General features: G+C 38.1%; 9 protein-coding genes, 3 long non-coding RNA genes and 1 pseudogene across 12 annotated transcripts; 5 read left to right on the forward strand and 8 right to left on the reverse strand.

The window, feature by feature from the left end:
• The window catches only part of LOC127162740 (uncharacterized), a 33507-nt pseudogene extending 21382 nt beyond the window's left edge, over nt 1-12125 (forward strand).
• Nucleotides 12126-16887: 4762 nt separating this feature from the next.
• LOC127163400 (nuclear factor 7, brain) lies at nt 16888-20259 on the reverse strand. Its single transcript, XM_051106615.1, has 6 exons — nt 19636-20259; nt 19386-19481; nt 18669-18899; nt 18565-18587; nt 18365-18483; nt 16888-18168 (listed from the first exon to the last, which is right to left on the reverse strand). The coding sequence occupies exons 1-6, from the start codon at nt 20035-20037 to the stop codon at nt 17666-17668; spliced, it is 1374 nt and encodes a 457-aa protein (XP_050962572.1). The 5' UTR covers nt 20038-20259; the 3' UTR covers nt 16888-17665.
• A 6301-nt stretch (nt 20260-26560) lies between these two features.
• On the reverse strand, nt 26561-28575 carry LOC127162741 (E3 ubiquitin-protein ligase TRIM39-like). The gene is made up of 6 exons (XM_051105602.1): nt 28313-28575; nt 28152-28247; nt 27597-27827; nt 27497-27519; nt 27297-27415; nt 26561-27105 (listed from the first exon to the last, which is right to left on the reverse strand). The coding sequence occupies exons 1-6, from the start codon at nt 28511-28513 to the stop codon at nt 26561-26563; spliced, it is 1215 nt and encodes a 404-aa protein (XP_050961559.1). The 5' UTR covers nt 28514-28575.
• Nucleotides 28576-29914: 1339 nt separating this feature from the next.
• Nucleotides 29915-37662, forward strand: LOC127163390 (E3 ubiquitin/ISG15 ligase TRIM25). The gene is made up of 8 exons (XM_051106604.1): nt 29915-29978; nt 31995-32192; nt 34980-35577; nt 35763-35858; nt 35950-36183; nt 36597-36744; nt 36835-36894; nt 37021-37662. Exons 3-8 carry the CDS (start codon nt 35020-35022, stop codon nt 37626-37628), a joined length of 1704 nt encoding a protein of 567 aa, XP_050962561.1. The 5' UTR covers nt 29915-29978; nt 31995-32192; nt 34980-35019; the 3' UTR covers nt 37629-37662.
• A 1653-nt stretch (nt 37663-39315) lies between these two features.
• On the forward strand, nt 39316-45212 carry LOC127163393 (E3 ubiquitin/ISG15 ligase TRIM25). Its single transcript, XM_051106606.1, has 6 exons — nt 39316-39891; nt 42537-42632; nt 42849-43082; nt 44249-44399; nt 44493-44537; nt 44642-45212. The coding sequence occupies exons 1-6, from the start codon at nt 39334-39336 to the stop codon at nt 45178-45180; spliced, it is 1623 nt and encodes a 540-aa protein (XP_050962563.1). The 5' UTR covers nt 39316-39333; the 3' UTR covers nt 45181-45212.
• A 2973-nt stretch (nt 45213-48185) lies between these two features.
• On the reverse strand, nt 48186-51786 carry LOC127163401 (nuclear factor 7, ovary). The gene is made up of 6 exons (XM_051106616.1): nt 50715-51786; nt 50457-50552; nt 49369-49599; nt 49261-49283; nt 49061-49179; nt 48186-48866 (listed from the first exon to the last, which is right to left on the reverse strand). The coding sequence occupies exons 1-6, from the start codon at nt 51108-51110 to the stop codon at nt 48364-48366; spliced, it is 1368 nt and encodes a 455-aa protein (XP_050962573.1). The 5' UTR covers nt 51111-51786; the 3' UTR covers nt 48186-48363.
• Nucleotides 51787-51940: 154 nt separating this feature from the next.
• Nucleotides 51941-66205, reverse strand: LOC127162742 (E3 ubiquitin-protein ligase TRIM35-like). The gene is made up of 4 exons (XM_051105603.1): nt 66173-66205; nt 66076-66098; nt 57286-57404; nt 51941-57092 (listed from the first exon to the last, which is right to left on the reverse strand). Exons 1-4 carry the CDS (start codon nt 66203-66205, stop codon nt 56953-56955), a joined length of 315 nt encoding a protein of 104 aa, XP_050961560.1. The 3' UTR covers nt 51941-56952.
• Nucleotides 60392-64993, reverse strand: LOC127163405 (nuclear factor 7, brain-like). The gene is made up of 6 exons (XM_051106621.1): nt 64375-64993; nt 64158-64253; nt 63530-63760; nt 63437-63459; nt 63237-63355; nt 60392-61870 (listed from the first exon to the last, which is right to left on the reverse strand). The coding sequence occupies exons 1-6, from the start codon at nt 64768-64770 to the stop codon at nt 61383-61385; spliced, it is 1353 nt and encodes a 450-aa protein (XP_050962578.1). The 5' UTR covers nt 64771-64993; the 3' UTR covers nt 60392-61382.
• Nucleotides 66206-75426: 9221 nt separating the features above from the next.
• LOC127163391 (tripartite motif-containing protein 16) lies at nt 75427-79594 on the forward strand. Its single transcript, XM_051106605.1, has 7 exons — nt 75427-75500; nt 76284-76881; nt 77058-77138; nt 77253-77486; nt 78132-78279; nt 78373-78432; nt 78574-79594. Exons 2-7 carry the CDS (start codon nt 76324-76326, stop codon nt 79128-79130), a joined length of 1638 nt encoding a protein of 545 aa, XP_050962562.1. The 5' UTR covers nt 75427-75500; nt 76284-76323; the 3' UTR covers nt 79131-79594.
• Nucleotides 79595-83991: 4397 nt separating this feature from the next.
• LOC127162743 (interferon-induced very large GTPase 1) lies at nt 83992-103503 on the forward strand. The gene is made up of 7 exons (XM_051105604.1): nt 83992-84027; nt 84117-84134; nt 86895-87021; nt 87161-87210; nt 95530-96565; nt 98093-98139; nt 98745-103503. Exons 3-7 carry the CDS (start codon nt 86916-86918, stop codon nt 103494-103496), a joined length of 5991 nt encoding a protein of 1996 aa, XP_050961561.1. The 5' UTR covers nt 83992-84027; nt 84117-84134; nt 86895-86915; the 3' UTR covers nt 103497-103503.
• Nucleotides 89609-92245, reverse strand: LOC127163434 (uncharacterized). The gene is made up of 3 exons (XR_007827483.1): nt 92207-92245; nt 92033-92116; nt 89609-89951 (listed from the first exon to the last, which is right to left on the reverse strand). It is a non-coding gene; the product is annotated as an uncharacterized LOC127163434 (long non-coding RNA).
• Nucleotides 92242-94058, reverse strand: LOC127163431 (uncharacterized). Its single transcript, XR_007827480.1, has 4 exons — nt 93898-94058; nt 93023-93055; nt 92651-92857; nt 92242-92332 (listed from the first exon to the last, which is right to left on the reverse strand). It is a non-coding gene; the product is annotated as an uncharacterized LOC127163431 (long non-coding RNA).
• A 37672-nt stretch (nt 103504-141175) lies between the features above and the next one.
• On the reverse strand, nt 141176-142028 carry LOC127163439 (uncharacterized). The gene is made up of 3 exons (XR_007827488.1): nt 141999-142028; nt 141663-141701; nt 141176-141348 (listed from the first exon to the last, which is right to left on the reverse strand). It is a non-coding gene; the product is annotated as an uncharacterized LOC127163439 (long non-coding RNA).
• Nucleotides 142029-144179: the final 2151 nt, after the last annotated feature.

Consider the following 144179-nt stretch of genomic DNA (forward strand, 5'->3'; position numbering starts at 1 on the left):
GTAAGTCTTTAGATGAACAAAAACAACAATACATGATGAAGAGTAAATAGACATTTTATCTATTTAACAAAGGCAAATTTGTTAAATTTAAATTTACCTCTTACTAGCAGATTCTGATCATTGCTGTTCAATAACTGATGCTTGATTAAATGACTGGAATTGTAACATATGACATATCACATGCGGTCTGTGTTAGTGTGTGATGTGAGGATTGTGGATACTAAATGTCTAATTTCACTCTTTGCAGTGAGGATTGTTCTGCTGAGGAAGAATGTGTCAGAAAACAGTAGAGTGGGAAACTTCATATTAGGGCGAGCAGCATTTGACAGTGAAGCTCCTCCAGATGTTGTAGAGAGAGTCGTAGGAAGACTGAAGGACAGACATGTGATGGTCATCAACAGTCCTCAGTTGCTTCAGCCACATCTGTCACTCCAGCACATCGCACAGACAGTGAAGGAGTGTGTGTCTCTGTCTGATCCAGGACATCATGTGATCATTCTGCTCCTCAAGCATGATCAGTGTTCAACAGAAGATCAAGAGTGTGTGGAGAAGGTGCTGGACTCTTTCTCTGAGCGGGTTTTTCAACACACCATGGTCCTCACGACACAAGAGCCCACCGAAACAAATAAAATCCTAAAGAAAATCATTCAGAAATGTGCAAACAGACACTTCAGTCTTCAGAAGAGTAGATCTCCCTGATGATCTCTTGCAGATTTTTGAGGACATTGTATGAATTAATGAAGGGCAACCCCTAATTTGTACTGAATATAAAGCTTCACAGAAACAACAAACCAAGGAAAATGTAAGTGTAAAAAACATTTGATTCTCGCATTGTTAAATGATCTATAATGAAAAGTTGTTTTGTTTTTTTTTGTTTTTTTTAAATGTTCTTCTATCAATTTCAGAGGGTGTGAAGCTGAATCTGGCTGTGTGTGGGAGTGACAGACATTAAAATCCTCCATATCAGAGTGGATCCTGCAGCAGACAGAAAGAAGATCAGAGGTGGAGCTTCATGGCCGTCAGATCAATATGGTGGAGCTTCCAGCTCTGTTCAACTCTAAGCTCTCAGAGGAGGAAGTGATGCGTCAGACTCTCCACTGTGTGTCTCGCTGTCATCCTGGAGTTCATGTTTTTCTCCTCATTATTCCTGATGCTCCACTTAATAATGAAGAGAAAGCAGAAATGGAAGAGATCCAGAGGATTTTCAGCTCAAGAATCAACAAACACATCATGATCCTCATAATCCAGAATTCAGAGCATCAGACAGCAGAGCTAAATGAAGAAACAAAGACCATCATTGAGAGTTTTGGAGGACGACATAATTTCTTTGGTCCCACCACACAAGTGTCCACACTGATGGAGAAGATTGAGCAGATGCTGGAAGAAAACAGAGGATGCTTTTTCTCTACAGAGACATTTTTGGAGGCTCAGATGAAAAAACTGCTGAAATTTGAAGAGATGAAGAAAAAAATTCATTCATTAGAGACACATTTTCTGTCACAAGGTAATGAACTGAAAATCAGTTTGGGTTTTACACTGTAGAGAAAGAAAAATGGCTGAAGTTTTGAGTTTTTTTTTTTTTTTAAACATCATTACTGCAACCTATAGTACACTATGTAAAAAGTACAATATACCAAACAAATCACTTAACACCACATTTAATAAATGATATGATATGACATGATAAACAAGCAGACAGCAAACCTCTCACAAGAATCAAAAGATTTTTTACAGAATCAAACTTTTGAAAACCTGTTTTAGCCTAACGCATCTCTTCTTTTACAGGTTCAACAGAGAGTCAAGATGATCTGAGAATTGTGCTGCTGGGAAAAACTGGAGTTGGGAAGAGTGCAACAGGAAACACAATCTTAGGAAGAAACGTGTTTAAAGCAGAAGAATCTTTTAATTCAGTGACCAATGAGACTCAGAGAGAAACAGTCAAAATCAACGGCAGACACATTACTGTGATTGACACTCCAGGACTGTTTGATACTGAACTAACTAATGAGGAGATACAGAAAGAAATCACCAACTGTATCTCCATGGTGCTTCCTGGACCACATGTGTTTCTCCTACTGATACCACTGGGACGATTCACTCTAGAAGAAGCAAAATCAGTGAAGATCATCCAAGAAACATTTGGTGAAAACTCCTTAATGTACACCATGGTGCTCTTCACCAGAGGAGATGATCTGAAGAACAAAACCATTGAACAGTGTTTGGGAAAAACTGGATCTCCTTTGATGAATCTAATTGAGGCATGTGGAAACAGATACCATGTGTTCAATAATAATCAGACTGAAGACCGAACACAGGTGTTTGATCTACTGGAGAAGATTGACGCCATGGTGGCAGCAAACGGTGGGAGTTTCTACTCATGTAAGATGTTCAGAAAGATGGAAAGAGAAAAACAAGAACAACAGATGAAGTTCCTGATGGAGACAGTGGAGCAACTGAACAAAGAAAGAGAAGAACTGATGAAGAAACACAAAGATGAGAAAGAAAGAATGCAGACGATGATGGAGGAACAAAGACAAAATCATGACAAAGAGATAAAGAAAAAAAGAAGAATTTAAAGAGAGAGAAATACAATATAAAGTGGAAATGAGAAGACAACGAGATGAATGGGAGAAACAGAAAAAACAAGAGGAAAAGATTAGAAGAGCTGAAGAAGATGAGAAAAGAAGAGAGAAGGAACAGAGAGAATGGGATGAATTTACCCAAAGACATAAACAAGAGAAAGAGAGAATGAAACAAAAGAAAGAAGATCTTCAATCTAAACAGGAAGCAGAAGAAAACATGAAGTTCCTAATGGAGCAAATGAACAGAGAAAACGAAGAACTGAAGATCAAACTAGAAGAAGAGAAAGAGAGAAGGAAGATGATGACAGAAGAAGAAAGACAAAATCCTGACAAAGAAAGAAAGAGAAGAGAAGAGAAACTCAAAAAGAAATAACAGAACAAGAGGCACATCAGAGACAAATAAGAGATGAGATGCAAAGAGAACAAGAGATGTTTGAATATAAAATTGAAAAAATGAGGCAAGACAAAGAAAAGTAAAAACAGAAAGAGTGAACAACTTCAACTTAAATATGACACAGAAATAAACAAACTGATGAATAGACTAGAGATTGACAGACAGAATCATGAAAAAGACAGAGTTTAACAAGATGGAAGAACAATACAAAACACAAATAAAAAGAGAAAAGAAAGAAAGAGAGATCCATGAAGAAATGAAGAAAGAACGAGAGGAATGGGAGAGGCAGAAAGAAAAAGAAGAAAAGCTGAGAAAAGAAGAAGAGGACGAGAAACAAAGAGAGTGGGATGAATTTAATCAGAAACTAAAACAAGAGAGAGAGAGAGAATGGAAATAGAGAAAGAAAATCTTCAATCTAAACAAGAACTAAAAGAAAACAACATGAAGATCCTTGTGGAACAAATGAACAAAGAAAAAGAAGAACTAATGAAAAACTAGAAGAAAAGAAAGAGACAATAAAAATGATAGAAGAAGCAAAACAGAATCAAGAAAAAGAGAGGAAGAGAAGAGAAGAAGAGGATAAAAAGAGGTGGGAGAGAGAGAAACTGATTTCTGATGAACAGTATCAGAGGCTCAAGGGTGAAATGGAGGAAGTAATCAGAGAGAAAGAGAGAATAGAAAGAGAGCGACAAGGACAACTGGAAGAATTTGAGAAGAGACTAAAAGAAGAACGAAACATGAGAGAAGATCAACAAAAGGCATTTGAAGATAAATTGAAACTCCTTGAAGAACAGCATAAGGAAAAACTAAAGAGAAGACAGTTGGAGATGAAAAAGGAATGGGAACAAGAGAAAAAGGAGAAGATCTGCACTGAAACCAATGAATCACTAATAGAGCAATTATTTCAAAGACTTCATCTCGAACAAACAAAAATAAACTGAGAATTGAAGAAGTTCTTCAGTCAATTGCACATTCATCAAAGTCCCATAAGTCTTCTGCTGAGGAGAAGCTGGTTTGGAGTTTCATACAAAAACTTCTGATAATGAACTACAGAGTAGGATATAATGTTAAAGATGCCCATGAACAGCATCATATGCAACAAAGAGACAACAGTGATATTATGAAAGCAATGTCTTTGTCTAATAAAGGAACAGGTCAATCTGAGCAAATCCATCCGATGGATGTTCAGATGGCCGTGTTTCATTGTGCTGATGGTTTTCTGAAGCAGCTGATGGTGACTAAACTGTCCCAGTGTCAGTACGCTCTGCCTCTGCTTGTTCCTGATCCATTCACACAACAGATTGAGTTTCCTTTCTGGACATTCAGACAAATCAACAAGAGATGGAAGATGAGAAACACCAACAATGAAATAATCAGCAAAACACAGCCAATCTACAATGTAGAAACTCCAATGGTGTTTTTCTTCAGGTTTGGCTCTGTGTCTTCATCCAAGTCTCATCTGATGAACAGTCTGATCAATGAGAAACACAACACGTTCTTCCACAGGAACTGCCCAGGCAGCAGCAGAACCAGAGTCCTGATGGATGGAGTGGTGGAGATCGCCTGGTTCTGCCCCTCTGGGAAAGACACAGATAAATTCACTGACTGTGTTGCTTTCTGTAATCTACACGGTGATGCAGGAGACCATGAGAAACAGCTGCAGATCCTCACTGAAATGGCCTCAGTCAATGTTGTTCTTCTACCACGACTTGACACCAATGAAAGCATTAAAATGATCCAAAACCTGTACACAAACAAAAAGCCACTCATTTGTCTTCTTACTGAGGATGAATCTACTGTAACTGAGATGAATAATGGAAAATTCAAAATTGGTCTGAAGGAAAGAAGTCAGTCAGATGTATCTGAAGAACTCAGAAGAGCTATAAATGATTGTCTCTCAGAATCATCTTTCACTTTCAGACTTGAAGATGTGTCCAAATTCTCAGACATCAGAGTAGATGAGGAAGATGATGATGACTGCAGGAGAGGAAGAGAAGCAGCACAGCAGATGATGAGTTTACTGGAGAATAAAGATATAACCGAAATCAAAGAATCATTTCTGCCTCATATGGGGAAACTGTGGCATCAGTTTTGCCAGAAGAACAAAGAACTACATCGACCTCAAGCACATGAGACAGAAATGGAAATAAGCAGGAAACAAGCCGACCTGAAGGGATTGCGTGAGCAGCAGTATGCATTTAACATGTGTACTTTTATACAGTTCTTTATTAAAGAAATTCACTTGTTTGCTGAAAATAAGATGTATTTTATAAAATGGCTTGGAATCTTTCTGGATGAATATAGCTCAATTGATATTTCTGCTCTTCATCAGAAGTATGATGAAAAGTGGTCAGCAGTTATAAAACTGAAAGAGAACAATGATAAACCTGAACAACTCAAAACTGAACAAGAAGAACTTGAGAGAATATCTGAGGAAATTCAAATTACAGCCTTTGGTTTAGAGCACATCATGAGGGAGATCGGTCAGATCTATGAATCATGTTCATCTGTGAAGAAGAACAAGAAAGACCTGCAGTTTCACTTCTCTTCTCTCCCGAGTCTTGCAGCAGAGATGATGATCTCTGGATTTCCACTGGAGCTGATGGATGGAGATGCTGCTCATGTTCCTGTGATCTGGATCTCTGCTGTTCTAGATCAACTCATCCAGAAACTGGGAGACCAGAGAGTCTTTGTGCTGTCAATTTTAGGGATTCAGAGCTCTGGGAAATCCACCATGCTGAATGCTATGTTTGGACTCCAGTTTGCCGTCAGTGCTGGCAGGTGCACCAGAGGAGCTTTCATGCAGCTGGTCAGAGTGTCAGACGAGATGAAAACACAGATGAACTTTGACTATATTCTGGTTGTTGATACTGAAGGTCTTGGAGCTCTAGAACTGGCTGGAAGAGCTACAAGACATCAGGTCAATGAATTGGCCACATTTGTTGTAGGTCTTGCAAATCTTACCTTGATCAATATATTTGGTGAAAACACATCTGAGATGCAGGACATTCTTCAGATTGTTGTTCAGGTCTTCATGAGGATGAAGAAGGTCAGACTGAATCCCAGCTGTGTGTTTGTGCATCAGAACGTTTCAGACGTCACAGCTGGAGAGAAAAACATGGAGGGAAAGAGACAATTACAGCAGACACTGGATGAGATGACAAAACTCGCTGCTAAAGATGAAGTTTATGATGCTGAATGTTTCAGTGATGTCATTAGATTTGATGTTCAGAATGACGTAAAGTATTTTGCTCAGCTCTGGGAGGGCAGCCCACCAATGGCACCACCAAACCCAAACTACTATGAGAACATTCAAGAAGTAAAGGAATCTATTAAGACTTATGCATCAAAATCACATGGAATAATGTTGACACACTTAAAAGATCGTATTAAAGATCTTTGGGAGGCTTTAATGAAGGAACAATTCATCAATTTCAGAAAATCTCTAGAGATTTCAGCCTACAGGAAACTGGAGGCTGAATACAGCAAGTGGTCCTAGAGTCTTCGCAGTTCCATGATAACAAAACAAAACAAAACAAAACTGATAACAAACTACACAATCAAATAGAAAATGAAGTAATTCATGAGGTTAAGGAAACTCATCTTTGGACAGAACTGAAGACAACAAGTGAAGAAGTGAAAAAAAAATCAATGTCTGATTTTTTTTGAGAAAGACACTGACGCTGAAATGCTGATTCAGTGGAAAACATCATTTGAAATCAAAATCAAAGAGCTGCAGGAAAACACTGTAAGAGAAACAAAGAGTAAATTAAATGAGATTCTTCAGCAGCAAGACCTGAAGAAAAATATTGATGCTCAGAGGACACAACATGAAAACACTCTCTATAAAAAGAATAAAGAACTTACCTTAGAATTAAAAAACAAAACAAGTGATGCAGAAATAATGAAGAAAGAGTTTGATTTGTTTTGGAAACAGAGTGTGAAAAAGATCATCACAGAGAGTCCCCAAATCAAAGACATTGACATAATGAAAGATGTGAAACTCCTTCTCAGTGACATCTATAAAAGTGTTTCTGTGGACCAACGTATGGAGAAAAGCGAATGCAAGGATGCTTTTTATGTACCAAGTTATTCAGATTATGTACAGTCAAAGAAATCTAGTGGATTTTCAGGATCAGGAACAAACATCCACAGATCAACTAAAAGGTTTGGTTATAGTCTATCAAGAGAGGATGAAGCCCAAATAAGATCATTAGTCACAGATATTGCTCAGCAGACAGACTCAATGATCACATCATTTAACATTTCAAAAATGGGATACAACATCAGATATATTCAACAAATCACAGATTACATCAAGAAGAGAGTAACAGAGCATCAGGGAGGACGAGTGAAATATCTGTTTAAGAATGAATTCCTCAGGGATTTGGTTCTTTCCATCTGTAAGAGAGCAAACGTCCCAGGTTACGTATGTAACCATGGTTCCCAGAGGGAACGAGACGCTGCGTCCAAAAACGCTAGGGGAACGCCTCCAGCGTAACCACGCTCTGAAACATGTGTGCAAACAGTCCAATGGAGAAGCGAGACGTCACAGGCGGGGTGACGCAGAGACCAGGAAGCTTAAAAGCACACCCGGTGCGTGCAGCTGGCAGGTTCTAGAGAAGCAAGCCCTGCAGGGATGCCGGAAGTATGGCTCGAGACGCAGCGTCTCGTTCCCTCGAGGAACCATGGTTACATACGTTACCTGGGTCGTTCCCCTTTCACCATGAAGTGAAAAGTGTCCACTTCAGGGTGTACAGTTTCCTCGTGGAGGGAGCTCTGGATTGGAGGATGGTCTCAACAACCTCGGTTGAGAGACCGGAAGCTACAAGGTGTGCCCCCTCAGGGGCCACACCCATAACTTCCACAACTCCGGGCGAGGGTGGAGGATGGTGCCTTCCGCCTGAGAGAGGAGATCCCTCCTGACGGGAATCTCCCATGGGGAGATTCCCTTTTAGTACGGGGCTACTAAAAGAAGACGGACCCCGTCCCGGCGCAATCTCTCCAGAACTCCCGGGAGCAGAGTGATCAGGGGAAAAGCGTACAGACGAAGCCTCGGCCACGTCTGTACCATGGCATCCAGCCCCAGTGGAGCTGGATAAGTCAGAGAGCACCAGTGGTGACATTGCACATTCTCCGTAGTCGCGAAGTCGCGAAGAGGTGTAGACAGCACACTCTTCTTGGCGTTCAGTCTCAAGCCCAGCTCTTTCAAATGAGCGAGAACAACATCTCGATGTTGAACCGCCATGTGCTCCGATTGAGCCAGAATCAACCAAACGTTGATGTAATTGAGTGTGCGGATGCCGCGGAGTCAGAGCACTTTGTGAAAGTGCGGGGGGAGAGTGCTAGGCCGAACGGAAGAACCCTATATTGGTATGCTTCGCCCTGAAAGCAAACCTCAGGAACTTTCTGTGTTGAGGAAGGATGGAGACATGGAAGTAAGCGTCTTTTAGATCTATCATCACAAACCAGTCCTCGGACCTGATTTGTGACACCACTTGATTGATAGTCAGTATTTTGAACTTCAACCTCATAACTGAACGATTCAGTAGTCTCAGATCTAAAAAGGGACGCAGGCCCCCATCCTTCCTCGGAACAATGAAGTACCGGCTGTAGAACCTGGACTCCCTGTCTTGAGGACGGACCACCTCGATGGCCTCCTTCCTCAGAGTTTCTACTTCCTGTTCCATTACCAGACCCTGCTCGGGAAAGTTGAAAGGCGGCGGCGGAGCGCCGAATTGGATGCGATAACCTCGCTTCACAGTGCGCAGGACCCATGCAGACACATTTGGCAGTAGTTTCTACGCTGCTAGTTCGGTGTCCTGTAACAGATGACCGGCAGGAGACGGCCGAACTAGCTGCTGTAGAGACCCCCGCAGGGGTGGCGAGCTCCCTAGCTCCGCTACGTCTTCGGGCGGAAGACTGAGGTGTGGGCTCGCTGGAGACCGCTGCGCCCTGGAGCACCGACAGGGTTGGCAGGCTGATCTCCCAAGGGCACTGATTAGAGACGGGCACCGAAGAATGCGGTGGACCATGCCCTTCCCCAGAAGGGCCTGCCCTCAGAGGTCCTGGACCATAGGAGTCAGGATTCTCCTTATACGTACTGCCTCATAGGTCCGGGTGAAAGTGTTTCAGTACCTGAAACACGGCCAGCATCTCCAGGCAGCTGAAGTGCCAAGCTGGATGGTGACCACTCCACAGACCGCGGGCGGGGTGGCCACTCATGACCACTCCCCAACCGGTGAGGGACGCGTTTGTCGCTAGCATTATGCGGCGACAAGGAGCTCCCAGCACCGGGCCCTGAGACAAGAACCAAGGTCTCCTCCACATGTCCAAGGCACGTAGGCATCGCCGCATGACCTTGATCATGCAAAACAGGTTTCCCCTTGGGGAAACCCCCTTGGTCTTGAGACATCACTGCAGGGGTCTCATGTACAGCAGGCCAAAAGGTATCACGTTGGACACAGCTGCCATCAGACCCAGCAGTTATGAAACTGCTTCACAGTGAGTGCCTACTTTCACTCTCTTGACTGACTCGATCCGAGCAGGAAATATACATGCATCGTGGTCGATCCCACACCACGCCTAGATAAGTGGTTCTCTGTAATGGAGAAAGCACACTTTTCTCTGTCACAACCCCAGTCCTTTCATATGGGTGAGGACGACATCTCGATGCCGAACCGCCCATGCTCAGAATGAGCTAATACTGACAAAAATGTCAATAAAGATCAGTATGCAGATGCCCTGGGAGCCACAGCTAAGCCACAGCAGCATCCACACACTTAGCGAAAGTACAGAGTGAGAGTGCAGTAAATTGAATTCCTCAGAATTAAATGACAATGGCAGACGAGCTAAACATTCAAAATGAACGTCGTTTGTTTTGTTTTTTTTAAATGAACACATTTATGAATGAATACAGCCCGCCCCCTCAAGGGCAGACTGTACATGCTCAGCTCCCGAATAAACCACACATAAATTGCTTGAATCCCCGTTCCTGTTATTTATTTATTTTTTAGAAGCGAGGGCAGGTAGAAACGAGCGATCTAATATGCAGTCAGCTCATATGCGGACAGCATCAATCTCCCTGGAGAAAGATAGCCGCAGCAGCGCGAGCTCTTACTCAGAGGGGGAAGAACTGCAGCGCGGGCTTCCAAGCGCCGAGAGAGAGCACTAGATCTAGGGAGAAAGGCAGAGATAGGGCGGACCCGTCTCTAACCCATCCGTAGATCTATGTGCCATCCCCACGGCCGCAGTCGCCGCTCTGCCTCGGGAAAAGCGGGACCCGAGCCGCGGGGAAGTTCATGAGGGCTCCCTCCTCGAAGAGAGCCCTCCGGGAACGAAGCGAGCGCAGCGTGAGTGCGGGCAGTCAGCCCCCTCGGGAGCTGACACAGCCCGCTTCGCCGTGAGCTCTCACTCAAAGGGGGTAGAACCGCAGCACGGGCTTCCGACCTAGAGAGAGAGCGCTAGATCTAGGGAGAAAGGCAGAGATAGAGCGGACCCGTCTCTATCCCCACGATCACAGTCACCGCCCTGCCTCGGCAGAAGCGGGAGCTGAGCACGGGGAACGCAAATGCGGGCAGTCAGCTCCCTCGGGAACTGATTCCCATGCTTCGCTCCCAGACAGACAACAAATAGATTGTGTGTATTGCCACCCGAAATAGCGCAGGCAGAGAGGAACACACAGTCTAAATGCCGCTGCTTATATTCGTAAGAATGCTTTGTAGGACATAGTGACATTCTCAAATAGAAGCTGTGCAAACTAGCACAAAACACACACACACACACAGAGCGCTTGCTGAAAGACAGAAGCTGCTGGCTGCACGCACCACATGTGCTTTTAAGCTTCCTGGTCTCTACGTCACCCCGCCTGTGATGTCTCGCTTCTCCATTGGACAGTATGCACACGTGTTTCAGAGCGTGGTTACGCTGGAGGTGTTCCCCTAGTGTTTTCGGACGCAGCTCGAGTTCCTGAAGGGGAACAAGATGATCACTGACCAACACAAACTGTTCAGGGATGCTTATGATCCTGCAATATATGTTGAGAAGAAGAGAGAACAGTACTATAGTATTTTTAAGAAATACTGTCATGAAGCAACATTGGTTAGCATTTTTGGTGAGATAATCTGTCAGAAACTTAAAGAGCCCATTGAGCATTGAGTGTCTACAAGGGGACTGCCAGAGATTTAGCAGATGAAATCAGAATAAAATGTGAATCACTAAATGGAAACAGATCAAAACTGGAGAAACACATCTTGCAGACACTGGCAGAAGAGAATGATTTCGACAAATACATGAACTACATTCATAATCTCAGAGATCACTTCAAGAGTTTTATCAGAGGTGAAGTCAGTCGGTACATCACTGATAAGTTCAGTGTCAGTGTTTTACCCAAGATGAAGAAGAACATTAAACTCCTGCAGCAGAAGATCATGACAGCAGCACATGAATCTACTGAATATGTTCAAGTGAACAGAGGAGATGTTGGTTTGTTGTTGAAGAGTTTCACACAGCAGCTCTCAGATGAGCTGATCTTCTCTGAAAAAGACCTCAGTGGAGTGAAAACTGATAATGTTCATGATTTCAGCCTCCTAGAAGATGTAATAAAAGTCAGACTTCCTGATATAATGTCTGAGATCAGCCTGAGATTCAACACAAAGACTTTCCCCAAGTATCTGGACTATAAGTTCAGACCAGATGTGCTTCTGATTTATCATTTCTGTTAGTGCTGCTGGGTTCAATGTCCGTTCTGTAAAGCTACCTGCACTAACACCATAGAAAACCATGCTGGAGATCACAGTGTTCCTTTCCATCATGTTATTGGATTAAATGGGATGCATTACAAGAAAACAACAAACTTGTCTACTAGCATCTGCACATCAGCGGTAGCAAGCAATCGATCTTTTTATCCCAATGCCTCAGATGATAATGTCCTCTGGCAAGAATACAGGACAGCAGGAGGGGATTATGCAGACTGGAGCATCACCTCTGACCTCTCTGAGCTACCATACTGGAAGTGGTTTGTGTGCAGATTCAAGAAAGATCTGGAAAAATACTACAATAAAACATTTGAAGGCTAGGGTAAGATACCAGATGAATGGAGAAAATGTTCAAAACAGGATGCTATTGAAAGTTTAGATCAATACATCTAAAAAAATAGATACAGAATGACAGAATTTCAGCAAATACTCTGGAAACAAGAAGTTGAGAGACAAGGCTCAATTCCTCATACAAGCATCTGCAAAATGAAAAACTTCAGTCTTCAATACATCATTATTAAAGAACATTTTTTCCTATTATTTTCCTATTTTCAGCTAAGACTAATGATAAAATGTCATGATCATGAACATATTTGAGTGTCAATAAGTAAATGTGGGGCAGCAAAGCTCAGAGCTGTTCACTAGATAATTAAATTTTTCTGTTAAAAACAAAACTTTTTTGATAAGTGTCATTTTACAGTTATTTAATATATATATATATATATATATATATATGTATATGTGTATATGTATATATGTATATGTGTATATATATATATATATATTATGTGAGACTTTGTTTTGATATTACAAAATCATAAAAATATATAAAATTATTGAAAATGCTATTATTGTGAAAATCCTGTTCATATGTGAAATATCCATTATTATGAATGCAGCCATTCATGTGTCAGCTGAGAAATGATCTTAACCCTTGTCTGTTCCCAAAATGAACAAGCAAACAAGGATATCACACAGGAAACATAAGCTCTAAAATTTCACTTTGTAAATTTAAGCCAACTAACTCTTCATCCAAATTTGTGTCATCTGAAATGCTCACATTTAAAAAAAGGTTCATGGTTCAGTGCTAAAACATGAAGAAAATGTTGTTTTCTGTTTGTTCTGTTTTTTTAGCTTTTCTAAATAATGCTTGAGTAAAAAAAATCATTTAATCATATCTCATAAAAAAATACATAATACTGTAATTAATAGATCTAACTGTAGGCTTGGCGTGAGGGGGCTCTGGCATGATGGTGACAATACCAGACATGACATGTACATTCTTTGGTGTGGCAGATACTGGAGGATGGCAAGGTTGATCATCAGCCATCCCCACAGTGAATGCCGAGCCACTTAGAAGCAACGCAAAGTCAATGTAACGTGACCAGTGGCGGTGATGACTTGCCATTTTATTTGATATGTCTTTGTCCAGACCAAAAAAGAAAATGCCCTTAAGAAAGCTTTCTTTAAAATCCACCAAGTGGCAAAGTTCACAAAAGTCCATAACATACTGTTCAATGGGCCGGTTACCTTGACGGAGGTTAACGAGGCGTGATGCTGGATCCATGGTTGATTGTTGGTTCTGAAAGCCGCTGGATCTGTGGGAGGCAAAGTATTCTATAACGGGACTCTTGAGAAGCGTGATAGATCCAGATGCGAGCTTTATTGAACACAACATAGTCAAGACAGGCAGGGTCAATCTCCAAACAAACAGTAATACGTAGGCAAGGCAAAAGCGTAATCCAGTAAAACAGGCAATAGGTCAAAATCTAAGTGAGCCTTCCAAAGCAGCAAAATAAACAAGGCTATGAAACTAGGCAAAACTATGGCAATGGTAGAGTCCACACAGGCAAAACAATACTTCACAATGGCTGTTTGGTATAGGCCTCCTTAAATGGCCACCAAACAGGAAGTAACCCAAGAAGCAGCAGAGGGAGCGGTAACAGAGAGTCAGTGGGTGAGGGCTCCCTCTGCTGGCGTGGCGTTACACTAACGCTCCACTGTCCTGTATAAACAGTGAATTATACTAAGAATAATAATAATAATAATAATAATAAAAAACTTAATGTTTGTGTTCTTGTTTTATTGAATTCCTGGTCAAATACTGCTTGCAGGTCAACAGCTAAAACACAAAATGTTCTGCTTCACATGCTCATTTAGCTCTGCACGTGGCACACCTCCAGGAGCTTGACTGTTTTCAGAGAGAAAAGGTAAAGCTTCATCTGTCTTTTATAAATCTGATCAAATTAAGAGATATGTTCTTCAGAGATATGAAGGGTGCAATACTACTCTATAGGTACTGTAATGTAATGTCTCAACATAATGAACATGAAGGAAAACCAGTTCAGGTGATCCAGATTCACTCCAAACAAAGTGAATCACATAGCGAACTGCACCCACCTGTTTCTCAGGAATTATTCTTGGTTTTAACCACATGAAGTAAAAGGTAAAAAATACTCTACATTCATAATAAAGACATTTTAAAGGTAAAAGCAGAATGTATCCCTGCTTATATTAGCTTTGTGGTCATCTAACAATTACTTGAATTAAAAACTTTAATAATTGATGAACATTGTTAAACTGAATCTTTAACATTTTCCCAAAATGAACAATCATTTCTCACACTGTAAATTTTAATGTTGTGATGACTAACATATAGCATTTAAAATGACTGATTTCAGTTTTTAATCTATCTGGACGTTTGGCTAATATTAGCTTAATAATATTAGCCAATTCAGGTTGGGACCTCCAGTCCATGTAGGTTTATGTCTCAGATTGTTGGGACTGATGGCGGCAGCATCCCCTGTAGGCCTGCTCCACATGCGGCCGTTTCAGTGGTGGGCCAAGAGTCAGAATATTTCACCTCATTCTTATCCACTCCGCAGAATTATGGTGATGTGCAGAGGCTTTCGCGCTCTAAGCCCATGGAGGAGACGTCCTGTCGTCGCAAAACAATCACGACAGACGCATCCCTTACAGCTGGGGGGGGCGGTCCATCAAGGATGTCCAGTCTGTGGAGTTTGGACAGAGGTGCATCGTGGCTGGCACATAAATCGTTTGAAAATGCTGGCAGTCTTCCTGGCTCTCAAACAGTTCTTACCTCAATTGAGGGGTTGTCACGTCCTAGTCAGGACGGACAACACGACGGTTGTTTCGTACCTGAATCGTCAGGCAGGAATACGTTCTCACCCCCTTTGCAGGCTGGCGAGGCGGGTTCTTCTTTGGGCTCAGACCAAGTTCCTGTCGGTCAGAGCAGTACATGTCCCAGGTCACCTGAACTCAGGGGCGGACTTGCTCTCGAGACTTGCTCACCCTCAGTTGGTGAATCTCATTTGGCAGAGGTTTCGGTCGAGCGGAAGTGTACTTGTTTGCTTCGAGCATGACTATGCACTGCCCGCTCTGGTTTTCCCTGTCTCCCCCATCACCTCTAGGTCTGGATGCTCTGGCCCACAAATGGCCCAGGACCGGCCCTCCCTGGGAGGTTCCTCTCAGACACGATCTGTTGATCTGTTGACACAGCATGATTTGGCATCCTCGACCGGAATTATGGAGGTTGTGGGTGTGGCCCCTGAGCGGAGTGCGCTAATGTGTTCTGGTCTCTCGGCTGAGAGTATGACACTATTATTAATTCTAGGGCTCCCTCCACGAGACGACTGTATGCCCTCAAGTGGAGACTTTTCACCTCTTGGTGTAGACGGCGCAATCTGGATCCAGTTCACTGCCCTATAGGTTCAGTATTGGAGTTACTCCAGAGTTGTTTTTCTGAGGGAGTGACCCCTGCTACTCTTAAGGTATATGTGGTGGCCATATCTGCAGAATATGCACCCACGGAATGCGTTTCAGTTGGTCGGCACCCCCTGGTTTCCCATTTCATGCGAGGGTCGCTTTTCCGGCCTGCATGAATCCCTTCTTGGGACTTGTCTATTGTTCTGGAAGGCTTGGCAGGCCATCCAGTTGAGCCATTGGAGTCCATGTCAGAGAAGCTGTTGACCCTCAAAACGGTTCTTTTGGTGGCTTTATTCTCCCTGAAGTGAGTAGGGGATCTGCAGGCTCTTTCCATCAGCCCTTCATGTCTGGACTTAGCCCCAGGGCTAGTTAAAGTCTTCATGCGACCTAGACCTGATTATGTTCCCAAGGTCGCTTCGACCCTGTTTCATTTTCAGCAAGTTGTCTTGGAGGCTTTCTCCCCTGCTGATGCAGGGCTGGATAGTTTGAGTCTCTGCTCAGTGAGGGCACTAAAGATCTATGTCGACCACACAGCCCAGTGGCGTGGATCTGACCAGTTGCTGGGGGCAGTGCTAAGCGCTATTTGGCCAATGATTTGGCGTGATGGTATAAGGGCTTCAGACATTCATCACACCAGAGGTTTTAGCGATGACGTCATCTCAGCATCTCGTTCTCAATTCAGGGAACCAGGGTTACATATGTAACCGAAACGTTTTGTATATTTTTCAATATGCTGTAATCACTTAGTTGACTAAAAGCCTGTTCAAATGAGCATTTGCAGGATAATTTCAAAATTTGGACATTTTCAGAGATAGGTGAAGAGATATTCTGATGATTACTGTGCACCGAATTTTCCAAACTCAACAGAACTTGTAGTTTTAATCCAACATAATGTTACTGATTTCACCACACTGTCAGTGCTCGTTTAAATAGTGACTATGATGCTGCATTGTGTGTGAGAGCTGATGAATAAGATCAGAATGAACATTAAGTTGTATTGAAATTTAGCCATTATTCTGTCGTTTTTCTTTGACAGTCATTTCACTGTATGTAATTCATTCATGCCAAAATTGTTCATTAATATTCAGTCACGCTGTCAACCTGTTGTACTGTTTAAGATTAATTTGCCAAAATGTTCAACATTGTTACATTTCTTTAAGGCAATAACCGCACATTCATTCATCAATTTTAATACTGCTCTTATGAAAATTAAATATGGTATGTGTAGTAAAACTGTGGCAATAAAATTGGAAATCAGTAAAAATAAAATAAAACGTTACTACATATATACTATGGTAGAACCATGGTTAATTTTTTCAGTAAAAATTCATTTTAAAAATGTAAACAGGTATGAAATATGATCAGTAAGAGAAAAACATTGTTAATGAGAAGATGAACTCGACTGCGCCAGGTTAGCTGGGAAATAAATTTATTCAGATTGCACATTTGGAAGGGAAATATATTCATATGAACATTTTAGCAGGTGATTTGAGATGTAGGCCTAAACATCCTCACTTTCGAAATGCATACTCCATGCCTGTTCCAGGAAAGTTTTAAAAACTTCTCAGATTTCATTCTGTGGAAAAATTGCTCTTAGACATGTTGAAGTCCAGCACTGAATTAACTGAAAACACCAATTATTTATTTAATTTCATGAATTAGAAGTACACACTTTTAAAATGTTCATTATTTACCCTAGCCTATAGATCTTTATAAATGTTATTAAATAATAAATTATTTTATTAAATAAAAACTATATACAACTCCATATGTAATTCAGATGTAGTGACTAAACTGTAACTAGGTTGTTGACGTGCATTTGCATAAAATATTTGATTTATGAGGCTATTTTACATTAATGATACCTTTCTAAAATAGCAACCCACCTAAGATACATTACAATGCTGAACTGCCCTTAGATTAATATACACAATTTTCCATTGATCTGCATTAAAGATGTGTATGTGTTTTTGATCATATTCAATATAGTTCCATGTAAAACTATTATTTAACTCAATCAAAGACTAATATCTGGACATGTCTCTGAAATCATGGATTTACTTGAAATTAACCCTCTAAACTTGTATGAAAGCAATAACAGTGTTAGTTTTGCTGTAGTGCTGAACAGCAGATCAACAGCACTCTTGCTCATGTGATATTAAATACTGGAAACATGATGAAAGCAGGAAGATCCAGACCTACTACGATTACTGACTATTGAATGGCAAGATCCCAAGAGTGGAAAAACTGTAAGAACAAAAGAATGGAAAGACAGTGTCAGTGAAGGTGGTTTTGAATGTGTGTAGATGTGTGTTAGTTACAGGATCAGAGAATGACACTCTTCCTCTGTCATAGTCCAGATACACTCTCACACGATCAAGCTTCTTTTTAACAGGAAAGCAAGTCCGTTCAAACAGTCCATGTGGATCATACCGCACACTCCAGACATCAGTGTTAAAGAAATCATCTCCCTTCCTTTGGTTTGATTCTGTAGTCACTCCAACATTCCAGCACCAACACTCTTTAACCTCCACATCCCAGCAGTGTGTTCCTGATTTAAACCCCTCTGAACCCAAAACGCAGAGATAATCAGCAAATCTCTCTGGATTATCAGGAACTGGTTGTTCGTTCTCACTGTTTTTCACACTGGTCAGATCATCAGACAGGAGGAGACGTGGATGAGCCGTGTTTGGATCCAGAATCACAGGAGCTGAGGAGACACAATCAACAGCTGCTTTTATTCTGATGTTCATATAATGATCAATAGTGAACCGAACACACATTATTATGAATTATCAACATTGTTCCTATTGATCAAATGCATCAGACATCTTTAAATCTGTGAATCTTTCCCCATGCATCGTTTCCAGTGTATGTGTTAGAGCACAGATCTACTCCAGACTCACTGTTTTGGACAATGTCCTGCATCTTCTTCCATACTCTGAACGGCAGGTTGCCCAAGTAACGTGGCACATGAATCAAAGCTCCAGAAGGCGTCTGTGGATCCGGCTGTGAGATCTGGACTCTGGAAGAACATTCAGGAGTCAGAACTGCAGTGGCTTTGGATCAGAAGCAGAGAGACCAGAGACACCAGCAGATCACTCACCTTTCCATTGAGACTGGAAACTTCTGCAGAACAAACACACAATTTATCATCAACAACTCAATCAATCATTAATCAGTCAATCAATCCACAATGTGAAATCAGACCTTTAGAAAGCAGATGTCATGGTCTTTCATCATCTCCTCTGTGTCTTTGATTGTGTGTGAAAGAGCTGAGATGTGTCTGTTGATCTGCTCCAGCTTCTCCTTCATCATCTTCTGCTTCTGCTCCTCTTCCTCCTTCAGTGCAGTGATTGTAGCTTCTTCTTCATCTCTGAGAAACTGATGAAGCTTCTCAAACTGCTGTTTAATCTGATGCTCTGTGTGCTCAGCTTGAGACTGAAATCAAATCACATTGACTACAATCATCCCAAAGATACAACTTTTTTCCCTTGTACTGTGATTAAGCAAAATAAACTTCTTAATACAAATAAAGAAATTTCTAAAAATTAAGGGAATATGTTGCTCCAATTATAATGGTTGCTATACAGCCCTGGGAACGGCATTCTGATTCTAGAGAATATTTAATGGACAAAAATTTGAAGACATTCGTACCTACAATATTCAATCAATATTTTTCATCCATTTTTGAAAAACATATGGTAAATTTTATCTATCTATCTATCTATCTATCTATCTATATATATATATATATATATATATATATATATATATTTTTCTAAATGTATATTTCAATGACTTTGAGGAGTAAACTATGGTATAAATGACCTTAGGTCTATAATAAAAATTTACATAATAAGTTTACACATTATTACATACAAATAAATACATCCATGCAAACATTACAGGTATATTAATCCTTACCTTTATATACTGAACTGTTTTATCAAACTCTCCTTTAATTTTTTCATTGTGTTTAAGATTCTCTTGTAAGGACTTCAGTTCTGTATTGAGCTCCTTCTAGAATTTAAAATGAAAATGTATAAAACACCTGAGATTTGTGTAATATATTCATGTATAATACATAGTATGAGCAAAATGATAAAACCATTTTACTATTTTAAAATTTACTTATAAATTAAATGTTTTATCCTCAGACAAAAATCTGCCTTGCCTTATATGATGAAACAGCTTCACTGATGGGTCTGAATTTGTGATTTTCATGTTTCTGTGAATCTCTGCACACTAAACACACAGGCTGTTTGTCCTCCAGACAGAAGAGTTTGAGTTTCTCACTGTGTAAACTGCAGATCTCCTCAGATCCTGATGAACGCCTCTCATTTCTCTCCTTCAGGAACGACTCACACAAGTTTTTTAACACCAGATTACACGGAGGTTGTTGTTTTGAGGATCTTCTCCTGCAGACAGGACACTCCCGAGTTTCATTGGTTCTCCAAAACTGTCGAAGACACTCTTTACAGAAACTGTGACTACATGATAAAAGAACAGGATCCTTGAAGATTTCACAGCACACCGGGCAAGAAAGTTCTTCTGCAGATACATTTAGTGAGTCCATTTTCACTGCTCCAGCAACCTAAACTTTACTTTCAGTTTCAGAACAACTGTTTTAAAAATCAGTAACCGCAAGAATTACAAAGATCTTTCCTTTCAGAAACAAATTTCTCCAGTCATTCTTTAAAGTGTTTCTCTTCGTTCTACACTGATCGCTGATTTTTTTGCTTTTGTCACTTAAGAAAATCAGCATGACTTGAAGGAGAAATAATGAGTCTCTTCCTGGTATAGGTGTTGTAAAAGGGTGGAGTTTCTGGTAGTGATGGGTCGTTCTTGAACGATTCGTTCATTTTGAACGAATATTTATTGTGACTCGGGACGAACGAGTCGTCTCGGGGAGTGATTCGTTCATTCGTCACATGCGCAACATCCTATTAGGTTCTGTACTGGAATTTGTTCACCTGTTTCGACTGGGTTTTTACAGTCGTTCGTTCTTATGGGGCTGTCACGTGATGAACAAACGACTCAAACCCGAAAACTTGTCAGATAAGAGGTGAGGTGAGCTAATCATAGACTAAAGACCAAGGTAAACAATGAATTAATCTTTTCTGTTTCTTATAGCATTACAGTTTTGTTTCATTTGAAGTGTGATCAACGTTTGTGTGAGCAGTAGATGTGTTAGGGAGGTAAAACGTAACATTTTAATTATATTTTGTTAAAATGAACGAAATGAATCGAAAAAAGATTCGTTCATTTTGCTGAACGAGACTCAAAGGTCAGAGTCGCTAAAATGATCCGAACTTCCCATCACTAGTTTCTGGAGATTCCGACCTTTCGACTGTACCAACTGTATCGTAAAAAGGTTCGTTACTCCATGCTTGTCAACACGTTGCACAATAATGACATCTTGTGGTCAAAGGTGGAAAAAGGTGCCTTTGCGTCCCATATGTCTCTCAGATGTCCCAGCGATTTTTGGACCGTTCATATAATAAAAAACAATTTGTGCTACGAAAACCATATAAAGAAATAAAAATGTAATTTTACTTACACAAGGTATGAATAAATGAATCTACGTATGAAACTATAAGCATGGATCATGTAGGCAGATATGATCAAAATAAATAAAGAATATTGTTGATTAATATTACTATTATTAAAAAGTGCTTGTGAAGTGGGGATTACTACAAAATAAACATGCACAAAACTACACATGTATACAATATTTATTTGTATTATGACTTATTCTTAACAAAGAAATGCATGACACTTGAAGCCTGCGCAAGGGTAAAAGCTAGAAGGGAGACAGCCCTGGCTACTGGGTATGCGCACATCAATCTAACGTTATTTTTGTCACAATAATAGTGTTTTTGTATTATAGTTGTATAGTTGTATGTAGTCTTAGACAGTTAATACCAAATAAGTGAATTATAATATTAATTTAAGGGAAATTAATCTTGTTTTTTTTGTTTGTTTGTTTATTTTTGATTCTTGTTCACCCCATATTTATTAATATATAAATATTTTTATAGTACAGTCATGTGAAAAAGTTAGAACACCCTATTGAATTTCATGGTTTTCTGTATCAGGATATAATAAAGATTATCTGGTCCTTGGCAAGTCTTAAAATTTGGAAAATAAATCCTCAGATAAACATTATCACATGACATATCACACAGTGTCATTATTTATTTAAGAAAAATACAGCCAAGAGGGAAAGACCATGCGTGACAAAGTTAGGACATCCTATGAGTCAATTGCCTGTAAATGCACTTTTAGCAGCAATAACTTGCAGCATTCATTTTTCTGTGTGACTTTATCAGTCTCTCACGTCGTTCTGGAGGAATTTGGACCACTCTTCTTTTCAACGTTGCTCCAGTTTATTGAGGTTTGTGGGCATGTGCTTATGCACAGCTCTCACCAAAGCATTTGAGTCAGGATGAGTTCTGGACTTGGACTGGGCTGTCGCAACACCTTGATTCTTTTCTTTTCAGTCATTCTGTTGTAGATTTGCTGGTGTGCTTGGGATCATTGTCCTGTTGCATGACTCAACTTTGACCCAACTTTAGATGTGAGACAGGTGCCCTCGTATTTGACTCTACAATACTTTGATATACAGAGGAGTTCATGGCCAACTCAATGACTGTGAGGTGCCCAGGTCCTGTGGCTACAAAACAAGCCCAAAATGACCAGCCCTCCTCCAGCATGCTTGTCTTTTGGTATAAGGTGTTTGTGCTTTAGGTTTTCACCAAACTTGGTGCTGTGCATTATGGCCAAACATCTCCACTTCGGTCTCGTCTGTTCAAAGGACATTATTCTAGAAGACTTGTGTTTTGTACAGATGCAACTTTGCAGACCTAAACTGTGCTGCAATGGGGTTTTTTTTTAGATAGAAGATGCTTTCTTCTGCCAAGCCTTCCAAACATGCCATTTTTGTCCCATATTTTTCTAATGGTATTGTCATGAACTTTATCATTTAATATGTTAACTGAGGCCTGTAGAGTCTGAGGTGTAGTTCTTGGGTTGTCTGCCATTTCTCTGAGCTTTACACGGTCTGATCTTAGGGTGAATTTTCTGGGACGTCCACTCTTGGAAGGAGAGGTGTCTGTTTTAAATGTCTTCCACTTGTGAATAAACTTCAGATTGTTTGGAAATGGCCATATTACTCTTCTCAGATTGATGGCAGCAACAATTGCTTCTCTAAGATGATGTCTTAACTCCTTGGCATTGTGTTAACACACACCTGAAGGCTCCAGACCAGCAAACTACCAAAGCTTATGCTTTTATAGAGGCGCTCAGACTTGCTGATGATCAGTTAATCAAAGGTATTTGATTAGCAGTGCTTGATTGTTATTTACTCTCTTAATTCTAATGTTAACAGTAAGGATGTCCTAACAGTGTCACACATGGCGTTTCCATTCTGGCTTTATTTTTGTTCAGTAAATAATGACACTGTGAAATTTGTCATGTGTTGTTTTCCATCTGAGGATTTATTTTTGAAATTTTAAGACCAGCCAAGGACCAGTAAACCATGGAATTCAATAGGGTGTCTTCACTTTTTCACATGACTGTATATATTCAACTTAAAACATTGTTTTTACACATTTAATCATATATTTTATGTATGTTGACTTTTGTTATACAGTTATTTACAGTAACTGATATATTAATTTATAATAAATGGAAAAGCATGTTGTCCTTGTTAACAGGTGTGACTGTCAAAGTAATGTTCATATGGCAAAAATGTTCTAAAATTAGGCTATACAAGTCATGCAGTTAGTTAACATCATGTCAATTAGCATCAGTTAACACATTAAAGCAATGATCACATGATGTGATCATGTTAACAATGAAAATAAAATTTGGCAGTGTTGTGTATTTATTCTGAGTTGGTGTCGTCTGAAGTCCTCTTAAGGCTTGGTTTCATCTCTACACAGGTGTTCTCATTACAGGGAATCTTCCAGTGGCTCTTGTTCTGAAAGCAAAATAGAGAAGGAGAAAAATACAGGAGAAATGGTTAAGTGATGCGTTATCACTTATCAATCCTGTGGCATCACTGCTCCTCCACCACACGCAGTGCTTCTACAATAGCTAAGTACAAGTACAGTAAATATAAAATAAAGTAATAAAGTACAGGTTTATTGTGATTACTTTTATTAAAGTTGAAGTCAAAAGTTTACATACACCTTGCAGAATCTGCAAAATTTTCATTATTTTACCAATATTTCTGGTAATTTAGCCTAGTATGATCCTGAAATGAAAACTGCCCGTCTCTTTTTTTCATTCTCACTTAGGTCCATCAGCATCCTTTGCAATAAATTTAATTCTAATATTTAACTTTCCACCAGCAAAAATCACGTTTAAAAGCCTTAATTACACAACGATGAATAAAACTGCATGAAGAGAATAAATAATATCCCCTAAATGTACTTTAGTGAGGAATAATCTAATAATAATCTGTTTTAATGCATAAGGTAATTTGATTAGCTGCTTTGATAATCTACAGTTTTGATCTATAAATGTCTTACCTTGTAAAAGTTGATCACAGCGGTCTCTTCTGCTGCGTAAAGTATTAGCGCTAACTTCCAGGAACTACTGAGCGCCTCCACGATCCGCCATTGCTGTAAAAACTGGTCCATTGGAGTGACAATATATTTACAGTGCACTTTCTTAAAACACACACTTAGAAATACTACATTTGGTTTTTACTTACAGTAAAAAGTTTTGAAGTGCTGTTAGTTGTTAATGAGTCCCTTGTTTGTTCTAAATGTTTGTTTCAAACATTCACTAATTTTCTGAAAGGCAACAATAAAGTGATAGATCACCTAAAATGAAAATTTGGAGTTAATTTGTTCACCCTCAGGTCAACAAGGATGTAGGTGACTATTTTCTTCACTACAACAGTAAAGAAAATTTTTAGCTGAAACCATGGTCCTTGATGATTCATAAAATGTCAGCGGTTGCTGTCAGCTTGAGCATCAAAAAGGCATATTAGGGAACACCATAGGTTTTTAAATGTCTAGCTTTCATTCATGTGTAATATGAATAAATAGTGCTCATGAACGGCTGTTGAGATAGTATTCTCAAGTGAAACAAGTTGAGGCTTGGACCTGGAAACAGCATTCGCTGTAGCTGCATGAAATGCAGATAGAGACATTTTACCTGGTGAAACATCAATACAATAAACATACAATAATAGACAAGAAACATACAATAAACATACAATGGATTAATTCTAATAGGACATCACTGAAGGCCTAGGTGTAAAATGCATGGCGCACTGCTGCCTTGTCCATTTTAAGCTTTGTTAATTATTTGAATGGCATGAGGAGTTCCAACTGTCGAAAGGAAGAATTATTTTCAAGTCTTACAACTTTTTCATTTATTTCACTGTTTAATCAATGTTTTATGATTAGTTGACACCAGCAAAGCATAACACAACCCTAATCAGATCTGTAAGGTCCACGAAATTGGCCCAAGGAAGGTATCCAATGGTGGCCGAAGGTTTCTTGCGTGTTGGGTCTTTCCAGTGCGCAAAGTTATTTAATTGAAGTTAAATTCAAACTGACTCCATTTTATTATGACCTCGAATATAGGTTAGAATCATTTTAGGTCCTTCATAGGAAAATTGATCTAGACATCTGATGATTCTATTTGCTCTTTAATATCATTGTACTCATTCATTCGGGTGCTCATGTCGCTCAAAGATATTGCTTCGGCCGTTAGCATACCTTACGGTCACATTCTCATCAGTCTTGGATATTAGACAGAGGTAATTGACTAATACTTTAGACGGCCGCCCCTATGCTTGCTCATTCTAAAAGTACCTTTGTTTAGTCCCCATAGATCTGTACACACTTGAATAAAGCAACATTATCTCTAGTCAGAGCTCACGACCACTACTATAGATATAAGCCGACCAACATTACTTCTCCGATAGTAGCTTTGGTTTGGTCATGCCATGGTCTCCCATGTACACTTAGCTAGAGTAATATTACAGTAAACAGAGGTTAGGCTCACCCTATTTAGGTTGGTCGAACAACTTTCAGTTGACCTAAACGGAAATACCCCTTTTAGCCCTTACAGTCTAAGTACACTTGAACTAATACCAAGTGTTAGCCGGATCTCTAAAGATACAGCTGGTGTGCCTTATGCTCCATCTCAGCTGAATTTTAGTCCGTTACTAACCTGATGCAGGAAATGCGGTAACAAGGATACATCGTAATCTACTAGAGTCAATGATTACAGAGCAAATAAGAATAGATTCAAATGTAACAATTTATTAGCAGTCAGGTAAATATGTATTATGCCAATTATACAGCCAATTCAAAGATATCAAATCAATACAAGAAATCTCCAAGATGAGTCTAGGAGTAAGATGCATACCGGACTTGAGAAAAATACATAGTATGAAGTGTGTCAACACACTTCGTACTATGGGCTCATTCTGGCTACAGAAAGCGCCCTGATCTTCTTGCTACACTTCTTTAAGTACTTCAGACTCAGACAGACATCCCCCGAAATGGAGACAGGAACTAACAATTTGAATTTGCATTGATCAAGTCCTAGACTTGATCGTTTGCACCTTTTGGGGACAGATGGGAATTTGCATGAAAGACACTGGGAAATAGTACAACCTTAACAGTGAGCAATATATCTCTGAACTTTTAGGATCTGTTTACCTTTTAGTTTACTCCTTGTGAGAATGAGACCATTGTACCAGACACACAGTGACAGTTCAAATGATAGCAAACATGACTATGGATATCACTTGTATTCATGTAGAACATTATATTATGCTATTGACCAGTCTAAGTGAGCTGAGTGAGAGGAGATGGGTGAGGGGAAGTGGATGGAAGGAATAGGTGGATAGGGACTTTTTTCACATCTTCTCTCAGTGAGATGTGGAAACAAATGTCTATATCTTAATACACTGTGTGTGTATTGTCCGTCTCAGAAGATCAAAGTGTCTGAGGTTCTGTAAACCTTACAGATCTTATAACCAGATGAGATAAACTTAAATAAATTAAGTTAAATTAAATTAAATAAAGCTGTCTAGGGCAGAGTTATTCAGTTTTGCAGTTTTTATTTCACTGGACGGCCACTGATTCAGAGCTACAGGTGTAACGTTTACGAACTATTACAGTACTGTAACTATATGGTAAGATCCTCAGATGGTAAATACTACAGAAGAATGGCAAGACAGTGTCAGTGAAGGTGGTTGTAAATGTGTGTAAATGTGTGTTAGTTACAGGATCAGAGAATGATACAGTTCCTCTGTTATAGTCCAGATATACTCTCACACGCTCAAGAACCTGTTCAACAGGAAAACCAGACGGTTCACACAATCCATGGCACACACTCCAGACATCAGTGTTAAAGAAATCACGTCCCTTCCTTTGGTTTGATGCTGTAGTTACTCCAACACTCCAGGATGGACTTTCTTTAACCTCCACATCCCAGCAATATGTTCCTGAGTTAAAACCCTCTGAACCCAAAATGCAGGAATAATAGTCAAATCTCTCTGGATTATCAGGAAGTGGTTGACTGTTCAATAGGATGTCTTTCACACTGGTCAGATCATCAGACATGACGAGACGTGGATTTGCAGTGTTTGGATCCAGAATCACAGGAGCTGGTGAGACACAATCAACAGGTGCTTTTATTCTGATGTTCATATAATGATTAGGGATGAACTGTACAAAGATTATTATGACACTTATTCTATTAATCAAGCATATCAGACATCTTTAAATCTGTTTAATGCATTATCCCCCATGCATTATTTCCAGAGTGTGTAAGAGCACAGATCTTCTCCAGACTCACTGTTTTGGACAATGTCCTGCATCTTCTTCCAGACTCTGAACGGCAGGTTGCCCAAGTAACGTGACACATGAATCAAAGCTCCAGAAGGCGTCTGTGGATCCGGCTGTGAGATCTGGACTCTGGAAGAACATTCAGGAGTCAGAACTGCAGTGGATTTGGATCAGAAGCAGAGAGACCAGAGACACCAGCAGATCACTCACCTTTCCATTGAGACTGGAAACTTCTGCAGAACAAACACACAATTTATCATCAACAACTCAATCAATCATCAATCAATCAATCCATGATCTGAAATCAGACCTTTAGAAAGCAGATGTCATTTTCTTTCATCATCTCCTCCATGTCTTTGATTGTGTGTGAAAGAGCTGAGATGTGTCTGTTGATCTCCTCCAGCCTCTCCTTCATCATCTGCTTCTTCTGCTCCTCTTCCTCCCTCAGTGCAGTGATTGTAGCTGCTTCTTCATCTCTGAGAAACTGATGAAGCTTTTTAAACTGCTGTTTAATCTGATGCTCTGTGTGCTCAACTTGAGACTGAAATCAGAATGCATTCACTTTATCTTAAACACATATGTATATATATATATATATATACATCAACTCATTACATCATTCATATCCATGATAAACTCAAAACAAAACATTCTTTTCACATTTTCTCTTAACTGAATTATCAAGAACACTGTTGTGTAACAAAGTAAACCAAACCAAGATCTTTTCTCAGATAATCTTGAAATGTCAGTTTCCTTAGTTTGTATAAAACATGTAATATTGTATAAAAATAACCAACTGACTGAAAGAGTATAACTGACTCTACACTTGTGATGAAAATGTATTTTACTCCTGATGTTTCCTCACCTTGATGTGTTGAACTGTTTTCTCAAACTCTTCTCTCATTTTCACTCCTTGAGTAACCTTAATTCGTAAGGATTTCAGTGTTGTTTTGAGCTCCTCCTAGAATGTATCAAAAGTTTATGATACTGTTTTTTTATATATGTAACAAGAGACATTTGCCATACCTTATATGATGAAACGGCTTCACTAATGGGTCTGAATGTGTGATCAGTGTGTGTCTTTGAATCTCTGCACACTAAACACACAGGCTGTTTGTCCTCCAGACAGAAGAGTTTGAGTGTCTCACTGTGTAAACTGCAAGAAGGCTCTTCGACAGAGAGTGAATCCATTTTCACCGTTTGCATGAGTTTCAGCAATCTAAACATTACTTTTTAAATGTTACTTTCAAAAATGAATAATCACGGAAATCACAAAGATCTTCTGTTTGTATTGAAATAAAGCCCTTCTTTGAAAGCGTTTTTCTTTATTCTCCACTGATCATTGATTCCTATCTGATTGTTTACAGATATTATACCAAGCATCAGAAAGGAAAGAAATGAGACAGTCGCTTCCTGGTAAGTGTTTTAGGAGGGTGGACCAGTTTAGGTATGTTGTGCAGCAGGTCAGACAGTAACACCAGAATTTCCTTAAGTAAGCAAGGTAACACAGATTTTACGTACAGCACACTTTGAAAATTATTCGAACATGATATGATAGTGGCTAACTGGATATAGAGCAGCACAGTTTGAAATAAACGATTTAAAGTTTAACCATTCAGTGACTGGTCATGCAAAAGGTCTCAAGCACAGAGTAATGGTCTTTTAAAAAAAATCCCCTAAATTTTGCGTCAGAAAGGGAAACTCCCACAATAGGCAAACAGTTAAAAATAACGGTGTCCAAGCTTTTTCAGTGCTAATTGTGCTCTGCATGTATTTAGCACATCCCGATAGCAGTTTATTATTATTATTATTATTATTTTATTATTATTATTATTATTTTGGCGCAAGCTTAGTAAATATGTTATGTAAATATGGCTCTAAATCTATTCTCAAAACATTTATTAAACTGTTATGCTCTCATTAAGAGCATGTTACGTGTTGGATATTAAAGATTTGTAAGAATATTTGTTAAATAGTAGATTTGTAGACAAAGTAATTGATTTGAACAAAGGTTGTTTTTGTCTAGAAAAAGACTAAAAATATAGATTTATGTAAAATTTAGCGAACAATATGCATTGCTTCCACTGACATTTTGGAATGTCGTTGCTTTGTCATTATTTAGCGATTTAGCTCAATTGTCAAAATTCACAGATTTGCATAGAATACTTAATCTAGCATTTTACATTAGGCTACATCAAATATATCAGATTTTTCATATTCAGCTGTGATAATTCGTGGGCAAGATATATTTTTATGATTTTAAATGGTAGGCTTTTTTTATTTAATCCTATAAATTAAATTGCAATTGTAATAATTACAGTTCAGAAATATTCATCACTAGCACTGTAACAAGATGATAATAATTATGACAGCATCTTTAGTTATGCAAGATTTAACTCATTTTCTAAAGTAACTTTAATGTAATTTAATTTGAAATGACTTTTTTTTTTTTTTTTTTTTTTTTTTAATAAATAAATAAGTGGTTCATATGGGAAAAAATATTTTTTTACTTCTTTCTCAGTTTCATATCACTCTGCTTTAAGACAGCCCCTTGTTTACGCACTCACTGAAAACCAGAAGTCTTTGAATTTAACAGAAATGAAACGTATTTCCCACTTCAACCTCTGTAATAGAGTCACACCGTTGTTCTTCACACCGTTGTTGTTCATATTTGAGTTGCATTTCTGTCAAGGTAGGAACTTAATAAGATCCAAAAAATAATGACTTTATCGTGTTGTCTGCTGTTAATAAGAAATCGTATACAATGATACATTATATTTAGGTTAAGTGAACTGTCATGTTATTTTTTTAATTATTATTATTTACTTTTTTTTTTTTTTTTTTTTTTTTTTTAATTTTAAGGCAGCGGGTTACGTCGGTTCTTTAAAGTTAAGTCAACTTATCACTTTTTAGAGTGCTGTTTATATTGTTTCTCAAAAACATCGCCGTTTATATTGTTATAGTGTTATATTGTTTTTCAAGAGCACCGTAAATTAAGCTGAGTCGATGCATTTGGGAAACCCTTGAATGAACTCCTCGTATAAAAATCTTCCAGGTCTACCAACATTTGTTGTGATTATCCCACTACAATGCTAACTTTAATTAACTCCATAATAGGTATGCAGTAAACGGGAAACATTCAAGTAACTGAAAAAAAATGCAAGGCTTTTTTTTTTCGGTCATCACGATTCTCTGAAAACGTGTGATTATCAGAAACAACAGTGAAAGCGAAAGTGAAACCCGTGCAACTACAATGTGTCTTTATATCTTTATAACTTAAATATTGGATTTTAAATAAATTATATATATATATATATATATATGTAGTAGCTTTAAACAAAAATAATGTTATGTCTATATTGGCTTACTGTTTTGGAGCAGCCCTTATGAAAATTAACCATGGTTATATTATAGTAAAATAAATTATTATAGTATTGTTTATTTATTCATTTATTTTTTATTACTGCATTTGTATAACCACACACATTCGTAGAAACCATAGTTAATTTTCGCAAGGGAGTTTTAGGGCTGTACAGTATGACGATGAGGGGGAGGTACTGTCCCCCAGTCCCACCCGTGATTTACGCCTATGATTCCCGTTTTACATCAGTGTGTATTTTACAAACTATACATTTATATTGTGCTAATACCAGTGTCTGAAAATTAAAATTTGCATTATGTAGTTGAAAACACTGGATGGATAGTTGTGATGTATGCAACGAGCTAGAGCGCAAATTTGAATTTAACAGCTGATCACATGAACGTTCTAAACACACCGGCCCAACGAGGGATCACATTCACACGAGTGTATCACACCTCCAGCAGTAATGAAAATATTCATCGTGAAACTCTGTCATAGACATTATGTATAAATCTTACTTAATTTAATAATCAATTTAAAAGGAACGTATACCCTTATCAGTGTTGGGGGTAACGCATATTACAAGTAACGCGAGTTACCTAATATTATTACTTTTTGCAAGTAACTAGTAAAGTAACGCATTACTTTTGAATTGACAAGAAAATATCTGAGTTACTTTTTTCAAATAAGTAACGCCAGTTACCCCTCCCCCCAGGGGCGTTGCTAGGGTCAGAAGAGATAAGGGGCATAGCCCCTAAGCAGTACCCCCCCCGATCCCCCAAAAAAACAGCCCTAATTCACCCCGCTGCCTCCCACCAACTCATGGATTATTTGCAAGGCAGTTACATTATTTTATAAATGATTAATAAATAACAAACCAATACATATTGTACTCTGAACACACTGAACAAAACACAGTTCTTATTATCAGTACTCTAGTTGTCTGTATTCGTTATAACCTTCGCTTTTCTTCTTGACCAGTCTGTCTGCCTGTTTTGTTTATTATTCTTCCTATTTTTCTATTTCTCACTTCTGTCTGTCTTGTCCTTGTTAATCATCCACTTTCTGACTGTTCTCTTGTTTTGTATTCTGACTGTATGTCTATATATATATATATATATACACCTTTATATGTTCTTTGTCCTTCTTATCTGGCATTTCAATTGCATTTCTCATTGTCTGTGAATTGTCTAACATTTTCTTGTCCTGGTATCTCAGTCTCGTCTGTTTATTTTATTTTGTTTGTATGTCTAGTTAATCTCTCGCCATGTCTTTGTCGTCTTTCCTCTATTGCTGTTTGTATGTCTTTCACAGCAATATTTTATTTTTTTGTCTCTTATTTTTTAGGTGGAAGCAAGGCCGGTTCTACGCAGGGGCAAGAGGGGGCAGTGCCCCCTCAAATAAATGTCTTGCCCCCTCAAATCAAAATTTTGAAAACTTGAGAAAGCACATGTTAATATACTCACAAAATGAATATATTACAAGTTGACAAAATGATCTGCGGTAGCGGAAAAATCCGCCGAAAAAGGGACACTACACAATACGGTATTAGATTTTCCTCATGTCTCTGTCCCTCCCCTGTGTGTATTCATTCACAGGCTGCAGCGCACGCACACAAGCGCACACACACACACTCCTCCGAGAGCCCTCGGTAAACATCCAATCACCGTCCGTATGCAAATGAGTCAAGACGCAAACTAACGTAGTGTTGTGTCGGATTTCAGCGCGGTCACCGAGTGGAAAGACTTTGAAGAAGCTGCAGCGTTTTTATATAAAAAAAATATATATATATAAAAAAAAAAATAAAAAAAACATAATATGATCTGTTCTATAGCCCATCTGCTTTTACTTATTTTTTTTATTATTCATAAGACAACCTTTCAGTTTTGTAAATATTCTAGTTATAGTGTTAAGTCTTACTTTAGGTTAAACGTTTTTGAGAATTAGACCACCCAGCTAAGATAAATGTTATGTCGTTGATTGATAAAATCTGGATTAAGGACATTTTATTTTATTTTATTTTGTTTTATTTATTTAATTTTTATTTTTCAGTTTCCCCCCTAAGGGAATTGCCACCTTATTGTGGTCAGGGGGTTTGCGTGCCTCAGTGACCTTAAGAGCTATACCAGCAGGAGCTTAGTCTTCGGACACCCAAGTTGGACAGGTCTGAAGGTAGAGGCCTGACAAAGTGCAATCCACTTCTCCAGGCTTTGGACACAGCTAACAACACAATTCAGCAAGGAAAATACTGTTACTATAAGCACAGGGAAAAAAACAGTGCTCGAACATGATGTGTACACATGATGCCCCCTTCACATTTCTGACTGCCCCCCCCATATGTGCCTGTCTAGAACCGGCCCTGGGTGGAAGAATCAGTGTGTGTCTCCTTGACTTGAGTGTAGCAAATCTGTCGATTACTCTTCCTGGCTCGAGTTAACAGATTGTAAATTTATTGTAAAAATCAAGCAATAGTGTTATAGTCAGACAATGTAAATCACTTAATAATAACTTCTTGTTTATTTAACTGTTGTATTATATCAATATCAATAATATAACGCGTTATTTGTTTCCCTTGCCTTTCTGAATACAAATATATATTAGTGTATTTGTAATATGGTAAATGCGTGGGGGGAGGGCTGAGCCCATTCAGAACAGCTGGAGCCCAGAGGGGAGTGTCGGCGGATATTAAAGAGAAAACCGATTTTCATTCAAACAAATCGATGTAAACTACACATTCGAGTTAATCGATAAAATCGATTTATCGCCCAGCCCTAATAGGCCTATCGAAAAATCTAAATTTTTGACAACCCTAATGAGGTGTAGCAAGCTATAGCATAAGCCAACCATTTCTGATTTAACTATTACAGTAACAGATGTGACTGACTACATCATATCTAGATAAATATGTCTAGATATCTATATCATATCTAGATAAATATGTCTAGATAGCTATATCATATCTATCAAGATAGTACAATTTACGTTTTTTTGAATAATGCGCCTTATTTACATTAATATGACGCACAATTTATTAATTACAGTTATTTTATTTCACCAAAACTACACACATTTTAGACTGTGAAAACAAATATTAAGCTTCATCAACTATTCAGTTTCGCGGAACAGTTGTATTATTACCTCATCTGCTCCTCAAAATAATAAATGAATGACGACAGTGCAGTGGCGGGATTTTTTTTAACACTTGCCGTCTGACAACAGTCTCACCTGCCGGTAGAAACAGGTACTGCTGAACAGCTGACTATTTAAATACCCGACACAAAAGCTGCGTTAAGTGGAATGCGCGTGATGTAAGCGGTAATCTATCACAACCAGACTGCTTTTCATTATGGACAGGCGAATTTTAAGTACTTGGATAACAAAATAAATGTTATACAACCTATTTTATTTCAAGTGCAACATATTCCAAAAGATCAGGGGCTTTTGACAATACACCAGGCCCCCCCTCGCAACGCCACTGACTCCCCCCATTTATTGATTAAAAGCTCTCCTGTCCCCATGTTGAGAGAAATCGGGAGTAAGGTGATCTAGAATAAATGTGAACATGCATAAATTCATCTCACTCACAAAAAAACAGATTCAGTATTTCTCAAAATGAATAAAAACAGTGAAATCCAATTCAGGACGCAAACCTAAAAATAAGATTCAAATGAAATAATTAAATATGTTAAATAATACAAATATCCTTAATGCATTTAAACATTTTATTAACTAAAATTTATAGTCTTTGCTGCCGACCTTCGATGATCCAATTCAGCCATACTAATAATTTGTTTCTGTTTTCCTTTTTTTTTTTTTTTTTTTTTTTTTTTTTTTTATTGCTGAAGAGTTGATATTTTTTCTTCTGTGGTCTACTGTACAGATGTGAATTTACTTTTCTCAAAGCCTGAGGCTTTTAGTGTGTAAAGGCTTTTACATTTGCCAAAAATAGAACTTTTTATATTAAAAACAAACAAGCAAGCCCTGCCCAGATTTAAAAAGTAACGCAAAAGTAAAGTAACACATTACTTTCCATAAAAAGTAACTAAGTAACACAATTAGTTACTTTTTTAGGGAGTAACTCAATATTGTAATACATTACTTTTAAAAGTAACTTTCCCCAACACTGACCCTTATTATATATGCTGTATGCCATGGATCAGCAGTTTGTAAAACGAATTGATGGATGACTAAGTTGCGGGCACCTTCTTCTGGCGAGAAGTGGGAATTCACTCGCTCCTATTGCGAAGTTTCTCTCATATTATTTTTGATTACATGTAAAATCTTGTTTTCACGTCAATATAATATGTCATCTCACTTTTCTTGGCTAAACAGCTCTTATTACAAGACAGAAGTCAAAATTCACTGCACAGAAATGGCGGAATCAGCAGCAAGTCGGTTTGTGGATCAGTTCAGCTGTTCAGTCTGTTTAGATGGACTGAAGGAGCCGGTGACGATTCCCTGTGGACACAGTTATTGTATGAGCTGTATTACTGTCTGCTGGGACCAGAAAGAACAGGGGCCGCCATACCGCTGTCCCCAGTGCAGAGAGAGCTTCAGTCAGAAACCTCTACTGAAGAAGAACACCCTCATAGCTGAGATGATGGAGACACTGCAGAAGACGGCTCTGCAGACGGGTGCTGTGGACTGTGATGTTTGCATTACAGAGAAGAACAGAGCTGTAAAGTCCTGTCTGCAGTGCTTGGCCTCCTTCTGTCAAACTCACCTGCAGCCTCACTATGAATCTCCTGCGTTTATGAAGCACAAACTAGTCGAAGCCTCCAGAAACATTCAGGAGAACATCTGCCTCAGTCATGGGAAACTTCTGGAGATGTACTGTCAGGATGACGGTCAATGTATTTGTTGTTTGTGTACTGATAATCATAAAGGACACAGTGTGGTGTCTGTGGATTCCGAATGGACTAGTAAAAAGGTAATATCAACAATAACAAAAAAATAAAAAATAAATAAATTATAATATTTTAATAATACTTTTTTTTGTTACTTGCTTTTATTAGACAGTCATTTCAGTTTAGCTTGTTACACACTTTACCAGAAAGGAAAGGGTCTATTTTTGTGTATTATTGTTTTATTAATTTTTTATGTTAACATCCTCAGGATGAGTTAATGGAGACAGAGGTGTCATGTCAAAAGCTGATCCAGGAGCGAGAGAGAGGTCAGCAGGAACTCAGTGAAGCTGAGAAGCTTCTTACAGTAGGTTTCTTTATGTTTTCTTAGAGAACTTGACAAAAATTGTCCACATTTTGGCTAGACTGCCAAAATCACATATTTCCGTCTCCAACAGAGTTCGGCGCTAGAGACCATGGAGGATGTTGAGAAAGTCTTCACTGAGCTCATCTGGTCTCTTGAGAGGAAACGCTTTGAGATTAAAGAGCAGATCAGAGCTCAGGAGAAAACTGAGAAAGATAGAGCAGAGGAACTTCGCAAACATCTGGATCAAGAGCTAAAAGAACTCAGAAAAAGACAAGACAAGATTAAGAAGCTTCTGATTACTGATGATCAGATCCACTGTCTGAAGGTAATACATGTAAAAGTCATTTCTATGGTTGTGCCTGTCAACTTGACAGCAAACAGCCGAAAGTCTATAAATTTGCCAATAAACAGGATTTGTAATGGGGTTGAAAAATTTGAAGATGGCAGAAGTCATTAAAAGTTGGATTTTCAGTTGAATTTGGGGAAACCACTTGAATCATTTGCTGTGTTGAATAATTCCAATTACTTTTTTTTTTATTTGTTAATTGCAAACAGCTAAAAGTCTGTAATGGGGTTGAATAATTTTGATTGCAACTGTATATCCCCAAACACTGCAACACCGTCACAGCCCTAGTCATTTCATCACTGTATACTACCATGTTTCTGTACTTACTCACTGTTACACATTATTTGTTGTCTTTTGTCATAACAAGCAGTGCTGTATATTTCTTATTTCAGAGCTGCCAGTCTGTGAGTGTTTTACCCACTTTTGAAGGCGGCATCACTCAACACACTCACCTGTTCTTTAAAGACATTTCAATCTCAATGTTTAAGGAGGTTTTGGAGGATGTCTGTCAACAACAAACAGGCAGAATATTCAGAGAAGGTCTGAATATTTTGATATGTTATATTGCCATTCATACTCTGTAGGGTAAAACCAACAAATTAACTGTATGTTGTTGTTTTGTCTCTTCAGTGTCAAATGTCTATGTTTCAAACCCTCCAGAACCAAAGACCTCAAATGATTTTTTGCAGTGTAAGTGTGATTGAGGTTTCTTGAAAAGTAACACTTGTTAATTGATAAGTAGCAGTGGATAATGTGTTACAGTGTGGCCCTTTTGGAACCAAAGCTTTTTGTTTTTTGTTCATTTCTCTTTCTCAGATTTCTGTGAGCTTCACTTGGATCTAAACACTGCACACCAAAAAGTCAAACTGTCAGAAGACAACAGGAAAATATCATCTTCAGAAATAGCTCAGCAATATCCTGATCAACCAGAGCGGTTTAATGAGCGTCCCTATATCTTGTCTAGAGATGGTTTGTACGGTCGCTTTTACTGGGAGGTTGAGTGCAGTGGGGATGAATGGGCTGTAGGAGTTTGTTACATAGGAATTAAACGTAAAGGAAGCACTAATGACTGTGCACTTGGCTTCAACAACAAGTCATGGAGACTGGGTTATTATCTGAAGAAATTCGGATTCATTCATGAGCAAAAAAAAGTCTCAATCCCTGTTGTCTCTAGAATAGGAGTGTATCTGGATTACAGAGCAGGAACTCTGTCCTTCTACAGTGTCTCTGACACAATGACTCTCCTTCACAGAGTCCAGACCACTTTCACTGAACCCTTATACCCTGCATTTAAGGTTGGAGCTGGTTCATCTGCCAGGATCATAGACCTGAAAAAAAAACACGTATCCACCTCATTTTGCAACATGGAAGAAAGCTGTCTTTATGACACTGTGAGATTTTCTCTTAAAGATATTTCCTGGTGAAATGAAAATTAAAAGTTTGCAGCACAAAGCAGCATAACAGGCTGATTTTGTACAGGTAAAGTAACTGGAAGTGAATGACACCCAATGGCAGCAGCTGCTTTCTTGTTAAAAATAAGGTGGATAAAAAGAACTGAATTTATAACATAAATGAACTGAACTATTCAAAAAAGCAAAAGATCAGTAGAGGGTAGCACAGGGTAAAATTCAACCACTTTTTCTACATTAAATCTCTTCTCAAAATATATATTAAATGATTATGCTCTCATGCCTCATTAATCATGATTTATTATTCAAAAATCAATATTTTTAGATCATTTTGATGTGCAGTGATTTATGCTCTTATGTTGGATGTTTTAGATTTGTTTGTACATACATATTTTGCTTGTGTTTTTTATAATTGAATTTAAAAATTATTATAATTGATATATAATCATTTGTTTATGCTACATTTCAGACATCTTAATTATTTATCACAACACAGAGGCCAGTTAAGTTCAGTCATTTTAATCTCAGTTCATAGTCTGTTATTGTTATGATATTCCTTCTGTTAAAAAATATATACTTGTGTATAGTTTATAGAACTGTACTGTTTATTTCACATTGCATTGACTGACATGTATTTTCATTTGTCTTTTACTATTCAGTAGTTTAACTAAATTGTCAAAATACATGGATTCAAATCACAAAATATATATCAAATGTATTTTTCATATTCTGCAGAAATGTCAGCTGTGATCAGTTGCGGTCAAGATCTGCTTTCAAGATTTTCAATCTGTTTTTTTTTTTTTTTTGTAAAGCTTAGAAGTAATATATTTTACATGTTTTGATATTAACATTTCAATAATGCTCTCCAATTGATCAAATGAAAATAAATAAATGAACAAATTTAAAAAACAATATTTATCTTTCCCTCTGTGTTTCACCATCTCCCTCATCTTTGAGACACGCCCGTTTTGTTCACGCAGTGAAAACCAGGAAGTGAATCCAAAAGGAAACCAACGAAACTTATTTCTTCACTACACATGTGATTTCAGCTGCTGTAATATATCCGCTACTCTGTTCTTTGGGCCAAAGCTGTAAAGCAAATAACATCTGAGGTGTATTTCGGTCGAGGTAAGGACTTTATAGGATACAAAAATAATGACATTCTCACGCTGTCAGCTTTTACACAGAAATCGCATGCAATTAGTTTGAAGTAACGTTATGTACAGATCGTTTCTACTCCTGTAACTTATACAGGCCTGGTGAAACTAAATTTATTTTTGTACTTAATTGCTAAACGAATATTTTAGATTTTGTTGTCTAATAAAACCGTAAAGCTTTTGAAACAGAATACTTGATTACGTTACATAATTATACTACAACAAAACTATACGTTTTACGTTTTACAATTTCAATAATTCTTTAAAACTACAAACCTATTTCTATAGTCATTTTGTCTGAAAAGACTATTCTGTGCTAAATATGAGTTAGGTTAAACTGACAGCACAAGGCAATAGTATTTGCAGCCTGCAGTTGATGAGCAGAGAACAGAAAAAAAAAAAAGTGATTAACATTGTGATTCTGCTTCTTTTAAAGTATTCTGGTTAAATACTTTGGTTAGAAATAATATGCATACTTAAAAAATAGCATTTGACAAATATTGTTGCTTTTCTTGACAAAACAGCTCTTATTGCAAGACAGAAGTCAAATTCACTGCAAAGAAATGGCAGAAGCAGAAGCGAGTCAGTTTGTGGATCAGTTTAGCTGTTCAGTCTGTTTAGATAGATTGAAGGAGCCTGTGACGATTCCCTGTGGACACAGTTACTGTATGAACTGTATTACTGTCTGCTGGGACCAGAAAGAGCAGGGGCCGCCGTACCGCTGTCCCCAATGCAGAGAGAGCTTCAGTCAGAAACCTCTACTGAAGAAAAACACCCTCATAGCTGAGATGATGGAGACACTGCAGAAGACGTCCCTACAAACGGCTGCTGTGGACTGTGATGTCTGCACTACAGAGAAGAACAGAGCTGTAAAAACCTGTCTGCAGTGCTTGGCCTCCTTTTGTCAAACTCATCTTCAGCCTCACTATGAATCTCCTGCGTTTATGAAGCACAAACTAGTCGAAGCCTCCAGAAACATTCAGGAGAACATCTGCCTCAGTCATGGGAAACTTCTGGAGATTTACTGTCAGGATGACCGTCAGTGCATTTGCTGTTTGTGTACTGATAATCATAAAGGACACAGTGTGGTGTCTGTGGATTCAGAAGGTACTAGTAAAAAGGTAATATCAACAATAATAATAATTTAAAAAATGCATTATTTTATTGCATATATTAAAAGTCAGCTGTGGCTCATCTGTATGGACAGGTGGGGCTGAGCCCTATCAAGATATGAATCCAAAACGTAGACCTCTATATATACCGAATCAATAATAAATTGTAAATGTGTTCAGCATTCTGCAAAAAATATGCTTCAGAATTTTTAGACTATTTTAAGTCGCAAAGTGAGATATTAAAATGTAGCACATGGCTTCGGCAGGCATGTATTATGAAACTCAGAGTGTGTTCAAACTTGTCATGTTTGGTTCGATTAAAACAAACTCTGATGCGTTTGCTCTGTTAGTGCGGTTCATTAAGTAAGTGTAAACACTGCCATCCGAACCCTGGCGCACACCAAACAAGTGGACTGAGACCGCTAAAAAGATGGGTCTCAGTCCGCTTCCAAACCAACTCTGGTGTGGTTCGAATGAAATATGAACACAACTTGCATCAAATACTTCTAAATGAACCAAAAACAGGACGTAATGACAAGATGCGCCGCTATGCGACATGATTTCACGAAGGGAACAAGCTGGGTAAATCCAAAACAAAATGAGCAGAGGGCAAACATGGAGCAATGAGGAGGTAAAGTGCATTTATATGAACTCTTTGTGAATTTGCAGGAGGTGAAAATAATAAAATTATAGACGCACAACAATGAGCATGCTTAGTCCAGCAGATAGCATTAGGTGTATTTGACTTGACAGAACTCACTGAACACTCCAAACGAAAGGAAAAGGTGCATTCAACTTCCACTTCCAGAACAACAATTTACAAATAATTTACTCACCTCCTTTTCATCCACGATGTTCTTGTCTTTCTGTCTTCAGTCGTAAAGAAATTATGGTTTTTGAGGAAAACATTTCAGGATTTTTCTTCATATAATGGACTTCAGTTGTGCCCCCATTTTGAACTTCCAAAATGTAGTTTAAATGCACCTTCAAAAGGCTCTAAATCCCAGCCGAGGAAGAAGGGTCTTATCTAGCGAAACGATTAGTCTTTTTTTTTTTGAAAAATAAAAATTTGTATACTTTTTAAGCAAAAAAGCTTGTGTAGCACAGACTCTGGGAGGCTCGTTCATGATGCTACGTACTATTGAATCACGTCGAAAGGTCACACGGAACTACAGACCCAGTGTTCACAAAGCGAATGCGCAAAGACTAACAAAGTTCAAGTAAGTCAAACGCTGTTTACAAACAAAAAGCTACAATGATGTCGGACGATTCTGAAGTTGTAGGAGAAAATGAGTTTTTTTTTTTTTTGCCATTCTCAACCTTTTTGAGCCGGAGTACACAGACAATGAACTTAGACGTGATTCATAGTAGTGATGGGAAGTTCGGATCATTTTACTGACTTTGAGTCTCGTTCAGCAAAATGAACAAATGTTTTCGCGAGTCATTTAGTTCATTTTGACCAAATAAATTAAAATCTTACGTGTTCCTTCCCTAACACATCTACTGCTCAAAAATGTTGATCACACTACAAACAAGACAAAACTGCAATGCTATAAGAAACAGAAAAGATTAATTCATTGTTTACCTTGGTCTTTAGTCTATTTTGACAAAATATTACGTGACAGCCCCATAAGATGAACGAATGACTCAAAACCCAAAGACTCGAAATAGGTGAACTAATTCCTGTACAGAACCTAATAGGATGTTGCGCATGCACGACTGAACGAATCACTCCCCGAGATGACTTGTTCTTCCTGAGTCACATTAAAGATCCATTCAAAATGAGTGAATCATTCAAGAACATTTTGTGCTTAAAAAGTATAAAAAAAAATATATATATTTTTAAAAATGAGCGATCGTTTCACTAGATAAGACCCTTCTTCCTTGGCTGGGATCGTTTAGAGTCCTTTGAAGCTGCATTTAAACTACATTTTGGAAGTTCAAAATCGGGGGCACAATTGAAGCCCATTGTATGATGAAAAATCCTGAAATGTTTTCCTCAAAAACCATAATTTCTTTACAACTGAAGAGACAAAGACATGAACATCTTGGATGACAAGGGGGTGAGTAAATTATTTGTAAATTGTTGTTCTGGAAGTGGACTTCTCCTTTAAGTTGAATGCACCTTTTCCTTTTGTTTGGAGTGTTCAGTGAGTTCCATCATAAAATATACGTCATTCAGCCTGACAAATCAGGTTGTAAACGTATCACTATGCCTTTAGGTTCAGTATCTTTATGTTCACTGTCAAATATGGCATTGTGAACGCTAAGCAGACCAGGACCAAATGTATCATTTTTTTTTTTGGTCTGGACCAAATGAACTAAACGAACCAAACTACAAGTGTGAACACACTAAGTGGGTCAAGCTGGTCTCTGAGTCATTTGCAGTCTTTAGGCTATATAGGGTATTTTATGTTTGAAAACAGGGATTATAGGGACTATAACAGGGACTATAAAGCTTACAAATTTTTTATGATAAACTAGCACTAAGACCCAGAATCTGCCCTACCAAAATTTACAGTCAGGAGCTGCTAGCATTTATAGTTTGTAATTTTGATTCCCCTTGTTACACCCCTTTACCAGAGTGATAAGATGTTGTGTCTATTTTTGTCTATTGTTTTCTTATTTTTTTTTTTTTTTGTTAACATCCTCAGGAAGAGTTGAAGGAGATAAAGGAGATGTGCCACAAACTGATCGAGGAGCGAGAGAGAAGTCAGCGGAAACTCAGTGAAGCTGTGAAGCTTCTTAAAGTAAGTTTCTTTATCTGTTCTTTAGTTGTAAAGTTTGTTTGACCACAAAAGTAGATTTCGTAAATTCAATAAAAGTAGACAATGATGAAAGTATTTGACTTGGACATAGATTTCACAGTGTTCTTATTTGCTTGACAGCCACTAATTTACTGTCTACCGACATTGTTTTGAGTTGCAGTGATGATCTGTATGATCAGATCTTTGTGTCTCTGACAGAGTTCAGCACTAGAGACCATGGAGGACGTTGAAAAGATCTTCACTGAGCTCATCTGCTCTCTTGAGAAGAAACGCTCTGAGATTAAAGAGCAGATCAGAGCTCAGGAGAAGACTGAGATAGATCGAGCAGAGGAACTTCACAAACATCTGGATCAAGAACTGACAGAACTCAGAAAAAGACAAGCTGAGATTGAAAAACTTCTAATTGTTGATGATCAGGTCAATTTTCTAAAGGTAATGAATTGAAAGTCCATATAAATACTGCCGTATACTGACACACTGTTTAACATTTTTGAATACCCTTACCAAAAAGAAGTATACTTCAAGTTTGCTTAAGAATACTTAAGTAAAGTTCAAATATATTTTAAGTATACTTTATGTAGTAAGTATACAGATATCAGTGCACTAGTAGTACACTTAAGTGTACTATTTCTATACTTCTTGGGACTAAATTGGCCCACTTCCTAGTATATACAAGTATACTTTTAAGTACACTTTAGTAAACTTTGAGTACACAACTAGTTTACATCAATGTTTTCAGTTTGTAGTGCAACTATACTAAAAGTGAACTTATAGGTATACTGATAGTTTACTAATTAAATACTTTTTATACATTTTTAGTACACTTTAAAGTATAATTTCAGTAACCTACTAGTTAGTGATTTTATACTGCAAAGTTTTCTTTAAGAGAACTTTACATCATACTTTAAGTATACTACTATGGTCCTATTAAGGTATTAATTTGTATACATTTTGTTATATGAATATCTGAACATACAAACCATCAACAGAAAGAACAGGGTATCTGCTTGTAAACAAAAACATTTTATTATAGCTTTGTGCATTCTTTTTTATAAACACTTGAATGTGGGTAAGTTTCATAGATATAAAATAAATAAATAAACAACATTTTGAACAAAAAGCTAATAAAAAAGACTATTCATGATAATCAAAGCATAGATGGAGCTGATCAACACCCCAAAGCTTGACAGTCATTATTACCTCTTCATGGGGTGACATTTTCTTCCATAACGTTACACAGTTTTACATATCTATGGTTTTGATGCTGTTTTTTGTCAGACGATTGTGTTAGATTACATGTGGAAGCATCTGTTGTTTCAGTTTCTTCTTCAGTTGTGTTTTGGAAATTCTGTACAGAGGATGTGTAACAGCGCCCCCTACTGTATAACAATGAAAACATGGATGTCAAGTATACTTAAATGTCATTTTAAGTATATTTCTGATAAGTATATAAAAGCAAATTTCTGAAAGGAAGTAAAATGGAAAGTATATTTTCCTATTTTTAGTTTAAAAGAAGTATACTAATAGCACACTTAAACTTATTTTTCGTAAGGGTAGTCTCCTGTGCATAACGAGCAGTGTTTTTTGTCTCGTTTCAGAACTGCCAGTCTGTGTGTGTTTTACCCACATTTGAAAACGTTCCCATCACTCAACACACTCATCTGTTTTTTAAAGATGTTTCAATCTCAATATTTAAGGAGGTTTTGGAGGACGTCTGTCAACAGCAAACAGCTAAAATATCACAAGAAGGTCTGAATATTTTGATATATTGTATTGCCATTCATACTCTGTAAGTTTAAACCAACAAATTAATCACATGCTTGTTTTGTGTTGTCTCTTCAGTGTCAAAAGTCCGTGTTGCCAAGACCCAAAATGATTTTTTGCAGTGTAAGTTCAAATGCGGTTTCCTAGAGGCAAACAACAATTGATAAGTATAAAAAGTATAAAGTATACTTTGTTGTGTATATATATTTTTCATTTCTCCTCCTCAGATTTTTGTGACCTTCACCTGGATCCAAACACTGCACACAATGTCCTCAAACTGTCTGAGGACAACAGGAAAGTATCATTTACATATAAAAACTACCAATATCCTGATCACCCAGAGCGATTTGAAAGATATGCAAATGTCATGTGTCAAGAGGGTTTGTGTGGTCGCTGTTACTGGGAGGTCGAGTGCAGTGGGAAGCAATGGGCTGTAGCAGTTTGTTACAAAGGAATTGGACGTAAAGGAAAAAGTGATGACTGTAGACTTGGTGGCAACAAAAAGTCCTGGAGATTCAGCTGCTATCTACAAAATTTCAGTTTCATACATGACAAAAAGCAAGTCTCAATCCCTGGTGTCTGCTCCTCTAGAATAGGAGTGTATCTGGATCACAGTGCAGGAACTCTGTCCTTCTACAGCGTCTCTGACAAAATGACTCTCCTTCACAGAGTCCAGACTACTTTCACTGAACCCTTATACCCTGCATTTTCTGCTGGAAGTATCTCCTCTGTTAGGATCATTGAGGAGCAAAATTTAAAAATATAATTTATCAATCAGAAAATGTTACAAGAAAAATGTCATGACTGTATTTGTATTTGATGCATATCAAATATTCATTTAAATTTTAAAGATATTAACACTATTATTTGGCAATGTGTAACAACTTTTGATAAGTGACTAAAACAACAACAAACACACACACACACACACACACACACACACACACACACACATTTTCCATCTAAATTACACACAAAGAGGAAACCAAAGATGCCTAGCAGTACACACATCACACGAGTTAAGTAGCTGCTATTTGCAATTGTTCAATTTAATAATAATAATTGAATTAATTGTTAATTTATGATACACATTGTTAGTTGCTTGTACCTGCAATTGTTGATCAGTTAATTCAATTATCCTTTGTAACCATGTAACCTGAAAACACAAAATACAATGCGTAATTAAATATGCAGGTAAAAAAAAACCTGTGAAAAAAAATCAATGCAGATTCCTTCATATCGTGCCCTATTTTTACAGACTCTTCTTTGAGTGTATTGTACTAACTACTAATACATTGTGAAACTATACACTAATAAAACTACAATTATTGAGAATGTGTAGTTTTACTACGTTACTACCCAGCAAACACAGAATGTTCCCCTAATGTTCCCCTAATTCCCGTTTGGTTATTTTTTTGGGAACCAAATGAGAACGTTTTAGGAATGTTCCCTGCAGGTTATTTTTTGGTTTAATTTTATAAAAAAAGAACCTTCCCAGAACGTTCCCTGCAGGTTATTTTTAGTTGTCATATCCATGTAAACTAATAAAAACTTTGCAGATCTTTCTGATCATTCTAATGCTGAAATGTATACGTTTTCATCATAAACAAACTATTTTTTTGCAGAATTTCATGTCTGAAATAAGCGTTTAATAAGTGTAGACATCAAAGTGGTCAAATCGCATTATAATTTATGATAATATAATTCCAATTTTATAGCTAAAATTAAGCCAAGGTTAAGCGTAGTCAGAAAATCATATCATTAACACTGGGTTTGTTTGTATATTTCTTTTCTGCGCGCCTCTGATGTGCACGCGCTTCTCCAGCACGCGCTTAATCCTGCCTTCCACAGAAAGCCGCGCACTCGCGTAATTTAAAAATTAACGGTCATTTCTTATTACTGACTGACTAACATTCGTTGATTGATCTCTTTAATGAATAATTACTCATAATTAATATATATATATACGAGAGTAAATATTGTGACTTCAGGGAAATTTGACACGTCTAATTGAAGAGAACATGATGTTAACGGAGAAGTTTTTGTGACCAAAAGAGAGAAGCACATCGTCGTTAATTCAGTGGTAAGAAACAAATGTAATATTATTCTAAGTAAAGTCAAATAAATGTTATTTGTTTTCAATGTCTGTAAAAATAAAATTCACATTTTTAAAATCCAATATTTTGTTGAAGTCAGTGTTATTTGGTGCTTTAATAAACAAAATCTGGGTTATGGTACTTCTAATCTTATATATTAACGAATAAAACAAATCTGGCATATTAAAGGATAATTTAATGTCATTTAATGCGCCTTATGATGGCTAAATGTGCTCTAAATATCTGTAAGGATTAAACAATAGTTTAAAACAAGACATGGTTTGTAGTAGTGATTATTGAGGTCCACATCCGTTCGTCTTCCATGCTGATTACTACGGGACGCGGGAGTGCTGACATACGGCAGCGGTATCGGAGTGAAGAGGTTAGGAGAACGTTCTGGGAACCTTAAGAGAACTTTCAGGGAACCTTCTAGGAACATAAATAGAACGTTCCCTATTGGTTAGCCAGGAATGTTTTCTTAACGTAAATAGAACGTTCCCCGTAGGTTAGGGGAACGTTCCGGGAACGTTCTCAGAACATTGCTAACCAATAGGGAACGTTCTTAGGAACGTTCTGGGAACCAAAACCTAACGATCCCAGAACGTTCTGGGAACCAAAAATTGTTAGCTGGGTAGCTAATAAAAATGTGCAAGTGTTCAGTGATTCAGTGTTGTATTTATAAATAGTTATTTATATTTTATTTATTATATTATGTATTTATAGCCTACTATTTGACATCCAAATCTAAATTAACATACTGTAAAATATATTTGTTGCTAAGTTTGATGCAGTGACACAATTTTGCGTCGTGATTACGTGATGGCGTCATCGTGCAGCGACATCACAACGTTATTTAGCAACTTTTAGCAATAAATTGACCTTCCTGTAGGAACTTCCCGTGAATATTAGTTGGCAACACTGAACCTGACCTTGTGGAAAGGCTCTTCATAAATGGATTCAGCTGCTCATTTTTGTTTTGACGTCTGAGTCTCCATGCAGAAGGTAAGGTTTAACGACTGGCTGTCAACAACCTGGAGCTGAACACATTCAAAACAGTAAAGCGGCTTAAGGAGAATGTAAGAAAAGCTCTTATAATTTTGAATACATTACATATCTTGTATTAACAGTACTGGAATGCACAATGTCACAGCTAATTCCTTGTGGTTGTGCACAATAGGACAATCAGATTCTGAATCGTCCTTTACTGTCTTTTAAGTATACCAAAATGCTATTTGTAATTCACCCAATATATCCACTAGATGGTGCTAATACTTTATTTAGCAAAATAAACTACACGTTTACATTATTTATGTTGAAGTATGTTCAAGTGTCACAAATGTGTATTATTTATTTGATAAAACAAGTTTATTAGTTATACTCTCGAAAAGATACAACAAACAAACAAAACAAACTGTGAAGGTGTACTCTGAAGGAGTGTTCCCTGTAGTCTTTTCACATGAATTTGTGTCAATAATCTGTTTTCTGGTACTCGCCCCTATTGAAAAAGTATGTTTTCTTTATTCACACAAATAAGAGAAGCAATAGAGGGACCAGATGGACTAAACACATTGTTGCTGATTTATATATATATATAAAAACAGAGAGACGATGTTGAAAGAATTACTCAATTATGGGAAGTGATGTACGTTTAAGGATACTCAGTCTAAACAGTCTCAAAGAGTTTCTTGAAAATAAAAAAAATGCAAGCAAAGTGTTATTATAGATGATAACAGTAAATCTTATTTGTACAAGAATTCAATAGAGTATTTAAATATATTATTTATATATCTTATATTTATATAAAAATATTATTGATTCATAAGCAGGATCAGATTCAACAGTGATTTTCACTGTTAGAGTGTAACTGGTAAAATCTTCAGATAGGTTGTTTCATCAAGATTACGAAACAATGGCAAGACAGTGTCAGTGAAGGTGGTTGTGAATGTGTGTAGATGTGTGTTAGTTACAGGATCAGAGAATGACACTGTTCCTCTGTCATAGTCCAGATCAACTCTCACCCTTTCAAGCTCACGTTTAACAGGAAAACCAAACTTTTCTGACAGTCCATACTTATCATATCGCACACTCCAGACATCAGTGCTAAAGAATTCATCCCCCTTCCTCTGATTTGATGCTGTAGTTACTCCAACACTCCAGTGTGAACTTCTTTTAACCGCCACATCCCAGCAGTGTGTTCCTGAGTTAAAACCCTCTGAACCCAAAACACAAAGACACTCATCAAATCTTTCTGGGTTATCAAGAGGTGGTTGATTGTTCTCACTCCATCTCACACTGGTCAGATCATCAGAAAGGATGAGATCTGGATGAGCCGTGTTTGGATCCAGAATCACTGGAGCTGATGAGACACAATCAACAAGTGCTTTTATTCTGATGTTCAGATAATGATTAAGATTTAACCGAACACACATTATTATGAATTATCAACACTTCTCCTGTTGGGGAAACACATCAGACATCTTTAAATCTTTAAATTTTCAGACGTATCATTTCCAGTGTATGTGTAAGAGCATATATTTTCTCCAGACTCACTGTATTGGACGATGTCCTGCATCTTCTTCCAGACTCTGAACGGCAGGTTGCCCAAGTAACATGGCACATGAATCAAAGCTCCAGAAGGTGTCTGTGGATCCGGCTGTGAGATCTGGACTCTGGAAGAACATTCAGGAGTCAGAACTGCAGTGGCTTTGGATCAGAAGCAGAGAGACCAGAGACACCAGCAGATCACTCACCTTTCCATTGAGACTGGAAACTCCTGCAGAACAAACACACAATTTATCATCAACAACTCAATCAATCATCAGTCAATCAATCAATGAATCCATGATGTGAAATCTGACCTTTAGAAAGCAGATGTCACTGGCTTTCATCATCTCCTCCATGTCTTTGATTGTGTGTGAAAGAGCTGAGATGTGTCTGTTGATCTCCTCCAGCTTCTCCTTTATCATCTGCTTCTTCTGCTCCTCTTCCTCCCTCAGTGCAGTGATTGTAGCTTCTTCTTCATCTCTGAGAAACTGATGAAGCTTCTCAAACTGTTGTTTAATCTGATGCTCTGTGTGCTCAGCTTGAGACTGAAATCAAATTACATTCACTTCATCATCTGAAAGATTCAACCTATTCCAGAGCAGCATAAAGAGTGAGTGAGTAAATGTTGGTAAGTAACTACAACTTTAACTTTCTGAAGTATAAGTACTGTAGTAGTCCATAAGCTTTGCCTCTTTGTCACCATCTGTTTGAAACCTGCAATTTGCGTAATTATCTTCTAAACGTGGGTTGTGCATCAGCACGGCTCCTCAGCATGGATGAATCTAATGTTGTGAGTTTATGTGTGGCTGTCAGCACCATTGTAGATGCAAAGACAAATGGCAGCATGCTTGTATTTCTTGCAAAAACCTACCAGTACCACTCAAATTAGAAAACATTTTTACAAGCTTAACGGAGTGAATCTGACAAAGGTAAGGAGATAGTTTTAAACGCTGACTGGTTACTTGTTCAAAAATTGATTTTGGATCATTTTTATCCAAAAAAAAAAAAAAAATAAAATAATAATAATAATAAATTATGGACTGCAGCTTTAAATATAAATATTTTCATCTTGTAAACAACATTAACTTTGACAACTTCTCTTTTAGCTCACATCTTCCTTCAGATTTATGCATTTTTAGGGCTCATGAAAATTTATCACATTGTCTGTGTTTGCATAAAATGATTTGTTGAAAGTGCTGATGGTTACAGTTTAAGACCAGGTAAATCCCAGATTGAGATGGAACCTGCTAGACTTCTACAAATGCAGAACACACCGGATGTTCACTCAGAGCAAACAACACACTCAGAGCACCACACCACCATAAGGAAGTTTCTCCCCTCGCCAAACAATTCAGCTATTCTTAACAAATTTGTGAATAATCTCAGAAGTATCAGTCCTCACCTTGATGTGTTGAGCTGTTTTCTCAAACTCTCCTTTAATTTTTTCTTTGTGTTTGAGGCTCTTTTGTAATGTCTTCAGTGCTGTGTTGAGCTCCTCCTGGAATTTAAAGTGAAAATCTATGAGATGCCAGAGATGTTTGCATATGTTTATGTATAAAATAGCTACATAGTATAAGCAAAATGGTAGGATACTGAGAAATTTATACATTGTTAATATTGAACTTACAATTTAATTTTTAATCTTCTAGGTCTGTCTTACCTTACATGATGGAACAACTTCACTGATGGGTCTGAATGTGTGACTGACATGTTGTTGTGAGTTAACACATACTGAACACACAGGCTGTTTGTCCTCCAGACAGAAGAGTTTGAGTTTCTCACTGTGCAAATTGCAGATCTCCTCAGATTCTGCTGAACACCTCTCCTTTCTCTCCTTCAGGAACAACTCGCACAAGTTTTGCAATGCAAAATTACATGGTGGCTGATCATTTGAGGATCTTCTCCTGCAGACAGGACACTCCTGAGTTTCCTTGGTTCTCCAGAACTGTTGAAGACACTCTTTACAGACATTGTGACTACATGATAAAACAACAGGATCCTTGAAGATTTCACAGCACACGGGACAAGAAAATTCATCTGCATGTAGTGAAGCCATTTTCACTGTTTGAGCTCTAGTAATCTAAGCTGTACTTTCACTTTCTGAACGATGTTTCAAAAATAATCACAAAGATCTGCTGCCTGTTTAGAAACAAACTTCTCAAAAATCCATCATGAAAGTTTTTGCTCTGTATTCTTCATTGCACGCTAATTCTTCGTTGTTGTTGTTTTTGTTTGTTTGTGTGTTTTATGTTGTTTTCTCAAGAAAGAAGAGAGTTGTTATGACAGGAAGAAAAGCTAAGTCATTCTCTTCCTGATAAGTGTTATATGTGGGTGGAGTTTCAGTGGTTACTTGAGTAACATTGCAACTACTTTTGCACTTGTCTTTGCACTTGACAACTTACATGACATATTTTCTGTTTCAGTGACTTATGCTGCAAAGTTTTCCTCAACATTTGTCAATTTCAGTGAATGTGAGTTCCTGAACATTATGAATGAAGTGCTATGCTTAGCCTAAAATAAAACTCAGAAGCTGTATTAGAGATAGTGTGGATTTAATGTGCATTAGGGGCCATGAGCGTTGACATTTTCAGACCCATAGACTGTAAAGAGTATAGACCATGCATCTTCCTTCTGCTAGAAAAGTGAAGCCAAAAATATCCCAGGTATGGCGGCTGTCATCTTACGCCAATGACATCATTTGGAGCCCAGGTTTGCACAGTAGTAATTCCACCCATTCAACTCATGCAGACAGAATCACAAGCACACAAACGTGACTCTACACCCCATTTTATATCATCAAATAACATTTGAGAACCACACAAGAACCACACAAGAGAGGAATGTCATAGGTCATTTTACTAATAATTGCTTTTATATTACAGGACTGAACAAGCATGACCTGACTATCCAACTATCCAACAGGAACAAATATGCTTCTGCAACAGGTAAATTCCCACTAAACTGCTTTGAAACAATCTCTGTCTTATAAAGCACTATTGCATTAAGAATATTAAGCTTTTGTCCATTCTGATATTTATGTACAGCACAAAAGGCAATGCAACAAATAATATGATGGTATGTATAGGCATGTCAGGTAATGTTCTTGTGTTACTGACATTTTCATCTGATAGTAATGTTATTGCTTGGAGCTTTTTTCTATTTGTATCATACAAAATCTCACTATTATCTAATTATCACTTGAAGCAGCAATAACAAAAGCAGCAGAAATCAGCAGCAGCACCGTAACACGTAAAGAGTAAGTCTCCCCCCCCCAAAAATTACTGGAGTATATGCCATTTTCTGTAGTCTGGTGGCTTTTATTATGTATATTACCTCTATCCACTAACGTCACAACATCAGAAAAGACGGGTGGTTGACCACGTGTCCAGTGGTGTAAGCGGTTAAGCGAATATCTAGTATTATTTTGACGCGAACGACGCGAGTTCGCGTCCGCCTGTTACTGTGTTACAGAAGTGCAAGCAGGCGCGCATATTCCCTAAACACACCCAGTAAAGACAGCGATGCGGTCAGGACCGTGGCGTCCGCTTCCTGTGAAATATGTTTGATGATTGCGCCTGATGCGCCTGATGCGCCCGCGCCCGCTCCGTCCACTCCTCCACCCCAGATGCTGCCTGTTCATATGCATGACCATAGAGCTTCATCTATTAGCGCATTCGTCATGTCGAATGGATTTGACTGATGGCGCTCTAAAAGTGCGCAGACATATTCGCCAAATTAGAGACGGTAAAAGTGGGTGGGTCCGATATCGTTGGTCTTCAAAAGTGGGTGGGTCCTGTCCCCATAAGCCTCCGAGAAGTGGGGCGTATGGTATACCCACTTCTCCAGGCACCACAACACCACTGATTTAGAGTAAGTGGCGAATAGTGGATATTCATATTATTGCAATATAGTGCTTCACAAATTAAAATAAAATAAAAATACACACACAAACTTACATACAGGTAAAACAACATTTGTAAAAGGTTCCCAAGAATCAAACTCTCCCTATTTCAAAGGCCAGACTAAAAAAAATGTGTCTTTAACTAAGACCTAAAAACCCCTATAGATGAAGCCTGCCAGAATTGTGGACCTTCTACTGAAAAGGCGCGGTCACCTTCTGACTTCTTATTGGACTGAGGAACACTTAGCAGCGATTGATTTCCTGATCTAAGTGACCTAGCTGCTGTGTAAGACCCTAAGAGATCGCTAATATAATTTGGGGCCAAGTTGTGTAAAGCTTTCAAAATCAATAATAAAATCTTAAAATCAATCCTATACCTGACTGGTAGCCAGTGGAGATACGATAACACTGGAGTAATGTGTTCCCTTTTTTTGTGCTGGTCAGACGCCTAGCTGCGGCATCAACTATCGAGATAGTTGCCGTTGACAGATCCCTACATAAAGTGAGTTACAGTAGTCCAGTCGCGAGGAAATAAAAGCATGAATAACAATTTCCAGATCTTTAAAACTCAGAAAAGGTTTTAGTTTAGAGATTGTTGTGGCAAAATAAAACAGACTCTTACCATAGTAAGAGACAAACTCAGTCAAAGGTATCTGTCTCTTACCGGAGAGTTCTGATGCCACCTGGGTTCGTTTACTGATTCCAGTGGTGTCCCTCCTGGGCCCTGGTGGTCGGTCTCTTAATCTAGTCGGGGTAGGGCTGTGACTTCTAAGTCCAGGATGTATGGTCACCGTCCGCTCTCGGGTCCAGAAGGCACATCCAAGGAATCCCACTTCTGACACCAAATTGTTGTGGCAAAATAAAACCGACTCTCACCAAAGTAAGAGACAAACTCGGTCAAATGTCTTTTATAATTTATTCTTTGCAAAGAAGGTCAGACAGTCATACAGAAACACAGGTTGCTGCAGAATGCGTCCAAGAAGGGAGGGCTCACTCCAATTTATATCTCTTCTCTACCCTTCAAGGTTACATCTCCTAACTGGTAATTTCCACACATAGAAAGAGACAAATACATTCTGCTACGTCATACTCCCAAGATTCAAATCTTTATATTTAGGGCCCTGATACCCTTCTCTTATGTCATTCTTATAGCAGGTTTAAATAAAGCAGAACCTTACACAATATTCCATAAGCACATATGAGTAAAATGAGTTTTTCTTTCACAAGATAATCCTATGCTGATAAAAATTACTTCTCACAACTGAATTTATCTGTTTATCAAAACTGAGAAATGAATCTATTATGACACCAAGATTTCTCACTCTGTCTTTCACTGTCATTTTTAAGGGGGCAAGAGCATTGGCTATCTTCTCTTTAGCCTTAGAAGAACCTAATATTATGATCTTTATTATGATTATGAGCTGAAGAAAATTATTAGAGAGCCAACCTTTAACCTCATCAAGACATTGCAACAGCGACTGTAAAGACTGCTCATTTCCAACCTTAAGCGGAAGATAAATTTGGGTGTCATCTGCATACGTGTGATAAGAAATGTTGTGGCGACGGTAAATAGACCCCAACGGGCACATATATAGAGAAAAAAAGTATAGGGCTCAAGATAGAGCCCTGAGGAAGGCCATATTTTAAGGGAACCACCGAGGATGAAACATTTGCCAAATTAACAAAAAATGTTCTATCCTTAATAAAGGACTGAAACCATTTCAAGGCAGTTCCCCCGAACCTGACCTCACACTCCAACCGTTTTAAAAGAATCGAATGATCTACAGTGTCAAATGCGGCACTGAGATCTAACATAATTAAAACTACCGCCATGCCAGAATCAACCTCTATCAATAAATCATTTAACACTTTTAGCAGAGCGGTCTCAGCACAATGACCCGCTCTGAAACCAGATTGAAATTTGTCCAGGAGATCATTCTGCCACAAAAAAGGGGTAATTTGAGTCAAAACTACCTTTTCTAAAACTTTAGATAAAAATGGAAGTTTAGAGATGGGACGGAAATTGTTCAACTCTGTAGCCCCAAGGCCAGGTTTTTTTAATTAGAGCAGAAACCACGGCTTGTTTAAAAGAAGATGGAACACAATCCTGGGTTAAGGAACTATTCACAATAGCAAGTATACTAGTGCCCATAGTGTCAAACAAATCTTTTTAAAAACTGTGGAGGAACAGGATAAAGTAGAGAAGAAGATGATTTCATGTGCTTAACTAAGTCTGCTAGGGCTGGAAGGGAGACCTTATCAAAACAGTCAAATGTACAAGAACGTAATGCAGGAGATTCGAGAACAACATCAGAGGGGACAATCTCTTTTCTAATATTGTCAATGTTTCTCACAAAAAAGTTCAAGAAATCCTCAGAAGTAAGAGAAATGGAATCTGAAAAATATGTTATAACTGGGTTTAGCACAGAGTTTATTGTGCCAAACAAAGCTTTTGGACAATAGGCAGTTCTATTAATTAAGTCTGAAAAATATTTTGTTCTTGCCTCTTTGACTGCACACGGGTAAATGCTTTTAGCATCTCATAAGAAATCTGTAATCTGTCTTTTCTCCATCTGCGTTCAGCTTTCCTACAGGCCCGTCTGAGAGCATGAGTTTCATCATTAAACCATGGCTGAAACTTAGATTTAGCCCTTTTAAGTCTGAGTGGGGCAACATCATTCATAATGTCCAAGCATACAGAATTAAAAACAACAGTTAATTCCTCTATATCTAGAGGGGATCCAGAAGCCTCAATGATAGCAAGCCCTGGGCTTGCCTTATAAGCCTCCGCAAAATGCTGTGCTGTAATCTCATTTACAGGACGGACATAACAGTCAGCAGATTCATTCTTTGAGATAGCAGCTGGCAAACCAATATTAAACATAACAGAGCTATGGTCTGATATACAGCTGTCCACTATGCTCACATTACTAATGGACAGACCCATAGATAAAACTAAATCAAGTGTATGACCATGTTTATGGGTAGCATCACATACAGACTGAGTTAGGTTAAAAGAGTCCACAAGATCAACAAACTGCTTTACTAATGGTTTCGATGGGTAACATACATGGATGTTAAAGTCCCCGATAATTAGGAGATTGTCAGTGGTCGACACAATAAAAAAAAGAAAATCTGAAAAGTCCTAAATGAAATCCTTGTCATATTTAGGAGGCTGACAAATTAGTGCCAGTTTAAACAGCTGCAGTTCAAAACTCTGTATTTCTCCACTGAAAGAGGACTACATTAAAATCTGTCCTTAAAAAGTGTTGCTACACCACCCCGTATTTGGCGTATATTCCTCGCCTTTCTCGCTAACCTTCCGCCGCGCTTTCCTCGTCTTCTTCTGTGTAGCTTCTTCTTAAAGAGCGAGTCGCAGTGCAGACGAGATAATTTCGGCGGTATGGACATCAGGTGCTTAGGAAAGTCATGGCCGCCAGAACTATACTGATAATGAAGTTAGAGGGAAAATGCCTTCTATAAAGGTGAAAAAAGGCCTTAAATTAAGAAAAAAAACATGATTTGTGTCACAATATTGCTTCAGAACAAATGATACTTGCAAAAAAAAAGTATATATATATATATATATATATATATACACCCCTGTGTAAATGTCTTATATTTATATAAAAATATTAATTGATTCAGAAGCAGGATCAGATTCAACAGTGATTTTCACTGTTAGAGTGAAACTGGTAAAATCTTCAGATAGGTTGTTTCATCAAGATTACGAAACAATGGCAAGACAGTGTCAGTGAATGTGGTTGTGAATGTGTGTAGATGTGTGTTATTTACGGGATCAGTGAATAATACCATTCCTCTGTCATAGTCCAGATACACTCTCACCCTTTCAAGCTCACGTTTAACAGGAAAACCAAACTTTTCTGACAGTCCATACTTATCATATCGCACACTCCAGACATCAGTGCTAAAGAATTCATCCCCCTTCCTCTGATTTGATGCTGTAGTTACTCCAACACTCCAGTGTGAACTTCTTTTAACCACCACATCCCAGCAGTGTGTTCCTTTCTGGGTTATCAAGAAGTGGTTGAATCTTCTCTCTCCATCTCACACTGGTCAGATCATCAGACAGGATGAGATCTGGATGAGCCGTGTTTGGATCCAGAATCACAGGAGCTGATGAGACACAATCAACAGCTACTTTTATTCTCATGTTCATATAATGATCAAGACTGAACCAAACACAGATTAATGTGAATTATCAACACTTCCCATTTAGGAAACACATCAGACATCTTTAAATCTGTAAATTTCCCGAATGCATCATTTTCACTGTATGTGTAAGAGCACAGATCTTTTGCAGACTCACTGTTTTGGACAATGTCCTGCATCTTCTGCCAGACTCTGAACGGCAGGTTTCCCAAGTAACGTGGCACATGAATCAAAGCTCCAGAAGGCGTCTGTGGATCCGGCTGTGAGATCTGGACTCTGGAAGAACATTCAGGAGTCAGAACTGCAGTGGATTTGGATCAGAAACAGAGAGACCAGAGACACCAGCAGATCACTCACCTTTCCACTGAGACTGGAAACTCCTGCAGAACAAACACACAATTTATCATCAACAACTCAATCAATCAATCAATCAATCAATCATGATCTGAAATCAGACCTTCAGAAAGCAGACGTTATTGTCTTTCATCATCTCCTCCGTGTCTTTGATTGTGTGTGAAAGAGTTGAGATGTGTCTGTTGATCTCCTCCAGCTTCTCCTTCATCATCTTCTGCTTCTGCTCCTCTTCCTCCCTCAGTGCAGTGATTGTAGCTTCTTCTTCATCTCTGAGAAACTGATGAAGCTTCTCAAACTGTTGTTTAATCTGATGCTCTGTGTGCTCAGCTTGAGACTGAAATCAAATCACATTCACTTAAATCATCTTATTCTGGAGCAGCATGAAGAGTGACTTGGTACAGTAAATGTTGGTAAGTACTAGTACTATAGTAATAGATGTTCTGTTTCTGTAGGGTGCAAATGCACATTTTAATTTACAGTTTTAAATGTTTTATACACACACATGTATATATATATATATATATATATATATATATCAATCATCGGATGACGTAAAGGGGTCATGCTAAGTTCACTTTTACATGTTGTTTGAACATTAATGTGTGTTGGCAGAGTATGTACAAATCTACCCTATAATGATAAAAATCCATGCAGTGGTTTTTAATTAATCTGTAAAAATAATATTCCCTTTTTCAAGGGGTGAGCAGAGCTCATTTGCATGTAAAGCAGCCTTGACCATAATGAGATGATTTTTGCAGTGCTGATTTTGACATGGTAAAAAGGGTGTTGTTTTACACAACCATTGAGAATTTTTAACCAAAGTATATTATAGACTTTTCAGTAAGACTCTAAAGAACCATATCAACTTGTGGAAAATGGGCATCCGATGAGCCCTTTAAAGGTTTGGAACAACATGAGGTTGAGTAAATTATGACAGATTTTTATTTTTTTGGGTGAAGTATTATTATAAAGTGCCATGCTAAAATGCAAGTACACGTGTAAAGTGTAGATGGAGTTTGAAAAGAAAATAATCAATAAACAAATGTTCGTTGCTGCTGAATTTTGATGTAAAATATTTAGGTCCAGATCAGAGGCAGGCCCAGACTGGCCATGGATACGGCTAACATCTGTGCTTCGTCCAGAAGAAGTAGCAAAATGTTGCAAAACTGATCTGTTCACGCCTTCAAGTGCAGGTTAGTTTAATCTGTAAATATTCTACTAGTTTTGTCTTTGTTAGCTTAGTTAAGCATTCAGTTGCTAGCAAATGTTAGGTTATCAGCACCCCATTATTATCCCCAGTCAGAATACTTCTAAAGAACATCATTATCTATTGCAAAGTTACATTAGTAAATTTAGCAGACAGGTGACAGTGATTTATTGTATATGTAGGGAGGAAGCTAGAGCAACTGAGGCATTTACACACTGAGGCATTTAGCATTCTTACAAATAATAAGGTTGTCTGTGGGTGTAGGATGGCCTGGATCGGCATGTCTGGACCTGATCAGAGGGACCTACACTTAAGAGAGAGTGACACTCCACCATACAGAAGCTTCATGTTTCACCAAACAATTAAGCTGTTAGAAGACAGAAAATGTCAGAAGAATCTGTCCTTACCTTGATGTGTTGAACTGTTTTCTCACACTCTCCTTCGAGGATTTTGCTGTGTTCAAGTTTCTCTTGTATAGACTTCAGTGCTGTATTGAGCTGAAATCTGTAAGACACCAGAGATTTCTGCATGTACTAACTACATATTATGAGCAAAATGGTACTGAGAAATTATGTTATAATAAATAACTAATAAATACTAATAAATTTGTCTTACCTTAAACAATGGAACAACTTCACTGATGGGTTTGAATGTGTGATTGTCGTGTTGTTGTGAATCTCTGCGCACTAAACACACAGGCTGTTTGTCCTCCAGACAGAAGAGTTCGAGTTTCTCACTGTGTAAACTGCAAATCTCCTCAGACCTTAATGAACACCTCTCCATTTTCTCCTTCAGGAACGACTCACACAAGTTTTTTAATGCAAGATTAGTTGGAGGATGATCATTTGAGGATCTTCTCCTGCAGACAGGACACTGCTTGGTTTCCTTTGTTCTCTTGGTTTTTGGCTCCATTTCTGGTTCTCTTGATTGAAGACACTCTTTACAGATACTGTGACTGCATGATAAAATAACAGGATCCTTGAAGATTTCATGACAGACAGGACAAGTAAGTTCCTCTGCAGATACATTTAGTGATGCCATTTTCACTGCTTGAGCTCCAGAAATATAAACTTTACTTTCACTTTCTGAATGATGGTCTCCAAAACGAATAACCACGAGAATCACCAAGATCTGCTGTCTGTTCAGAAAGAAACTTCTTCAAAATCCTTTTTGAAAGTTGTTCCTCTTCATTCTCCACTGATTCCTGATTCCCTCTTGCTTTTATCACGACAGAAAAATCCATATGAAAGAAAGGAGAAATAGTGTGTCATACTCTTACTGGTAAGCAAGAGGGAGGAGTTTCTGATCACCTTCGGGAGTGTTAAAGCAGGTCAGACAGGTACATCAGGATCTCTTCAGGTTAAAGGCCCTGATATACTTCAAACGAAATCTAAGAACAAACTGATATGACATCATTTCGAACAAAGTCAGGTCGAAACGAAGTTCCTTTTGGGGGAGTTTGTTTTGGCTTCTAAACACCTTTGGGCTACCATTGGTCCATGGCCATTACACAATCGGTGGGTGTGTTCTGAAACTTCACCTTCTTCAACGGGGGACTTTTTTTTCAGTTTCATTTCTCCCTCCACGGAGGTCAGACAGGAGAACAACATCATTACCAAGTTAATGAAGTTACTAGCAATAGCAACATGAAAACACTGAAGTATCGAATTAACAAAATGCACATGTTTTCATTTAATTATCATTTTATTTATGCTTGCAGCAACAATAACAGAACTAGATACATTAACATTGTCATAACCATCAGCATGCTACACTATTTCAAGAGCTGTCATGACTGAATTAAAAATGCAGGATATCATAAATGATAAACTTTTGAATTTACCCATAAGCACAATCAAATATATAATTTACAGGCGTATAGGATCAGAGATGGCAAAAGTATACACATCTTTCACTCAAGTAGAAGTACAGATTTCAGTCATTTTTTTAAAATACTCTGGTAACTGGTAAATACACTGGTAGCTATACCTCATGTCATATTGACACATTAATATGAAATAACTTACATTTAAAATTTTATTAGCTAATAAATGTAATGAATGTCAAGGCTGAACAACCACCACGTAGAACAGGGCAGGACTGGGACAACATTTCAGGCTGGGAAATCTCATACTCGTCCAGGCCATCCCATACACCATACACTTTTTTTGTATGGCCATCACATTAAAAAAAAAAAAAAAGCCAAGGAAGAAGGGTCTTATCTAGCGAAACGATTGGTTATTTTCTTTAAAAAAAAATACAGTTTAAATACTTTTTAATCTCAAACGTTCATCTTGTTTTGGTCTCCCTGAACTCTATGTATTCTGGTTCAAGACAGCTAGGGTATGTCAAAAAACTCAGATTGTATTTTCTCCCTCAGCTTCAAAAATCATTTTAAATCATCCTACATCGCTGCAGAAGTACCAACCCAGTCTTTGCATAGTAGCCGCAATAAAACTACATTTTGGAAGTTCAAACTCAGGCCACCATATCAGTCCATTATATGGAGAAAAATGCTGAAATGTTTTCCTCAAAAACCATGTCTTTACGACTGAAGACAGAAAGACATGAACATCTTGGATGACAAGGGGGTGAGTACATTATCTATAAATTGTTGTTCTGGAAGTGGACTTCTCCTTTAAATATTAGAAACATGATGAAACAAGGAAGATCTAGGCCTACATGTCTGACGCTTACACACTGTTCAGTGGCAAGATCTTCAGAGGGGAAAAACTATAGAAGAATGGCAAGACAGTGTCAGTGAAGGTGGTCGTGAATGTGTGTAAATGTGTGTTAGTTAAAGGATCAGAGAATGACACCGTTCCTTTGTCATAGTTCAGATCAACTCTCACCCTCTGAAGATTCTGTTTAACTGAAAAACCAAAGTAATCAGCCAGTCCGTGCTGCACACTCCAGAGACCAGTGTCAAATAAATCATCTCCCTTCCTTTGGTTTGATGCTGTAGTTACTCCAAGATGCCAGCATAGACTCTCTTTAACCTCCACATCCCAGCAGTGTGTTCCTGAATTAAAACCCTCTGAACCCAAAACAAAGCGATAGATGTCAAATCTCTCTGGATTATCAGGAAGCGGTTGTTTGTTGTCACTCCAACTCACACTGGTCAGATCATCAGACAGGATTAGAGATGGATGAGCAGTGTTTGGATCCAGAATCACAGGAGCTGATGAGACACAATCAACAGCTGCGTTTCTGATGTTCATATAATGATCAAGAGTGAACCAAACACAGATTATTATGTCATCTCATGACACTTACCTATTAATCACTGTCAGTGCTGTTAGTTGCGCACTCATTTTTTAAAAAAAAATGATCAGTGTTTAATGGTGCATTACATCAAACACTGAGTTTTGAGTGTTGAATATGTGATTTAGTATGTCTGTCTTATGTGAGTAACTGATATTATGGGATAGTTAACAAATAGATCTGTTTTGATTTGTGCTGTAGATGAAGAACAGTAAACTGCGTCAGGTACTGACAGAGCACTTGTGAGATGCTTTCCTAGTGCTTAACTTGATACTGGAAGCCACATTTTCTCAAGAAGCAATATTTTGGAACATCTAACCTCTTACCCATGAACACAGGTTATGATTTTTGGGTCAGCACACCTTAATAGCTTCAACAATTGATTGCTAATTAAGTTTAGAATACAATGAATTTAGGCCCAGATTATGCAGAGCTGTAATAGCTGCTAATGGAGGATATTTTGATAAATCGAAAATTTAAGTTGTTTCTATGTATAAACTGTTTATGTAATAAAATATGTTTTCGTAGTTTGTGTTTTCCCTTATCAGTGCAAATTAAAAAGGATTCATGCCAATATTGTCCAAACCCCCACTTTTCTAGGGTGTTTCCAAACTTTCGGAGGGCAGTGTAAAAATAATGTTTTTAGAAATAAATTGGCTGGTGATTGAGTGCTTGCCAGACTATTAGGGCAAACAATGAAATAAGAAATCTATTTCTTGTATTACTTAATTTGAAGCTGCTATGGCAGTGGCGAAGATGCATAGGTATTAATTTGTGTAATTGTAACATTATTTAGGCTAGTTTTTACCTAAAGTATCCTATCCCTATGGTGAAACATAAATCATGTACACATTCCAGCACTTTGGAGACACTGGATTCTTACACGATGGGTTTAAACAGCACACTCATTTACAGCTGATTTAATTCACAAATAACTGACAATTATGGCTTAAACGTTTTTAAATAACCAATATTCTGCATTTTAAACTTGTTTTTTCCACACCATTAGTTGCATGCACACTCAAACTCAGACAATCTCCCAGTTCATTTTCAGTCAGGCAATTCACAGATTTTCTTGTATAAGGCGATACCAACCTCCGCAGCTCTACCACTGGAGATAGTGTAATGGCCAATTTGGATCATGTGTGCCTTATAAACCAATTACAATTTATCCTGATGCTATTAAATTGTTTTCTGAGTTTTACAGTTGTCAATCAGGTCAATCACTGTTTGCACATTCATAGAAATTAATAAGTGACAGCATAGATCTTCTCTGTACTCACTGTTCTGGACAATGTCCTGCATCTTCTTCCAGACTCTGAACGGCAGGTTTCCTAAGTAACGTGACACATGAATCAAAGCTCCAGAAGGCGTCTGTGGATCCGGCTGTGAGATCTGGACTCTGGAAGAACATTCAGGAGTCAGAACTGCAGTGGATTTGGATCAGAAGCAGAGACACCAGAGACACCAGCAGATCACTCACCTTTCCATTGTGACTGGAAACTTCTGCAGAACAAACACACAATTTATCATCAACAACTCAATCAATCAATAAGTCCATGATCTGAAATCAGACCTTTAGAAAGCAGACATCATTGGCTTTCATCATCTTCTCCATGTCTATGATTGTGACTGAAAGAGCTGAGATGTGTCTGTTGATCTCCTCCAGCTTCTCCTTCATCATCTGCTTCTTCTGCTCCTCTTCCTCCCTCAGTGCAGTGATTGTAGCTTCTTCTTCATCTCTGAGAAACTGATGAAGCTTCTCAAACTGCTGTTTAATCTGATGCTCTGTTTGCTCAGCTTGAGACTGAAATCAAACCACATCCACATCAAACACCTCAAAGATGCAACATATTCTGGAGACACAAATATCTAAATCTCTTCAGCCTCTCTTCACAAAATAAAGTAGTTTAGTTTGGCTTGGGTCCTATTCACTTAATGAGGATGGGGCTTATGACCTATACTCCCACCAGCCACCAGATGCCAATTGAAATGTTTGGACTTTTTAGGAGGTGTAAGGCACAAATCTAAATCAAACTAAAGGCTGACAGGCTATTGGACTCATGAATATTAAAAATGTTGCTTGCATTCACCCCAAATAATTTGTTGACAATAGCCACTTGCGAGTTAGTAGTTTACAATGTCATGTAAACCCAATTCAGCTGTTGTAATCAAATTTGCAAATATGTCAAAACATTCCTCACCTTGATATGTTGAACTGTTTTCTCAAACTCTCTCTTCATGTTTTCATTTTGTTTAAGTTTCTCTTGTAAGGACTTCAGTGCTGTATTGAGATCCTCCTAGAATTTAAAATGAAAATCTATAAGACACTAGAGATTTCTGGAATATATGTATGTAATACATATAAGTAAATTGTGCATACAATATACAAATTATATACGTTTTTAATCCAAGATTTACCTTATATGATGGAACAACTTCACTGATGGGTCTGAATGTGTGATTGATGTGTGTCTGTGAATCTCTGCACACTAAACACACTGGCTGTTTGTCCTCCAGACAGAAGAGTTTGAGTTTCTCACTGTGTAAACTGCAGATCTCCTCAGATACTGATGAAGGCCTCTCATTTCTCTCCTTCAGTAATGACTCACACAAGTTTTTTAACACACGATTACATGGAGGATCATCTCTTGAGGATCTTCTCCTGCAGACAGGACACTCCTGAGTTTCCTTGGTTCTCCAGAACTTTTGAAGACACTCTTTACAGACACTGTGACTACATGATAAAACAACAGGATCCTTGAAGATTTCAATACACACAGGACATGAGAAATCATCTGCAGATAGTGAATCCATTTTCACTGTTTGAGCTCAGCAATCTAAACTTTACTTTCAGTTTCTGAATGATGTTGCAAAACATTAATAACCATAAGAATCACAAAGATCTGTTCAGAAACAAACTTCTTTAAAATCCTTCTTGAAAGTATTTCTCTTCTTTCCCCACTGATCACTTATTCTTTTATCCTTTTGTCGACAGTCAGTATGACAGAAAGGGGAAATATTAAGAAAGTCACTTCCTGGTAAGTGCAGTAAAAGGGTGGGGTTTCCGCATCTTTTTCATACTGCCTGTTTGTGTCGCATGTTTGTTAACTCTTTGTCTGCCTTATCTGACACTGGATAGTGATTTAAAATATTAAAGAAGATCTGTCATCGGACATTTGAATGGTAAAATATTTCAGAACATGGATGCATATGACATATCTTCATAATTATATTTGAAAATTTCTATTTTTGTACCCACAATGAAGAGTGATCAACCCTTGCCAGATGTTTTTATAAAGAGCTTTAACTCTTTTCAAGAGTCCCAACAAAAAGCATCTAAAGTGATGGCAGCACAGGATAAAAAGCTCCGATCTGATGCTTTACCAACTATATGAGAGTTTTGAATTCACATTATAAATAATAATAAAAGAATAATATATGAACAACAAAGAATCGTTTACAATTAGGAGACATATTTATTATAAAAGGACATTAAGACATTAAGACATTATTACAGATGGGATGAAGGGATGAAAGGCTTCAGTTCTGCATGAACATGCTTAATTGTCCATTTAAAGCTGATTACAGAATTAGGGAATATTTTAACAGTCCACTTAGATTAAACATTGGAAACATGATAATGTTTACTGACTATCGACTGGTAAGACCTTAAGATGGGCAAACTCACACCATAAGAATGGAAAGACAGTGTTAGTGAAGGTGGATGTGAATGTGTGTAAATGTGTGACATCAGTGGTAAAGAAATCACACCCTTTCCTACTGTTTGATGCTGTAGTTACTCCAAGTCTCCAGTCTAAACTGTCTTTAACCTCCACATCCCAGCAATATGTTCCTGAGTTAAAACCCTCTGAACCCAAAACACAGTTAAAATAGTCAAATCTCTCTGGATTATCAAGAAGCGGCTGTCTGTTTTCACTGAGTATCAGACTGGTCAGATCATCAGACAGAATGAGATGTGGGTGAGCCGTGTTTGGATCCAGAATCACAAGAGCTGATGAGACACAATCAACATGTGCTCTGGAAGAACATTCAGGAGTCAGAACTGCAGTGGCTTTGGATCAGAAACAGAGAGACCAGAGACACCAGCAGATCACTCACCTTTCCATTGAGACTGGAAACTTCTGCAGAACAAACACACAACTTATCAACAACTCAATCATCAATCAATCAATCAATCCGTGATCTGAAATCAGACCTTTAGAAAGCAGACGTTACTGGCTTTCATCATCTCCTCTGTGTCTTTGATTGTGTGTGAATGTTTCTGAAGTACTAGTTCTGTACACTGTAAAAAACAACTTGAGTCAACTCAAAATAATTTGTTACCCGGCTGCCTTAAATTTTTTAAGTTCAGTCAACTCAAAAAAAGTTTATTCAACTTGAAATGTTAAGTTGTACTAAGTATATATTTGAGTTGATTGAACTTAAAATTTTAAGGCAGCTGGGTTACTTACCCAGCTTTTAAGTTTAATAAACACAAATATCTAAGTTGTCACTTAGTACAACTTAACATTTCAAGTTGACTAAACTTATTTTAGTTGACTGAACTTAAAATTTTAAGGCAGCAGGGTAACAAATCATTTTAAGCTGACTCAACAAATTGTGTTCTGACGTAAACTTCCGAATTCATGAAAATGTTCATATTTTCAAAATGTTAGTTTGTATGAAGGAAATGTACACCTGCTCCCTACCATGTGTAAATGGTGTGTAAAATGTTCTGTGTTCTTTTTTAGCAATCTGATGACACTGAATTTTGATGCACTGCCATAATAAATACAAGTTAATTTGCCCTTTATACAATAAAAATAGTACAGTAAGTTGAATAAAATGGCACAGAGAAATACTGAACATAAGTGATATCTGTTTATGACTATTTATTGTTCTTTAATTTGAAACAAAAGACAATTGTCTTACCTTATGAGAAAAAGCAACTTCACTGATGGGTCTGAATGTGTGATTGACATGTTTCTGTGAATCTCTGCACACTAAACACACAGGCTGTTTGTCCTCCAGACAGAAGAGTTTGAGTTTCTCACTGTGTAAACTGCAGATCTCCTCTGATCCTGATGAACAGCTCTCTTTTCTTTCCTTAAGGAACTCACACAAGTTTTTTTTAATGCAAGATTAATGGGAGAATCTTCTTTTGAGGATGCACTCCTGCAGACAGGACACTCCTTAGTTTTCTTGATTCTCCAGAACTGTTAAAGACACTCCTTACAGACACTATGACTACATGACAGAAGAACAGGAGCCTTGAAGATTTCACAGCACACGGGACAAAAAAGTTCTTCTACAGATACATTTAGTGAAGCCATTTTCACTGAGTTCCAACAATCTAAACTTTACTTTCACTTTCTTATTGATGGTTTCAAAATGATAATCACACTAGATAATCACACTAAGATCTGCTATCAGTTCAGAAACAAGCTTTTCAATAATCCTTTCTAAAAGCATCTGTGTTGGTTTTTCAACAATCACAGATTCTTTACTTTTACTGAGACATTAATGAAAAGAGTCAGTACAGAAAGAAAAAAAAATGATAGAGTCACTTCCTTCCTTTGGTTATGTTGAAAAGTATGTCAGAAGGCCCATCAGAGTTTCTTCAGGCTAATGTAAGGAAACACATTCATAATTAACTTGTACTGAAACTCTCCAAGGTTTAATGCTAGAAAACATTAAATCAAACAAAAAATAAAATTGAGAGAACATATTAATATGAAACAAACCGTGTGTGTGTGTGAGTGCACTCTCATCACATTAATAGTTTTTTGCACAAGCACATTTCAGTATGGTTTCATGTCTGATGAGTGTTTTATATAGAAGTTTGCAAAGCTCGGTGTTGTCTCTCTAAAACACTTACATTTGCAACATTTAGAAGGGTGTTTTTTTTGTGTGTAATCGTGTTTAATCATTACTAATGGATCAGCATCTGTATGCTAAGGTGGCTAGTATAGTGAGCAATTGGCATCCCCAGGTGGTCCTGTTTGGTATTGCAGCTTGACTTTAGGGTTGGAGCTAAACTCTGCTAAACTGAGACACTGAAACAACTGCGATTCTCAATTTTTCCAGAATCGTGAAGCTCTTGTTTAAATGTTGTTTATTACTGCATATAATTAATTCAAATGGAAGTTTAACTTCATAAAGTTCAAAATGCACCTACATTTTTTTTTTTTTTTTTTTTTTTGCATTTTGTCTTTTTTAGTTGAATAAAAGACAATTTTCCCTATATAATTCATCACTGAGGATTTCTTAAAAAAAAGTTTAAAAATCTTGTCTCTCTCTATATATATAATCTATATATATAGACAAGTGTCATGGAGGATGCCCAAATCCACTATAATTTTAAAAATATTACCGTTTCTCCCTGGTGAAAAAACAGCATATGCTGGTTAGGTATGTTTTGATGCTGGTTTAAGCTGGTCCTTAGCTGGTCAAGGACCAGCATAAACCATCAAAGGACCAGTACGGAATCTACTTTTAGTAGAGAATGTACTTGTTTATAGTTCAAATATGCAGTTTGTTAATAAAGATTATGCATATTTCAAAATTTGTGTCAATGTTTATGGACAAGCTCCAGGGCGTGAGCAGCCATCCAGTGCTCATGAATCTGCCTGAGAGAAGCCTCAGTGTGACCAGATCTTCTGGAATTTCCACTGGATCTAATGTCTTTATAGTGGTTAAGCATGAGATATAATTCATTTTGGGGAAATCTAACAGGCAGTCTTTGGTCTCATTAATCTGTTATTTGTTCCAGAGCAAATTGTTTTGGCAAAATCTCATCATGTTTATCTAAATTCAATGCTGTATGTCAGAGCGCTGACATACAGCATTGAATTTACATAAACGTGTGTGTGTATATATACATACATACATTTTTTTCCCTCATTAATGTACACACAGCACTCTATATTGATAGAAAAACACAGAATTGTTGACATTTTTGCAGATTTATTAAAGAAAAAAAACACATGGTCCTAAGTATTCAGACTCTTTGCTCAGTATTTAGTAGAAGCACCCTTTTGATCTAATACAGCCATGAGTCTTTTTGGGAAAGATGCAACAAGTTTTTCACACCTGGATTTGGGGATCCTCTGCCATTCCTCCTTGCAGATCCTCTCCAGTTCTGTCAGGTTGGATGGTAAACGTTGGTGGACAGCCATTTTTAGGTCTCTCCAGAGATGCTCAATTGGGTTTAAGTCAGGGCTCTGGCTGGGCCATTCAAGAACAGTCACGGAGTTGTTGTGAAGCCATTCCTTCGCAGAGGTGGGTAATAACGAATTACATTTACTTCATTACATTTACTTGAGTAAATTTTTGGGGTAACTAGTACTTTTAGAGTATATTTAAAGATAGGTACTTTTACTCTTACTCAAGTAAATTTTTAGTGAAAAAACTTTACTTTTACTTCGCTACATTTGATAGCATTCCTCCGTTACTGACAAAATTGTAATAAATATTAGATATCTAAAATAATTCGTTTATGTGACTTGATCTCAAGTCTCGCGAGACGTTTGAGAGGCTGCTTCGCGAGAGTCTGCTACGCATCTCCCACTTTAGTCAAAGAAGTTCAGCGCGCCTTTAGAAAGATGATGGCTGTAGCAGAGGATGACGTGTGTGAGTTATCGGGGGCAGATCACCCGTGGCCTCAAATCAAGTCTATGTTTTCACTTAAAAATGTCAAAAAGAATAGTTTCATAATGCGATGCAGGCTGTGTGCACCAAAACAAAGTGACATCGCAGCGCACAAAAATTCCAGCTCCTACCTGAAAAACGCGTAGCGGTAAGTGTCAATATGATGCCTATTTGAACCCTATTAATGGTAATTTGGTAACTCTGGGCACTTTGACCTTATAATACCATATTTCACACACTGTCCGAATGTTTTTCCTCATATGCGCGCTTGTGCAAGCAATGACAAATATCTTCTGAACCTTACAAACAACACACGTTCGTAAAAAAACATTCATTCTAAACGTCGGCATGTTTTCATATCCATTTTCCACAAGTCTAAATAAATTGAAGTGCATACTGTGACATTATACACAAATTCGTACAATTAACTAAAGGTTTTTTTTTTTTTTTTTTTGACACCTCACCTAACGTTAAGTGTAGAACATGTACAAAATAAAAACGGCATTGCATTTTAATTTATTCCCATCTAATGAATGCATGCATGTACTTGCATGCATGTAAATTGCATGCAAATGCAAGAATAAAGTAAATAAATGTTTTTAAAGGAAAAGAAAGAGCTGCTTAGCCCAGCACATTATTCATTCGCACCATTAATCACACAATATATACATATTATCAGTTCATACGCAAACATAATAACAAACACATACTTTGCACACACACTTTCTCTGTTGTTCTCTGTTAGCTTGTTTAAATGCAGATGCTGACAAATTTTGTGTTGTGAATGTGAAATTAAAGACAGAGTTAACAGTTAGAAAAACGTCTGGGTGTGTTTGAAATTTTATTGAAAATGACAGTTTATGTGATTTTAATGTGCCCATCACAGGACTGATAGGATAGGCTACTTTACTTCAGCGTATGTTTTATATAAGCAGAACAAAAAGACTTTCAAGGAGAGGTGTGTGGAAGCTTTCCAAATCGTTTCCAAACAGGGTTTTTGCTTCATATCAATCAGATCAGAAGTAACTAGTAAGTAGCTACTTGAGTAGTTTTTCCAGCGGATACGTTTTTACTCAACTATTAAGATTGTTACTTTTACATGAGTAAATATTTCTATAAGTACTTGTACTTTTACTTGAGTACAGATTTTGGGTACTCTACCAACCTCTGCTCCTTCGTTATTTTAGCTGTGTGCTTAGGGTCATTGTCTTGTTGGAAGGTAAACCTTCGGCCCAGTCTGAGGTCCTGAGCACTCTGGAGAAGGTTTTCGTCCAGGATATCCCTGTACTTGGCCACATTCATCTTTCCCTCGATTGCAACCAGTCGTCCTGTCCCTGCAGCTGAAAAACACCCCCACAGCATGATGCTGCCACCACCATGCTTCACTGTTGGGACTGTATTGGACAGGTGATGAGCAGTGCCTGGTTTTCTCCACACATACCGCTTAGAATTAAGGCCAAAAGGTTCTATCTTGGTCTCATCAGACCAGAGAATCTTATTTCTCACCATCTTGGATTCCTTCAGGTGTTTTTTAGCAAACCATGCAGGCTTTCATGTGTCTTGCACTGAGGAGAGGCTTCCGTCGGGCCACTCTGCCATAAAGCCCCGACTGGTGGAGGGCTGCAGTGATGGTTGACTTTCTACAACTTTCTCCCATTTCCTGACTGCATCTCTGGAGCTCAGCCACAGTGATCTTTGGGTTGTTCTTTACCTCTCTCACCAAGGCTCTTCTCCCCCGATAGCTCAGTTTGGCCGGACGGCCAGCTCTAGGAAGGGTTCTGGTTGTCCCAAACGTCTTCCATTTAAGGATTTTGGAGGCCACTGTGCTCTTAGGAACCTTAAGTGCAGCAGAATTTTTTTTGTAACCTTGGCCAGATCTGTGCCTTACCACAATTCTGTCTCTGAGCTCTTCAGGCAGTTCCTTTGACCTCATGATTCTCATTTGCTCTGACATGCACTGTGAGCTGTAAAGTCTTATATAGACAGGTGTGTGGCTTTCCTAATCAAGTCCAATCAGTATAATCGGTATAATCAGCACCTGAGTGTCACAGCAAAGGGTCTGAATACTTAGGACCATGTGATATTTCAGTTCCCCTTCAGTCGTTCCACTACGATGTTACATATGGGATGTAACATCTCTGTTCCCTCCTTCAGGGAACGAGGGTTACGTACGTAACCTAGACGTTTTTCTTTTTTAATAAATCTGCAAACATGTCAACAATTCTGTGGGGGTTTTTTGTCAATAAGGACTCAATAACTGAATTACAATATAAGAAAACAAACAAACAAACAAACAAAAAAGAAAATCAAAAAACCACAACTTTAACAAAGACTTCATTAACATGAAAGAATGAAACACAAAACAACCAAACACAAAATCCCTTAAAGGGGTCATTGGATGCTAAGTTCACTTTTTCATGCTGTTTGAACATTAATGTGTGTTGGAGTGTAAGTACAAATCTACCCTATAATGATAAAAATCAATGCAGTGGTTTTTAATTAATTTCTGTAAAAATAATATTCCCTTTTTCAGATTGAGCCATTCTCAGATACCTGTTGGTGTGTCGTCACACTGACAGAGGCCGCTCGAACGATAGTTCATTGACATGAGCTCTTACCTTAAATCAGCTGTCACAGTCCAGTGACTTTCCCTGTTTTGATGCCGAAACAGGGATATAAGTTAGACAAGAAAATCTTCGACTGAGTGACTGAGGTGTTGTGCTGCTGGATGTAATAATGAACATAGTGGTCGTCATTTACTCCCGACATCTGAGCAGCTGAAGATGCAGTAGATTACCTTTGTTTGTGAAGGGAATGCACCTCCCGATCTACATATATCTGTCTATGTTCATGCAAATCATTCATGATCCAGCTTCACTTACAGCAGAAGTGTGTATAAGCGTTTTTTTATGAACCTTTGGGATCGCCTTTCCTTATAACGTGGTAGTTAGGAAGTTTAGCTGCTAAATGCGGCTAAAGTAAACAAGATCATCATTCCACAGAGAGAAGAGAGGGGCGGGGCGAGTAGAGCTCATTTGCATTTAAAGGAACAATCCCTTAGAATGAGATGATTTTTGCAGAGCTGATTTTGACAAGGTAAAAAGGGTGTTGTTTTACAAAATCATTGAGAATTTTTAATCAAAGTATATTAGAGACTTTTCATTAAGACGCTAAAGAATCATATCAACTTGTGGAAAATGGGCATCCGATGACCAAGGAACACGAAATGAAGGCAAGGAACACGAAATGAAGAGACTCTTTGGGTCTCATAAACGCATGGGTCCAGCCACATGACTGTAACCAAAAACATGCAGAAACAATGCAAATCCACACAAAGGAACAATAATTAACAAACAAAATCTATTGTTTAGTAGGAAGAGAAAAAAACCCAGTTTACCCAACACAACAGCTGTGGGAACCTGGAAATATCCGAATATTAAACTCTCAGCCTACATACACAACAGCCGCCACCCGCACACCTGATATTAACTGAAATAAGACACAATTAGCAACTTGCACTACATCCCCGGCCGATGAGCAAACAAAGTACATGAAGTGCGAACCTGGGGGAAGGCAGATTTTCATTCCTACAGCAGGGCAGAACAGCCAAATCGCGTAAAGAAGCCCGGACAACCAAAACACAGGGGCAACTACCCACAATTCACAAACAAGTGAATTGGAAATGCAAAATCAGCTAAAACCAAAATAAAACGAACAGACAATACACAACATTAACTCACCTGGACTAACCCAAGGTCACACTTAGCCGAAGCACAGGAAGTCAAAGTGAGTGACTCCAGAATATGACGCTGCCCTCTGTAACGTGTTAATGACTTTGTACAGTCGTGGCCAAAAGTTTTGAGAATTACATAAATATTGGAAATTGGAAAAGTTGCTGCTTAAGTTTTTAAAATAGCAATTTGCATATACTCCAGAATGTTATGAAGACTGATCAGATGAATTGCATAGTCCTTCTTTGCCATGAAAATTAACTTAATCCCGAAAAAAACTTTCCACTGCATTTCATTGCTGTCATTAAAGGACCTGCTGAGATCATTTCGGTAATCGTCTTGTTAACTCAGGTGAGAATGTTGACGAGCACAAGGCTGGAGATCATTATGTCAGGCTGATTGGGTTAGAATGGCAGATTTGACATGTTAAAAGGAGGGTGATGCTTGAAATCATTGTTCTTCCATTGTTAACCATGGTGACCTGCAAAGAAACGCATGCAGCCATCATTGCATTGCATAAAAATGGCTTCACAGGCAAGGATATTGTGGCTACTAAGATTGCACCTAAATCAACAATTTATAGGATCATCAAGAACTTCAAGGAAAGAGGTTCAATTCTTGTTAAGAAGGCTTCAGGGCGTCCAAGAAAGTCCAGCAAGCTCCAGGATCGTCTCCTAAAGAGGATTCAGCTGCGGGATCGGAGTGCCACCGGTGCAGAGCTTTCTCAGGAATGGCAGCAGGCAGGTGTGAGCGCATCTGCACGCACAGTGAGGCGAAGACTTTTGGAAGATGGCCTGGTGTCAAGAAGGGCAGCAAAGAAGCCACTTCTCTCCAAAAAAAAACATCAGGGACAGATTGATCTTCTGCAAAAAGTATGGCGAATGGACTGCTGAGGACTGGGGCAAAGTCATATTCTCCGATGAAGCCTCTTTCCGATTGTTTGGGGCATCTGAAAAAAGGCTTGTCCGGAGAAGAAAAGGTGAGCGCTACCATCAGTCCTGTGTCATGCCAACAGTAAAGCATCCTGAGACCATTCATGTGTGGGGTTGCTTCTCATCCAAGGGAGTGGGCTCACTCACAATTTTGCCCAAAAACACAGCCATGAATAAAGAATGGTACCAAAACACCCTCCAACAGCAACTTCTTCCAACAATCCAACAACAGTTTGGTGAAGAACAATGCATTTTCCATCACGATGGAGCACCGTGCCATAAAGCAAAAGTGATAACTAAGTGGCTCGGGGACCAAAACGTTGAAATTTTGGGTCCATGGCCTGGAAACTCCCCCAGATCTTAATCCCATTGAGAACTTGTTGTCAATCCTTAAGAGGCGGGTGGACAAACAAAAACCCACTAATTCTGACAAACTCCAAGAAGTGATTATGAAATAATGGGTTGCTATCAGTCAGGATTTGGCCCAGAAGTTGATTGAGAGCATGCCCAGTCGAATTGCAGAGGTCCTGAAAAAGAAGGGCTAACACTGCAAATACTGACTTTTTGCATAAATGTCATGCAATTGTCGATAAAAGCCTTTGAAACATATGAAGTGCTTGTAATTATATTTCAGTACATCACAGAAACAACTGAAACAAAGATCTAAAAGCAGTTTAGCAGCAAAATTTGTGAAAACTAATATTTGTGTCATTCTCAAAACTTTTGGCCACGACTGTACACTGTATGGGTTATAAAATAACTAATGAACTGGTAAGATTTTGGGTAACCTTTTTTTTTGTCATAAATCAATATCTTTTATCGCCATAATTATTTTATATGGTGAAATTTTGTGTATGAAGTCAGTGCTACTGCACTTGCAATGGACAGCAATAAGCCTGTTGGGCCTTATTCTGCGATAGCAATGGGCTGGATGCACATTATCCCTTACTTTAACCAAAACTTCTTGGGGCTTATTGCTTTAGTCAGCAACTTTTTTTTTAATTGATCATATGAGAAAAATACATTTTTTACTTCTCTTTCTCTCACAGTTTCATATCACTCTCTGCTTTGAGACAGGCCAATTTTGTTTACGCACTCACTGAAAACCAGAAGTCTTCGAATTCAAGAGAAATGAAACATATTTACCACTAGTGATTCAACCTCTGTGAAAGAGCTACACCCTTGTTCTTTGGGGCAAAGCAAATCATATTTGAGCAGTATTTCTGACAAGGTAAGAACCTAACAAGATCCAAAAAACAATGACTTTATCACGTTGTCTGCTTTTATTAAGAAATCATGCAATTATGTATTGTGCATTTATGTGTACAGAGCAGCCATATTCCTGTAACTTGTACTGGACTGTGTTTCTCTAAAGCATCCTAAGTTCATTGTAGAGTTGAAGCCTTTGGAAAACCCTTGAATGAATTGCTCGTATAAAAATATTCCCAGTCTGCTGACATTTGTTATGACATCTCATTGCAATGTTAATTTTCATTAACTGTACAATACAGAATAACAGTACACTAGCTAATAGGGAAGAATTCACATGACTTGAAAGACAGTGAGGCTTCATTTTTTTTTTTTGTGATCACATGATTCTCTGATAACATGATTTTCAGCTCTTTGTCAGCAACAATGGAAATCAAGTACAACAAAAATATCAATTTTCTTTTTTGATTACTGCATTTATATAACCACACACATAACATAGTTAACCTATGTTTGTATTAGCAAAACCATGGTTATTTTGTGGTTATGGAATAACTACAATAATCATGTTTTTGATTTTATTCATAGTAAAACCATGGTTAATTTTCACAAGGGAGTTTTAGGGCTGGACAGTAAGATGATGATATACTGTTTGAGATCTAGCCATTTATGTAATAAAATTTGTTTGTAAACCATGACAGAATGGTGACATTTTAAAAAGAGATAAAATCTTTGCAGTATCCATACTTTCACTTCAGTGAAATATGGCATTTGACAGATAATGATGCTTTTTTTGGCAAAACAGCTCTTATTACAAGACAGAAGTCAAAATTCACTGCAAAGAAATGGCAAAATCAGCAGTGAGTCAGTTTATGGATCAGTTCAGCTGTCCGGTCTGTTTAGATGGATTGAAGGTGCCGGTGACGATTCCCTGTGGACACAGTTACTGCATGAGCTGTATTACTGACTGCTGGGACCAGAAGGAGCAGGGGCCACCATACCGCTGTCCCCAATGCAGAGAGAGCTTCCGCCAGAAACCTCTGCTGAAGAAAAACACACTGATAGCTGAGATGATGGAGACACTGCAGAAGACGTCCCTACAAATGGCTGCTGTGGACTGTGATGTCTGCATTACAGAGAAGAACAGAGCTGTAAAGTCCTGTCTGCAGTGCTTGGCCTCCTTCTGTCAAACTCATCTTCAGCCTCACTATGAATCTCCTGCGTTTATGAAGCACAAACTAGTTGAAGCCTCCAGAAACATTCAGGAGAACATCTGCCTCAGTCATGGGAAACTTCTGGAGATTTATTGTCAGGAAGACGGTCAACGGATTTGTTGTTTGTGTACTGATAATCATAAAGGACACAGTGTGGTGTTTGTGGATTCAGAATGGACTAGTAAAAAGGTAATATCAACAGTAATAAAAAATGCATAACATATTTTAATAATAATTGTTATTGTTGTTGTTATTATTTTGTATTATCTTGCTTTTATTTAGACAGTCATTTCAATTCACCTTGTTACACCCCTCTACCAGAATAAAAAGGGTGTATTTTTGTGTATAATTGTTTAATTAATTAGACAGAGGTGTCATGTCAAAAGCTGATCCAGGAGCGAGAAAGCAGACAGAGGGAACTCAGTGAAGCTGTGAAGCTTCTTACAGTAGGTGTCTTCTTAGAGAACTTGACAAAAATTGCTCACAATAATTGCATTTATTTTGGTTAGTGTGCCAAAATGACTATGATCTGCATGATCACATCTTTCCATCTCTAAAAGAATTCAGCACTACAGACCATGGAGGATGTTGAAAAGGTCTTCGCTGAGCTCATTTGCTCTCTTGAGAAGAAACGCTTTGAGATTAAAGAGCAGATCAGAGCTCAGGAGAAGACTGAGATAAATCGAGCAGAGGAACTTCACAAACATCTGGATCAAGAGTTGACAGAACTCAGAAAAAGACAAAGCAAGACCAAGAAGCTTCTGACTACTGATGATCAGGTCTATTGTCTGAAGGTAAAAAAAGTCATTTCTAGGGCGGTGCCTGTCAACTTGACAACCGCCCCACCGCGGTGTCAAAGTTTTTTTTTTTTTTTTTGTTGTTTTGTATGTGAATGCTGTTGTATATTATGATACGAGTGTAGCACAAAAGGTTTGTTTACAAAAGAAATAATAGGTTTGCAATTAAATGTTACTTTGCAAACATGGTTCATGTAATCTGTTTTGTGAACCCAGAAATATTACTGAACTGGAGACCATTGCTCATGAGGAATAGGCTAAAATTCCTTTAGGGATGCTGCAGAAGCTGGTGTCTGGCTATGCATCTCGTTTGCAGCAGGTCATAAAAGCAAAAGGGTGCTCTGTTAAGTACTAAAGATGCTTGCCAAGAAGGGGTTGAACATTTTTTAGACTTTTAAGTATAAAGTCTCAAAATTATAATAATTTTCAGTTGAATTTAGGGAAACCAAATTTTTTTTTAATTTGTACATTTTGCCAGTAAACCTGATTTGCAATAAGGCTGAATAATTTTGATTGCAACTGTGTATCTCCAAACACTGCACCACATCACAGACCTAGACATCTCATCATTGTATCTTACCACAGTTTCACATTTCCAGTGTATTTTACATAACAAGCAGTGCTGTATATTTCTTATTTCAGAGCTGCCAGTCTGTGAGTGTTTTACCCACATTTGAAGGCGGCATCACTCAACACACTCACCTGTTCTTTAAAGACATTTCAATCTCAATGTTTAAGGAGGTTTTGGAGGATGTCTGTCAACAACAAACAGCCAGAATATTCAGAGAAGGTCTGAATGTTTTGATGTGTTATATTGCCATTCATACTCTGTAGGGTAAAACCAACAAATTAACCATTTGCTTTTTTTGTTTTGTCTCTTCAGTGTCAAATGTCTATGTTACAAACCGTCCAGAACCAAAGACCAAAAATGATTTTTTGCAGTGTAAGTGTGACTGATGTTTCTTGAAAGGAAACACTTATTAATTGATAAGTAACAGTGGATACAATGTGTCACAGTGTAACCATTTTGGAACCAAAGCGTACTTTGTTCAATATTTGTTTTTTGTCCATTTCTCTTCCTCAGATTTCTGTGAGCTTCACTTGGATCTAAACACTGCACACCAAAACATCAAACTGTCAGAAGACAACAGGAAAATATCATCTTCAGAAATAGCTCAGCAATATCCTGATCAACCAGAGCGGTTTAATGAGCGTCCCTATATCTTGTCTAGAGATGGTTTGTACGGTCGCTTTTACTGGGAGGTTGAGTGCAGTGGGAATGAATGGGCTGTAGGAGTTTGTTACATAGGAATTAAACGTAAAGGAAGCACTTATGACTGTGCACTTGGCTTCAACAACAAGTCATGGAGACTGGGTTATTTTATGAAGAATTTCGGATTCATTCATGAGCAAGAAAATGTCTCAATCCCTGTTGTCTCTAGAATAGGAGTGTATCTGGATTACAGAGCAGGAACTCTGTCCTTCTACAGTGTCTCTGACACAATGACTCTCCTTCACAGAGTCCAGACCACTTTCACTGAACCCTTATATCCTGCATTTAAGGTTGGAGCCGGTTCATCTGCCAGGATCATAGACCTGAAAAAAGACCATAGTAGACGTGGAAGAAAGCTGTTTTTATGACACTGTGAGATTTTCTCTTAAAGAGATTTCCTGGTGAAATGAAAATAATATGATAAAAATTAAAAGTTTGCAGTACAAAGCAGCATAACAGGCTGATTTTGTACAGGTAAAGTAACTGGAAGTGAATGACCCCCAAAGCCAAACACATTCAAGTAACAAATGGCAGCAGCTGCTTTCTTGTTAAAAATAAGGTGGATAAAAAAACTAATTTATAACATAACTTAACTGAACTATTGAAAAATGCAAAAGATCAGTAGAGGGTAGCACAGGGTAAAATTCAACCACTTTTTCTACATTAAATCTCTTCTCAAAAGATTTATTAAATGATTATGCTCTCATCTCTCATTAATCATGATTGAATTATTCAAAAATCAATATTTTTATATCATTTTGAGGTACAGTGATTTATGCTTTTATGTTGGATGTTTTAGATTTGTTTGTATATATACGTATATACATTAATGTACGTGTATATATATATATATATATATATATATATATATATATATATGTAATCTAACTGATTTAGATTTGAATGATTGTTCTTTTAATTTAAAAGTTAAATATAATTTTTAAATCCTTGAAGTAAGAAACCATCATTGGAATTGGTGCATAAAACCCTCAGTGACATAATTTTGCTTGTGTTTTTTATAATTGAATTTAAAAATTATTATAATTGATATATAATCATGTTTATGCTACATTTCAGACATCTTAATTATTTATCACAACACAGAGGCCAGTTAAGTTCAGTCATTTTAATCACAGTTCATAGTCTGTTATTGTTTTGACATTCCTTCTACTTGTGTATAGTTTATAGAACTGTACTGTTTATTTCACATTGCATTGACTGAGATGTTGTAATTTAATCTGTCTGTTACTATTCAGTGATTTAACTAAATTGTTAAATTCAAATCACAAAACATGTAAATGTATTTTTCATATTCTGCAAAAACAGCTGTGATCAGTTGCGGTCAAGATCTGCTTTCAGGACTTTTAATCTGTTTTTTTTTTTTTTTTTTTTTTTTTTTTCAACTTAGAAGTAATGTATTTTACATGTTTAATAATAGCAGTTCAATAATGCTCTCCAATCAATCAAATGAAAATAAATAAATTAATGAATTAAAAAAATGCAATATTTATCAAATACACAGACTTTTCAAAAGCGTTTTCATGAGCAACAGAAACACGTTTCATATACTGCTTAATACAGCGCCATCTGAACAAGAATAATGATCAACATAAACATATACCATTTAAATACTAATAAAGTGGGGTTATTTATGCTTTTATCAGTGTTTTATGATAAATCTGACTCAATAACATTGCGACCACAGTAAAAACACTTTTATTGTTCTAAAAACACAGATTTGTCAGCATTATCAGACTTGAGGATGTTAGAATAAACCCAAAACACACGTGATCGTTGTCATGCGGTGAATCTGGCCAATCGTGAAACAGTCATGAGATGAACAGAGCTCCTGCAGCCGCTCTGAACAAACTGCGCCTGCTGAGTCAGTCGCGCTCGTGAAAAAACCTAATTTTACATTTTAAAATAGAAATTGGTCACCACCTGTGTACATTAAAAGAAACAAAAAATAGCAAAGCTAAAAAAAAAAAAAAGTAAATTACTTTAAAGCCTAATTAATTTATAAGTATTTGTACTTGATTATGGATATGTGATGTTACTGCTTGCCTTATTTTAATTTTATATTGTTTCTATTTCTTACATTGTTTTTTTTTTTTTAATTTGTTTAATGTTGTATTTTTTAGGTTATGTATTATGTAATTGCCCTTGTATGTTTTTTTTTTTGTTCTAAAAACTGCAAAAAAAAAAAAAAAAAAAAAAAAAGTGAGTAGGTGCGTTCGACTTCATGCGGCGCTGCGCAGACCGATCGGCGGCTGACTTGAAGTAGTGCATGCCGGTTAGAAATTTTGTTCGACTTGAACCGGCGCCGACGCCACGTGACGTTCACGTGTGGCATCAAAGTAACGCGAGCCGTTTCATAGAACAGCCGGCTTGCTCAGCCAGCGCAGCATTTCAGGAGGGACTGCACCAGGCTGTGATGACGTCACAGCTTCTCATGATTGGCCACATTCACCACATGACGATGATCACGAGTGTTTCGTGCTTTAATCCATATAATTGCATAACAAATCAATTTGCATGCCATTTCGTAAATAGTTTACGATCTTTTGACTGCAGTACATTTTTTTTCCCTGAAATTCTTTATATTGGATTTGTGCATAAGTTTATTATTGTACTTTTTATATACACATGTATTGTAATTCAAAAGTATTGTCATTCAGTGTTTTTTGTAGAACTGGGATAGATTCCAACAATTAAGGTTTACACGACTGTTGAACATGCTATATAAAAACTTATTTGTATTTGTACTATAAACACAAAACAAGTAGCTTACTCTCCAACAGCAATTACAGCTAATTATTTATTGTTTACAGAAGCCTAACATAACACCACTAAACAAAACATAATTTGATTAAGTATAAGCTTGATTTGTAAAACAGTATTTGTTCAGTTACTTTAAAATGAAATGATGTACACATGCAATTATATTGTTTATAAACTTACCGTCGTTCATTCTGCTGCATTTCTTCCAACAAAAAAGGTATTTCTATAGCTTCCAGTTCATCTGCAATAAAGTAGGCAAACGCCACGTGATCTGCCATGTTTGAGGAAGCAACGAGATCCCCAACGTGTCCGACTTGACGGCTCCGTTTTCAGCTCCTCCCCGACTGCTTTCGGCTAATCTCGCCGATCGGTCTGCGCAGCGCAGCATGAGCTCGAACACACCTAGTCGCTGCTCTCGAATCGCTATCGCGATACTTTGATGCCACACGTGATAGTCACGAGGCGTCGGCGCCGCCTCAAGTCGGACAAAATTTCTAACCAAGTCAAAGAGAGTGATGTTGAAGAATTACTCAGTTAGGGGAAGTGGTGTACATTTAACGATACTCAGTCTGAACTCAGGAGTCTCAGAGTTTTTGAAAATAAAAAAAAAAAAAGCAAGCAAAGTGTTATTATAGATGACAACAGTAAATCTTATTCGTACAAGAATTCTATAGAGTATGTAAATGTATTATATTTTTATTAAAAAAAAAAATAATTGATTCATAAGCAGGATCAGATTCAACAGTGATTTTCACTGTTAGAGTGTAACTGGTAAAATCTTCAGATAGGTTGTTTCATCAAGATTACAAAACAATGGCAAGACAGTGTCAGTGAAGGTGGTTGTGAATGTGTGTTAGTTACAGGATCAGAGAATGACACCGTTCCACTGTCATAGTCCAGATTCACTCTTATCCTTTCAAGTTCACGTTTAACAGGAAAACCAAACTTTTTGTGACAGTCCATACTGATCATACCACACACTCCAGACATCAGTGTTAAAGAATCCACCCCCTTCCTCTGATTTGATGCTGTAGTTACTCCAACACTCCAGTGTGAACTTCTTTTAACCTCCACATCCCAGCAGTGTGTTCCTGAGTTAAAACCCTCTGAACCCAGAGCACAAAGACACTCATCTAATCTCTCTGGATTATCAGGAAGTGTTTTTTTTTTTTTTTTTTTTTTTTTTGTCACTCCATTTTACACTGGTCAGATCATCAGACGGGATGAGATCTGGATGAGCTGCGTTTGGATCCAGAATCACAGGAGCTGATGAGACACAATCAACAGCTGCTTTTATTTTGATGCATTATAATGATCAAGAGTGAACCAAACACAGACTATTATGAAGTATCAAGACTTCCTGTTTAAGAAACATATCAGACATCTTTAAATCTGTAAATCATCCCCCTTGTCATCACTGTTTTGGACAATGTCCTGCAGGAAAGTGGTCCCCTGTATAGGCCTACTTGCTTTTCAGAGGCTGAAAATGCTCCTTTCAGCCTAGTCCTCCTGATTCTGAAGTTGAAAGTGAGATAAATGTGTGGTTGCAGAATTCCAGAGACAGTGCCGGTGGATAAAAGCACTACCACTGTCTGCTAAATAGTTGAGAGACCTTTGGGGGAAGAGTGAGCTTTGCCAATGAATACTTTAGCACGCCAAAAATATTTTTAGCAGAGGCTCAATAATAATTTAGTATTTTTGTATTATTTTTTTATAGACAGTACAGACATTAGTTATGTGGTGACTGCATTCATTTCAGATGTATAATAACTGTTTTTTCCCCAAAAGATTTAAGTTATAGTATTTATAGTGAAACAGAAACCAAAAACCAGAGAACTGCTGAGGAACCAAAATTGTTTTGTGTGTGTGATGCTGCAAACATACTTTCACCAGCCAGAGGGTGCTGTTTTCACTAGCCATGTTAATCTCTTTAAATTCACCACCAGCATATTAACTCTTTACTCCAAGAGTTCTTAACACCAGAGTTTCAAAACTGGAGTTTTTGAAGTGGGTAATTATGTATCTACAAATATTGTAATTTTAAAAATGTAAATAAGGAGTTATTATGGAGGATATGTGCATTTATAAAACTGCATGTATTTGCCAAGCATATTGTTCAGGAGCAAGACCTTATGGGTATTCACCCATTACCAGGAGGCACAGTAAATCATTTTGTGTAGTTGGTTGGAATCCCCCCACCACCCCGAGTTGATCTGGGCCCCGCCCGATCCTCTATTTTGCAGGTTTCTTTACTGCCAAGTGATATTAACATGATCCGATCCTCTATTAAGATTTCTTTAATGTCATGTGTTATAGCGTACTGAAAAAAGATCACACACTGACATCACCACAGACCACCAATCCATTCTGATTGGCTGGCATGCATCTTAAATAAGCGAATGAATTCAAGAAAACAAGACACATCTGTTATGCACCATCTAGCAGAAGACTTCAGCTTGCTGTTTGGAATCCCGATTCCCTCAGGTTTGACTTTTATTATTCATTTAGCAGACGCAACATATTTTGGGAACCTTGGATTGATTGATTGATTTGTGTGTTTGTTTGTTCGCCAGAACACTCCCAGGAGAGAGGTAAGAGATTATTTATCGTTAGTCGGAATGTATGTTTTAGTTTGTGCATAATCGCGCAGGTTATAGGTGAATTAGAGACATTTTAAGCTTAAGGTACTTTAAAGTATTAAGATAATGGAGGACCAAACATGACTATATACACCAATATTGATAATGCATACTAGATCAGAATCTGAGCTCAACACGCTAAAGTGCACGTTAATCATTTTTCTCCCATACACTGTAAAAACAATTTGTTGAGTCAACTTAAAATAATTTGTAACCTGGCTACCTTAAAATTTTAAGTTCAGTCAACTCAAAAAAAGTTTATTCAACTTGAAATGTTGAAATTATACTAAGTGACAACTTAGATATTTGAGATTAATCAACTTAAAATTTTAAGGCAGCTGGGTTACTTACCCATCTGTTAAGTTTAGCAAACACAAATATCTAAGTTGTTACTTAGTACAACTTAAAATTTCAAGTTGAATAAACTTATTTTAGTAGACTGAACTTAAAATTTTAAGGCAGCAGGGAAACAAATAATTTTAAGATGACTAAACAAATTGTGTTTTTTTTTTTTTTTTACAGTGTAGAAGCCGTTTTAAAAAAAAACCCTGTACAAACGAAAGTGAAAGTGAAGACAGTATCTGCAGTGTATTTTTAATACTCCACCCCGATATACTTCTTAATACCCGTTCAAGAGATGTAACTAAACTGCACAAAATTACACAGCAAGGAATGTAAACTGCATGCGGATCATAACAGCGAAGAACTTTATTCGTTGGTCAGAATATTTGTTAATTGTGCGTAATTGCGCAGGTTATAGGCGAATTAGAGACATTCTAAAAAGCTTAAGGGTTAATACATTAAGATATTGGAGGCAATGGCCTGTAATTTAGTAGGGAGCCTAGGGACATGATGACCCTACCAATATCCAGCGACTACTAAATTGTCCCTAGCCATAATTTTAATCACACAATTAAATATATGCTACAATTTCGCATCTTCAATAGGTCTGACAACTTATATTAAGTTAAAGTTAATATTCTAGAAAACTGCGCACATTCAAGGACGCACATGTGATACATTGGCGGAATAAGAACATATGTGTTAAGTGTTTAAAACACTTGCACAGTTCAGTTGAATGATAAAAATGTCAATGTCAAAATCAAACCTATGCCCTTGATTGGAAGACCAAATTCATAAGCTATAGACTTTGATGTTGTGCACCACAGATATAGTTGAGCCCAGAATAGAATCTGAAAGCATTTATAGTGAAACAGAAACCAAAAAACAGAGAACTGCTGAAGAACCAAAATTGTTTTATGTGTGTATGCCATGCAGCAAACATCGAATAGAATCTGAAAGCCCTGAATAGAATCTGAAAGCATTTATAGTGAAACAGAAACCAAAAAACAGAGAACTGCTGAAGAACCAAAATTGTTTTATCTGTGTATGCCATGCAGCAAACATCGAATAGAATCTGAAAGCCCAGAATAGAATCTGAAAGCAAGGAGCTACTGTAAATTGCGCATTAATCATTTTCCTCTCATACAAAGTCGTTATATGCCATGGCAATAACAACGCAGTGAATCATTTCAACGAAAGTGAAAGACAGCGACGTGCAGGGAGTTCCTTAGAGGCAGGGACGCGAATGTAAAAAAGGGACATGTATCACTATAATCATAACTTTGATGTCAAAGACGCATCAATTAAATTTAAGTGATTAAGTGATTATTTAAGTGATTAAGTAAAATTAAAGTGATTTTATAGTGTCTACTGTAATGTTTCAAATAACTTTAAAATAAAAATAAAAGGACAAAATATGGGTGAAATAATGTTCCAAACTGTAAAACTGTCATTCAGTGCAAAACTGTACCTAGTCTGGACTAAATATTTTTGTATTCTTGGCATGTTCAAATCAGTAAGGTTTGGCACCTCTATATATAAAGGACTATGTCTTACTGTTTTTCTTAACGTTTTTCTGTTTTTCACCATGACGACTGTGTGCTGCAGCAAAGTTTTGTTTTTAAATGTTTGATCATTTCACCTTTTCATATGGTAAAGTTACAAAAATAAATCTTTCAGTCAAATGCTAAAAACACTATTATTGTTAGATCTTTTGAAAATATTGATTAACTTTACTGGTCAAGCACTGTTTGATGCAGGTGGCCAGTTGATAGCCTGTAATATAAGCTGAAGTAGAAGGGTCGTCAGGGTAATCTTTTTGTCGTTCAGATTGGGCAGCACTCTTAGCAAGGCAACAGTTCCCCTTCTAGGGAACTTAATGCTGCGCCTCCCTCCATTGGGGAACGCAGCCTCAATGTGTCCCCTAGAGGGAGACGAAGCGTCTCGGGGAATTATGGTTACATGGGTAACCCGAGGTGTTCCCCTTCTAGGGAACTTAATGCTGCGTCTCCCTCTAGGGGACACATTGAGGCTGCGTTCCCCAATGTGTCCCCTAGAGGGAGACACAGCGTTGAGTTCCCTTTCAGGGAACCATGGTTGCATGCGTAACCCGAGACTTCATGCATCACTGCTCCGAGACTTCCTGAGCAATCCAAGTGCAGCCTGTTGTCATATAATTGTCAAAATAATAGCTTACCATAGTCATTCCTCGCTAAATCACAAGTTTAAGAGGCCTTTGAGAAGATTCTCCACACAAAATACCCATCCTGATCATTTATGTTGTCAGACAGAAAGCATTCTTTAATATAGCTGCAAAAATAAAAAAGTTGTTGTTTTCCTGATTAATCTGGAAAATAATCAATCTGTTAGCTGCAGCTTGACTCTGATGCTATGGGATGTGTGAACTGCACTTGTCGAAAAAAGGTGGATAAGAAGAGCTGTGACCCAGACAATGAGCAAAGTACCGATGTGACTGTGAGAAGATCATCATATAATGGTAATTTAATTTCAATCAACAAATGTAAGGACAGTCATTTAAATTTGGAATACATAACTTTTACATAAGAGTAAGCATATTTTAAGCTTTCTTTTCTTTTTTCTGTTGAAATAAGTTCCCATTCCTTTAAATGTTGCAGGTGCAGGAGCAGACACAGCATCGACAAACGCTGCAGCGGGAGAAGTCCTGGTAAGTCGCCATACCAGCAAAAAATGAAAATAAATAAAAAATAAATAAATAAATAAATAAATAAATAAATAAATAAATAAATAAATAAAATAAAAAGGCATAATTAAAATTAACAGCACGGGAGTTCGCCACCCCTGAACTAGCTAGCTGATTTTATTGGAGTTATATCAGTTTATTCAAGAAATTTATTCACATTTATTCACTGAACTAGCACATGCTGGGTTTACATTTTTATGGTTGACATTCCATAGGCAATGGTTTTTATACTGTACAAACCGAAATTTCTATCGCCCTACACCTAAACCTAGCCCTCACAGGAGACTGTGCACACTTTTACTTTCTCAAAAAAACTCAATCTGCATGATTTATAAGCCTGTTTCCTCATGGGGACCTCACAAATGTCCCCACAAGGTCAAAATTTGCTGGTATTACTATCCTTGTGGGGACATTTGGTCCCCATAACGTGATAAATACCAGGTGCACACACACACACACACACACACACACACACACACAATTCTCCTGTTTACAGGGGAGGAGCAAACAAAAAAGCGTGCACAGGAGCCTTCTAAACCATTTCTCTTTGTGCTCTGTGGGCTGTTTTTATTGCTGTCTGGTAAGTTACTCAAAAAAGCATTCCACTACAAATTACATCTTTAAAATTGTAATTTAATTACATTACTGATTACTGCATAAAAAATAATCAGATTACTAATTACTTTACTTTCAAGTTACTTTCAAATTGACTTTACTTTTCAAGTTATCAAAACTAAAAATACAGAACAAAGAGAAACTCATAGTTATTTCATTAATTTAATATTGACTGAGAAATTACAGAAATGTTATGTATTCCTATCAACACAACTTTTTTTTTTTTTTGATTTTGTAAAATAAAGAAAAATACAGTGTGCTTTCTGCATTCTCAGTCTCCGTGAATCTTGCTGAAACGAGTTACTAAAATGAACGAAAATGGCATGAGAAATACAGTATAAAGAAAGCTTTAAGTGACTATTATTAAACGAAGTAAGTCATGTCATCTCGAAAACAAATATTCTCCGATAAAATAACCCATAAATGAAACCAATGCGAGTCTGAGCTCACCTATAATGTGATCACGCCCACGCATATCGCAAGCTGTAAGATAATCATCCAAGCGAAATCAAGCTTGAGACGCGCGAACGAAGTCCACATCACCTCCGGAAAAAAAGATTTACGTTTATCTCAGCTACTTTTCGTTTTTGGAAGAAGATGCGCTGTGGGGAATAAGCCCTGATATACGTTTCATATGCACGCCAAGGTCAATTTCTGCGTATATAAATGGCCTATTATGCAACATAAACAGAAAATCGTGATAGGAACCTTCATGAGATCGGGTTAGCCTATAACAATTAATTTGTATTTTACAAATGGAAATACAACGAATTCATAACAATGATTTACATTCAAACTTCCCATAAAAGTTAAAGTGAAAAGTTCTTTAAAAGCATCTGGAATGCAATAAATTAACTGCTCTAAATGTTAATAAATTAAAGTGTTGACGTTTTTTCAAGTACGCTGTTTTTAAAACATTTGTTGCATGGATTTAAAAAAAGAATAATAATTCTGCTACACACATCAGACAAAATTGTGTAAATCCAGCAAACCCTTTAAATTTTACGATAGTCTATTCAGAACAGAGCAACATAAAAATCAGAAAATATAAGCAGCTATACAATTATATGAAAAAGTTGCCCTCGGAAGAAATCTTGCAGGCGCTTCTGATGATAGGCAGCCTTTCATTGATCTATGTTGTATAGGACTAATCGGCATTAGCTCGCATTCTCCGGTGATTTATTAAAGATTTTTTGACACTGCATTTGAAATTTAAGTAACGTAATTTTATTGACATTAGTAAATGTAATTACATGGTGTCAGTGTTGGAAAAAAATTTGATTACAGTAGCGCATTCCCAGCTGCCATTTTAACGTGGAATCAGTTGCCAAAAATCAATTTGATTACATTTTGTTTAGATTTTGCAAATCGAATCAACGTTGAAATAGCAACGTCATTCCAACGTCACGTTTGTCAACATAGGTGAATTTGCCAACATTGAATCAATATTGATTTTAGTTTAGATTTTGCAAATCCAATCAACGTTAAAATTTCAACGTTAAGCATTTACTAATCTTACTTAAGATTTAATAGTAAGATTACTTTATTAATTCTATTAACTAATAGTGTTATTTTGTGTTGTGCAAACATCTTAAATGCTGTTATTCTCAACATGGATTTAATCTGCCATTTTAAGCTATGGGAACTTAAAATATTTTGTGCAATCGGTTTCCACATTTTCTTTAAGTAAACTGAACGTATTTTTATTCGCTCAACCAGCATGAAATGAACTTAACACAAGTTTGAAATTCTCAACAGTTTATTTTTGTAAAAAACTTTAAGAATATCACAATAATAAAAATTAGCTTTTAAAACATCTGTGTTCTTATAATACTCTTTACAGACTTCTTGACTAAACAACACTTTGTTGTCATAACATTATCTGGACCCACTGGAACACTGTTAAACAATAGAGCATTTTCAGAATGGCATGCAAACAGAACAGCAAAAATAAAATACAGGCCTTTCAAACCCATCCATGACAATTCTTCCCTCCATGATTGCCTTTATTGCATCCACAATGAGGGCATGTCCTCTGGTAGAACTGTGAGCAGGTCTACAACTGCTTGACTGAAGTCTGCATCCACATCCTAAGTAGAGAAATAAAATAGGTACAGTGTAAATTTCTCCATTTCAATACTGGAAATGTTCTAAAAGCATACATTGACAAGGAACTTTTAATGCTTTTAATTTATAAGCAAATTGATTCATATTGATGACCAGAGTGAGTGTACAATGATCTGTGCAAACATCAAGCACAAGGAAATGTAATTAAGCTTTAAATTATGATCACCAAAGAAAGATGACAAGATTTATAGTGTGATAGTGACATTTCACAATACATGATTTCAATCAGAGCAAAAGTGTAAATTATCATTTGTGTCAACTATTACTGCATGCCTTGTCTTGGAAGTCTTGGAATATTACAAGTTCCATGAACTACATTTTTTGTACATTGTTTTCAACATTATAGATTTACAGAACTTTTTTTTTTTTTTTTTTTTTTTTTACAACATGCTAAGAATGCTAAGAGCATTTTCTCTCTTGTTATGGAGTGATGGATCACACCCATCATTTACATGATTTTATCTTAAAGGGTTTGTTCACCCAAAAATTAAAATTAGCCCATGGTTTACTCGCCCTCAAGGCATCCTAGGTGTGTATGACTTCATTCTTTCAGACCAATCCAATCAGAGTAACATTAAAAAAAATGTCCTGGCTCTTCCACGCTTTCCATGGCAATGGGCGGGTGTTTCTGTTCAACAGTTCAAAAGGAGTGCAAGAAAGTGCATCCATCCATAATAAAATGTGCCTCACACATGAATAAAGGCCTTCTGTAGTGGATCGATGCATTTTTTTAAGAAAAAATATACACATTTAAAACGTTATAAACACTTTTCTCTCACTTCCACTAACTGTCATACGTGCAAGCCTTTCCAGGTGGATGTTGTAGGACGTTTGTGTGCATGCGCTGGTGTAAATATGCTAGTCGAAATGTAAGTTTCGACTAGCAAAGAAAAGTTTGTTTACAGGAGCAAAGGAAGCAAAGTTTCCTTACTTTAGCAAAAGAAAACCAGTTTGCTCTTGGTTTATATTGAAATCCTCCGACATTCTTCTTTATGGATCTTTGTTTTGTACTTCTAATTCGTTACTGGTGTTTCATTTCGCTCTGTCCTGTGCTTCCATGTTTGTCACTAATCACCGGCGCATACGCACACGCACATCCTACATCAGCTGCCCGGGATGGCTTCTGCCTATGACAGTTAGCGGAAGTGAGAGAAAAGTGTATGGTTTTAAATATGGACATTTTTCGTACAAAATCATATATTCGCTACAGAAGGCCTGTATTCACCTCTCGGAGCTGTGTGAGGCATGTTTTATTATGGATGGACGCATTTTACTGCACTTCATTAAACTGTTGAACAGAAACAGCCACCCACTGACATTATAAAGCTTGGAAGAGCCAGGATATTTTTTAATATAACTCTGATTGTATTGGTCTGAAAGAAGAAAGTCATACAATAGGGCTGTACGATAAATTGCATGCGATTGTCATGCACATCTTGTCAGTAAAGACGGTTATGTGATTAGTAGTAAATCTCCATCACGTGCATTCAGATAGAGCGAAATTTAATACACAGAGCCTTAGTTCGCTGACGAGCTACACAATATCATGTTCATACTCGCAGATGAATCGCATTCGATTATGAACGCGATATTGCGTAGCTTGTCAGTGAACTAAGGCTCTGTGTATTAAATTCCGCTCCATCTGAATGCATGTGATGGAGATTTACTTCTAATCACAGAACCATCTTTACTGTCGAGATGCGCATGACAATCACATGTGATTTATCGTGCAGCCCTAATATACACCTAGGATGCCTTGAGAGTGAGTAAATCATGGGCTAATTTCCATTTTTGTGTGAACTAGGCTCTTTATTTCAAAAGTTTATTTCAAAGTGTGTAAAGTCTGTAATGATGTTTGTGATCACTCAACACAATTTCGCGAAGTTAAAGCATTTACACCAATTTCAGTAATAAACTGTTTCACAAAAGACAAATATAGCATCTACTGCAAAACTAAAAAAAAAAATAATAATACACATAACCTGAACTATATTCATATTGAATAAAACAAAATGATGAGAGCAGAAAATCCAGTAATACTTACGAAACACATCCTGTAAAATTCCTCTGGGTCATTCTCCAGGATGACTGAAAGGCCCTGAAGTACTGCAGTGGAAACATCAGATGACTATGAAAAAATAGAGACAGGCTGAGGATAACAATCATAAGCAAATCATGATTTAAAGATGACAACTACAGCAACATGATAAAGAGATACCTTTTAATTAACTTGATGTGAAATTTAAAATCCTTTTTTTTTCTAGAAAATGTCAAAAGTGCAGAGTCTGTGTCCAGTGCTGCGCAGAACTCAGATCCGAGATATGCGACTGAATCCTGCAAAGATCTAAGAACAAACATTGAGTGGCTATTAACATTTTGAAGGACACAATCCATAAACACACTTTTTGAAAAGGAATAGGGTTTTGAAAATTTTGGAAAAGGAAAAAAAACAGGTTTTGATGAGGAAAATAAATCTTTCAGTGAAAAGTCATCAAGGGTATTAAATACACATTTGTATTAAATTTACAGTCTTTGAAAGGACACTGACATTTATTGTTACTTGTCAAACGAGTATGCAAACTGAATAAAATCTGACACATCATCTGGCTCAGTTAAAGAAAAAGTTCACTCAAAAATAAAAATTAGCTATTAATTTACTCACCCTTACGCCACCCAAGATGTTCATGAGTATTTTTCTTCAGCAGAACAGCAAAGAAGATTTTTAGCTGAAAATGTGGCCTTTGGTGATTGATACAATTTAAGTCAGAGACTGTCCATTTTTGGAGGGAAAAAACATATCAAGGAGCACAAAATTAATACCGGTTGCTCCTGATGATATATTGAGGTTTTATCAAGCAAGATGATCGATCTGTGGAAGAAAATGAAATAAATGCTTTTAAGTCTCATTTACTGCATTCATCTTACATTTATCTAAGTAGATCCTCTCTGCAAAGTAAACACAAATGTAAAGAATGTCTGTTATGTCACAAACATAGCACTTGTAACAAACATAAACTAAAGCATCTGAACTTACATTTCCACTGGACAGCAGTCATCAACTGGTATTCTAAAATAATAAAAAAGTGTTATCCATTAATCAAAAATCAGTGAACACTGAAAAAACAAAACCAAATGTATAGAGTGTTTTTTTTTTTATGTGATGTAAATGGAAACATCTGGTATTTTAAAACTAAGATCGTTAACTTACATTTAAATAAGTTTCAATGTTATATATACTCTGCTTGAGGAGGTAGGGGGTGATGGGTCTGCTAAAGACTCGTTGACAATCTCAGAATGCGTGTTGTTTGTTACTGCCTGCACATTACCGTAATTATCATACTAAGCACGCATACTATTTTCGTCGCAACCAGGTATTTCTAACAAATAATGCTACGGCTTGACTACAGTTTAGCACTCATAGTTGCTTTCAAAATCGCCGTGTCAAGTTAAAAAGAGTTATTTTAAAAGAACCCGTCTGAAGATGTAGCGTTCTTTTCCATCCGTTTGTACACTGACCGGATTGCGCGCTCTCTAGCTCTCTCATGGTTTGAAGTGTTTTGTTTACTTCTCACTGAATTTTGAATTCTGCAAAACGTCACATGAAACAACCGTCGTTCAAATTACTCCTATTCTCGTAACTTATCACTAGCACGAATGGATAACATAGTAATTAATAGACAACCAGCAGCTAATTTTACAGATATGAAGCGGACATTAAGTTAACTGGTTTGAACAGAAATCGCTTCAAATAATGTGCAGGGTCAACCGTGTTTGAGTTCTTTGAATGGGCTAAGATGTTCCACAAAACAGCATGCAACAAAGTGCATAAAATCTAACCATCATAAGGACTAACAAGCAAAAAAAAAAAAAAAAAAAACAGAAAATGAGACTTAAATTAAAAGCTTTTACCTTGATTTTACCGAAATAGATCCTCTGCAAACACGTTGAATCCTCAGCCGTTGTGCTTCTGCGACGTGGGGGAGGGGCAATTGTCGCCCAGGGCGCATGCGTAACAGCATGTCTTGGACATTTTGAGTAATTTTACTTAAATTTCATTAGTTATGGGAAATATCTGTTCTAATATTTCAGCAACAATGAAAAAAATTTAGTAAACTCAACATTTTGGTTAAAATAGAGTAAACTTACTAGTGTTTTTACAGCAAGGAAATATTTGTGTTCTAATATTTCAGGTATAAAATTATAAATGCATTGATGTAAATGGACCTGCTCTGTGACATTGTATAAATTTATTAAAATAACAAAACACAATTACAAGATTTTTAATGCAACACTTCATTTAATAATTTTTAAATGGGCTTGCATTTATTATTTATCATATGTTTTATTACTTTCTGTTGCAAGCATGAAGTACAATTTCAAAATTTAACTAAAATACTAACAAGTTGTTTAATAATGTACTTTAAAAGTTACTAATGCATTTTTGTTACATTTCAGCACACAGTTAAAAATAACAAAAATATATTTAAATAAAGTATGCAAATAAATACACTTTTTCAAAACAAACAAAACTACATTTCAAGTATATTTTTTGAGAAAATATATTTTTTTTTAAAATATACTAAATTACAATTATTTTAAAGTGTGTTAAAAGTTGTATTGTGAAAATAGGTAAAAGCATGGTGGTAATACACTTTTTATATATTTAAAGTTAGTACAATTTTTGGTTAGTATATTTGCAATGTACTATTGAAACAGGAAATATATTACAAATACAATAAAGTATACTTTTTTTCACTAGGGATATTTCAACAAAATGTTTAAAAGTCATGGTTGTAAAAATAATGTTGATTTGACGTTTTTCTAAAACATTTATTTTTATTTCTAGTGTTGAATGCATTTTAGTTCATTTACAGGACATTTCTGTACTATTTGGTATTCAGCGTTGTTTTGACGTTGATGAATGTTTTTGCATAAACTTATCATTATTTCACCCACATCTGTTCACACAGATCCACAAAAACTACTAAAAATACTTTAGTTTGAACACACATGCAGATGACATCACAGTTTTCATATATTTGCATTTTCATACCTTGCACATTCATTCCATTAAGGGTGTTTATCTCTCTCAAAAGCAAACTGTTTTATTAGTTAATGGTAAGCCAAAGTCAAACACAGTGTTTAACAGGTGTTTAATAGGCCTGTAATTGAAATGATGCAGTATCCTTGTATTGATATGATGGGCTGACAAATCAAATGTTTCACCTTTCCCTCATTTTTGGGAACACATTTTAGGATACTAGAGACTGATCAGTAGGTTCAATATGGTTAGGGTTAGGTTTCTCAAGACCATTTTTCACCAGCCCATTCAGTCCTGATGGTTAATGGTAAAAGAACTTAGCTTGCTGTCCTCAATGGAGGCTCGAACTCAAGGCTCAGCTTGAGCTTCGACTTTAACCCCCAAAGTGACACCAAACAAAACATTTATATTTCATTTTTGTGAAATGAGAAACTGTTATTTACTTAATATTTGTTTTCATATGTAGTTAGTAACTTACACTAGCATCATCATTTTCACAGCCAGAAGAATCTCCGAAGACAAAGGAAGATCATGCAGACAAACCACTGCAGACAAAACAAACTCTGCAAAAAGACAAATCTCCAAAGACAGAGAAATGTTTGCAAACAGACAAATCTCAACAGCCAGACAATTCTCTGGAGAAAGATGAATCTCTGCAATCAAATGAACTGCCACAAACAGAAGAATCTCCAAAGACAATTGAAGATCATGTAGACAAACCACTGAAGACAAAACAAACTCTGCAAAAAGACGAATCTCTGAAGACAGAGGAAGATCATGTAGACAAACCACTGCAGACAAAACAAACTCTGCAAAAAGATGAATCTCCAAAGACAGAGAAATGTTTGCAAACAGACAAATCTCAACAGCCAGACAAATCTCTAGAGACAGATGAGCCTCTGCAGACACAAAAATCTCCAAAGACAGATAAACATCATGTAGACAAACCACTGCAGACAAAACAAACTCTGCAAAAAGATGAATCTCTGCAAACAAATGAACCGCCACAAACAGAAGAATTTCCAAAGACAGAGGAAGATCATGTAGACAAACCACTGCAGATGAAACTAACTCTGCAAAAAGATGAATTTCCAAAGACAGAGAAATGTTTGCAAACAGACAAATGTCAACAGCCAGACAAATCTCTGGAGACAGATGAGCCTCTGCAGACAGACAAATCTCCAAAGACAGAGGAAGATCATGTAGACAAACCACTGCAGACAAAACAAACTCAGCAAAAAGATGAATCTCTGCAAACAAATGAACTGCCACAAACAGAAGAATCTCCAAAGACTGATGAACTTTTACAAACAGATCAATCTTCACAGATGAAAGAATCTCAGAAGAGAGATAGACCTCTCCAAAACGATGAATCTCTAAAGACAGAGGAATGTTTACAGACAGACAAATCTGAACAGCCAAGCAAATCTCTGGAGACAGATGAACCTCCACAAACAAAAGGATCTCCAAAGACAGATGAACTTCTGCAGAGGAGAGAAGAATCTCCAAAGACAGGTGAATCTCCTCTAATACCAGGTAAATATAATTTGAGTTTATAACATTAGATTTACAGGACTCTAGACTTTTTCCACCCACTGGTCACTCTTTTGCAACTAACTTTCTCACTTGGTCGCATTAGCACATAATTTGGTCGCAATTTTTATTTATTTATGTTTTTTTTACAACATGATGGGATTAATCAATGCACTGTGGAATAAAAATAATGCCATATGTCTTGGAAACAAAAACGCATGTTCCATAGCACTAACTGAATAAATAATGCATTGCATTATCAGTGCTTGCATTTTAATGCCTTGTATTTCCAGGGCTTGCATTTTTAGTTAATAAAATTTAACATAGTTGTTTATTTAAGATCTGAATATTTCAATTCAAAATATTTCACACGCATTTTCGTAATTGGAAATTCAATAATTCAAATTTACCTTCCAGAATTCACTTCCAAAATATTCAGTCTGTTTCAAAATATGATGTATAATATTCAACAGGCAAATTTCGGTTTGTTAGGCTGTTGAAGAAGGCCAAAGTGACCAGTAGAGTCGTAAAATAAAATAGGTCCTGTCCCACCTACATACAATCGTTCTGATGCCCATGCCTGACAGTAAACTGATGCCTCGTTCTATTTATGACTTACTGACACCAAGTTATGTGATTTTCAACGGTCGCTTTGTTGCATCCAGTGTGTACAGCCAAAAGCTGTTGGTTTATTTGTTTATTTATTTATTAGTAGAAGTTGAATGAATGGCCAGTAACTTTAAAAATGTAGTAGCCAAATTGGCTGGTGAGTGAAAATGTTAAATCCAAACTCTGGTGATGTCAGTCATCTTTTGTGGAGGTGGTGCTTATCTATTAACTATTACATCATGGAGTAGAACATTTCAAAAGGTGTTATTCTGGCAGACTGCCTTCAATATAAGCTGTCTTTAGACTAACAACAAAGTTCTGAAACTTACAGGATGTTTTTATAGTACAGTGACCTCTTAAACGTCAAAAGATCAAGGGAATTTTGGTTTCTCAGTTCATGACCCTTAAAATATATTCAAACAGAAAACATAAATAGTAAAAATATTTCAAAATTTGACAGTTTTTGCTGTTCATGGGTCGCATCAATTTAAAAAGTAAAAAAATAGGGTCACTCTTAAAGTTTGAAAACCATTGGTCTAACAGATACGTTGCCCCCCAAATAAATAAAACTTACTGGGTGGGCACCAGTGGCCAGTTGCATAAAAGTTTAGACTAAACTTAAAAGTTAGTCATCTTTTTCTTTAAGACTGATCTTTTTTGTTTGTTTGTTTGTTTGTTTTTTAAATTCAGTTACATAAAAACTCAAAAATGAGGTGACGCTATTGCTAGCATCCGTGCACACATGTAAGTTATCAAAGTGCATAATCAGGTGCATAGCCTTCTAATTCTGCCTTTTATGTTCCACAAATGAAAGTAAATATCACAGGTTAGAAACAAGGGTGGCTAAATTACTTTTAGTTGAACCCTAAACTCTTCAGTGATAATATTTTACAAACTGCTGTTTTCTCTTGTGTGAAACAGAAAACAGCCTCCGTGAGCAGTTGACTGAAGCATTGGACAGTATAAAGGTAAACATTTACAAAAAATCTTTAGAGAAGTGTTAGACTTGTTTTACATGAATGCAGTTTTCTCCCATGCTTTGTGCCACTGCATGTAGAGATCACAGATGCTGTAGAAGTTCTGTGAAGTCTTGTGCATATGTATGTAAAAGAAGAAGAAAAAAAGTAATAAAACAAACTTCATTGATACATAGTGGGCTTCAGTTGGCAAAAGCAAGTTTGTGATTGATCAAATAATGTGAAATCTGATGATCAAATATTAATTGATCCATCACAAGCTTATATGATTGTAAAACAACTGAAGGTCTAATGAAGGGGAAGGGGGCATGACAAGTCTGTGTTTCCCCCTCCTATATGCTGAGCTGAAAAGAAATGGACAGATCTGATAGGACAGCACCTAATGTTTTGATTGTCATTTTAATAGTACTAGGTGAACAATAAACTTGGTTTAATAGAATGTATTTTAACATAAAACATGTTTAAAAGAACCACTGTTTAAAAGAACTCAAAAATCGTTGACAAAATCACATACCCTTTCTCATTATCAATACTGAATATGATTCCATGCAAATGAAACAGAATAAAATAAATCTATTATTGTGTCTATTAAACAGAGAGAGAATAAAGACCCTGGAGCAGCAGGAGTCAGTTCAGATGAAGACCTACAGCAGGAAAAGACTAAAAATTACAAAACAGAGCATCTATTTCACAGAATTAATCTTGAAAGAATCAACAAACTTAGAGCTGCAGATGTTCTTCAGATAACTGCACGTTCATTACAATCCCTTGAGTTTTGTGCTGAAAAGGAGCTGGCTCAGACGTTTATTCAAAAACTACTGATGATGAACTACAGAGTAAGATACATTAATAAGGCCAGTGAACATGATAAAACACAACAAAGAGAGACTGACACATCTGAAGACGTTGGTGATATATTCCAAGCAATATCTTTATCTAATAAAGGAACAAGCCAATCTGAGCGAATCCACCCAATGGATGTTCAGATGGCCGTGTTTCATTGTGCTGATGGTTTCCTGAAGCAGCTAATGGTGACTAAACTATCCCAGTGTCAGTACGCTCTGCCTCTGCTTATTCCTGATCCATTCACACGACAGATTGAGTTTCCTCTCTGGACATTCAGACAAATCAACAAGAGCTGGAAGATGAGAAACACCAACAATGAAGTCATCAGTCAAATCCAGCCAATCTACAAGGCACAAACTCCAATGGTGTTTTTCTTCAGGTTTGGCTCTGTGTCTTCATCCAAGTCTCAGCTGATGAACAGTCTGATCAATGACAAACACAACACGTTCTTCCACAGGAACTGCCCAGGCAGCAGCAGAACCAGAGTCCTGATGGATGGAGTGGTGGAGATCGCCTGGTTCTGCCCCTCTGGGAAAAACACAGATAAATTCACTGACTGTGTTTCTTTCTGTAATCTACACGGTGATGCAGGAGACCATGAGAAACAGCTGCAGATCCTCACTGAAATGGCCTCAGTCAATGTTGTTCTTCTAACACAATTGGACAGGAGTGACAGAAGTGCGGCAAAGATTCAAAACCTGTTCACAAACAAAAAGGCACTCATTTGTCTTTTTACTGAGGATGAATCTACTATAATAAAGATGAGAAAAGGGAAATTCAAAATCGGTTTGAAAGACAGAAATCAGTCAGATGTATCAGACGAACTTAGAAGAGCTATAAATGATTGTCTCTCAGAAACATCTTCTACTTTCAGACTTGAAGACATTAGACAAGACATCAGAATAGATGAGGAAGATGATGATGACTGCAGAAGAGGAAGAGAAGCAGCACAGCAGATGATGAGTTTACTGGAGAATAAACATCTGACAGAAATTAAAGAATCATTTATGCCCCATCAGGGGAAACTGTGGCATCAGTGGAGTCAGAAAAACAAAGACCTACATCGACCTCAAGGAGATGAGACAGAAATGGACATGAGTAGAAAAGAAACAGAAATGAAAAAAATTAGACAACAACAGCATGAATCTGACATCAGTGAGTTTATGAAGCTCTTTATTAAAGAAATGAGCTCACATGCTGCCAACAAGATGACATTTTTCCTCAAATGGCTCAGAATCCTTCTAGATGAACATACATCAGCTGACCTTTCTGCTCTTCATCACAAGTATAATAACAAATGGTCAGAAGTTGTAAAACTGAAAGAGAATCATGATGAATGTGAACAATTCAAAGCTAAACAAACAGAGCTTGAAAAAATATCTATGGATCTTCAAGCTGCAGCCTTTGGTTTGGAGCACATCATGAGGGAGATCGGTCAGATCTATGAATCATGTTCATCTGTGAAGAAGAACAAGAAAAACCTGCAGATTCACTTCTCTTCTCTCCCGAATCTTGCAGCAGAGATGATGATCTCTGGGTTTCCACTGGAGCTGATGGATGGAGATGCTGCTCATGTTCCTGTGATCTGGATCTCTGCTGTTCTAGATCAACTCATCCAGAAACTGGGAGACCAGAGAGTCTTTGTGCTGTCAGTTTTAGGGATTCAGAGCTCTGGGAAATCCACCATGCTGAATGCCATGTTTGGACTCCAGTTTGCCGTCAGTGCTGGCAGGTGCACCAGAGGAGCTTTCATGCAGCTGGTCAAAGTGTCAGACGAGATGAAAACACAGATGAACTTTGACTATATTCTGGTTGTTGATACTGAGGGTCTTCGTGCTCTAGAACTGGCTGGAAGATCAACAAGACATCATGACAATGAATTGGCCACATTTGTTGTAGGTCTTGGAAATCTGACCTTGATTAACATATTTGGAGAAAACCCATCTGAGATGCAGGACATTCTTCAGATTGTTGTTCAGGCCTTCATGAGGATGAACGAGGTCAGACTGAATCCCAGCTGTGTGTTTGTGCATCAGAACGTTTCAGACATCACAGCTGGAGAGAAAAACATGGAGGGAAGGAGACGACTTCAGAAGACACTGGATGAGATGACAAAACTCGCTGCTAAAGATGAAGTCTGTGATGCCCAATGTTTCAGTGATGTCATTTCATTTGATATACAGAAAGATGTGAAGTATTTTGCTCAGCTCTGGGAGGGCAGCCCACCAATGGCACCACCAAACCCAAACTACTGTGAGAACATTCAAGAACTGAAGGAATCTCTTCTTTCAAATGCTGCAAAATCACATGGAATGATGCTGAAACACCTACAAGATCGTATTAAAGATCTCTGGGAGGCTTTACTGAATGAACGATTCGTCTTCAGCTTCAGAAATTCTCTGGAGATTTCAACCTACAGGAAACTGGAGACCGAATACAGCAAGTGGTCCTGGACTCTTCGCCGTGCCATGATGGAAACTGAGAACAAAATGCACAATCAAATAGAAAATGAAGCAATTCATGAGGTTGAGGAAACTCAGATTCAAAGAGAACTGAAGAAGACAAGTGAAGAAGTCAAAAAATCAATGTGTGAATTTTTTGAGAAAGACAAAGATAAAGATATACTGATTCAGTGGAAAATGTCATTTGAGATCAGAATCAAAGAGCTTCAGGAAAACATTACAAGAGAAACTAAGAGGAAATTAAATGAGCTCCTTCAGCAGCGAGACCTGAAGAAAAAAATTGATGCTCAGAGAACAAATCATGAAAACACTCTCTTAGAAAAGAGCAAAGAACTTGCTTTAAAACTTAAAGACAAAGCAAATGATGAAGAAACACTGAAGAAAGAGTTTGATTCATTTTGGGAACAGAGTGTGAAGAAAATCATTACAGACACTCCTGCAATCAAACACATTGACATATTGAGAGATGTGAAACTCCTGCTCAGTGATGTCTATGAAAGCACTCCTGTAAATCACTGGAAGGAGAGCAAGGATATTTTCTCTGTGTCAAGTTATTCTGATTATGTACAGTTAAGGAAATCCAGTGGACTTGGAAGACATGTTACAAATATGTACATATCTGCTAAAGAGAAGTTGGGTTATGTTCTATCTCAAGAGGATGAAACCCAAATACGATCATTAGTAACAGATATTTTTCAGAAGACAGACAAAATGATTAAGTCATTTAACATTTCAAAGATGGGATACAATATCAGCTACATTCAACAACTCACAGGTTACATTAAGGCAAGAATAACACAACATGAGGAAGGACCAGTGAACTATGTATTTAAGAACGAATTCTTCATGGATTTGTTTCTTTCCATCTGTAAAAAAATTAACAAGACTATCACTGACCAACACAGACTGTTCAGAGATGCAAATGATCCTGTAATATATGTTGAGAAGAAGAGAGATGAGTACTATAGTATTTTCAGGAAATACTGTCATGGAGCAACATCAGCTGCCATTTTTGGTGAGATCATCTGTCAGAAACTCAAAGAGCCCATTGAGCAGAGTGTCTACAAGAAGACTGCCAGAGATTTAGCAGGTGAAATTAGAGCAAATTTTCCATCGGTGAGTGGAAACAGATCTAATCTGGAAAAACACATCTTGAAGACACTGGCAGAAGAGGAGGATTTTGACAAATACATGAACTACATTAATAATCCCAGAGATCACTTCAAGAGTTTCATCAGAGATGAAGTCAGAGAGTACACTGATAAGTTCAGTGTCAGTGTTTTACCCAAGATGAAGGAGAACATTGAACTCCTGCAGCAGAGGATTGTGAAAGCAGCACATGAATCTACTGAACATGTTCAAGTGAACAGTGGAGATGTTGGTTTGTGGTTGAAGAGTTTCACACAGCAGCTCTCAGATGAGCTGATCTTCTCTGAAAAAGACCTCAGTGGAGTCAAACATGATGATGTTGATGATTTCAGCCTCCTAAAAGATGTGATTAGAAAAGAACTTCCTGCCATAATTTCTGAGATCAGCAATAAATTCAACACAAAAACATTTGATGAAAAACTGGATGTCAAGTTCAGACCAGATGAGCTTCTGATTGATCACTTGTGTCAGTGCTGTTGGGTTCAGTGTCCATTCTGTACAGCTATCTGCACCAACACCATAGAAAACCATGATGGAGATCACAGTGTTCCCTTCCACAGAGTCAATGGAATTAATGGATGGCATTACAATCTAACAAGCAATCTCTGTGCAGATATTTGCACACATTTAGTAGCAAGTGGTAGAAACTTTCTTATATTTGATGGAGTGTTTCCATACAAAGAATACAGAAGAGCAAAAGGAGCTTATGCAGACTGGAGCATCACCCCTGACCAATCCGAGATGCCATACTGGAAGTGGTTTGTGTGCAGATTCAAGGAAGATCTGGAAAATCACTACAAGGGAAAATTTGAAGGAAGAGGTAAAATTCCAAATGAATGGAAAATGCTCAAAAAACAGGATGCTATTGATAGTTTGGATCAATACATTTAAAAATACACTAATAAATAGAGCAGGAAAAAAAGTCAAACAATAAAAGTATAAACATCATTCCTAAATGTGTTGACTGAATGTATTCCAGCATGTATACTTTCTTTCTTAACACTGATGTGAAGTGTTTCCATGTCACAAACTAATGAAAAGGGATGTGATTTTTGGTTATAAGTTCTGATTACTTTTTTGTTGTTGTTGTTATTGGGTGGGTGCTGATTAATTTGTTGGGTATTTAAAAATTGCTTGGTTATATGAGTGTCCGTTGCATTTACCAAGAACACTTTATTAGATTTTTTTTTCTTATATTCAAACCTTACAACACACACACAAACACATATTCACTCACATATCATTGCCCAACAAACAATGACGTAACTGTTAACAATAACATACACACACACACACACACACACACACACACACACACACACACAAAACAAACAAACATCTAAAAATCTAGTAGTTTCATCGTCTTTTCTTCAAAAACTTACTCATGGTTGAAATTGTCTTATAGACTGCACATTTCAAAATCTAACAGCATGGATTTGTATTGCAAGTTAAAAAATTTTAATAACAATCATCATCACTGGTTGTGTATAATTCAAAACAGACAATACAGGTTTTGACAAAAGCAAAAAAAAAAAAAAATAATAATAATAATAATAATAATTGGGTGGGGAGGCAGTTGCGGTGTTTCACAAAACCATAGGGTATAGCAGTGGCGTAAGGGGATAGAAAGGGAAAGTCGGGGGACTAATAATTAAACACAGTGTCATCAAAGCTGCACTGTAAACCCTGATAAGTTAACAGAACTCAACAGAACAGAAATTAAATTCAGTAGATAAGAATCCCTGATTTCAGCTGTGTTGCAGTTTGGAGAGGTTAGCCAAGCCCAGGCTCGGTTCTACAGGGGTTCAATCAAAAGCACCCTCACTTTAAGTTGTAATAATAGCATACTGGTGTAAGAGATCTGACAAACTATCCATCTCCAAGCTCTGGTGCATCAGACTTTTCCTCAATGAGAGAGAGAGAGAGAGAGAGAGAGAGAGAGAGAGAGAGAGAGAGAGAGAGAGAGAAGAAGAAGAAGAAGCAACATTCTGAACAGACGCACTAGATATGAGCTCCTATTAATTCACACAAAATACTGTTGTTAATCGAGGCAAAAGCTCATAAAAACCTATTTTTAATACTTACTGAAACATAAGAGTACAGAAACAAAGTAATAACTTTCAGACACTTCATTGGAGGAGCTGCAACTGTGATTTACAATAGCATCTGCAGATGTGAGAGTGATCGGAGCAACTTCATGCAGAAGAGCAATCATCAGTACGGTACAGCAACGCAGGCTCAAGAAGAAACAAATATAGCCTACATCAACACAGGACAATACAGTAACATCGTTAAGAAGATTTATATATAATATCAATATATTATATATATTATTTTTATTATTAACAATTACCAGCATCTTATAAATCTCAACTGTCAATAACTGACACATTCAGCGGTTGCCATGGAGATCGTTTATCCTGCTGACATTAAAGGAGACAAAAGGAAAGCATTTAAACAGAGACTGTTACATGAACATCCTGAATCTCTTTATGTTGATTTGACATCTCAAGAAAAGAGGACGAACTTGATCTTCTATACAGAGAGGAACCTCATATGGAAAAGTGTTATTAGTAAATATTTCCGCTACACTAAGAAGAAAGGAATCTGTAAAGGATGTCAGATCTGCATTTTTGAATCAGCTGACCACTCCTCCCATTTCCAAACCATCAACTTGTACAACAGTGGAATGATCTTAATTCAAGGGAATGAAGCTAGTCTCCAAGCTTTTGAAAAAGCATTTCCCATTTTAAAGCAGACAGTTGAAGAGGAAACAACTTGCAGTGTTAAAGAGGAATCTGAAGATGAGAATGAGCTGCTGCCCTACTCTCCAGTCAGCACATCGCCAACCCCATCTGATGAACTGATGACTGAGCAGGCCACACATGTGTCCAGTTATCTCCAGTGTCTTCCTGAGAAAATGGCTCTTCTGGAGATAGAGATGTCAGAATTAAAGCAACTAATTCTGAGCCGCCCAGATGAATTTACCATCAATAATCTTAAGGCTGAAATTAAGGATTTGCACAGCATCAACATGAAACTTAAGGCTGAAATGTCAAAAATGAAAGAGGACTCAATACAGAGAGAAAGAAAGCTAGAGAAAAATATCCAAGAGTTAAATGAAAAGCTGAAAGAACAGGCTGCAATGTATTTACAGCTTACAAACAGGAAAAGTGAATCTCCCAACAACAACTGCACCGAAAGTAACTTACAACTCCATCAAGAAGTGACGTCGCGCAGCTCTACACCTCCAAACTCAATGAATGGTCATGTGAAGGAGCGCACCCACACACCAGCACCGTCCCACAGAACACCAGAGACTCAGGCCTCAGTAGTTAAATGCATGAGATGGCAGAGAAAGCCTCACAGACATTCCCCACTTCACGTGTACTGGTCTCCACCTTGCTCCCACGACTCGACGTCCCACCCTCTGTGATTGATAAGATCAACGAAGAGGTCCGTCACTCCTGTTCCAGTCTGCCCAACGTGCACTTAGTCCATCATAGCTCTATAAGACCATGGCACCTGTATGATGGGCTCCACTTGAATCAGGATGGGGTCAGGATTTTTGCAAAAACTATCAAAGATGTTGCCCTTGGACGCTCCCCATCAGCTGGCTATAAAGGTGCAAAAAGAAATGTCGGAATGCAACCGTTTGAGCCATCTGGACCTTCATCTCACTCAAGACTACCACAAGAACTTCAGAGGCAACCCATGACTTCAGAATGGTCTCACAGACAGCAAGAGAGACAGCCGTACACTAAAGGCCTGTCTCAGCGTCGTGGGCCATCCCAGCAGACACCCAGTTACGCCCAGGTACTATCACAGCAGACACCCACATCAGCAGCAGCTCAGGAACTTTCCACTAGTGATGTGGGAGAAATTAAACGACTGCTAAGCCTTCTCTGCAACAAAATGCTCAACTAAAAATTTACAATGACTGATCACAACACAAAGATTTATTATCACTGTGATTGTTTTTTATTTTCAGTTGATGTTACTGTTATTATTACTATATTATTATTGTAATTATTTTATTCATTATTCACAATGATTTATTTTAATCAGTTTGACTACCTTTTTTACTTAGCCATTTTATTTATTTTATTTTATTTTATCTTGTTTTTTTTTTTTTTTTTTTTTTTTATTTTATTTGCCTCCAGATAAACAGCAGTATTGCCTAATCGCTGATCATATCTAAATGTTAAATATTAGCTTTTGGAATATTCAGGGTTTGTGCTCTAAAACTTTTGGATTAAAGAGTACAAACACTGATTTTTTAAACAGCATCACAAATGTTGACATCCTAATTCTAACAGAAACATGGTGTAGATCAGATGTGTCCACTCAGTGTCCTACAAGTTACTCTGAAATCATAATACCCTCCTGGAAACTCAACTCAATACATCGTGGAAGAGATTCTGGAGGTTTAGTCATATGGATAAAAAATGACCTTGCTCCTTTTACATCCCCAGTACAGCAAGGCAAAAATCACATTTGGTTAAAATTGGATAAAAGCTTTGGAATTCTAGATAAAGACCTTTTTATATGTGGAATTTATATTCCTCCATCAGATTCCCCATACTGTGACAATGAAATATTTTACACTTTACAAGAAGAAATTAATCATTATCAAACTCTGGGGAAAATTTTACTATGTGGAGATTTAAATGCTCGAACTGGTTCAGAATTAGACTATATTGATAATTCAGGAGACAAACATCTGTTCACACATATACCCAAAGATATCGTCAGTACTCTACCTAGAAGAAATAACCAAGATATTGGAGTCAATAGGCATGGGAAAGAGGTAGCCCACCTTTGTCAAACTTTAGGTCTCTATATCCTCAATGGTAGAATCAAAGGCGATTCCTGTGGACATTTTACCTATAGCTCAGATCTCGGGAACAGTGTTGTAGATTATGCCATATCAAATATAAGCCCCTCCCATTTCAGTGCATTTACAGTCAAAGCTCAGTCACCCCTGTCTGATCACAGCCAGATCAATGTTTTTATTAAAGGTAAAAACATTAAATCAAATGAAATTCATAAAAAGCCAATTCATCTATATAAACTCAAAACATCATATAGATGGACTCGTAATGCTGCTGAAACATATATTAAAATACTGAAGTCAAATGAAATAGTCAATTCCATAACACTGTTTAACAATTCAGCATATGGTAATAAATTGGAAAGGAATTAATTTAGCAATTAAACATATTAATGACATTTTTGAAAATATAGCAAAAAAGGCTAATTTAAAAGAAACTACCACATATAAACACAAAAATAGAGCTAAACAAAAATCCTCTGAAAAGTGGTTTGACCATGACTGTAAAACAATTAGACAAGAGCTACGATTCATTTCAAATCAAAAACACAAAGATCCAGTCAACTTAGAATTACGTTTAAAGCACTCAGAACTTCTGAAACAATACAAAAACACAATAAGACAGAAGAAATTGGATTATTATAATGACACACTTCAGAAGATTGAAAACACAATTGATCAGGGGCAGTTCTGGAGCACTTGGAACAGTCTAAATAATTCAAGGCCGCAAGAAATAGCCATACAAGATGGACAAATTTGGAAAGATTATTTTGAAAAGCTTTATACACATCAAACTGACTCTCCGAATAACCCCAACCAGTTAAAAGTCCTTGAAAAATTGAATGCTCTTGAATCGTGTATCAAAAACAACCAAAATCCACTAGATTATCCAATTAGCCAACAAGAACTTAATGGAAAACTGAAATCCCTCAAGTGTAAGAAATCCTGTGGCCCTGATAACATAAAAAATGAAATGCTTAAAAACAGCTCACTTGAATTGCAGACTGCATTACTCAAACTATTTAATTTGATTTTGAGTTCAGGCATTTTCCCTGAAGTCTGGAACACAGGACTCATCTCTCCTATCTTTAAAAGTGGAGACAAAACAGATCCTAATAACTACAGAGGGATATGTGTAACCAGTAATCTGGGAAAAGTATTTTGCTCTATAATCAACTCTCGAATTTCATCTTTCTTAAAGCAGCACAATGTCATCAGCAAATCTCAAATTGGCTTCCTTCCTAAACATCGAACCACTGACCATATTCACACACTACACACATTAATAAATGAACATGTACACCAAAAGAAAAATGGAAAAATATTTGCATGCTTCATAGATTTTAAGAAGGCTTTTGACTCCATTTGGCATAATGGGTTGTTTTATAAAATCATTCAAAGTGGCATAGGAGGTAAAATATATGACTTAATTAAAAACATGTATAACCAAAATAAATGTGCAGTAAAAATTGGACAACAAAGAACAGATTATTTTTCTCAACTGCGAGGAGTGAGACAGGGCTGCTGCCTCAGCCCGACTTTATTTAACATATATATAAATGAATTGGCAGATCTACTGGACCAATCAAATAGTCCAGGGCTACAATTATTTGACACAGAAGTCAAATATTTACTGTATGCAGACGACTTGCTAATTTTGTCTAAAACACCAGAAGGTCTCCAGAACAACCTGGACATTCTAAATAAATACTGCCATGATTGGACCTTAGAAGTTAACATCCAAAAAACTAAGATCATGATATTTCAGAAAAAAACCCAGAAATCTAGAACACAAACATATATTTACTTTAAACAACACCAAAATTCAACACGCTTTACAATACAACTATCTTGGTCTAGTTTTAACTCCCACTGGAAATTTCAATTTGGCAATAAAAACATTACTTGTAAAAGCCCGCAGGGCACTGCATGCCATACGAACAAAATTATTCAAAATAAACATCCCTATTAGAATTTGGACAAAGATTTTTGATAGCGTCATACTGCCTATTGCCCTGTATGGAAGCGAGATCTGGGGCCCAACGAGTAACTACAGCCATAAAGATTGGCACAAACACCCTTTAGAAGCTCTGCATGTAGAGTTCTGCAGAAGTATCCTTTATGTCCACAGAAATACGCCTAATAACGCCTGCAGAGCAGAGCTAGGCCGTGTCCCCCTAAATCTAATCATTAAAAAAAGAGTTTTAAAGTTCTGGATCCACTTAAACTCTAGTTCTGAAGATTCTCTTCACTATAAAGCTCTACAAACACAAAAAATGAGTACTAAAAAAAGTCATCTGTGTGTAATGGTGTCAGATCTAACTAACAAAGCACTTAATATCAACAAACTTGAAAAATATGGAAGAATCAAAGAAATTACGAATGAAGAGAAGGAGACATACATACAACATTGGAAAGAACAAACTAAAGAACAAAGTCGTCTCCAATGTTATCTGAAACTCAACAGAGAGTACGGCCTGGCTGACTATCTGGTCTCAGTCAAGAATATAACACACAGACATTTACTGACAAAATACAGACTGAGTGACCACCAGCTGGCCATAGAAAAAGGACGACATAAAAAGACGTGGTTACCTAAAGAAGAGCGAATCTGTAATGAATGTAGATCAGGAGCAGTTGAGACGGAGGAACACTTCCTCCTCCACTGTGACAAATACGCATTCTTAAGAGACTCACTGTACAGTCAAATACAGCAGATCATTCCTAAGTTTCAGTCACTCCATGAAAATGACAAATTAATAATATTACTTGGTGAAGGACCTACTTCCTCTTTGGTAGCACATCATATTTATAAATGCCACAAACTAAGAAGTAAAGAGTGAACACATCTGTATTAGTAAAACCATTAATGTTTATATGAATATATATATATATATGGATATATTTTATATGTATTTTGTTTATTTATGGATGTATGTTATATGTATTTTTGTTTTGATTTGTATTTGCTATGTACAGTGCTTTGGCAATATGTATAAGTATGTCATGCCAATAAAGCAATATGAATTGAATTGAATTGAAATTGAGAGAGAGAGAGAGAGAGAGAGAGAGAGAGAGAGATTTTTTTTTTTTTTTTTTTTAGAAAACTTTATTATACATTAATTATATATATTTAAAATCTTCCACATATTATTTCACTTTATATTATCACCAAAAATTAGAGAATTATTTTCAACTTTACAAAGTACTTTTCCATAAGTCCAAATCATTTCAAAATCCATTAGATTTTTCATAGTAATAAAAAGAAAAATCATGTCTAATTCTTGTTTTAACAAACCCTTTAAAGACATTCACTATATTACATTCAGTTCCAAATTCAATTTTCTGTTTTCTACTTAAGTAAATAGACATCTTTGATTGACCTATAATAAAATTTAGTAAACGCGCCATTCTTTTCTTTGCTTTAGATTCTTTAAACCCATAAATAAACACAGGTATACTAAACATTTCATTGAAATCATCAAAAATCCTTTTCAAAACCTCAAACAAAGATTGTAACCTTTCACAATACATAAAACAATGGAAAATATTTTCTCTCTGCCCACAAAAAATACAATTATCTTTTACCTGAGGATTTAAAATAGAAATGAAGGCATTCACTGCAACAATGCCTTGCAAAATCCTCCACTGCAAATCTCCAACATACTTTGTCAATGGTGGCTTGTATAATATACCCCACATAGGTTTAAAATTAGAAACATTACATAAATGACTTCGCCATGGAGTATCAGACCGATGTACCAACTGTTCTTTGTTCAACACCTTTACACACATTTTATAAAAACATTTTCCACTAATAAACATAATATTTCTGTCCTTCAAATTTTTTGACACTGTTAAGGGACAGAAAATATCTGTATCTGGTAAATCTGGAGCAATCATCATCCTTGGAAAATGTTCCTCAGCATTTGGTCTTTGTTGTAATGTTGAATAAACATATAGAAGCGTCCATTCGTCTTCAGATAAAGAGCCTCGACATTTTTCCAACATCTGTCCAACTATTCGCTCAGATCGAAGTCCAAGTTTATGAATTAGTGCAACAGTATTTCTTAAGTCTCTTCCGGCCACTTCCACCAAATCCTTCATTATTATAATCTGTGCATTTTTCATTTTTTTTTTTTTTTCAAGCCATGAAGGTATCTCACAAGATAAATTCAAACGAGACCCATTAATCAATGGCTCTTGCAACAACCAGTGTAAAGATTTTCCATCAGTAGATCTTGTTATTTTCATCAAACACCATGATTTTCGAACTGCTTCATAAAAAAAAGAAATTCCTTTCCAATCAATTTTTTTTACAATCTGTCCAAAACAATTCATGGTTTAATCCCAACTTTCCAACCACACTTAAAAGTTTAAAAGCTACATTAGTCCAAGACAATTTTTGATACAATAATTTTTTAACAAACTGCAGTCTAAAATCCGCTTTCCGGCTTGCAAGATATATTAGACCTTGTTCTCCTTCCTCTAAAGGAAGATACAACACACTTTTAGGAAGCCAATGTAATTTATTCCAAAAGAAATTAACAAGAGATGTCTGAATCTTTTCTAACAGACCCACCGGAGGTTCTACTACTGCTAAACAGTGCCATAGCAGGGATGCCACTAAATTATTAATTACAAGGATTCTCCCCCTAAATGACATTTTTGCTAAAAGCCAGTTCCGACTTGTACTTTTTCTAAAACATTTTCCCAATTTTTCATCGTTACTTCATCCCCTAAAAACATCCCCCCCTTTGTCCAGAACATTCCACATGGTAAATCAGGTTTTTCAGCCTGCCAGTTACCTACTAACATAGTAGAACTTTTAGACCAATTAATCTTTGAAGAGGAAATTTTACCAAAATCTTCAACAATTTTTATTAATCTATTAACATCATCTTGATCATTAATTAAAACAACTACATCATCAGCATATGCTGACCATTTTACAGGCATCAACCTATTATCATATTTGAAACCATAAATACTCTCCCTTATTTGATTTAAAAAAGGTTCCAAAGCAATTGAATATAACATTCCGGACATTGAACATCCCTGTCTTATTCCTCTTCCAACCTTAAACGGAGAACTCAAGCCACCATTGACCTTCAATATGCTTTCAATGTCCTCATAAAGGACCTTTATCATATCTGTAACGTGGAGAGGGAGACGAGAGGCGAGGGGATCCATATGCACACTTTTATTACATGGGCTAGACAAATACATGGTCGAACAGGCAGGGTCAGAACAATAACAAACAGGTATAACGGAGGAAGGCACAAGAGAAGTCCGTGGGGCTGGCGTGGGTCGATCAACGGAGAACATAATCCAAAACGTGCGACTGAAGAATAATCCTTTAACGAGCAAGAGTCCAGAAAGGCAGGCGGCGAGTCAGAAGAAACGAGATGGCCAGGCGAGAATACTAAACACAGGAAACTAGGAACTCGGGATACAAAGGAACACAGGACACTTAGGAAACTAGGAAACAGTGCTAGCACTAGGAGAGCGCTAAACGCGACTGATTATCTCCACGATTATCTCCACAATTACACTCCACAATTCTCGGTGCTTGCCGAGTGAAAGTCCGGGGCTTTTATGGGGTTGCTGATTGGCCACAGGTGTATGGCGCAATCAGCGTGGTGGATAGTGGGAGATGCAGTCCGGGGTGTAGTGCAACAGTCTGTGTGTAATAATGGAGCGAGAGCGACATCTGGTGGTGAGTGGTCCGCAGAACACCGACCAGATTCGTGACAATATCAATAAAACCAGGAGGAAAACCAAATGCTTTAAAAGTATTCCACAGATAACAATGTTCCACCCGATCAAAGGCTTTTTCCTGGTCTAATGAAATCAGACCAAATTTTAAGCCAAAAATCCTTGAAACTTCTAGGACATCTCTGATCAGTGAAACATTATCAACAATTGATCTTTTGGGTATACAATATGACTGATCTATATGTATTATCATTCCCATCACTTTTTTTTAATCGTTTAGCCAAAGTCTTAGATAAAATTTTATAATCAGCACATAATAATGACACTGGTCTCCAATTTTTCATTTCTTTTAAATCACCTTTTTTTGGGAGTAAGGTTAAAACTGCCCTTTTACAACTCTGTGGCAGTTGTCCTTCATTCAAGCTCTCATTCAAAACATCAAGCAAATCATCTCCCAAGAACTCCCAATAGGCCTTATAAAAATCAACAGGAAGACCATCAATTCCTGGTGCTTTGCCATTTTTTAAACTTTGTAATGAAACATACAACTCCTCTTTTGACAAAGGTTTCACTAATTCTTCAAAAGCTTCTTCAGGTACTTGAGGTAGATCTTTATAAAATATTTGTGCCAACAAATCATTTTCTTCATACTCACTTGCATAGAGCCCTTCATAAAAATTAACTGCTCTTCTGCGTATATCAGATATTTTTGTGAGTTCCTTCCCATCAACAGATCTTAAACAATGAATTATTCGACTTTGACCATTTTTCTTTTCCAGGCCAAAAAAAAAATCTAGATGGGGCATCCATTTCAGATATATTCTGAAATCTCGATCTCACTAAAGCCCCTTGTGCTCTAACTCCTAATAGATCAGCTAACATTGTTTTTTTCTTTTTCAATAATTTCAAATGATCTTGATGTCCAGTGGACCCACATAAATTCTGAAGCTCCACAATACCAATTTCTAAATTCTTTATATACCCAACAATGTCCTTTGTTACATTGAAAGCATATTGATTACAAAACTGTTCAATTTAAATTTTTCCAGTATCCCACCATTGTTTCAATGAAATGAAATTTTCTTTTTGCAATTTCCAATTCACCCAAAAATATCTAAAACATTTTTTAAAATTAAAATCTTCAACAAGTGCACAATTAAAATGCCAATATGCACTCTTATTTCTTATTGAATTAATATAAACAGAAGTAATCACCATAGAATGATCTGAAAAACCTACTGGACATATCTGACAACTTTTAAAACACTGAGACTGAAACTTATAACAATAAAATCTATCCAACCTAGCTAAGGCAATGTGATTTTCCCTTACATGAGTCCATGTATATTGTCTTATGTTGTTATGCAGATTTCGCCAAATATCACAAAGTTCATTTGATACAATGAGCTGTAACATTCTTTGCCTTGAAGCACCGTGAGGCTCAAGATGATTCCTGTCAATATCACTAGCAGTACAATTAAAATCTCCACCAATGATCAAATAATGATCTTCACATTGCTGAATCGTACTTTTAAGTGTATCTAAAAAAATCATTCTTTCAGATGCATTGACCGGAGCATAAACATTAATCAGTTCCAGTGTTATCTTCTCATATTTTGCTGTAACCTTTAATAATCTTCCTTCTACTATTTGTTCTACCTTACAGGAATCTGGTAAAAAATTCCATGAAAATAAAATTCCAACTCCTGCACTAAAAACACTTTTATGGCTAAGGCAAATCTGACCCTCCCATTCTTTTTGCCACTCTACAACATTATCTGGTGTACTATGAGTTTCTTGTACAAAGGCTATATCTATTTTTTTTTATTTTCAAAACATCATATAGTTGTGCTCTTTTAACAGCATCTCTCGCTCCATTTAAATTAATGGATGAGATTTTAAAATTACTCATTAGGAGAGAGCAAGTCAAGAAACACAAAACCAGCACATATTCATTTTTATTCACACCATTTGATCGTTTTCATTTTGACTTAATTGGGAACTCAATTTTTGTACTATTTTTTTCAGCCAATAAACATCTGGATTAGACAAACAATTATCCCCTCTTTGTCTCATCAAAAATCTGGCTGACTCAATAAATAACTTCCGATCAGGGAAAAAAATCAGTAACTTCAACGTTCCGCTTTCCCTTAGTAGAGTGTAGAAAACTTCTCACTTTCTCCAGACTATAGCCGCAAAAGTCTTTCTTCATGTCCACATTAGTAAATGAATCAGAAGATTCTCTCTCACTGTCTGAACATGATATGTCATCAGCACTGTAGGATTCTCCACAAGCTCCAACATTCTTATTTTCATCAATCTCCTGCAGTTTTTTCTTTGATTTAGGCATAGCCTCACATTGATTTGTTTTCATCTTAATTGTTGGAACTTTAAAGATCATTTCATCATCTTTGAGCTGTTCTCCGTCTAGTTCATTCAAATCCATTTCTTCACTTTCCGGTGTTTCCTTTATGTTTTCATCTGTACTTTCATTCACTTCCTCCCTATCCATTGATTTTTTGTTTTCAGACTCTTTTCTGTTACTATCACCCGCAGTAACTTGTTCTGTGATATTTCTTTCATTATCTCCTTCCTCAACCGTTTCCACAGTACTTTTACTCTGAGTTTCTTTTCCTGGGCATGAACGCATTAAGTGTCCTTCTTTTCCGCATCCATAGCACTTTAAAGTTTCAGTTGACGCAAAAATAACGTAATCAAACCCATCGATCCTAAACTTCAGAGCAATATTAAGATCCTCTACATCACTCTTCAGTACCATGTACACCTGTCTTCTGAACGAAACAACGTGTTTCAGCAGTGGTGATTTGCAACCTAAAGGGATCTTTTTTATGGTTGAAACAATTTGACCATGTCTTGAAAGTTCCCTTTCTATAATTTCATCCTTAATGAAAGGAGGCACATTTGACAACAGTACTTTCTTTGCTGGACTAACAAGAGGAAACACTTTCACAAAGCTATCATTCAAGGTTATTCCTTTCTCAACAACCTCATTCACTTTTTCAATCTTGTCTAAAAACAAGACGACAGCACTGTTCATCCTTGATGCAGACCATATGCTGTTATATCCGACAACTTTTCCGATCGCTATACTAACCTCCTCCACTGAGCTCTCAACACCAACCAGCACTTTAACACTCGAATGTCAATTTTACCCGTACCTGTTATTCAAATGTACATAACAGATTTTCAATAAAACACTCAACTCTCCCAGTCATTGACTTTTACTAAAATTGTGTTTAAAATTGTGTTTTACTAAGTGTTTAGATAATACCAGATCGAAAAACTGAGCATTTATACCTAAAAGCGCCAGCGCGGGTCAAATTTACCCACTATATAATGCGTGTATTTTTGCACTGTCATAATCTTGCCGGTTATGTTTTCACATTGTAGATTGCTAGGCAGCGCCTTTTACTCACTAAATTAGTGGTTATCAGTTTCATAAATAAAGTCAATATGAGTAAAAGAAGGCAGTTTATTTTTGACAAAGAGGTATTAGAAACACTAAATACCATGATTATTGGAGAGTCTGTTATGCGTCCTCGGTCGCTCAGCATCCGACGGCTCATCTGACAGCGATCTCATATTTATATGTTTTAGCCTAACGTTACACATGTTGTTAAAACTTTGGATTATGTATTTAATTTTTGTTTTGCAATTTCTATTGTTCATTGTTCGCTACTGTGTTGCTATTTATTCTAGTCTGTCCGTTTCCTGAAAAAAAAAAAAGATCTATGTAATGAATACAACCTTTTCTTTTCTTTTTTTTTTTTTTGGATTACCCGAAGTTTATTCGTGTTGTTCTCTTATTCAAATTATAAATGATATAAGTAAACAAATTGATTATTCATTAGGTGAAGCTGTGCACTTGAATTTGACATCGCATCATCATATGCAGTGTGCGCGAGTTATTATTACACATTGTTGTCTATGGGCTATTTTCGTAATTTAAATAATATGAATTGTCTTAATTTATTGAATAATGAAAATGAATTCTAATATTACACCACACAATTATGTAGTTACTTCCTTTTAATTCCCTTTGTCAGCGCAGTCTTGTTTATGTTAAATTGACTGTTATGAAAACGGACTGTAGCCTGCATAAAAATCTATAAACATAAAGCAACAGGGCAAAAATATAAATTGATGACTAGACAATCATTTTTTTATGACACTGGACACTTCTTTATCAAGACAGTGGCATAATACAGTGAAATAAAATCTTCTTTAGCCATATCAAAACACTTGTTTGCGCGTGGGTAAAATTTACCCGCATGACGGTTTTAGGTATACAGCGACCTCTGGCGGTTCTAGTGTTAACTCCATGTCGGCGAGTTAGCTGCTCAAAACCCGCTCCTCCTGAACTAGCCATGATCGCCAGTTCAAAAAAACTGGCTAACCCTCCCTAAACCCACCCTTCCCTCTACAATCGCTCACACACCAGATCAACAAAAGAACACAACAATACACATACAAATAGAAAAGTACAGACCGTAAAGTTGAGAAAAACTTCAGTCACGCTCTGATTCACTCTCCACTCGCTCCACAAACGCCCACGCATGCGCAAACGCGGAAAGAGAGAGAGAGAGAGAGAGAGAGAGAGAGAGAGAGAGAGAGGCTACACAAAATCAATTCAAAAGTTGCTTTATAAAACTTAAAATCAACCAACACTCTAGATTTTACTAAACTTAAAAAACAGTCCACAACACTTTGACAAAACTTTTTCTCAATCCTGTTTTTTCTACTGATATAAATTGCAAATTTGGTTTCCCCCAACATAAAATTCAGTAACTGAGAAGTAAACCTCATGTCACGTCTGTACTTAAAACCAAAAATAAGCATCTCCGCAGAAAAACACTCATTATAACACATTTGAAAAACTCATTTAAGAGCACAAATAAGGGTTACAACCTAAAACACTGTACAAAAACATGAAACACTGTTTCCCTTTCTGAACAAAAAGGACATGTAGAACAAACTTGTGGGTTTAAAATAGAAACAAAAGAGTTCACTGCAATAATACCATGAAGTACTCGCCACTGTAAGTCCCCTAAACTTTTAGATAAAGGCAGCTTATACAGGGATCTCCACTCAGGTTTTACAGTTTCGTCTAATCCAAAAAAAACTTCGCCATGGTGTATCAACTTTGTTTTCAAGACTTTTTTGTTAAAAGCCATGACACAAGCACTATACAAAGTTTTACCTTTAGCTGACGATCAAACCATAAAGCTTTCCAAGGTTTTAAGAAAGAACCTGTACACCCATCTAGATTAGGTAGCAGCTTTAAACAAGGAAAAGAATCCTGTACATTGGGGGTGTTTTCCCCAGAATGATAGTCCTTCAACATTTGTACCTCATCAGCTGTAAATGCTGCCTTTAGTTTTACTCAAAAAGATGGAAACAACACAAGCTGATTTAAAGCCCAAATGTTGAGATGCTAACTCAGCATTCTCTAAATTTGGGCCAACCAAAGTCAACAACTGTCCCAAAGTTGTAACACCAGACTTCTGAAGTGCGGAACTGAGGCCATATAGATTAAAACTATTAGATACATCTAGACGGGCCCCAAGTATCAAAGGCTCCTCTAACAGCCAATAAAGAGAACATGAGCTTTCAACCTTTTGAATATGAAACAAACTCCACAACTTAAAAAGATTCCTGTAAAAAGATGGGACCTTAGACAAGTCCATTTTTGAAGAGTCCAGCAAAAAAAGATGTTTGTCCAACCCAAAATCCCCGTAGTTTTGGAGTATAGTGCAGGCAACAGCTCTCCAACTCAAGTCTGATGCACCATCAAAGAGTCTTTGTAAAAATTGTAGCCGAAAAGCAGCAGTTCTACTTTGAAGGTGTATTAGTCCTTGTCCTCCTTCGTCCTTAGGCAAATATAAAATGCTCTGTTGTACCCAGTGCAGATTGTCCCAGAAAAAATCCACAAGAATAGCTTGAATTTGAGCTAATAAACGAACTGGAGGATCCACACAGGCCAGCCTGTGCCATAAGGAAGATGCCACCAAATTATTAACAACAAGAGTGCGTCCCCTGTAAGACATGTTTGGAATCAGCCATTTCCATTTTCCAAGGCAACCCTTGATTTTTTCAAGAACCCCTTCCCAGTTTTTCTGCTGGGTCACAGCATCGCCTAAGAAAACTCCTAAGTATTTAATACCTCCTTTCCCCCATAACAACCCATCAGGAAGATTCGGTTTACCACCAGTCCACTGACCAACCAATAAAGTTTCACATTTTGTCCAGTTAATTCTGGCAGAAGACACAAACATAAATTCTTCAATTAATTTAAGCAAAACCTGTATATCACTTTGTCCACTGATAACAACCATGACATCATCAGCATAAGCTGACAGACGAATATTATTTTTACAATTAGGCAAAGACAATCCATGTACATTTAATCTTAATTGGTGTAACAAAGGCTCAATGGCCAAAGAGTATAACATACCGGATAAAGAACACCCCTGTCTTATGCCCCTATGAACCTGAAAGGGAGCACATAAGCCGCCATTTATCTTCAGTACACTCTCAACTTCACTATAGAGCACTTTGATCATGTCTATAAATTTTTGACAAAAACCAAAAGCTGACAGAGTTCTCCACAAATATGTGTGTTCAACTGATCAAATGCCTTTTCCTGGTCCAGTGAGATCAAACTAAAGTCCATATTATACAAATTTGACACCTCCAAAATATCCCGAATTAAAGATATATTGTCAAAGATGGATCTACCCGGAATACAGTAAGTCTGGTCCGGATGGATAACAAGGTCCATTACTCCAGCCAGTCTGTTAGCCAACGTTTTGGAAAACAGCTTATAATCACTACAAAGAAGTGAGACGGGACGCCAACATTTAATATCAGTGAGATCTCCCTTTTTTGGTATAAGAGTGATTATTGCTCTACGGCAACTCAACGGCAACCTGCCCTCCGACAAGCTGCTATTCAGTACCTGTAGCAAATCTGCTCCCAACTCATTCCAGAAAGATTTTAAAAAATCAACTGGGAGACCATCTAAACCAGGAGCTCGCCCAGACTCCATGCCTTGGAGGGCCTTATGCAGCTCTCCCAAACTCAGAGGACTGGAGAGAGCAGCATTACCCTCCTCAGACATCTGGGGTAGGGAGTCAAAGAAAACATTTTCCTCCCTCCTCCCTAAATTAAGCTCACTTCTGTAAAGGTTCTGATAAAACCCAACAGCTCTTCCTCGGATGTCAACAGGGTCCACTAATAACCCCCATCCTCAGAACGTAATGCCTGAATAATGCGTCTTTGGCCATTCTTTTTCTCAAGGCTGAAGAAATATTTAGACGGTGCATCCATTTGATCAATACTTTGAAATCCTGACCGGACCAGTGCCCCCTGTATCTTATGTCCAAGTAGATCAGCTAACTGTGCCTTTTTCCTCAAACAGGCCTCCAAATAAAAATGGTCTCCTGTAGAATCAGCTAGCTGCTGACAGTTATTTATATCAATTTCCAAGCTCCTCAAGGATCGTCCTAACTCTCTAGTAACATTGTGAGTGTACTGCTGACAAAATTGTCTAATCTGAATTTTACCAAAATCCCACCACTGTTGTACTGACTGAAAAGTAGATTTTGTTTTTCTGTAATTCTCCCAAAAAGCCTTAAAGGAGTCTTGAAACAACTTATCACTCAATAAAGAAGTATTGAAATGCCAGTAGGCACTTTTAGGTTTAATAAAATTCAGAATAAGACTACATTGTACCATAGCATGATCTGTAAAACTCATAGGAACAATTGAACAACTAATAAAAATGTTGAGATGATGTGCAAAGGCATACAGTCTGTCTAATCTGGCAAATGATATCACATTATCTCTTGTATGAACCCAAGTATATTGTTTTACATTACCATTTAATTGTCTCCAGATATCACATAAGTCATATTTCTTAATTATGTGTACGAGACGTTTCCTAGAAGGCAAATGAGGTTCAATATGATTTCTGTCCAGAGCATGTTCAGTACAATTAAAATCACCAGCTAAAAACAAATATTCTTCAGAAGAACAATTCTGTAAAGTACAACATAATGTATCTAGAAACAGCATCCTTTCAACCATAGCTGTTGGAACATAAACACACATAAAAACAAATGTGTAATTCTCAAACACAGCTCTCACTTTTAAAAGCCTACCTTTTACAATTTCATCATAGTCATAAGAAATTGGACTGAAACTTTTTGAAAATAAAATGGCAACCCCTGCACTTGATGAGGTGTTATGACTTAATACAGAGATGCCTTCAAACTCCCTTGCCCAATCAATGGAATTTTGTCCATCACTGTGAGTTTCTTGCAAAAAAATTACATCAAGGTTTTTCTGTTTAATTATTTCCTTTAACAATGCTCTTTTTCTAATATCCCTGGCACCATTCACATTTAAGGTAGCCAGGCGTATTTCGCTCATGAGCAAAGACAACAGAAACAAAGAAAATAAAACTGGAAAATGTAACACATTGTTAGAAAAACAACCTCTTCGTTCAATGAACATCATTATTTAAAACTTTGCCTAAATTCCTTACAATTTTCTTTAAACGATACACTTCTTTATTAGTGAAGGAACCCTCAGCCATTAAGCTTCTTGTCTTTTCAACAAACTGTTTGACATCAGGGAAATACTCCTGAACATTAACACCTCTCTTATTTTTTGTCGCTCTAAGGAACAGTTTTATGTCATCAACGTCATACCGACGAGCAGAAAAGTCGCTCTGGGAAAGTGCCACACTAGAGTCAGAATCACTGTCACTTTCTGTCTCATGATCCTCACTGAGTTGTGGATCATTTTTTAGGGGAGATTTTATTTTGTGATACTTATCTTTCTTTTTTCTTTTTTGAGGCACTTTAAACAAGCTCTGTCCTGCTTCCTCATCAACACCAACTATTTCGCAAATACTCCGCGATACAGGCACTTCTCAGGGAACCAGGGTTACATACGTAACCTGAGACGTTCCCTTTCGAGGAACTCGAACTGCGTCCTCTAGAGTTCGCTATGGGGAACGGTTATACCCACGTTGCCATGCTGAGGGGAGTGCATGCCAGCATAGAGGCGAGCACTAAGTACCAACTGCCTTAAGCTTAAGGGAGTTGCCCCTGAGACGTAGTGACGGCTGTCAGTGACATTATCCCCTTCGGCCAAAAAGCCCGAGCTTTATACCCTCCCGGGATAGAGCTCAAAGTTTGGAATTAGAAGATATTCCTTTAAGGGGATATAGCTGAATGCCTAGGGTTTCACCTAGGTTTGGCCTGTCACGTAGGGGGCTACCGTGGGCTCTGCATAGGTTCCCTTAGAAACCGTCCTACAGAACATAGGTAGCAACAACCTGCTCAAGAGTGGTATCCAAGGTGTCCGGGAACAACCAACTCAGAGAATGGGCACAAGTTTGAGCGTGAACCCATATCATAGAGGGTGCGCAAGAACTAGCGAAAGTATTACTGTTCCTTTTGCCTGGCAGATGCTCTGGAGAGGGACCCAAGGTGACCGGGGTTTTAACCATCTCGAGAAAGGGTACGGGCAATAGCGCGTAAATCCCTACCATAAAGGATTTTAGAATGGACGCAAAGCTCCGGTGCATTCCATACCACAGCGTGGATTTTAGAAAAGTGCCCCAGGGTTCACGTGTGCACTTACCATATACATGGATTTGAGAAAGCGCCCAAGGGTTCGTGTGGGCCTTACCATAAGAATGGATTTTTAGACATACCATTGAGAAACGGTGAAATAAGAGGACCCTCAGGTTGAGGGGAGCACTGCCGGCTTAGCAAGGCTCCAAGGGGGGCAGTAAGGGCGAACCTCGGTTGCCCAAACGGGGCAATGCTCAAGCAGACCCTTAAGGTGAGGGGAGCATTGCTACTCCAAGCAGACAGTTAGCCTCAGCTAGCTGTCTGAAATACTGCCACGGAGCCGATACACCTAGCCAGCGTGAGAGGCCAGTGCATTGGGGCAGGCTTCAAACTCCTGAGAGACAGGAGGAATACCCGACCCGCCCAGGGATTACATGCTCTAAGAAGAACCTTCCCGCAGTGAGGGGAGCATCATCATGTCCTGGCAGCAGAGAAAGCACTGTATGGCTGCGTAGAAGGCAGCAGCGTCCCCAGCCCTCGGGCTGTGCTGTGGGTATATTCTTGTGGGGCCAAGAGCCACTACCAATCCAGGCAGTCCTGTGCTAACCATCTCGACAGAAAGCACAGGCCTTGTTCTAGCAAGGCCCGCAGAACCTCGCGACCGAGGGCCTAGACCATATCCAGTGTTCCTCAGAGCACTGAGAGGGGTTCCCGCAGAAACACCGTCTACTCATACGATGGTGAAAACCACCGTGGTCAAGCCCACTCCTCAGAGGGGCGACCCACATGAGGATAGGTCTGTATAATGATTGGGTGGATACCCTGGAACAGGAAGCCCCTCAGGGCAGGACGCAGACAGAGTGTTTCCTCGGGTAGGCGGCCCGAAGGCATACATGTCCAGTCAGGGGGACCAGGAAGCTCCTGCAAAGAAAAAATTTTCTGAAGAGTTTACCTAAAGGTAGAGCCGTAACCCTAGTTGTAGTGCTGTAGTGAGGACCTGAAAGCCAAAGTGGCCATGATGTCTCCATGATGAAGGCAGATCAAGGACAAGCAGGCCACAACCATAGTCAGAGACCAGAGGGGGGAACTCGAAGAGGACCTACTTAAAAGACGGAAACACAAGAGACAGGTCCGAAACATACAGCAAAAGGAGACTAGACACATGATAAAGGATCGTACTCACCCATCCGTGCCCCATAAAGGAGGCCTAGGAAGAGATCCAGATCAGATATGACAGGGAGCCACCTCTATAAGACTGCACAGAGAGCAATAGCATCCCCAGCCCTCGGGCTGTGTTTCAGGTATTCTCTTAAGGAGGCATAAGCCATTCTCACCCCACACAGACCTGTGCTTACCATCTCAATGGAAAGCATAAGGCCCCGCTCTATCAAGGCCCGCAGAACCTCGAGAACAAGGGCCACAATGTAGCCAAAGGCTCCTTGGAGCACCCAGAGAGTTTCCGCAGAAACGACTCTGACTCGTAAGATGGTGAAACATAGCGAGATCAAGCCCACTCCTAAACTTAAGTGACAAGTCTAACTCGGCATCATCTTGAATTACCATGTATACAAAACGCCTAAAGGAGACGATGTTTCAGAATAGGGGAATCGGTACTGATCGGAATTTTTTCAATTGATGACACCAGCTTTCCATAACGGGACAGAGCCTGAGTTAAAATATCATCACTCATGAACGAGGGAACATTTGATAAAATAACTCTCTTAGATGGCAATGAGAGGGGAAGGACAGGAATAAACTTGCCGCTAATAGTGATTCCATGCTCAACAACAACGTTTGCTTTTTCAGTGCTATCGAGCAAAGTTACAGCTGCATTATTCATTCTAGAGGCAAATAAAATACACTCAGGCCCCACAACCTCTCCAACAGCCAAGCAACATTGTTCAACACTTGCCGTGGACACCACTTTAACACCGTGATGCCGCGTAAGCAAGTTCAAATTCACACTTGGGGCCGACATACCTCCCTGATAAACAGGCTGTACGCGGCCCAATAATACAGTGCAAACAAAACCTCCAAGCACGCACCACTAAAAGAAAACACAAAACAAGAAAACAGAAAGAAAGAAAATCACTCACAGCAAGCCACCCGCACTCGCACTACTCTGTTCACCCGCCCTCAACAATCACACCGGAAGTGAGAGAGAGAGAGAGAGAGAGAGAGAGAGAGAGAGAGAGAGATTTGATTTTTAACCAAACAACTTTATTACATCACTTTTTCATTTCACAGTAAAATTAGCTCCACAACAAATCAAAACACAACTCTCCTTCCACCACACTGCAAACAGCATCATTATAACACCACTGCTGTACAAAGGTTTCAACATCATTCATTGCTGTATAATACCTAAAATCTATTATAATCCTAGACCTAACAAAAGCTTTAAAAACTGGCAGAATCTCTTGACCATGTACATTCTCAATTTTGTTTCTTCTTGTGGTAAGTATAGCAAGTTTTGCTTGACCCACTAAGAAATTAATTAACTGCCATTTTATTTTTTGTGTCTGGCTATAACCAGCACCCAGAATAAATTTACAATGAGTATATTGCTCTCCACATTTAAAAAAAACTCTGCTCAAAATATCAAACAAGGGCATTAATCGTGTAAATTCCAAATAACAATGAAATACAGTTTCTCTATACCCACAGAAAATACACTTCTCATCAACACAAGGATTAACAACAGATATAAAAGCATTAACTGCTACAATCCCATGTAAAATCCTCCATTGTAAATCTCCAACACGTTTTGTCAATGGTGGTTTATACAAAACTCTCCACACCGGTTTTATTCCCTCATTTAAAACAAGTTTGCTTCTCCACACAGTATCATTTCTTTTATCTAAAAAAGTTTTGTTAAACACTTTCACAAAACATTTGTACATCGGTTTCCCCCCCAGCATAGTTAAGTCCAAAACCTTTAACCCTTCCATATCTAATAAAGTTCCTGATGTATCTTTTAAATCTGGTGTGAGACCAAGTCTTGGAAAAAGGTCTGTCCGATCCAAGGTTATAGATCCATCTTTAAAATCTTTTAGCAACTTCAAGTCCTCCTCTGTTAATCTTCTTTTCCAAAGTTCAATAATCTTTGCAGTTTGATGAGTTGATCTCTGTCCCAGCAAGTTGGTTACTGCTTCTACATTATTCAAATCAGTCCCAGCCACATCAACTAAATGTTTCAGTTGAACAAATCTGGAAGAGCACAGTATCTGAGTGAGTCACAACATGCATTCATCCCTTACATCAAGCCTGACTCCTTTAACCAATGGTTCTTCAAACAGCCAGAACAAAGAGCATGTTTGTTCCAATCTGCGTACAAAAAAAAGTTTCCAGACTTTAAAAAGTCCACAATAAAAAGATGATAGTCCATTTAAACAAATACTTTTGGAATCCATTAAAAAAGCGCAGCGTCTAAACCAAGATTTTCTACCCTTTGCAAAATTGTTCTAGCCATCGTTCGCCATACTAAGTCAGACCCGTAGAAAAACTTTTGAATAAACTGTAGGCGAAAAGAAGATAACCTGCTCTGCAAGTGCACCAAACCCTGCCCGCCTTCGTCTTTTGGCAAGTATAGCACACTTTGAGGTATCCAGTGTAATTTATCCCAAAAAAATTTATAGACAATTAATATAAAGACAATATAATATAAAGACAATTTATGCCACAACGTTGATGCTACCAAATTATTAATCACCAGCACTCTTCCTCGAAAAGACATTTTTGAATGAATCCAACTCCATTTTTTAAGTCTTCCTTCTATCTTTTCCACAATTCCCTCCCAGTTTTTCTGTTGTGCAACTTCGTCACCAAGATATACTCCCAAATATTTAAAGCCCCTCTTTTCCATCTTGTAACGAGATGAACGAGACGAAAGGCGAGCGGATCCATATGCGAGCTTTTATTGAAATTGCGAGACAAAGACATGGTCGTACAGGCAGGGTCGAGACGGGAGCAGACAGGAATATCACAGGCAGTCGGAGAGAGCAATCCAATAAACGAGAGCGATAGTCAAAAAGGCAGGCGGCTAGACAGTCCAAACGAGATAACCAGGCGAGAGAACTAAACCAGGAACCAGGAACGAGGAAACTAGGAAACGCTAACAATTACAACAATAGGATAATTCAACCAACCGTGAAGTGCACTGAGGAGAAGCGGGGTTTATAGGACGCCTGATTGGTCACGGGGACTGACGCAATCAGAGCGGTGGAGGATGGGAGATGCAGTCCGAGATGCATAGTGACAGTCAGAGTGTGTAAGTGATGCGAGAGTGACATCTGGTGGTTAGTGGACAATGGGACACAGACCAGATTCGTGACATAGCCCCCCCCCAAGGAGCGGCTTCCAGACGCTCCAACAGAGTAACAGTCCAGGGGAGCGGTGGGGCGGGAGCGAGACAGGGCGAGAGCTGGGGGACCAGGTCCCTGCGGAGGACCCGGTGATTGAGGCAGGACCGGCAGTACAAAGGCTCTCCAGGACGGAGCCGGGGGCGGAGCATGAGGCACAGGCGTACTCCAGGGCGGAGCTGAAGGTAGAGCAGTCCTCCGGGGTGGCACTGGAGGCGGAGCAGGACTCCTCCACGGCGGAACCGGAGGTGGAGCAGGATTCCTCCAGGGCGGAACTGGAGGCGGAGCAGGACTCCTCCAGGGCGGAACTGGAGGCGGAGCAGGACTCCTCCAGGGCGGAACAGCCCTCTGGGGCGAAACAGGAATCTGCGTCACGGTCTGGGACCTGGGGAAAGCAGGGACAGAGGAGGCAGACAGAATAGGGGGAAAAGGCGCAGCAGCCCCCCAGGGCGGAACAGGAGGCGCCGCAGCCCTCCGGGGCGGAACAGGAGCCTGAAGCTTTAAAAACTGGCAGAATCTCTTGACCATGTACATTCTCAATTTTGTTTCTTCTTGTGGTAAGTATAGCAAGTTTTGCTTGACCCACTAAGAAATTAATTAACTGCCATTTTATTTTTTGTGTCTGGCTATAACCAGCACCCAGAATAAATTTACAATGAGTATATTGCTCTCCACATTTAAAAAAAACTCTGCTCAAAATATCAAACAAGGGCATTAATCGTGTAAATTCCAAATAACAATGAAATACAGTTTCTCTATACCCACAGAAAATACACTTCTCATCAACACAAGGATTAACAACAGATATAAAAGCATTAACTGCTACAATCCCATGTAAAATCCTCCATTGTAAATCTCCAACACGTTTTGTCAATGGTGGTTTATACAAAACTCTCCACACCGGTTTTATTCCCTCATTTAAAACAAGTTTGCTTCTCCACACAGTATCATTTCTTTTATCTAAAAAAGTTTTGTTAAACACTTTCACAAAACATTTGTACATCGGTTTCCCCCCCAGCATAGTTAAGTCCAAAACCTTTAACCCTTCCATATCTAATAAAGTTCCTGATGTATCTTTTAAATCTGGTGTGAGACCAAGTCTTGGAAAAAGGTCTGTCCGATCCAAGGTTATAGATCCATCTTTAAAATCTTTTAGCAACTTCAAGTCCTCCTCTGTTAATCTTCTTTTCCAAAGTTCAATAATCTTTGCAGTTTGACGAGTTGATCTCTGTCCCAGCAAGTTGGTTACTGCTTCTACATTATTCAAATCAGTCCCAGCCACATCAACTAAATGTTTCAGTTGAACAAATCTGGAAGAGCACAGTATCTGAGTGAGTCCCAACATGCATTCATCCCTTACATCAAGCCTGGCTCCTTTAACCAATGGTTCTTCAAACAGCCAGAACAAAGAGCATGTTTGTTCCAATCTGCGTACAAAAAAAAGTTTCCAGACTTTAAAAAGTCCACAATAAAAAGATGATAGTCCATTTAAACAAATACTTTTGGAATCCATTAAAAAAAGCGCAGCGTCTAAACCAAGATTTTCTACCCTTTGCAAAATTGTTCTAGCCATCGTTCGCCATACTAAGTCAGACCCGTAGAAAAACTTTTGAATAAACTGTAGGCGAAAAGAAGATAACCTGCTCTGCAAGTGCACCAAACCCTGCCCGCCTTCGTCTTTTGGCAAGTATAGCACACTTTGAGGTATCCAGTGTAATTTATCCCAAAAAAATTTATAGACAATTAATATAAAGACAATATAATATAAAGACAATTTATGCCACAACGTTGATGCTACCAAATTATTAATCACCAGCACTCTTCCTCGAAAAGACATTTTTGAATGAATCCAACTCCATTTTTTAAGTCTTCCTTCTATCTTTTCCACAATTCCCTCCCAGTTTTTCTGTTGTGCAACTTCGTCACCAAGATATACTCCCAAATATTTAAAGCCCCCTCTTTTCCATCTTGTAACGAGATGAACGAGACGAAAGGCGAGCGGATCCATATGCGAGCTTTTATTGAAATTGCGAGACAAAGACATGGTCGTACAGGCAGGGTCGAGACGGGAGCAGACAGGAATATCACAGGCAGTCGGAGAGAGCAATCCAATAAACGAGAGCGATAGTCAAAAAGGCAGGCGGCTAGACAGTCCAAACGAGATAACCAGGCGAGAGAACTAAACCAGGAACCAGGAACGAGGAAACTAGGAAACGCTAACAATTACAACAATAGGATAATTCAACCAACCGTGAAGTGCACTGAGGAGAAGCGGGGTTTTATAGGACGCCTGATTGGTCACGGGGACTGACGCAATCAGAGCGGTGGAGGATGGGAGATGCAGTCCGAGATGCATAGTGACAGTCAGAGTGTGTAAGTGATGCGAGAGTGACATCTGGTGGTTAGTGGACAATGGGACACAGACCAGATTCGTGACATAGCCCCCCCCCAAGGAGCGGCTTCCAGACGCTCCAACAGAGTAACAGTCCAGGGGAGCGGTGGGGCGGGGAGCGAGACAGGGCGAGAGCTGGGGGACCAGGTCCCTGCGGAGGACCCGGTGATTGAGGCAGGACCGGCAGTACAAAGGCTCTCCAGGACGGAGCCGGGGGCGGAGCATGAGGCACAGGCGTACTCCAGGGCGGAGCTGAAGGTAGAGCAGTCCTCCGGGGTGGCACTGGAGGCGGAGCAGGACTCCTCCACGGCGGAACCGGAGGTGGAGCAGGATTCCTCCAGGGCGGAACTGGAGGCGGAGCAGGACTCCTCCAGGGCGGAACTGGAGGCGGAGCAGGACTCCTCCAGGGCGGAACAGCCCTCTGGGGCGAAACAGGAATCTGCGTCACGGTCTGGGACCTGGGGAAAGCAGGGACAGAGGAGGCAGACAGAATAGGGGAAAAGGCGCAGCAGCCCCCCAGGGCGGAACAGGAGGCGCCGCAGCCCTCCGGGGCGGAACAGGAGCCTGCGTCATGGTCTGGGACCTGGGGAGAACAGGGACAGTGGAGACAGACAGAAGAAAGGGAGAAGCAGAGAGTTTTGAGGTTAACGCCCCCTCCATAAGAGGTTCTACAGCTGATGCTGACACCTCTGGAGGCATTGGCGCAGCTTCTCCGACGGGGAAGGCCTCTGGGGCGGACTCGAGACCAGACGGGACCTCTGGAGCAGACTTGAGATCAGTCGGGAGCTCTGGAGCAGGCTTGTGACCAGGCGGGAGCTGGGATGGAGCAGACTTGAGACCAGACGGGGCCTCTGGAGCTGCCTTGAGACCAGGTGGGACCTCTGGAGCAGGAGACCGCGTTATGGCCTGGGACCTGAGAAAAGCAGAGACAGAGGAGGCTGACAGAACGAGGGGAGAAGCAGAGAGGTTATAGGGGGATGCCGCCTCCATGGGAGGATCTACAGCCAAGGCTGACACCTCAGGAGGCATTGGCATGGCTTCTCCAAGTGAGGGGAGCTCTGGAGCCGACTTGTGACCAGACGTGGCCTTAGGGATTGACCTGTGATCAGAGGGGAGCTCTGGAGCAGGCTGGAGACCAGACGAGAGCTCTGCAGCAGGCTTGAGATCAGAGGGGAGCTCTGGAGCAGGCTGGAGACCGGACGAGAGCTCGGCAGCAGGCTTGAGATCAGAGAGGGGCTCTGGAGCAGACTGGTGAACAGACGTGGCCTCAGGGGTACAGTGTGCAGCCCACACACACCAGATGGCAACCGCCATTATAGGAAGAGCAGCAGCGGGAGGTTGTGGTGGATCCAGTACACCGGCCATCATGATAGGCCGTGATCGTGGGATATCAGACGAGGCATGGCACGGCTCTGCGCAGTCAAACGAAACAAGGCGAGGCTCTGGGCCATTAGGCGGAACGAGACTTGACTCTGGGCCGTCAGGCGGGACGAGGCTTGACTCTGGGCCGTCAGGCGGGACGAGACTTGACTCTGGGCCGTCAGGCGGGACGAGACTGGACCCTGGGCTGTCAGGCGGGACGAGACCGGACCCTGGGGCAGCAGCAACAACTTTGTTTGGCTCATGAAGATCAGCTGTGGTCTGACTTGGTTCTTGGAGATTGGCTGTGACTTGACTCGATTCGTGAAGAACAGTAGTGAACTGCTTTGACTCATGGAGACCAGCTGTGACTTGACTTGGCTCATGGAGATCAGCAGTGACTAGACCTGACACGTGAAGACCAGCAGTGACTTGAACTGGCTTGAGAAGATCATTGACTTCACTTGACTCTGGAACCACGGCTGTTAGCTTGCTTGACTCAGGAATGACCGCCTTGATATTGCTGGACTTGGAAGCCTGACTGGACTTGGAAGCCTGACCGGACTTGGCAGTTACAGCTGTAGCCTGACTTGACTCTGGAGCAGTGGCTGAAGCTTGACTTGGCTCAGGAATAACAGCAGCAGCTTGACTTGGCTCATGAGGATCTGCTATTACCTGGCTTGGCTCATGGAGATCCGCTGTAACGGGATTTGACTCAGGAACAACATGGCTTGACTCAGGAACAACAGCTGTAGCATGACTTGACTCAGGAACAACATGGCTTGACTCAGGAACAGCAGCTGTAGCATGACTTGACTCAGGAACAACATGGCTTGACTCAGGAACAACAGCTGTAACGTGACTTGACTCATGGGGGACAGCTGCGACTTGGCTTGACTCATGGAGAACGACTGCTTTGGCTTGACTTGACTCTGTGTCTTGACTTGACTCAGGGGTAGCCGCCGCGACAAGGAGCGCCACTTTAGCTGCCCGTACTGTCATTAGGGGTGTGTCCAGCACGTGGGCCATCATGACCACAGGTGGCGTCCGGGCGCTGACCACAGGTTCTGGAATGGCAGCCATATTGTGGAGCGGCTTGGAGACGGCGGCCATTTTGTGCAGTGGCTCTGGCGTGGCAGCCATCTTGTGCAGTGGCTCTGGCGTGGCAGCCATCTTGTGCAGTGGCTCTGGCGTGGCAGCCATCTTGTGCAGTGGCTCTGGCGTGGCTGTAATTTGACTTGAGACAGAAGCGACAGCTGTAATTTGACTTGACACAAGAACTACAGTTCTGGCTTGATTTGAAACAGGAAAAACTGTTTTAGCTTGACTTGCCTTAGGAAGAGCAGCTCTGACCTGACTTGATGCAGGAAACACAGCCCCAGCTTGACTTGACACAGGAACAGCAGCAGTAAACTTGCTTGACTCAGGAAATACAGCTGCAGCTTGACCTGACTTGAAAACTTGACTTGACTCAGGAAGGACAGCTGCAACTTGGCTTGACTTGGAAACTTGACTTGACTCGAGAGACGCAGCTGCAACCTTATATGGCTCTGATACGGCAGCTGTGACGTGACGAAGCTCTGTTTTCACCGCCATCTTGTGAACGGGCTCCGCCGTCGCCGCCATCTTGTGAGCGCACACCGGCGCCGCCGCCATCTTGCAAACGGGCACCGCAGTCGCCGCCATTTTGTGAGCGCGCGCCGGCGCTGCCGCCATCTTGTGATCGGGCACCGCAGTCGCCGCCATTTTGTCTGCGCACACCGGCGCGGCCGCCATCTGGTGCACGGGCTCAGCTGACGCCATCGTAGCTTGGGCGCGCTCCGACACGGCCGCCATCTCGCGAGCGATCCAGGCGGAAAACTTGGTTTTGGCGTCGTGATCCGGCGTAACCACCAATCTGCGAGCGGGGTGCGGGGCTGCCGCGTCCGCGTTGTCGCGTTCCCCCACAGTACACGGCGAGCCCACACACAATAACGCAAAGTTCAAAAAGGCGGCCAGAGATGAGCGCGGACCCTCGCGTCTGAGTTTGGCCTTTAGAGGCTCATTAATGCAGTCGCAATAAATCTCCATAATACTGCAGTCCGGGAGGGTGGAATAATTGGCTATGGCTAGAAACTCACGGATGTGTTGATCGAGTGTACGCTGTCCTTGTTTGATTCTGTATAGGGTTCTGTCGGTGTCCATATCGGAAGATTGTCCGGGGTGAAGCTGCTGGATCCTGTTGTGACGGTTGGTTCTGTAACGAGATGAACGAGACGAAAGGCGAGCGGATCCATATGCGAGCTTTTATTGAAATTGCGAGACAAAGACATGGTCGTACAGGCAGGGTCGAGACGGGAGCAGACAGGAATATCACAGGCAGTCGGAGAGAGCAATCCAATAAACGAGATCGATAGTCAAAAAGGCAGGCGGCTAGACAGTCCAAACGAGATAACCAGGCAAGAGAACTAAACCAGGAACCAGGAACGAGGAAACTAGGAAACGCTAACAATTACAACAATAGGATAATTCAACCAACCGTGAAGTGCACTGAGGAGGAGCGGGGTTTTATAGGACGCCTGATTGGTCACGGGGACTGACGCAATCAGAGCGGTGGAGGATGGGAGATGCAGTCCGAGATGCATAGTGACAGTCAGAGTGTGTAAGTGATGCGAGAGTGACATCTGGTGGTTAGTGGACAATGGGACACAGACCAGATTCGTGACACATCTCATCAGACCAGGCAACTTTGGTAAACCTTCCACCCAATTTCCAATTGCCAAGGCGTCACTCTTTTCCCAGTTTACTCGAGCAGATGAAATTAAACCAAAATCCTTAACCACAGACACCAAATTATCAATATCCTTCTGGCTACTGACTAATACCATAACATCATCAGCATACGCTGACACTTGATGCTGTAACTCTGTACAATGTAACGATAAACCCACAACCTTATTCCTTAACTTGGTTAACATTGGTTCAATAGCTAGGGAGTATAACATTCCTGATAACGCACACCCTTGTCTTATACCCCTGCTAATATTAAAGGGAGCACTTAAACCACCATTGACTTTCAGCATGCTTTCAATGTTATGGTACAACACTTGAATCATTTTAATAAAATTTGACCCAAAACCAAAAGACTCCAAAGTTTTCCACAGATATTGATGTTCGATTCTGTCAAAAGCTTTTTCCTGGTCAATTGAAATAAGTCCTAAGTCCACCCCCAAGAAGCCTGAGACGTCCAAAACATCTCTAATTAAATTAACATTGTCTAAAATTGATCTGCCTGGCACACAATAAGTCTGATCCAAATGAATAACTTGTTCCATTACATCCTTCAGTCTGTTGGCCAAGGCCTTGGATAAAATCTTCATATCAGAACATAACAAACTAACAGGACGCCAGTTCTTGATTTCCTGTAGATTGCCCTTCTTAGGAAGCAGTGTAATTACTGCTCTTCTACAACTCAAAGGCAAAGAGCCTTCTGTCAGACTCTCACTGAGAACACTTAGCAGGTCTTCACCAAGCTCAGACCAAAATTCCTTATAAAACTCCACCGGGAGTCCGTCAATACCAGGAGACTTCCCACCCTCCATATCTTTGAGGGCAATTTGAAGCTCCTGAATAGACAAGGGTCTTTCCAGCTGTGCCTTTGAGTCTTCAGCAACATTGGGCAATCCTTCATAGAAACTGGCAGATAGTGAGTCATTTTCTTTATATTCACTCTTAAACAATTCACTATAGAACCTTACGGCTCTCCGTTTTATATCATTAGGCTCCGTCAACACCTGGCCGTCTTCGGAGCATAAGGAGTGAATATACCTGCGTTGGCCATTTTTTTTTCTCCAGACTGAAGAAAAATTTAGAAGGAGCATCCATTTGTGTTAAGTTCTGGTACCTTGACCTTACCAACGCTCCCTGTGACTTTATACCAAGCATATTCTCTAAAAGAGATTTTTTTGGACTTCAAAGTCTCAGCTTGCCTTGAATCTATTTTATCATCAGCTAATGCTTGTAAATTTACTATTTCAGACTCCAATTTTCTCATAGCTTGAGTAATATCTCGAGAAACATTGAAAGCATACTGTTGACAGAACAATTTTATTTCAGTCTTTCCATAATCCCACCATTGTCTCAAATCACTGAAACATTTCTTTCTTAATTTAAATTGACTCCAAAAGAAACAGAATACTTCTTTAAAATTTAAATCACTTAACAATGATGTATTAAAATGCCAAAAAGCACTTTTAACCTTAATTTTTGCAATAAAAACCTGGCATAAAACCAACGAATGATCAGTAAAACCAACTGGCACAATTTCACATTTTCTCACAACATTTATATGGTGTTTAAAACAATAAAATCTATCAAGTCTTGCCATGGAAAGAAAATTCTCTCTTGTATGTAACCATGTATATTGTTTGACACTGCCATTAAATTCTCTCCATATATCACATAAACCATGCGTCTCTATTAAATTACGAAGTATTCGACTTGAAGTCGCATGAGGCTCCGCATTACAGTTCTGTAAAATTGTATCTATACTATTTAAAAAAAGAACTCTTTCTGTACCATTTGTAGGGGCATACACATTATGAAGACCAGCTTATGATTTTCAAACTCAGTCCGTATTGTTACAAGTCTTCCAGCTATTACTTCTTCCACCTGATATGATACAGGTAAAAACCTTTTGGCAAACAGAACAGCCCCACCACCTCTATTAGAACTCATGTGTGTTAGCAACACTTCTCCCTCCCATTCCTTTTTCCAATCAATAGCATTAGTGCAATCACTGTGAGTTTCCTGTACATACATAACATCTATGTTCTTCTGTTTAATTAGCTCATACAACAACATTCTTTTCTTTATGTCTCTTGCACCATTTATATTAAGTGAACCCACCCTTACTACACCCATAAAGAAAAAAGTAAAACACAAAACAATCCGTAAAAGAAAAGAACCAAAACAATTAAGTTGTTTCAAAGCCATTTTCTGTTTGTAGTTCTTGTCTCAGTTTAGCAACGAACTTTTTCAGCCTATAGATGCACTGTGCACTGTGAATTGTTCAGTTCCCTCGCCCCTCATCAGTGTTCCAACTGACTCAATAAACATTCTTCGATCAGGAAAAAAATCCATAACTTGCACTTTTTTCATGTTTTTAGTCTTTTGCAGAAAAGCCCTGATTTTTCCAGAAGAATAATCACTTCTCTGTTTATCACTGTTTTGGTTGTCATTTGCCTCACTGTCAAAATCATCTAACGTACTTTGTTCACCATCATCACATTTATCACTGCTGGTCTTAAGTCTTTCCATGTTTAACTTTGCTCTTTTCCTTTTAACTGAGGGAGTCTTAAAAACCTGCTCTTCAATCCCCAATTCACTACCCATTCCTTCTCCTTCTAAAACTGTCTCAGCAGCCTCAACCACATTACCGGAATCAACACTTAAATCTTCTCCTCCACCCCCATCTGTCTCTCCTACTTCTGTATTTTTCACCTGTTCAGCCACATTCTCTGTTAAGTTTTCATCATTTGTTGCATTGTCTTGTACCTGCACTCCCACAACTACCCCACCACCATCCTCAGCAGCATCATCAGTCCTCTCTGGACAAGCACGTCGTATGTGCCCTTCTTGTCCGCATACAAAGCATCTCATTGTTTCAGATGATGCAAAGACAACATAGTCATATCCATCAATCTTAAATTTGAAGGCCACACTAAGTTCATCTGTTTCACTTTTCAAGATCATGTGAACCTGACGCCTAAAACATACAACATGTTTCAAAAGGGGTGATTTACAGCCTAGGGGAATTTTTTTCATTTTAGAAACTACTTTTCCATGCCTCGATAATTCTGTCAATAATAGATCGTCTTTTATAAATGGAGGGACATTTGACAGTATAATCTTCCTGGCTGGCTGAACCAAAGGCATTACTGGGATAAAAGTGTCTTTTATTATTACTCCACTTTGAACCACACTATTTACTTTCTCTATAACGTCAAGAGAAATCACGACAGCACTATTCATTCTCGACGCTGACAAGATACTCTCATACCCGACGGCCTCTCCAACCGCCAAACTACATTCTTCAACCGAACAATTCATCTCCGGCACGATTTTAATCCCGTGCCTTCGTGAAAGACGCTCAAACGCTGCATTGCCAGGAGGCGCTGGCGGTGCCGCGGCCGCCATGGCTCACCAGCAAACGCCAGCACACGCTGACAAGAAGCGTTCACAACTTCACAGAAAACCTTTTTTTCTACACACCAGTTCAACCTTTAAAGTGACTTTCGATAAACCTTAAAACCTGACGCAAAAAAAAGAGAAAAAAGTTTAGAAAGAAGAGACAGAAACTCACTCGTCCTTTTCCACACCACACAGCATCACTTTTTGCCCAATTAACTTTAGCAGAGGAGGCTTTACCATAACATTCTAAACTTTCTTCTAAACGATGAACATCTCCAGCACCTCTAATTAAAACCGTGACATCATCTGCATAGGCAGAAAGTTTAACAGATTGCTGGGGGAATTAATGTATTAAAATGTAGACCCATTAACTCTCTTCTTAACTTACAAAGTAGAGGTTCAGTGACAATACTATAAAGCTGCCCTGAAAGAGGACAGCCTTGTCTGATACCCCTTTGAACCCTTATCGGAACACTGAGACCACCGGCCATTTTAATTAAACAAGTAGCTTCAGAATAGAGCAATCTAATTAATGAAATAAAATGATCTCCAAAACCAAACGCTTTAAGCGTTTCAAATAGATAGACATGATCAACCCTATCAAAAGCCTTTTCTTGATCCAATGACAAGACTCCCACATTAACATTATTCAAAGAAGCAAAGTCAAAAAGATCTCTCACCAAATTCAAATTGTCTGCAATAGATCTACCTTTTACACAGTATGACTGATCATTATGTATAATTTGTTGCAGTACATTATTTAGTCTTTTGGCTAAGCATTTAAAGAGAATCTTGTACTCCGAGCATAAAAGTGCTACAGGCCTCCAGTGCTTTAATAAGGTTAGGTTTCCTTTTTTTGGAAGCAAAGTTAAAACTGCGTGCTGGCAACTCTTAGGAAGACTTCCTTCATTAATTGATTCCTGAAAAACTTTTAAAAAAGTCACTCCTGATGACAGTCCACAAGCTTCGATAGAACTCCGTCGGAAGACCATCAATTCCGGGCATACGGCTTAAAGAAAGTTCCATCACAGAGGCAGTCACTTCATCAAAAGTAAGTCTCTTTTCCAAAAAGTTCTTCTGCTCTGAGGTTAGAGCAGGGAGATCCTGTAAAAGTTCTTTTCTACAATGTCCATCTGAATTATCAGCAGCAAAAAGAGTAGAGTAAAGTCTACAGCCAGTCTACGCATCTCCACTGGGTCAGAAGTGATCCGCCCACTATTGTCCTTTAAACTGTACATTTGTTTTTCTTGAGCAGCTTTGCGCTCCAAATTAAAGAAAGAAGAAGGTGCATCCATGTCTCTCACTGTTAAAAACCTGCTCCTAATAAGTGATCCCTTAACTTTTTCATTTAAAACAGAACTTAAGGAAAGTTTATTTTCAGTCCACATTTCTTGTAATTCAACAGCATTATTAATAGTCATATTTCTTTCAACAGCAGTAATTTTTTTCTCCAGTTGCTCTAATGTATTTTTTAAACATAAAGTGGAAAAAGAAGCATATTGCTGATGAAACAATTTTATTTGTGCTTTCCCCACTTCCCACCACTGAATTATGTTATCAAAACGGACCTTCTCAGCTTTTAAAAATATCCAACTCAAATGCTGGGTTGAAAAGCAAAGGCTCCTCCTTTAGCCAATGAAGATTAGTGTATTTTAATTCTCGGGAAATCCTCAAGAGTGTGTAAAAAGATGTCAGACCACTCAAGTCCAGTTGATTACAGTCCAGTAAAAACAAATGACGATCGTATCCCATCTTTCCTGCTCTTTTCAGAAGGGCACAAGCAACCCCAAACCAACTCACGTCCTCTCCGTAAAGAAGCCTTTGAGCCGTCTGGAGTCTGAAGGCCTTAATTCGTGATCTAATGTCAATGAGCCCCTGAGCCCCCTCTTGCCTAGGGAGGTAAAGGACTGGGGATTTTAGCCAGTGTTGTCCTGACCAAAAAAAGTTTATCAGTCGTTGCTGAATGTCTCTAACCAAATCTACTGGGGGCTCCAGCACCCTCATTCTGTGCCACAGAGAGGAGGCAACCAAATTTCTTTCAACAGCAGTAATTTCTTTCTCCAGTTGCTCTAATGTCTTTTTTAAACAAAGTGGAAAAAGAAGCATATTGCTGACAAAACAATTTTATATGTGCTTTCCCCACTTCCCACCACTGAATTGTTATCAAAACGGACCTTCTCAGCTTTCCAACTTTCCCAAAAAACCTTAAATTTCTCAATAAAAAATTTATCTTCTAAAAGTTTTACATTAAGATGCCAATAATAACTTTTATAAGGTCTTATATCTAAGACACAATCAACTGTGATGAGTTTGTGATCAGAGAAAGACATGGGGACAATAGTTGTACTTCTAACTCTATTTCTCATATTTCCAGATACATAAAACCGGTCCAAACGTGCAGCAGCAATCAGGCCAGTATTGACTTTCACCCAAGTGTACTGTCGTATTGAAGGATTGTGTTCCCTCCAAACATCTAAAATTCTGGTTCTCAATCAAATTAGCTAAACAGAGTGCTGACTGTGAATGTGGCTCCTCTCCATTCCTATCAAGTGTAAAATTCAGTGTGCAATTCCGGCCGCCCCCCCTGCGCTTAAATTAGTCCCATGACTGAGAAAATGCTCTCCTTCCCACCACAATCTCCATTCAAATTCATTACTTTGGTTACTATGAGTCTCTTGAAGGAAGACAACAGTCAACTCCTTCAAATTAACTATTTCTGTTAAAAAATGATCCTTTCTCACATCCCTCATCCCATTCACATTAAGGGACCCTATTCTTAAGATCTCCATAAAAACAAAAGGGAGAAGAAGAAGACAGTATAGAAAGGAAATACAGAAACAGGTCATCATGTTCATTTTGTTTTCCCTCTTGTTAGCCTCTCTTTTTGAGCCGAATTACCAGATTGTCTAATTGCAGTAATATGTCTAAGGCGAAAACGCTTTTGTTGTGAAAGTTCCTTATAGCTACTCACTTTTCGTGCCCGCATCACAGAAGAGACAAACTTATCAAGGTCAGGGAAGAAATTGCTAACTTCTACACCTGTTTTGCCTTTGGTTTCATCAAGAAAAGAGTTTATTTCTTCAACAGAGTACAAATCTTTCTCATGTTCTCCTACCATTTCCGTGCAAAAAATCTAACCCGCACGGGCAGCCCACTGTGGGCCCCAATACCGGCGTGAAATGCGGGGCACGTGTGGGCCCCACACTATGGGGCCCGTGTGGGGCCCGAGTGGGACAGCCCAAAAGTGTGGGTTAAGCCACAAAGCAGAGTGGGCCCACAAATGGGCCGATTGTGGGCCCATAAAGTGTGGGCATGCTGTGGGCTGGGTGTGGGCACTGTGGGGATAGTGTGGGGATGCTGTGGGCACTGTGGGGATAGTGTGGGGATGCTGTGGGCTGGGTGTGGGCACTGTGGGGATAGTGTGGGGGTGCTGTGGGCTGGGTGTGGGCACTGTAGGGATAGTGTAGGGATGCTGTGGGCTGGGTGTGGGCACAGTGGGGAAAATGTGGGCATGCTGTAGGCTGGGTGGGGGCACCTGTGAATGGCCATTGTGGCCTTAACAAATAACAAACAAATAATGTACCTGCAAAATGCCACAATATTACTATTAATGCATATGCAGAATAACTGCACGTTGAAAGTAGAAGCAATAAATTAAGAGTCATAAATTTCAAATACTTTCATTTATTCACAGCCACGTAAAAAAATAAAAAAAGCAGAAAATACTACTGTTTAAAAGTTTAGGGTCGGTAAGATTTGTCAGTGTTTTTGAAAGAGCTCTCTTATGCTTAACAACACTACATTTCTTATCATCATCAGTCTTAAAAACTGTTGTGCTGCTTAATATTTTTGAGGAAACCATGATATATTTTTTCAGGATCCTTTAAATAATGCTTTTAAAAGAGCAGCATTTATTTGAAATTGGATTTTTGTCCAACAATGTAAAAGTTTTTATCAACTTAACGCATCCTTGCTGAATAAAAATAACTTCTTAAACATTTCAAACGTAAAAATGTATTTCTTAGATTTAAAAAAAAAAATTAATAATAAAATACTGACCCCAAACTATTGAACAGTTGAATGTATTAAATAATTTTATAGGACAGAGCAATGATCAATTATTACTAAATCAGAATGTTAAGTAGATCATAAATCAGTTCCCTAAGGGGCAACAGTAGAACTCTGCCTGATCGCTGTTCTTCTGCTCCTTCCACCATCCCAAGTGTCTTATACTGCGGAGGCATTTTAATAGATGTTTCCATTTCAGATGCTGTGGCCAGCCTACTTTTTGTTCCATCATCTAAGTGAGAAAGAAAAGAACAATTAAAATGTGTATATATATATATATATATATATATATATATAAAAACCTAAATAATACAACATTGTCTCAGTGTTTTTTGTCAATACTACGAAAGTCAATGGCATGAACAATGACAAAAATAGTTGAAATGTTCTTCTAAATCTTTTTTTTTTTTTTTTTTTAAACAACAACAGAGTGAGTAAATGATGACAGAACTTTAATTTTTGGAGGAAGGTGCACTGTAAGAAATTACTAATGACTTTAACTTGATGCATGAATGTGCAGCTTTAAATAAACTTAAATGCACTTACATTACAAAAGATGCAGCGACCTGGTGGCTCTTTGTTTAGCTGAAGTTGACAAACCAAAGGGAGAAAAAGATATTAGTGAAATATAACAATACAACTTAAAGGCCTGGTTTCAAATATAACAATACCAACTTCAAAACATTTAATTAAGGTTTTGAAATGTTTAAACATTATAAATGTTACAAACAGTACTGGTGTCCATCTTGAAGGAAAACAAAGCACTGATATATTTTAAGATCAGTCAGTTTGAGCTGAAACAGCTTGGATTTACATTTTACTCTGGGGCTAGGCTTAAGCCTTGTCTTCTGTGAAACCGGGGGAAAAGTCTGACTCACTTACAGCAGTGGTGTCCTGAAGGACCCTGATCAAGCTGATCTGGTTCAGCTGTACAAAACAAATTTTTTTTTTATAAAACAAACAAACAAACAAATAAATTTCAAAACAAATTACATATTTTTTTTTAATTGTTAAATTAGTATTCCAGGTGGCTGATTACATATGACAGTGATAATCTTTATGGCTACATACTGATTCACGATCTTTGTTTGAGGCGCACCTGTACTGTACTCTAACATATTTTCTAATCTCTCTCTCTCTCTCTACTCTCACAGTGACAATCTTGTTTAAGACTGATTCACGAAAACGGTCCTAACGTTAACTGTTACCGGTCAGTGTCTCTCTCTCATTTACCGATGTCTGTCAGTTATAAACAGATACATTAATGATATGTAACGATATTTTATAAGCGTGTAGCCGAGGTATTGTATTGTGCTATATATAAATCCCTGTTTGTGTTGCTGTTTAAGACTTTAAAACAAAGATTTGCTCCTTCTTGCTCGGCTATTATTAATTCATCGCGTAAACAGCAACGGAAAACGACAATAATCCAAATTAACACCAAAATGGACGTAAACTAATTTAATTCAGTGAATTTAAGTGCAATTTTGAAGGATATATTACCTCAGAGATTAACGTTACCTCAGAAAACGGCTTTTCGGCCATTATGACCGTTCGTCGTTTAAACAAGTGATGCACTTGTAATCAAATTTACCACTAAAACGGGTGTAATTTAATTCCTATTTATTAATTCACAACCATTTTGACGAATTTTAATAGAAAATTCAGAAATGAACCAAGAAATTAAAAATCTTATGTTACCTGACTGAGTTGAGTCTGGGCGGTACCAGTCGAAGCCTGAATGAGCGCTCATTAACGATGCAGAGTTCCAGCAGTTCGCGTTCTCATTGGCTAGAATTAATCACATGCTGAAGAGCTGACGCGCCATTGAATGTATTATATCATTACATATTTATTTTTCCTTTTAGAAATATTTAATAAATGATTACGTCACTAATCAATACCAGCAATAACAATGAATAAATTAACAAATCAATGATCTGATTATTCACATGATTTAATTGTCTGAAATAAATTAATTTTATTTAATGATAGCCTACAATGTATTTATTTACAAATATAAATACATTATTAAAACAAAAACTGTATATATATATATATATATATATATATATATAGTTTTTGTTGTAATTTGGTTGGATTTTTGAACTACTTCAAAATGTTAATAATTTTAACAAAATAAGAGGGATCATGGAAATTGCATGTTATTTTTTATTTATTACTGACCTGGTTATAAACTATATTTCACATACCAGCTGTTTATATATACTCCACAAGACACAATAATAATTGATTCCAGCAGCATATTTGAAACCTTTTCAGAAGTAAATGTAAGATTCTCAAGAAAGCAACACAATGCATTAAGAGCCAGGGGGTGTAAACTTTTTGAAGTGGATGATCAGGGTAAACTGCACCTATATTGTCTTCTGCGAGACATGTAAATATTTCTGTAGTCTGAAGTGCAATCCTAAATGTAAAAACAAAATCTGTAAATAAAATATACTTAATAAATAGAATTTACACATCATCATTCTGTTCAAAGGTTTATACCCCCTGCCTCTTAATGCATTGTGTTGCCTTCTTAAACATCAGTAAATGTTTTCACCTTTTGTAATATTTATGTATGAGTTCCTCAGTTGTTCTCAGTGTGGAAAGATGGATCTCAAAATCATACAGTCAGTTTTGGAAAGTGTTCAATAAAGCAGAAGATGCTGGAAAAACCAAATAATGTGCAGGAGCTGGAGGATTTTTCTGAAGAACAGCAGGCAGATGAACTGCTCAGGACAAACAAGGGACTCATGAACAGCTATCACAAAAGATAAAAACAGTTGTGGATCATCCAGGAATCGAAACACAGTATTAAGATTAAAGGGTATGTAAACATTTGAACGGGGTCATTTATATAATTTCAGTTATTATTTTGTCTTGTGGAGTATATATAAACATCTGTCATGTTAAATAGTTTATTCAGGACAGTACTAAATAAAAAATAAGTTTTCATAATCCCTTTATTTTGTTAAAATTATTAACATTTAGTATGTTCTGCAAGGGGTATGTAAATTCATGAGTACAACTGTATTCAATTTTTGTTATGGACTTGTT

The sequence above is a fragment of the Labeo rohita genome, chromosome 3 (genome assembly GCF_022985175.1).
Source record: "Labeo rohita strain BAU-BD-2019 chromosome 3, IGBB_LRoh.1.0, whole genome shotgun sequence".
Lineage (NCBI taxonomy): Eukaryota > Metazoa > Chordata > Actinopteri > Cypriniformes > Cyprinidae > Labeo > Labeo rohita.

Coding starts and splice junctions, on each gene's coding strand:
- LOC127163400 (XM_051106615.1), bottom strand. CDS start 20,037: ATGGACTCACTAAATGTATCTGCAGAAGAACTTTCTTGCCCGGTGTGC. Junction 18,900..19,385: donor AAACAGTTCAGTATATAAAG/GTAAGGATTAAT, acceptor ATTTGATTTCAG/TCTCAAGCTGAGCACACAGA. Junction 18,169..18,364: donor GCAGGACATTGTCCAAAACA/GTGAGTCTGGAG, acceptor GTGTCTCCTCAG/CTCCTGTGATTCTGGATCCA.
- LOC127162741 (XM_051105602.1), bottom strand. CDS start 28,513: ATGTTTAGATTGCTGAAACTCATGCAAACGGTGAAAATGGATTCACTC. Junction 27,828..28,151: donor AAACAGTTCAACACATCAAG/GTGAGGAAACAT, acceptor TTCTGATTTCAG/TCTCAAGTTGAGCACACAGA. Junction 27,416..27,496: donor TTTCCAGTCTCAATGGAAAG/GTGAGTGATCTG, acceptor ATGTTCTTCCAG/AGTCCAGATCTCACAGCCGG.
- LOC127163390 (XM_051106604.1), top strand. CDS start 35,020: ATGGCGGAATCAGCAGCAAGTCGGTTTGTGGATCAGTTCAGCTGTTCA. Junction 36,184..36,596: donor ATCAGATCCACTGTCTGAAG/GTAATACATGTA, acceptor TTCTTATTTCAG/AGCTGCCAGTCTGTGAGTGT. Junction 36,895..37,020: donor CTCAAATGATTTTTTGCAGT/GTAAGTGTGATT, acceptor TCTCTTTCTCAG/ATTTCTGTGAGCTTCACTTG.
- LOC127163393 (XM_051106606.1), top strand. CDS start 39,334: ATGGCAGAAGCAGAAGCGAGTCAGTTTGTGGATCAGTTTAGCTGTTCA. Junction 43,083..44,248: donor ATCAGGTCAATTTTCTAAAG/GTAATGAATTGA, acceptor GTCTCGTTTCAG/AACTGCCAGTCTGTGTGTGT. Junction 44,538..44,641: donor CCAAAATGATTTTTTGCAGT/GTAAGTTCAAAT, acceptor TCTCCTCCTCAG/ATTTTTGTGACCTTCACCTG.
- LOC127163401 (XM_051106616.1), bottom strand. CDS start 51,110: ATGGCTTCACTACATGCAGATGAATTTTCTTGTCCCGTGTGCTGTGAA. Junction 49,284..49,368: donor GTGACATCTGCTTTCTAAAG/GTCAGATTTCAC, acceptor TTTGTTCTGCAG/GAGTTTCCAGTCTCAATGGA. Junction 49,180..49,260: donor TTTCCAGTCTCAATGGAAAG/GTGAGTGATCTG, acceptor ATGTTCTTCCAG/AGTCCAGATCTCACAGCCGG.
- LOC127163405 (XM_051106621.1), bottom strand. CDS start 64,770: ATGGATTCACTATCTGCAGATGATTTCTCATGTCCTGTGTGTATTGAA. Junction 64,254..64,374: donor AAGTTGTTCCATCATATAAG/GTAAATCTTGGA, acceptor TTTAAATTCTAG/GAGGATCTCAATACAGCACT. Junction 61,871..63,236: donor GCAGGACATTGTCCAGAACA/GTGAGTACAGAG, acceptor GTGTCTCATCAG/CTCCTGTGATTCTGGATCCA.
- LOC127162742 (XM_051105603.1), bottom strand. CDS start 66,205: ATGATGAAAGCCAGTAACGTCTGCTTTCTAAAG. Junction 57,405..66,075: donor TTTCCAGTCTCAATGGAAAG/GTGAGTGATCTG, acceptor ATGTTCTTCCAG/AGTCCAGATCTCACAGCCGG. Junction 57,093..57,285: donor GCAGGACATTGTCCAAAACA/GTGAGTCTGCAA, acceptor GTGTCTCATCAG/CTCCTGTGATTCTGGATCCA.
- LOC127163391 (XM_051106605.1), top strand. CDS start 76,324: ATGGCAAAATCAGCAGTGAGTCAGTTTATGGATCAGTTCAGCTGTCCG. Junction 77,139..77,252: donor AAGCTGTGAAGCTTCTTACA/GTAGGTGTCTTC, acceptor CATCTCTAAAAG/AATTCAGCACTACAGACCAT. Junction 78,433..78,573: donor CAAAAATGATTTTTTGCAGT/GTAAGTGTGACT, acceptor TCTCTTCCTCAG/ATTTCTGTGAGCTTCACTTG.
- LOC127162743 (XM_051105604.1), top strand. CDS start 86,916: ATGGGATGTGTGAACTGCACTTGTCGAAAAAAGGTGGATAAGAAGAGC. Junction 87,022..87,160: donor GAGAAGATCATCATATAATG/GTAATTTAATTT, acceptor TAAATGTTGCAG/GTGCAGGAGCAGACACAGCA. Junction 87,211..95,529: donor CTGCAGCGGGAGAAGTCCTG/GTAAGTCGCCAT, acceptor TCATTTTCACAG/CCAGAAGAATCTCCGAAGAC.